Below are 144179 nucleotides of genomic sequence, written 5' to 3'. Positions count from 1 at the left end.
AGTCTCAGACACCACCTTCTTAGCCAACTGTTTACTTCCCAAATTAATTTTTCCCTCTATAGTCTTTTTCTTTACTGGGTAACAGCGCAAGTTGTGCTCCCCAAATCCTCAACTTCTTGGTCAATATTGTTGGCAATATTTTTAGATTCCTTCTCAAAGGTTCATTTGTGTCCATGTGAATCACAAGAAATGAATAGTTGTTATTAGCTTTGATAATTCTTGGAAGGTTTTCTGTTATAGCTTGAACATATGTCCTGGAAAGACAATAGGCCTCTCATTTGTTATCTAGTTGACAGACAGCTGCTTCAGTACCCCTAAACAAGGAATCGCCAATCCCTACTACTCTTCTCTTCTTCCTCTGCTCTTTACTGGATGGTTATTCACATTATAGTTTCTGTGCTTCTTCCATATCATTCTCAAGAGGACAAACAGCTTCTTCCTCCTCAGAGCACCCGTTTCCGTCCTCCTCAAGAGGAGTTTCAAATCTCTTTCAGATGTCCTTTTCCTTCCCTTTCTCTTCTGTGTTAGGGTTATCCATTTTCTATTATCCTAGCAGGGGTCCTCTCCCCTCTTCTATTATAGATCTCTGTGTTCCCATTGAAGCCTTACTTCTATTTCTTTTAAGACCATTTCATTCGTCATAACAAGAAATGCTGAGAGGTGTGTTTTGAGTTCCACCACTCCTTCCAAGAGGGAGTTCAGCTTATTCTTGGAACACAGATAACAGTCACTCAACTGTGGCAGAAATACAAACATGGAATCCTCAGTCAGTGTCCCTGCACCATTTGTATTATTCTCCATGATGGCTGAGATTTTTAGATGTGTTTCTTTAAACTACTTGTGGATGCTTACACCTTGATATTAAGCACCTAATTAAAAACTTTGACAGCAAATTATCATCTCTTAATAACTTGACCAACACATTTAATATCGTCTTTACAACTGCACAGTCAGTCATATCCACCCTTCAGACTTGCATCAATTTCTCTCTGTTTCACCAAGTTGCCTTTTGCACAAACCTACTGTATCCATTTATTTAACACTTAAGTTTTTTTCACTTACCTTTCCTTCCTGACCTTGCTTTGTCATACCAATTACATTCTACTTACTCTTCTTGAGTACCTCTTCCTTCAACTCTCTAATCCTTCTGCATCCCCCTTAATCCTTTGATATTTTCCTATATTGTCATTTCTCCTGCCTCTTTCAATCCAGAAGTAGACTGGACTAGAATCTGATGCTTTAGTTTGGGATCTTCAAATTTTCCTCTTCTGAATTTTTTGAATCCTGAAATTTTTCTTCCTCCAATTCGACCTCTAACCTACTTCAATGGTCCAAACCCTTCACAATTTTCTTCTTATCATTCTGTCTTCTCTTGTTTCTCATAGAAGTTTGACATCACAAATCTCTGAAATGTTTCACATTTCTATCCTCCATATGACAATAATTAAAACGGCAAACATCTCTATAATGCTTTAAGGTTTATGTGATTATTGTAACATACTGTACTTGGGTAAAGAGTCCTAAGGTCTGTTACCATTTCTGCCACTAAATTGGCATGCAAAGCAGAGGGATTAGATGATCTTTTTCAATTTGAACTTCTATGTTCTATTTTCCAAGTTCCTTTCCAGGTGAGATATTATGTGTTCTATGTTGTCAGGTCTTTTCCAGGCCTAAGACTCCCTGTCCTACTGAATAGCTATTAAAATTCATGTTAGAATAATCCCTCCTAGTTCTGACATTCTGTGGTTCTATTGCATGTTCAATAACAATTTGAGTGAATGAATGATCTTACAGGGTGGGTCAGATTCCCTGTCCTTTCTCTGTTGCTCCAGCCAGATACCATGGAATGATAATTTTACAAAGAAAACTATCAAATATCAAGCTAAAGGATTTCTATGGTGACTTGGAGGTTGCAGTTCTTGGAAAGGTGAAGTACAGTCTTTACAGGTGATTACAACACAGTCAAACAAACCCGTATTAAGCTGTTGCTTCATCTCCTAGCAAGACATTGTGTTAGGCCCAGTTAGGCCCAGACAGTCTAGAAGATATGGTTGGGATATAAGTGTTCATAGGAAAAGAAGGGGGTCAGAGGGAAAAAATAGAAGTTAGATTCATAGCTTTTCTGTTACAACCTGAAAATTGTCAAGAAAGTAGTTTGTTGTCTGTAGAATTAAATTTAGACGGTGGTATAGGCATATTCTTCCTGAGAGTTCCATTCCCAGATTGTGAAAGTGGAATTATGAAGGGAGAACATCAGTCTATGAAGTGGTCCCTCTCCCCTGGTTTCCCAGATTCATAGTTCCTTCAGTTCAGTAGGCCCTCTCTATCAGGTGATAGAGATGATTTGGTGGAATCTAGGTGCATAAAAGCTACATACACAGTTGATGGGAAGTACTCTCAGAGGAGAGGACCCTAATAGGTAGGGGATGGGTAAAAAGTTTCCTGCAGAAGATGGACTTAATTTGAGATGAGGAAGAAACCAAGCAGGATGCAGTGAATAGAGTGCTAGATCTGGAGTCAGGAAGACTCATCTTGCTGAATTCAAATCTGACCTCAGACACTAGCTGTATGATCCTGGGCAAGTCACTAAACCCAGTTTCCTCATCTGTAAAATGAGCTGGAGAAGGAAATGGCAAACCACTCCAGTATCTTTGCCAAGAAAACCCCAAATGGGGTCACAGAGCATTGGACACAACTGAAAACAACTGAACAACATGAAAGACATTGAAATAGTCTTGGCATTATCATACCCATTTACATATAAGGTAACTTAGGCCCAGAGATTAAGAGTCTTGCCCATCATGACATAAGCAGTAGGTTGTCAGAGCCAGAATTTGAACCCAGGTGTCCTGACTCTGAATGTATCACTTTCTGCTCTACAGTGCTGCCTCTGGACCTGATAGGGAAACATTACAGACATCCTCCTGACTTTCTTCAACTTTCATTTCTTGACAAGATGGCCAAACCCATTAGTCTGAAGTGATGTGGCTTACCCCAAACAATCTCCTCCATCATTTGAATCCCATTTTTCAAATATACCTTAAGAATACGAACAAAGTGAACCCATGGAGTTTTCCTGAATCTGTTTCTCTTTGCTGATTTGTCTGTCTAAAGCAGTTTTGTGTAATGAGCAAATCTAGTTCTCTGACTCAATGTTGGGTGGGGACTGTACCAAGAGGCCCATTGCAAAGAAATGCCCTAAAGTTAGTGGTCCACAAAGATCCAACTATAAGCAAATAATGAGCGGCAAAGGTGAGCAAGGATCTGTACTCAGTGTCAGTACTTGGTATGAAAGGGACTAAAGAGAGATAGAGAAGTCACAGAAGGCTTCCTGGAGAAGGTCACGCTATAGCTGCGACTTTAAGAAAAGACTATTTTGATTTATTTTTCTACCTATGATTTTGTTGTAAAATGTGGTTAATCTAGGGAGGATGATCCAGGAATAGGATGTTCACAGCTCTTGAGATTAATTTTGAGTCTAATATTCCTGCTCTGGTCTGGCCTTAACTGTGTCTTTCTTTACTAGACTCATAAACAAGGAAATTCACCTGGGGAACTCCTTCTTGGGCCTGCTTCCTGGGGAAGGTGTCAAGGCCTCTATCTCTAATTCTGCCATCTTGATTAGAGGGCACTGGAAACTAGAAAATTTGTTCATGTAAGTTGGGCTTTAGTCAGAACTCTCAGACTGGCATCACAAGCTAATTCTCCCTCTGACACTAAACCAAAGAATCCTATCATGTCATAGTCAGTGTGGATGGGCCCTTAGAAGGCAGGACATAGAATATTTGAACCTGAAAGGACAAAGAAGGATAGAACCAGATGGAAACAATCCATAAATTGTTTGGTGCTGAGAGTCCTTTCAGCAGGGAGCGTGCAATTGATAGAAGGAAACTTGAGAAATAGAATATAGAATTATAGACCTGGGGAAAAAAACTCTCTAGACATGGAACATGAATTTATGAGCTGGAAAGGATTTTAGAAAACAAAATTTCAAAACCAAAGTGATCATAGGTACCATCCAGTACAATTCCCAGCTTTTAGAGCTGAGAAACCAAGGTCCAGAGAGGGGCCAAATGATTTTGAATTAGCCACAGAACTAAACTTAAACTCAGCCTGGCTTGCTTCCTTCTGGTTCAGGGTTAGACTACACAATCTCTAAATGTTCTATGGTGTTAATATTCCATGACCCTATGAGGGATCTCCTATTGGATTGTCTTGATCTTTTCAATTCAACAGGAGACAGGCTACTAACTGAGATTAAGAAAGGAAAGGTAACTTGGAAAGAACAGAAATATTAGGAATAGTCCTGTGTAAATGCAATAAAGGTGAAAAAGAATAACCCAAAGGAATGAAAGGTTGGAATCAATGCCACCATAACATGCTGGGATGTATGTAGGGATGGGAGGAAAGAGAGTTATTGAGACTTCACTAACATTATAAGCAGGTAGTCACTTACTCTGCTACATAGAAAGCCAATATCCAATACAGATGGAATTTAGTTGGTAAGATCTATCTCTCTAACCTATGCTGAAGGATGACAACTAATCTGATCAATTAATTCCTGTTGCTATATTAATTTGAGAGATCTGTAGGGAGGTCTTCCAAGTATATGATTTCCAACTGTAGGATTCAACATTCTTATCTTTGTTGTTTAAAAAAAAATAATCATGATAGAAATTCTAAGTAATTTAGGAGGGTTGGGCTCATGATAAGATGATGGGGAACTAGGTTTTGGACAGCTGGGCCCTGAGTATCCCTTCAATAGCACAATGCTTCTCTTTTTCTTTGCCAGCACTCTTTTTGGAAACTTTGATCTGAAAATTAGGAATATCTCAGTTTCAGTGTCTCTGAGGTTGGGCAGTGATCAATCAGGAAAACCCACAGTCATGGTTAATCACTGTAGAAGCCATATTAGTCATGTGGGGATCAATATTTCTGGAGACCTTAGGTAAGTACCTTTCTGTAGTGCCTAGAATTGCCCCCCCTATTAGGTGGACCCTATGTTCCATCCATCCTAGGGTTTTGTCTCTTATGGGGATATCCAATCAGTGGGGTTGTTTTTTTGTTTTGTTTTTGTTTTGTTTTGTATCCGTAGTGCACATAATAAGCATTTAATAAATGATTATTGACTGACTGCTTGCCTGTTAGGTAACTCTACTGCTACCTCATTTTCTTATACCTTGGCCCTTGATCTCAACTCTGGGTGAGTTTACTGAGAAGGTAAACTAAAACAGAAATTCTTAATCCCATAAGTATAATATTTACAGTGGAGTTTATCTTATTCCCAAAAAAAGCTGAAAAGTCAGAGGTCCTCCTAGGTTGAGTCATAGCATTTACTTGTCTTAACCTCCTATAAGTTTATTTTTCCAGTTGGCTGTTGAACCTGTTTCAGGATAGAATTGAGTACAGTTTGAGTAGTACCTTGGAAGAAAAGGTAAATGAATGAATGAATGAATTAATTAGTGTTATTTTTAATTGGTCAATCAAGTATGTTTACTTAAGTGATTTTCCTAAAGTTCTTAAAAATAGTCTGTTCTCTAAATCAAGTAAAAGATTTTCCAAGAGAATTTTGTTGATACTATTCATGATTTTTTTCCCTCTTCTTTGAGGGATTTATTCGCCCCTGGGGGTAGAGGTGGGAGTGGGGGTGGGGGTGGGGTTGCAGGCATGGGTCACAAGAAATAGGAAGCCAGGCTTTGCCCATTTCCCCCAAAGGTTTCTACAGGCCTGGGGCTGAGTGACTCCCTCTGTGAGTCTCATGCTTCTATCTTCTAGTTTTAGGTAGACTATGAGAGGGCGTGGTTGAGTTATAGAAGTTGCCAATTTCAATATCACCTTTGCTTCATTGAATCCTTGAGGTAGACCTTTCCTATAGTGTCCAGCAATATGACTACCCACCAAAATGTAATACTGATAACAATGACCATCTGGAGGATAGTCTCTGGACTGGGGTAATAACCTAGCTTCATGGCAGCTCAATAACCCCCATTATCAAAGTCTTGGCTAGAGTGGCAGGAGCTTGATCTGGGGCTGACTGGTAATGTGAGGTCCACCAATGGCATGGTCATAGCCATTATGAAGGGAACAGAGAAGGTGACCCTAGAAGTAGTGAATTCCAAGCCTATTAAACATTTTTTATTATCGTTATTTTTATCACAATTTTCCCCACGTATTCCTTCTCCCAAAGCTATCCCTTAAAAACGAAGATTTTTTTTAAGAGGAGGAAGAAGACAAAAATTCTATAAAACTAATCAATACATTGAAAAGAACTTGATATTATATGCAATATCCCATACCTATGGACCTTCTGCTTTTGTAAAGGAGTGCAGAGAGGTGTTTTCTCATATTTCTTGCAGTTTGTAATTTCACAGCATCCATTTTCAGTTGTTTAATGATTGAATTCTTTCCATTTACATTGTTGTACTCATTGTATATAGTTTCCTTGGCTCTGATTACTTCACTCTGTTACTTCATGTAAATCCACACCTCTATATTTGTCACATTTGTCATTTCTTATAGCAAAATAATGTTGTGTTACAATTATTTGTCACAATTTGTTTAGCAATTCCCAAATTGATGGGCATTTATTTTGCTTCCAGTTCTTTGTTACCACAAAAAGTGCCTTTATAAATATTTTGGTGTATAATGGGACTATCTTTTTGTCAGTTCTCTTGGGATAATTACCTAGCATTCTTTTATATGGTTGTTAACAGCTGTAGTTTGGTTTGGGTTTTCTTTTTTAGATTTGTTTATGCTATTAACTTAATTAGCAAACACCTTCTCCTTAGATATAACTAAGGTAAACTTCAACCCAGATCGTGTCAGGATTATCACCAATTTAGAATCATCCAGTCAATTAATAAGCATTTATTAAAGATTTACTGGGTACCAGACACTCTACTAAGAGCCTAGGATACAAATAAAGGCAAAAGTCTCCGTCCCTTTTCTCAAGAAACTCCCATTCTAATGGAGAAGACAATATGCCAATAATGGTACACAAGATACATATATATATATATATATTTTTATATATAATGTAAGGGAAGGAAATCTCAAAGGGAAAGTGCTAGCATTTGAGGAGGAAGAGGAGAAAGGAAAGCCTCCTGTAGAAAGAAAGAACTATTAATTTTTTTATTTAAAAATTATTTTAAAATTTTATTTTAAATAAAATAAATAAAATTTATTTTAAAAAATTAATTTTAATTAAAATTTTTAATTAAAAAAATTAAACATTTACCTGAGCCTTGACAAAATGCAGGGAAACCAGGAGACAGAGGTAAAGAAGGAGAGGAATCTGGGCATGCTGAATAGACAGCAAATAGACCTGGGAGATGGAGTGTCCTTTGTAAAAAATAGTGAGAAGGTGAGTGTCACTAGCTCATAGTATATGTGAAAGAAAAACAATAAAGAATAAGACTAGGAATATAGGAAGAGGCTGAGCGTAAAGGTCGCTAAAAGCCAAAGAGAAGATTTTGTATTTGATCCTGGAGGTGTTAAGGAGACACAGGACATGACTGGGTTGGGATGCTTTAAAAATGCAACTCCTGTCCTTCTTTACCTGTCTCCTGGTTTCCCTGCATTTTGTCATTAGATTTGGGAATTAAGAGATTATTGATAACTTTGGAGAAAATAATTACTGAAGAATAATGAGGTTAGAAGCAAAATTGCAGAGGTTTAGAAGTGAATGAGAGGAGAAGAAATTGAGGCACTTATTGCATGTGGATTTCTCAAGGGATTTGGCCTCAAAAGAGATGAGAGATCTATGACAATTGCTTGTGGGGATGGTCAGACCAAGTGAGAGGTAGACATGGGGATAACTGAGAAGTAGAAAGTCAGTGGGGGAAAACTGAAGATTAGTGAGAAAGTAGATGGAACATCTAACCTAGGTTTCTATCTAAATTGTATAATTCCAAGCCAAGAGCTATTTACACTGCAATGCCTTGACTCTTTACTTCACTTAGAATTAGTCTTTCCCTAGACAATTGGCAAACACAGTAGAATGCTGGGCCATAATCAGGGAGTTTGGCTGGTCTGGAATCCAGTCTCTATGCTACTGGAATGTAGTATGCTGAACTAAAAATGCCAGATGAGAAAACTTAACCCCAAGATGGTTCTATGACATCTCTTTTCTAGGCAGTTCTGGGCTAAAAAACAAAGCAGTTGGGAAGCAGGCTGCCTTTCATGAGTACTATGCCCAAGCCCTGCTCTGGGAAAAAAAACCCACAACAAAAACAAAACAAAACAAAACAAAAAAAAAAACTGTAGGGAGAACAAGGGCTTGAAGAAACCTTACTACACTCTTCTCATTTCATTTTCCCAGATATGTGGGCAGGTCAGAAACGCAGTGACCTCTTACCTCCAGCCCTATCTCCAGACACTCCAAGGTATGGAACCAATTTGGTCTATGTATGGAAAATGCACGCAATCATGCCAAACCTTCAAACCATTCTTTTTAAATTTAGCCACACCCAAGGTTGATCAGTAGCAAAGTCACAAATGCTCCTAAACCTCATCTATAATCATCTTTGGAATATACGCTTTTATTTAATTTTCATCATTGACTTTACTTTCTTATTTGCTCTGCTTGGATATTAAAGCTGATTCTCCAACCCTGCTGGTCATCAGGTCAGGGAGAATTGCTGTAAGATTGTAGGAGGAAGGACATTGGTGAGACTCTGCAGGGTTCGAGATCCAGAACTTCCTGCAGTAGGAGTGGCCAGTGACACTTTTTCCATCATATGGTTTCAGAAGGAAGGTTAATATCCGGCTGAGCTGGGTCTGGAGAATCAAACATTCTTCCTGCTGGCTGGGAGGAACTTGCCAGGGGGCTTTGGGAAATGGAGGAAGAGGATAGTTATAAAGTTGCTGAGGTTAGTCCACAGAGTGAGAAGATGGAGAATTTGCTGAATATTGACAGCTTATGTGAGCAGGAGTCAAGCTGAAGCACAGGTAGGGCTAGTGGGGGAGCTTCCCTCAGGGTTCAGCTCTCCATGAGTTAGACATGGCCTGACCAGGACACTGGACTGAACCCTAACTCTGCTTCTTTCTCTGGTTTGCAGTCACTGTAAAGATTGATGAGATTTCCAGCTTGGATTGCAGTCTATTGGGGCCACCCCAGATAACCTGTCAGTTCCTGGATGTGATGTTCAAGGTGGAGCAGCCCTACCTAGAAGAGTCTATGCAGAGCACGGTGTCTGAAAGTCCTGCCCCTTCCCCCTCACCAAACCCTGTAGCTGGGGAAGACCAGTGTAGCCTCCACCCCTCAAGTTGTACTATCCCAGTAAAACCACAGGGGGTTGGAGATGTGGGGGTTCATTCTTATCGAACAAAAGCAGTATATCCGACTTCAGAAGACCGATCCCTAAGAGTCATGAAAGGGAGGCCTTTTCTGGTGGCTGGCCTTATCTCATGGCGCTTCTCTTCATCCACAGGGGGAGTTCTTCAGTAACACTCACTGCTCCCCCATTCCTTTCGATGCTCCTGCCATGAACCTTTCTCAGGAGAACAATCGCATGGTTTACTTTGGAATCTCAGATTATCTCTTCAACACAGCCAGCATGGTTTACCAAGAGGCTGGTGCCATAAACTTCTCCATCACTGATGACATGGTAAGGAAAACCCAAAGGAACGTATTTATGTCTATGCCTATTAATAACATTAGTGATAGCTTACTATTAATAATACTGCATACTGAACTTTTGTACATCAGATCTTATTACTACGAACTTCTAGCAACTGTTCAAAACCTCTTGTTACAACGGAATTTTGTTTTAGCCAATATTTTAAAAAACTAGATAACGGGGCAGCTAGGTGGTGCAGGGAATAGAGCACCAGTCCTGAAGTCAGGAGGACCTGAATTCAAATTCAACCTCAGACACTTGACACTTAACTAGCTGTGTGACCTAGGGCAAGTCACTTAACCCCAATTGTCTTGCCTTCCCTCCTCCAAAAATGAATGAATAAACAGATAAATAAATAAATGATAATGGAAGTAGTTAGAAGTATTTTGCTGCATAAAGATTTTCTCATAGTCATGTTTGATCTAATAAGTGGTAAGAATGGCCAGAAGGACAAGCAGAATGAATTGTCATACATTCAGAATAGAAATCACAGAGTCTAACCATCTTTTATTGATGAGGAAACTGAGACTAAGAGACATAGACACTTACCTAAGTCAGCTTTATTTTGAGAATACTATGGAGACACCAAAGCTATTGACTGATGGAGCTGGAACTTCAATCCCTCTCTTCAGAACTGAAATCCATGGTAGAGGCTTTCCCCCTACCTTGTCTCCTCATAGCCCTAAAGAAGGACAGGGAATAAAAAGTTCATAAATTGTTGGTGGATGCATCATAAAGATAATCATTTTTAATTTAAGTAAGAAATTTTGCCATTGTGGGAAAGGTAATCATAACATGACATTAGCTTATGCTGACCATACCTTGATACATGATTTGGAATTCAAATCTAGTGCTTGACAGATAGAAGTGAGAGGCCATAGGATTCATAGGACTCTTGACCTTACTGAGGGCCAGAGAAGGGACATGGCTTGGCCAAGTTCACATTGTCAATTATTGACAAAACTGGACTCGAATGAGGGTCTCCAGACTCCAGAGCTGACTAAGAGATAGAACAATTTAGTAGAATCAGAACCCTGAGTGCTAATCTGCTCTCTGCCACTAATTTGTCCTGTGACTCTGAGTAAGTTCCTTTTCTATTCTGGGTCCTAGATTCTTCATCTATCAAATAGGACCTTGATACTTGCTCAGTGAATCTAGCTCACATGTTTTATTATTGTTCTCCCTGGTCAAAAGAACAATACCCAGGCTCCACTATTGATTCCCGCCATAGTAATCCTGTTCCCATAGTCTTATTCCCATGGTCCCTTACCTTTTAGGTTCTCAATGTGTGTTTCTCTTGCTACAGATTCCCACAGAATTTGGTATCCATCTGAACACCAACTTGTTCAAAAATCTGATCCCCAAGCTGACCACAGACTACCCCAATATGCAGATGGAGTTTCGAGTATGCCCTGCTACATTCCCGATCCTGACCTTCAGTCCTGGGAACATAACACTTACGCCAAAAATGCATCTGGAAGCCTTTGTCATCTTACCCGGTGCCCTCCCCAAATCGGTCTTCTGGCTAAGTATGGTCAGTCTGGCCCTATCTGAGAAGGGTTGGATTATAAATCCAATGTGCATAAGACCATAGGATCTGGAATTGAAATAGACTTTCCCAGTCTAACCCCATCATTTTACAGATGAGCAAACAGAAATAAACAAAGCATGCATGGTCCATTGCCTTAAGGAGCTTACTATCTAAATAATCAAGCCAATTCTTTCCTAGTGAGAGTAAATGGGAAGAGGGGGCAAAATCTGAGCATTTTTTGTTTTTTACCCAGAATCCCATTCTGGAATGATAGGTCTAGAAGTTGGTGCCCTGGGCCACCAGCTTTCTACATCTAAACCATTAAAGAAATATGGAGGTTGATTCATTTTCTAGAAACCTCCAGGGACAGAGATTGTTTAGACTATCACTTGGAGCTTCTTGCAGTATTTAATCATTCCCATGGTCAGAAAGTTTTTCCTTACATTTAATCAGATGCTTCTTACAGAAGTACACTTCCTCTTGTTGAAATTGCTTCCCATACCCGGAAACAGTGATTCCCTGTCTTTGGGTATGGTATTGAGTGACACACACACACACTCACTTAGTAAGTTCCTTCTAGGACTAATTCTAGGTTCCTTTGCCCCAGCATGTGTTCCTTCTACCCTGCTCCCAGGTACAATCTGCACCATCCACAGAAATATGTGAGCTTGGTCCCTTGGCCCCTTAGTTCTTTTCCCAATCTTGTGGTAATTAGGCTCCCCCCACCTGGATCTCTATTTTTTGGTCTATTTTCTATTCTAAGGGAATTGGGTCACATGATCTCTACAGTCCAGTTCTGATGTTTCAGATCTGTGTGACAGATGGTGTTTTACTCACCAGTGCATTTCCACCCTCTGATTTCCCAAGCTCCATCCCCAGGGCAAACACACTGGCTCTCTGTGCCTACATCCCCTGACTCACCTGAACCTGGGTTCTCTTCTCTTTTTCTAGACCACTAATGTCTCAGTCATTATTATGTTGACCTCTGGTAGAATCACTGGATCCATTCATTCAATAAGGTAAGGAAGAAGGAAGGTATTCTCACAATCCTCCCCATTAATGTACCTGGGGCTCCCACAAATTTTCACTCAAAGTTTGAGTCAAGCTTTTCAGAAAGGATGCTAGAGAAGCCAGTTTTATGTTTTCATTTAGGGGTTTAACTAACTGTAGGAAGGAATGCTATTTTAGGAAAGCATAGGGCAAAAAGGTCTTTAAGACAAATTCAGGTGTCAGGCACAGTGCCAAGGACTACAGCTTACTTTTTTTTTTTTTACCATCCATTGTTTCTAATGATGTTGTATCCCTATAGAAGCCCAATCAGTAGTGCAGCAAGGCTTCAGTGACAGTCCTTGATGGAGGCTCTATGCTCAATAAGAAGAGATCCTCTGGGGGATGAGTCATTAATTGCAGTAATCTCAGTCAAGAGACCTGGCGTTCCAAAAAAGAGAAAGACTTGAGTTCTATTCCTAACAACAATGTTTACAAGCTGTGAGGCCTCACATCACATAATCTTTTCATGCTATGGTTACCTTAAATACTTTGCTACCTAAAACACAAGATTGTGATGGGGAAAGTGTTTTATAAACTTTAAAGGGCTACAGAAATATGCTTTTATTATTATTTTTTGTCAGGGTAGGTAATTCCTTCTACTAATGCAAAGCAGCAAGTTGTCTGCAATTTAGAACCTCAGTTTCCTGGGACACTGAGAGATTAAATGACCTAGCCAGGGTCTCAGAGCCAGCTCGAATTTAGGGTTCAGAAACAAGACTTGTAAAGGCTGAGTTCAGAGATAGAGGTCAAGGTAATCCTGGAAGGTTTCCTAGAGGAGTTGAAGCTGGAGTCCAAAGAATTCCTCAAAGATAGGATTCAGATAAGGATGTAGGTAGGGGAGCAGGCTCTCTCTTTGTACACTGGTGATTCTGGTGCCCTGTACTATTCCTCCGCTGTATTGGTAGCCTCACTATGTCCCCATCCATCTGACTCACCCTCCCTTCACCAGGCCTCTTGAGCTTCCTCTCATTTCTAGGACCCACAAACACTGCAAACCTATGGGTTAACTCATTCTTTGTTTCTTTACATAGTCGATTGGCTGTGGAACTGAAACACTCTGAAATTGGCCTGTTTGATGTGAGTTCTTTTTAGCTTTTATGATTCATTCTACTTGGCTTTACTTTTATCCATCTCTGTTCTGGGTTATGCTATGAGGGAAACAAGAGAAAGAGGGGAAATGGTCACTGGTTAGGAAGAGGGGACACATGTGCAACAAAGATTCCAAAGAAAGTACAGTGTGATTTAGCACTAAGATAAGTAGGGAAATCCATCTAGACAGGGGTGTTCTGGGACAACGGTTTCCAAAGTGACATGATTCCAAGGTCATGTGTGTTTCAAGCAATGGGAGAGTGGAAAGATCACTTGTATCCCTCCCTCCCTGTGATAGCCAGGCGTAGAGTTCTTCTCCAATATTATCACAACTGCTGTTATCCTCCTCCATTTCTGCAATTCACCCAATTCCTCTGTCTAGGAAGTCCCCAACCTCTCTCATTCTGCAGTAGGCAGCTTCTTAGGGAACTCTTTCTGGGGCACTTTGTGGCTGAGTGATGTTGGAAATAGTTCCCAATCCTCCTTCACCACTTTTGTTCCTTAGCAACTTATGGGTGGAGCAGATGCCCTCAGAAGGTTCTCTAGGGTTGTTACCAGTGAGTAAGAGCCCTGCCTTACTCCCTCTTCATTTTGGCTAGGACAGAATGACTCATAAAGGATGAGCAGACATGGGTGGGTTTCTATCCGCATCTAAAAGCTCTTTACATTACCTTTCCCCCCAAACTCACACCTCTTATGAACTTTTTTTTGGGGAGGGGGAGGGCAAGGCAATTGGGGTTAAGTGACTTGCCCAAGCTCCCACAGCTAGTAAGTGTTAAGTGTCTGAGGCTAGATTTGAACTCAGGTCATCCTTACTCCAGAGCCAGTGCTCTATTCACTGAGCCACCTAGCTGCCTCTGAACTTCTTTTTTAATCCTATAGGTACCATCATCTTTCCTGTCACCCAAATTCATAAACCTGGTATCATCTTCAACTCCAATCACTCCCTCTCTCCAATCACTCAACATGTCCAATCAATTGCAAATCTTATTTTTCTCTGCACAGTGTCTTTTGTATCTGCCCCTTTCTCTCCACCCTCCTAGTTCAGGATTTCATTACCTCTTGCCTGCTTTATTGCAATATCTCAGTCGATTTCTCCTCTCTCCAATTCAACTCCATACAGCTGCCAAAGTGATTTTCCTAAAGCACATGTCTGACCATGTCACTCCACTACTCAACAAGCTCCACTGGCTCCCTACTCTAGGATCAAATATTATTTCAACTTTATTTCATCCTTTTTATAAGGTGCATATTTATTAGTACTGCAATATGTGCATATAATTTAAAAGATAAATAAAAAATAATAAAAAATGAATTATGTACACATGTTGAGGATAGAAGCTCAAAAACTTTTACTGATAGAGGTACACAATCAAAATACTTTAGTGACCATGGAAACAACCACATCCTGGCTCCCCAACCTCCACTCTGCTCCATTGACTAATGTGTAAATGGAGACTTCATAATATAAATCTTCTTTCTCCTGAACATTACAAGATTTTTGAGAGATTTTTCTGCCTCTGAGGCAGCATGGTATAGGAGAAAGGAAATCTGGGCAGATGTTAGGTACTCTGCATTCTCTATTCATGGCTTTACCTTTACCATAGATTTATTTTGGGATAGACTTTGGAATAATCTTCCCTTCTCTGAGCCCCTGTTTTTTCACCTGTACAACAAAGGGGCCAGATTAGAAGGTTTTGAATTTCCCTTCCAGCTGCCATTTTGAAACACTCAAGGTATGGTTTATTTAAGTACTTTCTCCATTTTTCTGACTATTAGTTAATTCTGACCCTCTATCCCTTTCCTCATGTTTTATGTTAAAAACTTAACAATTTGAAAAAAAAATAGTAGAGCATGTCAGAACTAGAAGGGACCTTAGAGAGACTATCTCTTCCAACCTTCTTATCTTATCTCCTCCCCCTTCTGCTTCATCCACATGGGGCATCATACCCTTATATATGGGTGCTCTGTCCAAAGGAATATAGATTTTGATCACTTATGCTTTGCAAGATATCTTGGGGGATAGATTTTTTCCTTCCCTACTTATTTATTCTATCACTGTCTTGTTTTTTTTTTTTTAACTGGGACAATTGACTCTTTTGTCTCATGTAGGTTTTGTTTATGATTTCTTAAACTATAACTCTGAAAAACTAGGCTTTGATAGAAGTTGGAATTCAAATGGAGCCTTTAAACCCAAATCGCTTGGCTCTCTCTGATTAACCAGTTAGGGGCCATAGCCCAAGCCTCATTTGCTCATTGTTTGGGTTTTAATGGCTCAGAGTGAGTATAAATAGAAGCTGTTTCAGTTTTGGCCAGAAACTCTGAAAGTCTTCCCCTCCCTGACTGATTCTTTTGTAAAGGCAAAGCAGGCCACCTTTTGCCTCCATTCTTACTTAGCCTTTGATCACTACATGGGTTTTGCCTCAGACAAAGACCTGAGAAAGAACTCTGCTTAAAGAGGTTACGTTCTCCCACCACATCCTGGGCCATTGCTAGTTGGTCCTGCCCTACGTCTTGCTACTGGACTCTGATGGCTCTGGAGAAGAGAGTGAGTCTAATAACTTTGTACAGCCCTACTTCACTTAAATCCAATTCACTTGCAAGTCAAACATCACCCTCCTGATGTCACTGGACCTCTGTGAGAATGAAGGATGAGCAGCAACAACAGAGGAGGACACAGACTGGGAAGAGAAACGACTTGCTCAGAGCCACATAGAAGCTAGTGGCAAAGACAGGGTTTGAACACAGATGTCCTTGGCTCGCAGTTTAGGGCTCTTCCCTAACTAAACAGTAGTTCTCCAGAGACACTTTCAGGGGGTCCATCAGGTTAAAACAATTTTCATAATAATACTGAGACATTAGTTGCCTATTAAAATAATACCCTCATTTCTTTCTTTTAACACCTATGTTCTACTGTATTTTAAAATTTTTGTTGGGGCAGCTAGGTGGTACAGTGAAAAGAGCACTGGCCCTGGAGTCAGGAGGACCTGAGTTCAAGTCCATTCTCAGACACTTAACACTTACTAGCTAGACCTTGAGCAAATCATTTAATCCCAATTGCCCTGCCTTTCCCCCTCCCAAAATATTTTTTTTTTGTTAAATATTTCTCAATTATATTCTTTAAAAAATTTTTAGAAAAAATTTTATTCTCAGTTCCAAGTTCCCTCCCTCTATCTACTCCCTTCCTTTCACATTGAGAAAACAAGAAATTCAATACCCATTATACTGATTAAGTCATAAAAAATATATTTCTGTGTTAGCCATCTTGGGGGAAAAAAGTGAGAAAAATAAAGTGAAAAAATATGCTTCAATCTGTACTCAGAGTTCATCAGTTCTCTATCTCTGAAGGTAGATAGCATTTTTTATCCTGAATTCTTTGGAATTGTCATGAATGATTGTACTGATCACAGTAGCTAAGTCTTTCACATTTATCATTACAATATTGGGTCTTTTTCTTTTTTCTCTGATCTCTTTGGGATACAGATGTAGTAATAGTATTGCTGGGTCAAAAAGTACAGCATGTACAGTTTTATAGCCCTTTGGACACAGTTGCAATTGTTCTCCAGAATGGTTGGACAAATCCACAGCTCCAACAATAGTGGTAGTGTCTCTATTTTTCCACATCCTCTCCAGTATTTGTTATTTTCCTTTTCTGTCATGTTAGCCAATCCAGTGGGTGTGAGGTGGTACCTATGAGTTGTTTTAATTTGCATTTCTCTAATTATTAGTGAAGGGCACTTTTTCATATGACTATTGATAGCTTTGATTTCTTCCTCTGAAAACTACCTGCTCATATCTTTTGACCACTTGTCAATTAAAGAATGGCTTTTATTTTTATAAATTTGACTCAGTTCCCTATGTATTTGATAAATAAAGCCTTTATCAAAGAAACTTGCTATAATTTTTTCCCCTCATGTTTCCTGCTTTTCTTCTAATTTTGGCTGCTTTGGCTTTATTTTTGCAAAAACGATTTTCATTTAAGGTAATCAAAATTAGCCATTTTACTTCCTGTTATCCCCTCTGTCTCTTATTTGGACATGAATTCTTCTTCCTTTATATGCAGATCCAACAGGTAAATTTTTCCACGGTCCCCCAATTTGCTTATGATATCATCCTTTATGTCTAAATCAGGTACCCATTTTGACTTTATCTTGGTATATGGTGTGAGATGTTGGTTTATACCTGGTTTCTGACAGATTGCTTTCCCAGTTTTTCAGCATTTTTTGTTGAATAGTGAGTCTTGCCCAAATGTCTTGGATCTTTGAGTTTATCAAGCACAAGGTCATTGTGGTCATTTACTTCTGCATACTGTGTATGTAATCTCTTCCATTCATCAGTCACTCTATTTCTTATCCAATACTAGATTGTTTTGATGGTTATTGTTCAATAACATAGTTTTAGAGCTTGTTCTGAGCCCTCCCATTTCTAACTGCACATCTGTATGAAGCAAGATATTCTTCACATACTTCAACCAAAATAATCTATCACAAAAGATTGATTACAGAAGCAGATATGAGAATCTAGTCATTTCCTAGTCAGCCAGATATTAAAGAGATTTGTGAAAATCTAGAAAAATAATGGCACTTTTCTCACTCTTTTTTGGGAAAATATAGTTTTTTCATACAAATATGTTCTTTGTGAAAATACATAATAGGTTTATTATTTTAATGGCTTAATAAATATTTTTAATTATGAGCTTTAATTTCTAATATGGTAAATTTCAATAGATATAATCTATATAACCCAAAATTCCTTAGGATTCTCAATAAATTTTAAGACTGCAAAGGAGACTAAAAAGTTAGAAAACTGCTTGTATAGAGGATCCCTGCAAGTGTTCTTTGTGTAGAGAAGACAAGTAGAAAGATGAATGTTTTGTGTATTTCCCCAGATATGGAATTTCTCTGTTGAAGTCTTAAGGATTCTCTGAACAATTTTTCAGTTTTTCAACCTTTCCTGTTAAAAGACACTTTGTACCTCTTGCTTCCTTCTAGGTGATGAGAATAGAGGAGAACCTAAATTTCTTGACAACTACCCTCTTGATACCAACTGTCAATGGTAAGATGGAACTGTCACCAATGCTTTTCAAGGTATAAATAAGCTTAAAAAGAAATTGAACAAATGTATAATATAGCAAGTCCTAGTCCCACAATTGAGAGTCCCAGGTTCTAGCTCCCTTGTATGGTACTCTCTAAATCTTGGGCAAGTCATATCCCCTCAGTGTGCCTCAGTTTACATTTCTGTAAAGTGAAAATCAGACTCTCTGGTTCACCTTTGTCATAGGGCTGCTTTGGGGGAATCATATGATATTGGATGAGAAATCACTTTGACAAGCATGAACCTCTGTATATGATTATGTAAAGTAGCAGTGAGTCTAAGAGCTGACAGTTTGGACACAGGAGCATCTTGTCCTTAGTCTCTTTCCCTTGGCCTAATGGGAAACAGTTGGGTACTTGGCTAGTACAAAGCTAAAAGGTCAAATAGACCTTCCCAAATCAGCACTGCTTCAATATCTCAATCCCTTATTCTGAGATTGACCTTCAAACTCCCACTGACAAAAGGCAGCCTCACTTACCTAGGGACAGGAAAATGCATTTTGAGCTTTCACTCATGTTTTGATTCCCTAGACAATGATTCTCTTTCTACTCTTTGTATCTAGAGAAGTTTCAGAAAGGCTTCGCCCTCCCTCTGCCAAAAGACATTTACTTCTACGACCTTGTTTGGCAGCCTTCTAAGGTCAGTGAGAAGCCCTGCTCCAAGGAGGAGTGGTAGGATGGTTGAGATGACCCATTGCTCTGGTTGGGAGTGGTTTTTCAGAGGTATGGGAGGGGATAGAGGAGTGTCTTTGATGAGAGATTAGACTTAGACTTCACTAGGGTGCTGCCATTGTGTGAAGGTAGAGATATGACTGGTCAGGGGTGAGGATGGATGGGCTTCCATTACACATAGCTATGGGGCTGCCTGCCACTCACAAACGCTGGATCTGCCTCGGCCCTGACAAGTATATATGAAACAGGATAGCTTGATTCCAGCCCCTCCCTCCCAACATAAGCCCTTCCCCCACCCGAGAAACCAGACCATCTAGAACTCCCAAAACAGTCCAAGTTTCCAAAACTGATTTGGGGATTCAAAGAGTAAGGGAAAGGAGTGGCCTGAAATCTCTCCTGAAACTTGTTTCAAAGCAGGATCCCTGGATGCTTACACTGAAAGAGCAAAACTGGGAATTGATGGAGAAAGTTTTGCCATATAGATGGCAATCTCTGTATTTGAGCTCCTAAAAGGGACTTCACCAAATATTGCTCAATTTTCCATTTCACAAACAACAATGAGGAGAGGCAATAAAAGCACACTAAAGACTGGATCACTTGAAAGTCATTTCCAAAAGTCTGTGTATCTAGAGTCAAACTGAGATTCAGGAAGCAGACAAAAATGGCCCCTGAGTCTCTATAGTAAATGCGATCAAGTTTATATTCTTATTTATTTATGTATTTTTAAGCAATTGGGGTTAAGTAACTTGCTCAAGGTTACACGGCCAGGTGTTTCTGGGTGGGTGCTAAGTGTCTGAGCCTGGATTTGATCCCCAAGTCATCCCGACACTGGGGCTGGTGCTCTTACTCACTGGGTTACCTGCTGCCCCCTCAAGTTTATATTCTTAAGATGCCTCTCAGATCCTCAGACCTAGCAAATTCACTTTTAATTTGTATATAATTCTAAAGATCTGGGCTCTAGTCTTCTAGACCACAGGACATTAGAAGGAAAAAAAATTATAATGTGTGTAGGAATAAAAAGTGAGAGCTTACAGTTGGGGAAGAGACAATATTATTACGAGAGTAAATCTAAGATTTTAAAAATCAAGCCCATTAAGAAAAAAGAAGCTAAATCACAGTACTCGGTTATTTAAGAAGGCAACAAAATGTCTAGTATTGTTTAAAAGGTTTTCCTACCAAAATGATTCAAAGGAAAAAAAGAGTGTTTCTCTCATGTGGAAATCCCAGCTCTACTATTAACTTGAATTTTTTTTTCCCTTCTCTGGGCTCCAGTTTGCATCTTTCTCTCTCTCTCTCTTTTTTTTTTTTTTTTGCTTTTTTTTGGAGGGGGGAAGGCAGGGCAGTTGGGGTTAAGTGACTTGCCCAAGGTCACACAGCTAGTCAGTGTTACGTGTCTGAGGCCATATTTGAACTCAGGTCCTCCTGACTCCTGGGCTCTATTCTCTGTGCCACCTAGCCGCCCCCAGTTTGCATCTTTTTATAGGCAGTGGGGTGGCGTAATGGATAGAGCACTGGACCTGAAGTTGGAAGACCTGATTTCAAATCTGCCTTCCAGACACTTTACTAAATAGATGATCTTGGGCAAGTCACAGCCTCTGCCTCAGTTCCCTCATCTGTAAAATGGCCATAATAATAGCACCTACCCCTCAGGGTTGTTGTGAGGATCAAATGAGATCATTGTAAAGCACTGAGCATAGTGTCTGGTACCTGATAAATGGCCTATAAATATTAGCTATTATTAATCTCTGTGCAATGAGAAGGTTGAACTATATGACCCCTAAGATACCTTCCTGCTCTACATCTATGTCTCTAAGAACAGCTTGTTTTCCAACCTCATGTGATGTATGAGCTGTTTCTTTCTGATCCAAACTAAGGGCAGTCTTGCTGAGATGGTGTTGATGGTGGCGGTCTCCATTTGCTGTCTGTCTTCCGGCAGCAGCTTCCTCTGACTGTTCTTCAGTGAGAAAGAGCAATGAGAAGCAATCTGACATTTCCTGGAGCTTTGGAAATATCTTCTCCTTTGGGTGATGGGAAATATAACATGGGGCAGGAGAGCAGCATGAGGCACCCCTAGCTTTCCTGTGTGCATCAACAGACAAAATGTACAAGGCAGGCGACATTTCTCTGTCTTCCAGAAAATAAACCATCAGTTTGAGAAATGATATATAGGGCCCAGGAGCTAGGCTCAGTGCAGACCACAGGGTTGAAGGAAAATTGTGATCCCTATCAGTTGATTTGGTTTCAGGTCAAAATGAGAGTTTGCATTTCCACAAAAGATGTCTCTTTTTGCCCCACCCACCTCCAAATTAGAGAGGTGTCTTTTGTGAAGAAAGGATGTTTTTTACTGTTTGTCTTCCTTTGACCCTCCCCTAGAACTTTCTGCTCTTAGGAGCCAACATCCAGTAGACCAGAGTGAAGACTGGCTGTGGAACATTGAAGGCATCTCTGGAAATGAAAAGACCATATTCCACTTCTGTGGTCTGGGGCAACATTTCTCCTGCCTCTTCATCTGTTTTGGTGGATACTAGACATTGTGATTCCTGATGGGCAGCTTTGGAACATAGCACGAAATACTCCCAGAGTATATTTTCTCTTTCTCTTCCCACCCTCTCCCCTCCCCAGGGTCTAAACCAGAAAAACCTGTGGCCTCTAGACCACAAGTAGGATTTGTTCTGTGGAGTTTGGATTCAGTCAAAGGACCACACTTGAGGACCTGGAGGCCACAGGTTTCCTGTAAACCATCCCCCAACATCATGAGGTTTAAAGGGGGTGGTGGTGCTTATTGTTTCAAGATAAAAACCATTAAATATTTGTTGCATCAACTTTGGTGTCAGAATTTATTTCAATAGGAAATATTTTTGCATATTTGCTCAGGCTTTGGAAGATTTTATAGAATCATAACTACAAAATTGTAGTTAGATAAATTTAGTTTGGGAAAGTTCATAGGGGAAATATGTCTTGGCCATGTTCAATTGCACCAGGCAATTTGATGGAGAGGTCGACAATGGGCAGGAGAGACAGGACCCATGTATCATGATGTATGTGGATATTGGGTCAAATGAATGCTATGGTGAAATGTTTACCCCAAGAGGCTGGTACCCTGGGAAATATCACTGTTGATTTTTTTCTAGGAGTGTGCTGGATCCAGATCAAAGTGGCTTATAAGAACCAATTATTAAATTTTTAATGTGAGTATTTACACTTCAGAAACCAGCAAGCTACAAACCAGGGCTTGAATTATTCTTTTATTTGTTGTCTGGATTTAAGAAAATGATAAAGAAAATATGTAGCCATCACTGCTACTAGGCTACCTGCTCAAGCTACACACAGAGATATTGTCTAAACACACCAGGACAGAAATATTGCCATAAAGCAGCCTCATGGACCATCCAACTGAGTTTTCATTCATTCATTCGCTCATTCATTTATTCATTCATTCAATAATATTTATTGAGTACCTACTTCACAATGAGCTTGGTTTAGCTGTAAGGAGAAGATAGGGTTGAATAAGGCAAATCCTTTCCTCTCAAGCCGCTAACCATTCATCCAGAGATACAGTATATAATTCTCCTTCCAAAAAATCCCCCCTCAGTCTTATGTCTTTCTTTACCTTTGTCATGTTTCCTATCACACCCTCCATTTTAATTATTTGGTTAATAAGATCAAGAATTTAAAGCTAAAAGAGACCTTAGAAATCATCTGATCCAACCTGTCCTTCTGCACAAAGGTTCAGAGATGCTAAGTAATTTGTCCAAGATCCAAAAGGTCATAATTAAAGCAGGGGTCATCTGGACCACAGTCACCTAACCACAAATCTTGCATTCTCTTTGAGGGGAAAGTCTGTGCCATTCTCATCCCTGCCTCCCTTGCATCATAGCCCTGCATAGAACCCTGCTCATACATAGCAAGGAATCAACTAATTTTTCTTGAATGAATTATTTCATACCCAATTATATATAAGGACTTAAGTGATGGAACAGAAGTCATAAGATATAAGTTCCACCCCCATTTAAATATAAAACATAGGTCATAAAGTTTTAAATGCCCAGTGAAGGGTGCATATAGTAAAGAACTGAGGAGAAGGTAGGGTCAAAGCAAAATATTGATGTGAGGGCTGAAGTAGTCAAGGGAAGTCTCCTGGAGATCAGGTTATAAGCTGAACCTTGAAGTATGCATGGGCTTTAGAGAAGGTATTCTAGTCATTTACTCACAGAAGATCCTGCTACCTGGGAAACTTCCTCCTGATTCCCATACTACACCATCCACCACCAGACAATGTTTTTACAACTTGGTCATGAGCCAGTCCAGCAGGGCTTTGAAATATCAGAATTGGCAGTAGCGAAATGGAAGAGAAAGGCAGAGGGGGCTAACATTCCCTATAACCCTGACCTTCTCCCTCACTGGGTCTGTTATTCTCTCAGTCCTGCCTTCCCAGCATTTGTCTTCAAAGCAGATTCCATAGCCCTCTTGGTAATGAAGTAGCTCCTGGAGTCCAGAGACCTGGCACAATGGAAGGCAAGATCTTGGGAAACCAGCTGCACTAGGAAGCTGTGGCTTCTTGCTTCCCATTTATGACCCAGACTTTACACCACAAGAAAAGTGAAATGTGTGGACTTTCCTTTTCCTAAGTCTTCATTCTGGTATGGCAAAGGGAGATCATTGAACTGGGCATCACTTCCTTATGGGGAGAAAGTGGTCCTAAGTCCTTCATTGTGGTTTCCCCTGGTGTCTCCCTTTGAAGGATGATAAACACACAGTCAAACACCATTTGATCTCTTAGTTCAACATAAGATCATAAGATTATGTGATTTAGATTTGAAAAGGACCTTCAGAATTTTTCTAGTTCTCTACCTCCCCATTTTATGAAGAAAGAAGTTGAGGCCCATAAATGGAAAGGGGTTTGTCTAAAATCACAAAGATAAAAGTAGTTATTTTCTTTTTTATATAACAACTAAATAAGTTTGGATTTTCATATATTTATATATGTGTATATGTTTACACACATATATATGTGTGAAGATCTACATGTTTATAGATGTGAACCATGTTATCTCATTTTAGACCTGGAATCATAACAACCTAATTGAGATAGTAACGTTGGAAACACTGCAGAAATACAGGCAAACTGTATAAAACACTGTTGGTTTTGAAATTGTATATAACCATTCTAGGAAACAATGAGATATCCTGAGAAAGTAACTAAGACTTTCATACTTATGGCAGAGATCCCAATCTATACATATACCCCCAAGGAAGTCAAAGGTAGAAAGAAAGGTCCCATATGCCCCCACAAATATCCAGAGTAGCACTAGTGTGGTACTTAAGGAGTGGAAAAAAGCAGATGACCATCATTTGAGGTGTACATGAATTGTGTACATAAATATAATGTTAACATAATATACTGTGACAAGAAATGATTAGTGTGAAGAATTCAGAGAAGCTTGGAAAGACACGATCTAATGCAGAATGAAGTAAATATGAATCAGGAAAACTATGTAAATGATGATGACAACAATGTAATTAGAACAAAAAATCCCAAATCAAATGTTGTGTAATTATACCAAAGCTCAATGGGGACTTTGAGATCTTTTCATCCAACACACCCTCATTTCACAGATGAAGAAATTGAGGCTCAGAGAGTCCTCTTCCACTTTATGGTGACTTTATTCAAGTTACATTCTTATTTAGCTCCTTCTAACTGCTTAAGTGTATTTACCTTTTTATATTTCTCTTGATTCCTATAGTTTCATTGCACATTTTCTACCTAGATATGGTCTTTTTATTTCATCAAGAATGTTTATGTAATAGGACACACTGGATAATGAAAATCTAGCCTTTATGGGGTTGCTCATACGAATACATTTTCATATGGGCTAGAGTATCATTGGATGATTCCCCAATATACTTGAAAGTCTGCTATTTTCATTCAAGGTCCACTCTCTCTACCAATCCCCCTCCTCTTACAATCTCCTTTTTGGTTATAAGCCTTTATCTGTTGCCTCTTGGAAAAACATGTTCCAATATTGTCTCTCCTTTAAAAAAGGTGCCCTCCAATCTTTTATGATCCTGATTGACTCCTTGGTACTTGAATCCTTTCTGGTTATTTACAGTATTTTTACTTTGAAACGGAAGCTCTGGATTTGGTCTATGACATTCCTTGAAGTTTTAATTTGAGGTTTATTTTATGAGGCAATTGTTGAATTCTTTCTATTTTTATTTGGTTCCCTGATTCTAACAGATTGCAGCAGTTTTCATTTTGAATTTTTTGAAATATGGTACGCAGACATTTTTGGTCATAATTTTCAAGGAATTAGATGATGCTTAAATTATATCTCCTAGCCCTGATTTACAGTTCAGTTGTATTTAACTGTACATACTTCGTATTTTCTTTTATTTTTTAATATTTTTATTTTTTTCTAGTATTTCCTGTTATTTATGGAGTTCTTTTTGGTTTATATTAATTCTGAGAAAGTGTATTAGTTGGATAAGATTTTCTACTTTATGTTCTAAGTTATAGAGTTATTTATTCTTCTTCCATTTTTCTTTCCTCTGGAGCTTATTTCAATATTCACTTCCTGCTTTGGAGAGGTATTTCTTTCAGCAGCACTTTCTGTGATAGCTAAGAATTGGAAACTAAGCAGAGGCCCATCAATTGGGGAATGACTAAATAAATTGTGGTGCATTAGTAGAATGGAACATTACTGTGCTGTAAGAAATGAAGAGCATCATAAATACAGAGAAGAATGGAAGATGGATTTGAGCTGATGTAGAGGGAAATAAGTAGAGCAAAGAAAATAATACATACAGTGGCTACAACAATGTAAATGGAAAGAACACACTAAGAAATCAAAAGTAAATGTAGCAAAATTATAAAATCAAGCAGGACTCAAATGAAGAGATGTGAAAAGACACCTCCAAGCTACCCTGTCATGGATATGAGAGGTCCATAGGTGTTATGCATTGCACATGTTTTCAGATTTTTTCTTTTGTTTTGGTTTTTTTTTTTGGAGGGCAATTGGGGTTAAGTGACTTGCCCAAGATCACATACTTATATAAATATGTGTGTGTACACATATATGTTAGCAATGATATATTGAGTCCCCACTTAGATCTATCCTTTTTTGCTTTGTTCTCACTTAATATTTTATTATATTTTGATTTAAAAGGGATGTTGTTTAGCACTGCTTACATTATACTTTTACTAAGATGTTCTTTGTGCCATAGAACATTGTTTATTTTTGTAAAAGTGCCATGTGATGGTGAGATAATTTGTATATGCATTAATGTTTCCATTCAAAGATACTATACATCTTTCACGTTGAATTTCTCCAACAGTTTGTTCAGAATTATATTCCACCTTTTGCTTATCTTTCTATTAGATTTAGTCAGTTCTGAGAGAAGAGTATCAGTCTTCTTCAAGTACTGTTTCACTAGTTAGAATTGTTTGCATTTCAGTTAACTTTACTTTTATGAAATTAGATGCATGTTATGCAATTTACTATTACTATGTTTTCATAATATAGTTTTCCTGTTTGTCCATCTTGAGATTATGAATTTTTGTTTTGCTTGTATTCTGATAACAACATTGACACTACTAATTTTTTGAAATTACCAAATGCAGAGTAAATTTGGTTCCAGTCTCTTATTTTCATTCTGTAAAGGTCTTTATTTTTAGATGTCTTGCTTGTATGCTGCTAATATTTTTTTGGGGGGGGAGGTTTCTCTTTGGAGGGCAACTGGGGCTAAGTGAGTTGCCCAAGGTCACACGGCTATTTTCTGTGTTAAGTGTCTGAGATCACATCCGAACCCAGGTCCTTCTGACTCCAGGGGCGACGCTCCACCCACTGTGCCACCCAGCAGCCTCCGCAAATTGTATTTTTTAAAACCATTCTAACATTTTCTTTACTTTTATTGAAGTATTTGATCCATTCAAATTTAGGACTATGATTGTTGGGTTTGTGCTTTTTTCCATCTTTTTGTATTGAAATTCATTCCGTTCTTCAGTCAGTATTTTGTCCTTGTGATTAGTTGTGCTTTACTATTTTCATTCTCCTCAATTCTCATAGTCTTTCAGCCCACTATTTGCTTACCTAATTCTAAATTTCTTAAATTTAATTAAATTGTAAATATCTTCCTTTTTTGGGTAGTTTGCCCCCTACACACCCCTCCCACTTTTGATCCTTCCCTGTCTACACCCAGACGAGAATGTAGTTTGAAATGTTAGTCTCTTCCAAATTATATTCCCCTCCCATTCATGGGTTATATTTTTGCTTATTCCTCCTTCATTCTCCCTTAAGGAGAGGGAAAGTTTCTGGGAAATTTGAGTCCCCTCTTTGATTCTATTCTGTCATTGTATTGTAAATTTTACAGGGTAGAGTCTTTTACTTCTGTGTCTCTTAGCAATATTAATCCACAAAGAAAGCTGGGTTGTGTGGAAGGAGGTATTCTTACTCTTATATCGTGAAGTTCAGTCCTTGTCCCTGCCTTCATGATCTCTCACTGCTCCTAAAGCCATATTATCCTATCTATGGCTTCCTGACTCCAAATCCAGGCCTTTCTGTGTTATATAGTACCGACTCTGCCAGTTTCTTCCCTACTTTCAGTTTTCTCCATCCTTGTTTTCTTTTCTCTCCCAACACTTCCCACCCCTTCCACCTCCAACCTCAGTGCTCCATTGCTTATGTGCATGCTTGGAAGGAAAGAAAACAAAGGCACCAGTGAGGACTAGTTCATGGTTTCTCCTACCATTCTGGATTGCTAGTTGCCTCTAGGAACCCATATATTCCTTATGCTGGGGTGGGATGCAGTTATGAGAAATTTATTATTGTTTTACATTTCCAGTCTATTGCCCAGGTAAGGACCTCTTGGAGACTGAGGCAAACTTGAAGACCTGTATTCTCTGGCATGAACTATTTTCCTATTTCTATTCACTCTGCCTTGTATTAATTTCCCTAAGTTTATCTGAATCTATCCTTTTATCATTTCTTATGGCACAATAATGTTCCATCACATTCATATCCCATAATTTCTTCAGTTAGTCCCCCCTTGCTGGACACTCACTTTGTTTCCATTTCTTTGCTACAACAAAAATTGTTGCAATAAATGTTTTTGGGCATTGATGTCCTTTACCTCTGTTTTTTTTTTATCTCTTTGAGGGTATATATCTTATTAGTGGTATCACTGGGTCAAAGGTTATGCCCTTTTCAGTGAAATTTTGGTTATAGTTACAAATTGCTTTCCAGAAAGTTTAAATTAATTCATAGTTCTATCATCAGTACATTAATATATGTGTAATCCCAAGGCTCTCTAATAATTGTTATTTTCCTTTTTTAAAAAATCACCTTTGCTAATTTGAGGGAGATGAGGAAGAACTTCAGAGCTGTTTTAATTTTCATTTCTCGTTAGTATTTTGGAGTATTTTTTCATATGGACATTGATAGCTTGCCTCTTTTCCTTTGAGAACTGGTAGGACTTGATTTCTAAAAGGTCTGGGTGACCCCTTTCCCTTCAGCTCCACTGACATTTCTTTCTTTTCTTTTTTTTTTCAAAGCAATTGGGGTTAAGTAACTTGCCCAAGGTTACACGGCCAGATTTTTTGTGTGGGTGTTAAGTATCTGAGGCCAGAAGCAATCCCGGGTTCTCCCAACTCCAGGGCCAGCGCTCTTACTCACTGTACCACCTAGCCGCCCCTGCCACCGACATTTCTGAACATCTCTCCTGAGGACTCAAACTGGAAGACTAATAATAGAGTATCCTTTTGTGTACTCCAAGCACACACATACAAAATACTCCTTTTGGTGCACTTTTCATACAGTTTCTGAAACTCTTATCCTTGAATCTTGATTCGAGCTTCCTTTCAATTCAACTGACATGTATTAATGTGACAATAATGTGGGTTGCATGAGCATTTGGTGGGCATCTTTGGTAGTAATGTACAGGTATAAATGTTTGGTAACAAGCTCTGGAAAAATGTATGCACAACATACTTTTAAATTTAATTTGCATTATTAACATTTTTTCCATCACTTTCTTAAGTCTAGTCAATCAACAAAAGAGCAAATTAAGCCCTAATTTGTGGTGTTTGTCAATTTTGGAGGAGCAAATATTCACACTGAAAATTTAACAATCAGCTCTTGCTGGTTGATAAAAATTGACTCCAACATACCCTTTGTCCTAGGTAACATGATTTGCTGTAGCAACCTACGTCACTGTCTTGTTTTCAGCAGATCTACAGAAAGGAGTGTAGTACATTTTTTGGCCATAAGATGGCTCCATTCTCAAACTACTAGCCAATTTAGAGAGTATCCATTGTACATGTACATGTACTTTCTCAAAGGCTACAACATCCTCAACGGTCAATTAGAGGACATTCACTATAAGCTCATAAACTATTCTCTTTCATACCATAGAGGTAGCTGGATACTTTTAGTCACTTTCAATATCTAGTTAGCTTTGAAATTTAGTCTAGGGAAAAAGAAAAGGAATATCAATCTGAAATATCAAAATAATGAATTTTCCCATCCCACACCAACTTTGGGAAATCTCCTGCTTTCTGTTTATTAGTTTCATTCATAAGACTTAAACAATTGGTTTGTCAATGGACACATGGTGGATTAAACCCAATAAATTAATGTGGGTAAAATTACATATGAGCTGGTACATAGCAAAACTAAAAATAATTTCCACCCCCCCCCCCCAATAGCCTCTGCCCTCCAAATCTCTCAATTCAAATAAAATAAATAGTTCATGAGATAGAGTAAGAGGGAAAATTGGGGTTTGGAACTTGCAAAAACTATACCTGCAAAAAAAAAAATGGAGAAAATAGAGGGTGAGATGATGGGATAGGATCAACCTACCAGCCTGATCTTGCAAACAATTTAAAGTTCCAGTGCAGTTGTCCATCTGAACTCTCCTATAACACCTTCCTAGCACTACTGGATGATCTCACCACCACAATGATTCAGTCCTATCTTTGTCCCATGATCACCATCATTGCCAGTCTTTGCACATCCCTTGCTATGTCAGCTCAGGATACAGCAGCAGTGGCAGCTTAAGAAAGAAGAAAACAGTGAACAACAAGAGGCTGCTAGTGGCTGCCTATCTCACCAGCAACTAAGGTTTTGAATGTCAGACTAGAAGTTTCTTCAAAAACAAGAGAAAAGAAAACTAAAGGATTGTGTGATGTGTGTGTATGTCTATATAGCTTTTCCTGCCTTCTCACTTCCTCCTTGATCAACAACTCTTTTCAGACTTGAGAGGGAGGGGCTGGTTCATACCACCATACCAATAGGTGTCTATTATATGCATATGCTTATTATATGGGGTATATGGAGTGTTCTTAGGAGGACTAGCACCTCTGGTGTGAAGACTTGCCAAGCTCTTTTCAAGGCTGTTCATCCACTTTTTGTGTCCATCTAATTTACCCAACTCTTATCTGTGACTCCAAGAAGCTGTAGCATGTGCAGCAGTCATGCCCCAGTAAAACCATCTTGGCAGACGGGCTAAAACAGGTAAGCAATGGACCTCAAACATTTCAGTGAGTTAGGAGTCCTAAGAAAAACAAACTCTAAAGATGTACAAAAATATTTATAGCTCTTTTTGAGGTGCTAAAGAATAGGAATCTAAGAGAGGGTACCCATAAATGAGTAAGGGCTTTAAGGTGTAATGGATGTACAATGGGAAAGAGAAGGTCTACCTCTTAATGGCAGACTGGAACAAAAGAGGAGAGGGCAGGGCATGATGGTACATATGGTATATAAATGGATAGAATACTATCATGACATAAGAAATGATGGAAAATGTTTCAGAGAAACCTGGGAAGACTTTTGTAAACTTTTTAATGACTTTTTATAGCTTTTTTTTTTTAACAGAATGAAGCAAACAGGACCTAGAGAACAATTTATACAATGACAATAAACATTTTGAAAGAATTAGAAACTTTTATCTGTGTAATGACAAACCATAATTCCAAAAGATTGATGATAAAACATTATCATTGTAAGAATATGGTAAAATACGCTACACTCCTGATAGAGAGGCAAAGAACTCATAATGTAGAATGAGACAATTTATTTTAATATGGCCAATGTGGAAATTCATTTTGACTGACTATTGATGTAGGCAATGGGTTTTTTTTTTCCTTTCATTCTCATTTGGAGGAACAGAAAGGGGGGTTTGGAAGGAGAAAGTAAAAAAGTTGACTTTTGCTGATTGAAACAAAATATTTTTTTAAAATCTATAGTCCTCATGAAGTAGAATGAGAACTAGAAAAACAAAAACCATTCTATTTATCAGCTAAGAGATCATTAGTAGAGAAGAGAATAGCTTCTGTCAAGTGGTAGAGTCAGAAGCCAGATTGCAAGTAGTTGAAAAGTGAGTTGGATGTGAGGAAATTGAGGTTAGAGCATCTAAAACTTTGGTTATGAAAGTGACAGGGGATGCATGGTAGCTTGAAGAAATTGCAGGTTCAAGTAAAAGTTTTTAAAGGGTGGGGTAGGCCTGAGTATAATTGTAGGTAGCTGGGAAGCAGTGACTAAGAAAATATTGAAGCTAAGAGAGGAGTCAGTGATTTCTGAGGCAAATTTCCACAGGAGATAGGAGGGGGGTGGGACCAAGAAGGAAAGTAGAGAGGTTGCTTTGGGAAAGAGAAGGGCTACCTCTTAATGGCAGACTGGAACAAAGGAGGAGAGGGCAGGGCATGATGAGTAAGGGCTTTAAGGTGTGAAAGAATGTTTTTAAGCAGTTTAAGGCTATGCTCTGAGACAGGGGTGGGGAACCTGTAGCCTCAGGGTCACATGTGACCCTCAAGGTCCTCAAGTGTGGCCCTTTGACTGAATCCTAACTTCACAGAACAAATCCCCTTATTAAAAGGATTTATTATATAAAACTTGGTCAAAAGGTCGTGTCTGAGGACCTAGAAAGCCACATGTTCCCCACCCCTGCTCTGAAAGAAAAAAATAATAAAGTGCCTTTTCTGATACAGTCTTATCAATAAGCCATGACTCCTGCCCCTTTCAGGTGTTCTTGAAGTTTTGTAAATTATAATTGGCCAGGGTTTATGAGTTTAAGTTCCTCAACTGTTTTTTCTGAGTGGTAATTGACCTGAGCACACATTCCTACCTGGCTGACAGTGTTTTCTGCACTCATGATTGGTCCTTTACTTTCAAGGGTCTCAGATATGGACAGGTGCCTGTTGTCTGGGAGAAACCAATGGTGAACTGGTTCCTGTAATTAACTAAAGGATTATACCGTGTTTCCCTGATAATAAGACACTGTCTTATTAATTTTTTTTGGACAGAAAAACACCAGAGGGCTTATTTTCAGGGGAGGGCTTATTTTAATGAACATCGACAGCAATTTTAATAAACAGGTAAATGTGAACAAAAAAATGTACCTTTATTCAATAATGATCATATCATCTTCTTCAACAACATCGTCATAAGTGTCCATACCCTGAATTCCATCCGGGATGTCTTGCGCCTCCATTTCCTTCAGAAGAAGTGGACCCAATCTGTCATGTCCAGCAATATAGCTCTCTTTAAATGAATATGTCTTGTCCAGGTAACCTGCTCGTAGTGCCCTGGCGACACAGCTGTCAGTAATTTTATCCCATGACTTCTTCACCCAAGTCACAACTTCTTGCAGACAGGGCTTCACAAAGTTTCCACGCTGATTTCTTTCCATTCTATTTTCAATGTAGTCATTGACTTCCATGCGCAAATGGTCCTTGAATGGCTTGTTTATTGCAATATCAAGGGTCTGGAGATAGGCAGTCATTCCTGCAGGAATCATTACTTGATCTATTCTTCTCTCTGCAAGGAAGTTCTTCATTTCTTTAGCACGGTGAGTGCTGGCTGAATCCCAGACTATCAGACCTCTTTGGTTACCGTACATAACAAGTGGCAGCATTAAATCAACCCACTTTCTTATAACGGCTTGTGTACACCAGGCTTTTTCGGTTCAAGAACGTAAATGCCAGATACACGTTCAATCTTATCTTTCTTGCCCTTACTGATGATTAGAGGTGTGGCTTTCTTTCCATCCAAATGAATTGCCAAAACACAGGTGACCCCTGCACTTTCATAGCCAGTGGTGGGAATGTAGATTGACGTTGCACCCCTGTGATGAATTGTTTGAGATCCTTGTCCCATAAACACTGCATTTTCATCCATAGCAATCATATTGCAGGTTTGGTACTTGGAGATGTCGATCCTATCAATAAAGGACTTGAATGCAAGTGCACATTTAATAACTTCAGCATCTTCCAGCTTAAACAGTGTTGTTGATCTTCTTATGTAGGGAAAGTTGGTACCGTTGAAGGAAACCGTCCAACCAGTGTTGTGATGCTTTGAATTCTTCTGAGACCATTTCAAACTCTGGTGCCATTGAAAGGGCAAATGCTTGAATATCAGCCCTGCGCACAACCAAGGCCTTTGCTCTCCTGTCAGCAATCCATTCACCAATGAGGATCTCCAAGTCAGGATAAGGTATAAGGGCTGCTGACCTGATCCAGACCTGCACTTTTTCCCTTTTCCCTCATCCACCTGTTGATTGAGGTTATTATAATCTGCTCTCCATTTTCTGACCATTCAAAGATCCAAAAGTTTTTCTTTACAGAAAACTGCAAGATTCTTGCCATGTGACTCCTCTACAATTGCTTTCTTATACTCAACAGTATAGCTCTTCCTTTTTGTACTCATGTCTGGGGGTCAAAACAGACAGAATAATAAAATTATGACCATCAGTCCTTCTTTTCACTCCATCATGCCCCCTGAGTTCTTCTTTTTTCCTCCATCATGCCCTTTTTATCCTCCATCATGCCCCCTCACTCCCGCTTACATACCGAGTTTTTATGTTGTCCTGCCTCAGCTCTCCTCCGCGGCACTGCTCTCAATGGCACCAGCAAGCAAATCACTGGGGAAGAACAGGATGACGCGCTCACTGCTGCAGCTCTGATTGGATGCAGCTCGGAGCACAGTGTGTGTTTCACAGGGGGGGGCGGTGCATACAGAGGGTACTGTAATGTAGCGTGTAGCGCAGGGGATCACCTTCACTACAGTAGCAATCTCAATAGGGCTTATTTTCGGGGGAGGGCTTATTTTAGAGGAATCTTACACAGTAAGGGGAGGGCTTATTTTCGGGATAGGTCTTATTATCGGGGAAACACGGTATATGGTCAGTGACACTGTGAAGTGGGAGTTATCTTAGGATGGGCAGTCTGCTCAGTTTCAGTACTAATAAAGATCCTGAGAGTGACTTCGACAGAAACTACTGCTATCTTTAGATTATGAATTTGTGTGTCACAGCCCCACACCCCCACCCCTAACCCCACCCTCCTGAACATGAGTGGGAGAGGGAGGGGATTGAAGATGGAGTTGAAAAGAAATCTTTTGAAGAACTTAGAAAAAAAAGGGAAGTGCCTGTTAAACTTCTGACAAGTAAATTTATGAGGCTATAAAAAACTATTCTTCAAAGAAAACTATTAAATTTTAACATGCAAGCAAAAAGGATTACAATAAATCATATTTAATACAAAAGATTTTTTCTTCTTAGGAAAGCAATCTCTTAAAATGGGGATTGCAATACAGTTTCAATGGATAATTAATAACCACTAAAACAATAATAGTTTGATCCATCAGTAAACCTCATTTCTACAGCTAGAAATTCATGCATTAATAGCACCTTGAACAAGGAGGTGAATCATAGAAATGAAAATGCACACTGGCTAATGAAAAAGGCCACCAATGACATCTAGGAGAAGGATTTTTGCTTCAGAAGACTGGCTCTGAATCATATTGATAAGGGGAGTAGGAGCTAGGATTCTGGATCATAAAGACAATTTGACTTCATAGAGAAAAACAGTACTTTAAAGGCTTTCCTCTGACAAGCTGTCTCCCATGCACATATCAAAAATAATACAAAGTTCCTTTAGAGATATAACAACAAAGATAATTTTGCTTGATGACCCTGACTATTAATATCAAGTGAAGGATTCACTCATTCATTCAATAATGTTTACTAAGCACTTACAATGTATCAGATACTGTGATAAATGATAGAGATGCAAAGGGGTAAAAAAAAAAAAAGCACCAATTCCTGCCTTCAAGGTATGTTTTTTATTGGAGGAAAAATAACATAGAGAAAATTAAATTCAAAATATGTATGAAGAAAATAAACAATGGTTTCCAGACTTAATGGCACAAACAACTGGGAAGATCAGGGCCCACTCTCTTATAGGAAGCGGTATCTGAGTTGAAAGTTGGAGGAAGCTATGCATTCTACAAGAGGAAGTCTAAGAAAAGGTGCATTTCAGGTAGCACAGTAAGATGTGCTGTGTAAAGACATGGAAACAGGAGATACAGTTTATGGTAGTAGTTTTTTTTGGAGCTAGCTCCTACTGGATCAGGCAAGCTTACACCTTGTAAATTAGCAAACACCACCTATCAAAGCTTGATTTATTATGTTTTGTTGTCTAAGAGACTTAAGAAAGGATAGGAGAAAATGTTAATACGGATAAGGTTTTGTATGGGTTCTCCCCCCCCCCCACCCTCCCAACAGGTTGTTAAACATTTACCAGGATACCCATGTTTATAAATAACATTAAGCAGGGCAGTTTGGCATAATTTAGAGTACATAAATGAGACTAATGTGTGCAGTAAGACTAGAAGGGGAAGGCAGAGTCAGATTGAAGAGCTTTAAATACCAAAGAGGCATTCCTAGAGGTAAGAGGGAGCCACTAGGGCTTCTTGAGTAGGGGAGTGACATAATCACACTTGAGCCTTAGAAATATCACTTTGTCAACTGTGTGGATGCTGTATTGGAGAGAGGAAAGATCAGGAAGGTCAGTTAAGAAGCTATTGCAGTAGTGGAAGTGAGAGGTGATGGAGGCCTGAATGAGGCTGGTTGTGGTATGGGTGGCAGATGCAAAATACATCATGGAGGTAGAATTGACAAGATTTAGCAATCAAGAGATCATTGGTAACCTCAATGGAATACTCCGACTTGAGTGATGGGGAAAGTCAGATTGTAAGGGGCTGAGAAGTGAGGGTAAAGTGACAAAGTAGAGGAAGTGGTCTCTTATTAAGCACCCAGAATGTCAGGCACTGAGCTAATTGCTGGTGTGTGGGGTGACTTGCAGTGAAGTTTCCCCATTCTGAATATCATATCCACTCATTACTTCCTTGTATTTTGTGACTAAGTTCAGTATTGTTTCCCCGTGTGTGTATAAGTCATTGTGTATTTCAAGGTAATGTAAGAGCTATCGGAGTATTAATACAATTGATTGGATTAACTATTGAGATCAAATTAGAGGTGTTTCTAGTTCGGGGAGTTTGGGGAAAGGAATGGTAGTGTGAGAGGTAAAAAAGGGTTAAGTTTCTACAGAATTGCAAGAATTGCTGAACAAGACTACTGATAAAAAGTAACAGAGAGTAGCCTTGGAAGGGAGTTGAGTTCCCAGAGAACTCCTAGGTAAAACTAAAATGAAACAATGTAGAACAGAAGGAGCTGGCAGCAGCAGGTGGATTTGACCAATCAGGAAACAGGCAGTGGCCTTGGGTTACCCATGCCCAGGTAAGGATGTATCTAGGTTAGACTGAAGGGGGTACAGTATTCTGAGGTTGTTACTGCACTTGAGTAGTGGACCTCATGTATTATGTATGTTATCTAACAAGGTTAGAGCCTCATTAGTAATAATTAGGTTAATGTTTAGGAAGGGTGTGTAACCCTTGCTTATCTAACCCAGCTTTAGCTTTTGTACCTCGGCCTCCTCTCTCTCTCAGTGTTGTCCCAAAGACTGGACCGCCTGCTTCTCTTGAGATTCTAATAAATCTTTCCACCTTCACTTTGAGAGGTCTCCGAGTAGTCAATTTGGGTTAGGGTCTTCGTATCCTACACACTGGTAATATAAAGGCATTCCCTGCTATCAATCAATGAGCTCACAGTCTAATGGCGGAGACAATTTCCAAAGAAATAATTACAAATAGGGTGTACACAGATTAAATTGGAGATAACAACAGAGAGAAGACACCATCATTAAGGGGGACGAATGATATTTGGATACATTTTTTTCAAGGGGTTTGGCAGTTTCCCTTTATCACCTTCCCTAAAGGTGTTTGCCATGGGCATGGAGAATATTCAGCACAGAGTCCAAACTGAAGATAATGAGGGCTGATTGTATTAACGCTGCAGAATCCCTTAAATTAGAGCTATACTCACAGGGAAGAGTTTGATCTAATGACCCACTTAGGAAAAAACAATGCCTGCTGTCCAGTGTTAAGACATATTTTGGAACAGACATTCCTCAGACCTTTTCCATTAGCACTCGTGTCTTGGGGAGACCCTGAAAAATGGACAAGGGCTTTCAAACAGAATTAAACAGGAGGAGAAAAACCTTTGGGAAACTGAAGAGTTCTTTTAAAGACCACAAAGCCCTTGAAACAAAGGCTCATGATTTTTAACTACACTATTTTTCAGGTGACGTGTGACTGCAAGTGTGAAACACTACAGTCTCTACATTAGAGCCAGTGTAATACTTCCCTTCTGTAACTTCCACCCGCTTCTCCTAATTCTGTCTTCCAGGGACAAGCAAGGCCGGGAGATTCCCCTTCCACCATCAGACTTCCAAAGACCGGGAACGCTGTCATGTGGCCCTGAACCTTGCTTCTTCAGGTTCAAGCCCAGTGCTTTAGCGGAAGGAGGGTCAGTTCATGGAGGACCCATAACATTGTAAGTCATAGGATTTCCCCCCTCTAGGCCCTCCATATTAGTATCCTTATTATTTTCTTGGGGAGGGGAGGGTTGTGTCCACATTAACAAATGGAATACTTTTCCGGTTTCAGTGAAGCCAAGAGAAAGGGAGCCGAGGACGGAACCTTTCTCGTAGGGCTTGTTTCCGGGAGGGCCCGTTGCGTAGAGGGATCAGCTGCGCTTGCGCAGTCGCCGCGGGATCCTGGAGTGATCCGGCTCTCTGGGGACCCAGGAGGGGATAACGCTGCCTCCCGGCATCTGACTGCTGGCTAGTCGCTCTCTGCAGCGACTCTTAAAGCCGGGCAGGCGACCTCGGACGGACAGGTGGGAAGGAGCGATATTTTCCGGGTTCAGCTTAGCGGGTCAAGGGGCCCTGACACCAGACAGACTGGTGTTACTGGGCATCTCGCACGTGTGTGTCACGCCCTCGTACCACCCGCCTCCCCCATGTGATCTTGGGTGTCAGGAAGGTTTTTTCACTCGGTTTGGTCGTGACTTTGAAGCCCGGGGTCCCGATGGCGAACTTGGAGGGACTAGCGGGCAGTCAGTGTAGGTGGTGCCTTGCGGAGGGAGATGGGTGACTTTGCACAAAATCAGGTAGAGACCCCGCAGGAGGTGGACGGGTAGAAAGTGTCAGGCATCCGATCCCAGGTGCAGCGCTTTCCCCACTACACCCTGACATCGAAGGGGCTCGTTTTCAGAGGGGGTACGTTTCCGGAATTGAAACTTGTTCCTCTGTAAGTATTGTTGAGGTAGAAGAGCACAGTAAAATCAACACCCTACCTACCTACACTATAGGATGGAACTTAGGATGACACATTGTCCTAAAAGAACAAATGGAGGTGTACTTTGGGAAGAAATAAAAGCAATGAGAGTTGTGGGCTCTGCCGCAATAAGGAAATTGAAATCTAATTGGGTAGTCAAAATATTGGCATAATGTAAAACTAAGAAAAATAAAAGAAGTATAAAAGCGAACATTACATTACACTACTTCCTCCTCTTCTGACATCACATGTTATGATCGTGGAGTAAGGTGAGATTAATTGGCAGATTTCTTGTAAAATGGCAGTTTTTCGTGCAATTTTGGAATATGAAAGGGTCTATATGGGTGGAGAGAGTGATCTAGATGTGGACCATGACATATATAGTGTAAGGAGAATGAGAAATTCTTTTACCAGGATATAATGAGGTTTACCTGGCAGGTGTGCAGCATGAGTTGGAGAGGAATCTAGTAGGAAGTTTGTGATTTGAGGGACTTTGTCCAAGGAAAACTTTAATGATTTGTATGTAATACTTCACATTAAATGGCTTTATGTGGGAGAATTGCAAACCTTAAGATTGAAGTATTTACTATTTTTCAAAAATTTTGTTTCATTTATCATACTTTGAAACTTGGGATCATTAATTTTGTTGATGTGAACACACCCTCCAAATTGCATTCCTTTTTAACTTGATAGATGCCTCTTCAGGGATGCTTTCGTTAAAAAAAATTCATCACCTGTGACCAAGCTGGTGTTGACCCTTTATGAACTTAAGCAGATCTGCTGGATAGGCAGCATACAGTTGGTTGCTGAATCCATGCTCAGTCTTTCTACCAGGGCTTGCACATTGCTGTTATAGTCTATGAGGATCCAGTGTTATCTCCATGCCATATTGAGGCTTCAGAAGCAGACTTCAAAGAAGTTGGTTCATTGATTGTAATTTGTTTATAATATGTTTATATATTTTTTTTAGTCTTTGTGCGGTTTGAAGCTCTTGCTCCCAACATGCAGCCTTTAAAATATGCATTGAAAACCAGTCAGACTCTGAGGCAGAGTCCATCGTCCTCAGTAATCTGGCAGATCCTCAGGACCTACAGAACATCAAACCATCTCAATACAAAAGTAAATCCTGAGTTAGAGAAACATCAAGATGATGGCGTCCAGGGAGATTTCAGCTCCAGACTGGCAGCAGGACCAACATTTCAGCACTTTTTAAGAAGTGCCTCAACCCCTCAAGAGAAATCTGATTCTTCTGCAGCAGTGGAAGATCCTCCCCCTTATCTTACTACAGAAGCCCTTGTAGGAAGAGGGAGAAAAGGTCTGTCTTTACTTCCTTTCTGTCTCTCTGGTATCCCTTAGTGCCAATATACAGTTTGCATGTCCTAAGTCTTAACTTTCAAAAACTGTCATAGTATTGATTACTGTGACAATCATTCTCTCTTTTGCTTTATTTTGTAGGTCCATGACATTTAATTATTAAGATAAGGACCACTCCTTTTAATATCTATTAATTAGAACCCCTAGTTTTTAACTTAAGTGATAATCTGTAGAATGGATCCATCATATAGTTCATAATGGTCCTGAGCCTGAAGGGTTGAGAAGATTTGGCTCCAGTTGAGGGTGATTATGGAATTGGATATCTCCATGGAAGAAAACTTTGAAATTATTGCAGATATGAAATTTCACAGGGTTGCATATTATTAATATAGAGGAATTCTATTTATCCTGCCTGGGGTTTGAATTCTTGGGAATTTATTCTTTTAGTATGCCTCTCTCTTGCTGTGTGACCTTTGGATAGTCTCTCTGCCCTTTTAGTTATTAAAATGATTGCCAAAAGGCATACAGGGATTAAAGAATCATTTAGGCTTATGATGTTAAACAAATCCACTGTTTGTTTTTGAATTGGGGATCCAGTAGAAACTTAGTCACACTTTTTACTTTTATAAAGAGTCTTGTGAAGTTGATATTGCTATTTCAAAATAGTGGAATCATAGATCCCAAAACTGGTAGTGACCCTGATAAATCATCTGGCCCAATCCCTTTCTCATTTTATAGATGAGATAACTGACATATCGTGGGGATATGACTCTGTTAACAACCATTACTAGTAAACCTGATATATATCACTGTAGTGTTTCCAGGTGTTGTCACGGTATTTGAAAAGGCATTCTTATCTATGAACCTTTGTTTTCTCCCTCCTGTGTACTGTATTTACATAGGATTTCCCTTCTTTTTTAGTCTATCTAGAGACTTATGGCTGCCAAATGAATGTCAATGATGCAGAGATTGCTTGGTCCATTCTGCAGAAGAATGGCTACTTGAGAACTAACAGCCTCCATGAGGTAGGATATCATTTTAATTTTTCTCATGTCCTGGGCCTAGAAGAAAGTTTTCGTTGATGGTGAGTTCTTAAATATGGTTTGGTATCTTGGTCACATAGAAGAAATAGTGAAATATAATTGCTTTCTCTTGGTGGAGGACTGTGAGAACAAAATGTTGCATAAGCTATCAGGCATGATTGTTTTGTCAGTTGGTTTTACTTAACTTTTTCTTTATGTGAGGAAAGATTTATCGGTTTAGAAAGATGGTGTTTATTAGGAAATAATTTATGGAAAACAAAAAAGAATCAATAAGATTTTTTTTAAACAAAAAAAAGTGGTTTGGGGTACATATTGTAGTCTTCTTGTTAAAGAAAAAAATCTCCCATGTATGATATGATGTATTCAGTTCATCAACCATTAAGTGTCTATTATATACTTGGTACTCTGCATACAAAAATGAAAAAAAATAACAGTTCCCGCCTTCAAGGACTATGCATCTATTATATACTTGGTACTCTGCATACAAAAATGAAAAAAAATAACAGTTCCCGCCTTCAAGGACTATGCATCTCTGAGAAGGATATAACATGTGTATGAATAAACATGATAAAAAGTAGAATGTGAAAGTGGTAAAGAAGAGATTCAGATAAAATATTCTAGGTGAATCAGGAGAGGGAGTGGTCACTTTTAGTTAGGGCTGAGGTGGGGTGGTGGGTAGGTATCAGAGAAACTTTCCTCAAGTGACATGTGAACCTCCTCCCTGAAGGGGAGGAGAAAGGGATTTTAACCAGTAAAGATGAGGAAGGAATTGTATATTAGGCATTGTGGGCAGTTTACATGAATGCATATAAATCTGAAAGGAAGGATGAGGTAAGAGGAAAGCTCATAGTTCAGTTTATCTATTTACAACCTAAAGTGCCTGAAGTGGAATTGAATAAAAAAATACTAGAAAGGTAAATTGGAGCCAGAGTATGGAGGGCCTTATATGCCAGACTAAGAAGTTTGTATTTATCGGATAGGTGGTAGGGAACCACTGAAGGATTTTGTGTAGTGAGTGGCATAGGTAGATCTGTGTGAATGGTATTTTGATGGTTGTGTGAAAGATAGACTGATGATGGGAAAAACTCAGGACAAGATCTCTCCGAAAGCAAGAGAAAATGTGGACTAAGGTGACAGGTTGATAGTGGAGAGAATGCAAGATGTGTTATGAAGATAGAATCGATGAAACTTTTGGTATGAGGGAGAAGAAAGAATCAAAGATGACATTTGAGATTCCATTCTAGATGACTGGGAAGATGGTGGTGCCACTAGTAGAAATATGGAAATTGAGGGGAAAGGTGACTTTGGGAGGAAGATGAGCTCAGCTTTGTGTATATTGAGTTGGGGTTGCTGTTGGGACATCCAAATGTGATTGGGCCTGAAACTGCTCTTTCAGAAGTTACCAGTGATCTTTTAGTTGCCAAATGGCATAACCTTTTCTTTCCTTTTCTTTTTTGCTTTTTGGAGGGGGGAAGACTGGACAATTGGGGTTAAGTGATTTGCCCAAGGTCACACGGCTAGTAAGTATTAAGTATCTGAGGCTGGATTTGAACTCAGGTCCTCCTGACTCCAGGGCAGTGCTCTATTCACTGTGCTACCTAGCTGCCCCCATGACCTTTTCTTAATTCTCATCCTTGATCGCCCTGAAAAAATTGGTGCCAGTGACAGTCCTCTTCTCCTGTATACTCTCTGGGTTTTCATGATACAGTTCTCTTTTGGTTTTCCTCCTTCTTAATCAGATGCTCATCCTCCTTTGCTCAGCCATCATCTATCAGCTACATAGAAGTGATCATTAAAGTCTTGAGATCCATATGGGAAAGAATACAGAAAGAAGAGAGATGTGGGTAGAAGATAAAGTCATAGGGGATACTCACACTTAAGTGGCAGGTGGAGAATGAGAAACCAGTGAGTAGTCAGAGAGACTGGAAATCCAGGAGAGAGTATTGAAAAGAGGGAGATAGTAAGTAGTGTGAATTATTGCAAACAGGGTGAGTTTTGCAATTTAGAGGTTAATGATGGTCTTAGAGAGAACAGTTTCACTATAGCACTTTGGTCAGAAATTGGTTTGCCAAGGCCAGAGGAGTGAGTGGATGATGAGGATATCAATGGAATCATTGGATTAATGATTATTCTTTTTAGAGGTTAAGCAGTTAAGGCAGTGAGAAATACTGATTAGTAGCCTGTGGGAATGTCAGGTTCAAGGTAAGGTTTTTAATTGTAGACATCTGAGCCTATTTATAAGTGATGGGAGCGGGAGGGGGGGCGGAGATGATAGATAGGGAGAAATCAAAGATGATGAGAGAAAGACTGGCAATGATTTTTGAAGCAAAATCCCAGGGAAGGTGAGAGGGGATAAGAACAAAGGCTCATGTGGATGAGTTAGCATTTTCAAGGAGGTGGAACATCTCATCTTTTGAAACTGCACTCTCAGAAATTACCGGTGACCTTTTAGTTGCCAAATGTCATGGCCTTTTCTTAATTCTCATCCTTGAAAAAATTGATAAAAATGACAATCCTCTCCTCCTGTATACTCTCTGGATTTTCGTGATATAGTTCTCTTTTGTTTTTTCTCCTTCTTAACAAATTCTCACTCTCTTTTACTCAGTCATCATCTATCACACCACCTAATTATGGATGTGCTCTAAAACTTTGTTTTCTGCCTGCTTCTCTCCTTATTTGCTCTTATTAAGTGCCTGTTATGTACCTGGCCATGTGCTAAGCGCTGGTGATACAAAAAGAGACAAAAGACAGTCGCTGCCCTCAAGGAGCTCACAATCTGATGAGGAGACTGCCTGCAAACAACTATATACAAAACAACTTAAATACATGATAAGTAGGAAATAATTAACACAGGGAGAAGGCACTAGAATTAAGAGGGATTGCAGAAGGCTTCCTGTAAAAGATGGGACTTAAAAGACTTAAAAGAACCCTGGGAAGCCAATAAGTGGAAAGGAGGAAGGGGAGCATTCCAGACATAGGGAACGGATACCTGGAGTAAATACCTGGGGCTGAGAGATGGAGTGTCTTGTTCCTGGAACAGCAAGCAGGCCAGTGTCACTGAACTGAAGAGTAAGTTTATGGTGGGGAATAAAGTGTAAGAAGACTGGAAAGGTAGGAGGGGGATAGGTTATAGCTCCAGTTGACTCCAGTCTATTTTATCCCACCCTGATCTCATCCCTGAATATCTCTTCTTGCTATCAGTTGTCTGTTGAACTTTTAAACTTCATGCCCTGTATACATCTTCAGTTTAATGTGTTAAAAATAAAACTCTTTTCTCTCAAATCACCAAACCCAATACTCTTCAGAACCTTTTGTTAATGTTAATGGCACCATCATCCTTCCAGTTACCCAGGCTTGCAGCCTCATTGTCATCCTTGATTCCTTACTTTACTCATTCTCTAAATCCTGTCATTTGCCAAATTTTGTCATATCTACCTCTATAACATCTTTCAAATCTGTCTACTTTTTTCTGCTCAAACAGCTACTCAAACAGCTACCTCTTTTCTGGACTATTGCAATAGCATTCTAATTGGTTTCCCTGCTATGTCTCCCCTATACAATTCATCCTCTGCGTAACTGCCAAAGTGGTTTTCTTTGTCCATGTCACTCCCCTGCTCTGTAAACTTTAGTTACTCCCAATTGTCTCTAGGATCCAATATAAACTCTTCCCTTTGTCATTCAAAGTTCTTTACAACCTGATTACAATTGACCTTCCCAGGTTTATTTCACATTATTCTCCTCCATGCTATAGTCCAGCCAAATTGACCTTTTTTTTTTAAAGCAATTGGGGTTAAGTAACTTGCTCAAGGTTACACAGCCAGTTATTTTGTGTGGGTGCCAAGTATCTGAGGCCAGAACTGATCCTGGATCTCCCAATGCCGGGGCCAGCGCTCTTACTCATTGCACCCCCTGGCTGCCCTGCCAAATTGACCTTCTTACAGTATTCCATCTCCCATCACATTTTTTGTCTACTGGTTGTCATTCGGGTTGGGGTTTTGGGTGAAAGGATAAGGTCAGAAGACTCAAGAGAGGACAGTATAGTTCAACTGGTTATCTGTGGGTTCTAGATCTTGAAGGGAAGCAAGGGAGGGCAGACCTGGAAAGAGAGCCTGGGAAATCAGGGCAAAAAAACTGGAGATTGTCATGAGGATGGAGAATAGGTGGAATTTGTAATAATAATTCTTCAAGGGAATCCATGACTTCAAAAATGATCATTTTTCTTTTATTTTCCTGCTCTCATCTCAGGCTGACGTGATTCTTCTTGTCACATGTTCAATAAGGTAAGAATTTGTCCATATGAGCAGATAAGAATGATTCACTGACTTTTGTAATATGGAGTGCTGACCTGTCATCTGTAGGATATACAGTGTCTGTTACTTAAAAGGTTCTTAATAAATGTTGATTGCTTGAATAAATGTAGGAAGTAATGCTTTTTCTAGGAGTGGGGATGGAGATGAACTGTGATCAATTTTCGTCACTCTTTGGGTAATTCTTGTGACCATGAAAACACATTTATGAGGCAACATTCTAGGAGTAAGGATATGTTGTATGTTTAGATGACCTGTTTTTCCTTCATTTGAAGTTAGGTGCCTAGGTCTTACTAGCATCCTTTACTAGTTAAACATAGATGTTTCTGAGTTAAACATAGGTGTTTTGTCCTTATTTTCTTTTCTAAATATGACTGTATTTCTTTCTGTTTTATTAATAGTCTTTTAAAAAAATTGTCAGTTCCCACTGTTCCTCTCCCTATTCCCATAGAACCTCCCTGATAATAAAACTCAGTCATGTAAACCAAACCAGTGTGTTGGCCTTGTCTGAAAATGTATGCCACCTTCCATACCTGTCATCCAACACTTCTGCAAGTGGTCAAAGGCTTTTTTCATTCTCAGTCCTCTGAAGTCACTGTTAGATACTGCATTGAACAGAGTTCTGAAGCCTTTCAGTATTGTTTTCTTTTATGTTCCTATGTAAATTGTTTGCTCTGCTTACTTTGCTCTACCTCAGTTCGTACACGTTTTCCATAGTTATTTTTCCACCACTGATTACACTAAAGTTATATTATGTCAATGATGCTTCTCTGTAAGACCACTAAGAGGACCAAAGTACTTTATAACGTTATTTTTTCTATCTCCATTTATATGGTAGTACTTTTAAATGTCCTGATCATTTAAATTCTAACTTAATCTATTGATTTATGTTGCAGGGAGAAGGCTGAACAGGCTATCTGGAATCGTTTAAAACGACTTAAATCTGTAAAGGCCAGACGTCTCAAATCACAGGTTCCTCTTCGAATTGGCATTCTAGGTATCCTAAAGTTTGGATATGAAAGTAATTTTGTATTGCTGGAATGTACTAAATTCTCCCTTGGAGTTGGCCTCTTGTGAACTCTGAGCAGACCCAATAGGACATCAATATATTTTGACTTCACTATACAAAGGTCTCCCGTAATGCAGAATTTTGTATATTATGGAGTTAGAAAAGAGAATAGAATGACAACATGTAGTTTCTATGAGTAATTGGCAGCCTGAAAGAATAAAGAAAGCACCTGATCCTATGTACACAGGAAGTACATCTGATAAAAGAAGTCTTAAGTAGGACAGTGCCTTAAAAGAACTGTCATTTTATCAGTATGAGTACTTTCTCCTCAGGCATAGATCACAACTCCGTCATACCTCAGTTGGAGGTATTCATGATTGTGCTGTGGCCAAAAAGTTATTATCTGGTGACCAACCCAGTTATGAGTCTTTTTGAGCTTAACTAGACTGTCCTTAGGATTTAGAACTGGAAGGGTCCTTGGATAGTATCTAATCCTATCCCCTCCTTTAATAGATGAAAAAATTGAAGCCTGGTTCTTTGAACAATAGGCATCACATATAGCTGTTCCCAGAGACCACACTCAACGACAACAACTCTATCATGTCTGTGATAGGCAAACTGTCAGAGTTTGTGGTCTTCTGCCTACCCCCATAGGTCTCCTCATACTAAGACTCATCAGAGTAACACTTTAATGAGTACTCACTCTTCCTAAGCCTCTAAATGAGGGGCCGAGATTCCTCCTGAGCCAATCCTTGATGATTCCAAAGAGAACGGGGGGTAAGGGCAGCATCTAGGATTGCTTCTCACACTTCTGACCTAGAACACGTTGTTGGAAAAGATAGGCAATAAAGTGGTAGGAGAGTCTTTGCCATTGTAATACTGTAGGAGGAGCACTGGCTCTGGGGTCCCAGGACCTCTTATGTTCACTACTTGTGTAACCTCAGCCAAGTTATTCAGCCTCTCTGAGCCTCAGCTTCCTCATCTGAAGTCTTATCCAGCCCTTGGTCTATGATCTTTTGACTTTTCGTGCTATCATGAGCTTCTTGGTTACTTCTAAGAATTACTTATATACCAAGATACTTTTTCAGACTTCCCCAAATATTTCATTAACTTGTGATCACACTGATGTTCACTGCTCTTCCATCAATGCATATAACTACTCTATGATTTAGCAGAATTTCTTTGAGAATTGTTGTGTTTGAAAAATCCATCACATTGTAGACAACAGTAATGGGTCCATCTGGATTTAGTTTGTCTTTGCATGAGAGACACACAGTCTATCAACATGTCCCTTCTAGTACTGTAGGGGTAGCCAGAGCTTACGCCTCCCTGGCCTAGCCTTTGAGAACCCAGGGTAGCCTCTACGTTATTATCAGACTCCTTGTCAAATGCCTCAGTTTCTTTGCTTACACATAAGTGTATCTTAGATACCATCGAAGAGAATTTGTTCCTGGTATCCCCAGAAGTGTCCTCCTTACAACCAGGCATGATGGGGTGACTCTCAAACATATGCCAGATTCCATTTCCCACATTTTTAGCAACATATAGCAGCACTGGGAAAGGAATGAGGGGAGGGAAAGGCATAGGTGTAATTGTAGGGAAAAAGTTAAATGAACTGCTGATATAGTGTCGTTTTTGGCCTACAAATCATTACAGTTAATGGTCAATTCATTTTAAGACTTGTGCATTTAAAGGGTTTTCTGAATAGATGGGCATTTTCTTTTCCTCATGCACTTTAGTGGGTTAGTGATCAGTTGACCACTTTGAGGAATTGAGGTTCTTTCTTCTTGATTTACTTGTGTAGAAAACTATGATTGCAAGATTATCCAAATTTTAATCACTTTGAGAGGATAGCTGAATGCTCTCAGACACCTCATGTACATAAATTTCATAGGTAGATGTAGATTTATGTGCTTGGCATGAGCTGCAAGAATAAATACCCCTGCATAACTATATTTGTTTTTCCATTCCCAGGATGTATGGCTGAAAGGTTGAAGGAAGAGATCCTACAGAGGGAAAAATTGGTGGACATTATAGCTGGACCAGATGCTTACCGAGATCTCCCTCGGCTGCTCACTTTAGCTGACTCTGGCCAGCGATCTGCTAATGTTCTGCTTTCACTAGAGGAGACCTATGCAGACATCATGCCTGTCCAGACAAGCCCAAATGCCACATCAGCATTTGTGTGAGTCATTTCCCCAATGTTGAGTTTGAAGTTATCCTTTTGATGATCCATGTATTACATTATATACAAGGGATTTAGAGCAGAGCCCTGTGTTTTAAGCTTTAAGAATCTGAAAGATGACAAGTTTCTGTATGTCTTTAAGATGCTAATTTGATCTTATGTGTATTTATAGCTTTAAAACCCCAATAAAATATGGTAATATTGGAAGAGTTTTATTTTTGAATCTCATGAAAGATCCTCTGATAATTTCTGATGATTTTTTTCCCCCAGGTCAATTATGCGAGGTTGTGACAACATGTGTAGCTACTGCATTGTTCCTTTCACACGTGGCCGTGAAAGGAGCAGGCCAATTGCTTCCATTCTGGAGGAAGTGAAAAAACTCTCTGAGCAGGTGATATATTACTTTTGCGTTACTCCTTTTTAGTATTTGGGGAAAATGAGAGAGGCTGATATTGTGGGTTTGGTCTGCTGGTTCTGGAAGTGAAAGACAAAGAAGTAGGAAGAGGACACTTCTCAAGTGGAGCTAAGTAAAAGGTCTCTGGGTCATTGATATGTGTATCTATGTTTATGGTTGTATCTTTAGCTTCTTGCTATCAACTGAAGATTTCTCTTTTGTCTTTAAACATACCCAAGTCTTCTTTATCCTTAAAAATAATTTAGGACCTTCTTATTTCCTTAAGGTATCTTCCTATATTTCTTGTTCCTTTCTCAGTCAAACACTTTGAAAAAATAGTTTGCACTCACTGCCTCTGTTTCCTCTCCTCTTACTCACTCCTTGGTCCTTTGCAATCTGGTTTCTAATCTAAACTAAAACTGCTCTTTCCAAAGTTATCAATGATCTCTGAATTACCAAGTCTGAAAGTCTTTTGTCAGACATCATCCTTGGAAAATATCATTAGATTTGAATAAGAATGTTTGGTAGCTCATCCCTGTTTAAGCCATTAGCTTATTTAAATTCGTTCTTCATAGTTTCATATTCACCCAGCACAGTCAGATACATATTCATTTAGTTTAGTCAGATTAGAAAGAACATTATTTGTAAACCATTGATGATCTTCACCAGTATTTCAGCAGAAGCTTTTTATTTCAAATGGTTATATGGATATTAGTTTTATAATGATATAATTAACAAACAATTTATTGGTATCTTTTATGATGATTTTTTTTGAATATCAGAAACAAATATTTAGCAGTGTGACTAAAGAAAGAGTCCTGATGCCATTCTCTTCATTTCATTCATATTTTTAAGTTTTGTATTTTTTTAGGCTAAAGTTAAATTAGAGCCATCTTGTTAGTATTTATTCAGTCACAGAATGCTTAAATCTTAAAATTAGAAGGTACTTCAGGAGTTTCCAGACAAGACATCCTCAGTTCCTTCCCTCCATATTTATGTGACAGGGTTTTCAGTACCGTCATCATCTTGGTCACCTTCTTCTGGACACTCTCCAGCTTGTCGGTGTCATCTCAAAAGTCTTCTCAGTTCAGGACTGAGGGCAGTAGCCTAAATGTCATCAGATTAGAGTAGAGTCCAGTGAGATCCTCACTTCCCTCATTATGAACACTGTACTTCATATCAACATATCCTAATGTCAAATTGTTTTTTCCTTACGGAAATATGACACTATCAACTTACTGAATTTGTAGTCTGCTCCAGTCCTGAAGAACAAATTAATTTGATTATGTTGAAGTTATGATTAAGAAGACACTTCCATTATAATTCAATTCCAAAGGAAGTAGTGTGTTCAGATTTAATTTGGTTTCCTTTTTCTGTTGAGCCTCAAGTTCTTAATCACATTAAGAATTGAGAAACTTGGGGTGGCCACATAGCACAGTGAGTAAGAGCACCAGCCCCAGAGTCAGGATGACCTGGGATCAAATCCGGGCTCAGACACTTAGCACCCACCCAGAAATACCTGGCCGTGTAACCTTGAGCAAGTTACTTAACCCTAATTGCTTAGGGGCAGCCAGGTGGCACAGTGAGTAAGAGCACCAGCCCCAGAGTTGGGATGACCTGGGATCGAATCCAGGCTCTGATACTTAGCACCACACCCAGAAATAATTGGCCATGTAACCTTGAGCAAGTTACTTAACCCCAATTGCTTAAAAAAACAATTTGAGAAACTGGATGTCCTGGGATTCTGGAAAGCAGATGGCTTTCTTTTTAATATTGTCTGTAAGTAACAGGTTCTCTTTGAAACAGATACTTACAGGAGAAATACGGCCCCTTCTTACAGGATTTAAATCTGTTAAGAGTAGTTACTCAGCTTATTTTAATTTTGCCCAGAGGTCTAGAATAATGTAGTCAGGTTCTGGATCATCGTGATGGTTATAGTTTGGGGAGGGAGGTGTATTGGTACCTGAAAGTAGTCATACCAGGATAGTTTAGTCATATATTATCTGCTACTTAAAATGTGATATAATTGTTTAAAGACTTAAACTTCTGTTTTATTTTTCTACTTTATTTCTAAAGTAGTGGTTTGGTATAAAGGTGCAATGAGTATTTCTTAATTCCTCCCATTATGTATTTGTGCCATTATACAGGGCCTGAAAGAAGTCACACTTCTTGGTCAGAATGTCAACAGCTATCGTGACAGCTCAGAGATCCAATTCAATAATGCCACACCTACAAATCTGAGTCGAGGATTTAGTGCAAATTATAAAACAAAGAAAGGAGGCCTTCGATTTGCTGATCTTCTGGATCAGGTCTCCAGAGTTGATCCTGAAATGAGGATCCGCTTCACTTCCCCCCATCCCAAGGACTTTCCTGATGAGGCAAGTGTTGAGTCTCCATGACTAAGTGATGTTGCTATTATGGTGGAAGCCTTTCCTTCAGAAAGTACAAGTTCAGGACCAAGAAGAAATCAGAAGGCTAGTGTAGTGTTTCCCTATCTTTGAAATCCATTGTTCTTTCGTAGGAATGTAAAACTCCTCCCTGGATAAAGATGGAAGGTCAAGTCTATGATGAGCATGAGGTTGGGGCCAGCTGTTAGCTAGGTGAATCTTGGGAGGAGAAGCAGGGCTGAAAGGAGGATAGGCTCTTGGAATTTGTATAGTCTCTTGCTATTGCACTACCCAGGAAATATTGCTTAGCTTACCTGTGCCGATGTCTCCTCAAACTCTCTGTTGAACTAAATATAAGACTAATTTCACCATAGGGTGTCACCATAAAAGTGTGACCACATTCCAATGAACCTGAACTTACTGTGGGACAAATTCTCTGAAACATGACATTTCCTTCAATAAAAGTTAGTTAAGACAACCAACCATTTAAGCAGGTGATATTACTCTCCTCTGACAGTAGCTTTCTGTGACTGTTCTTTTCTCTTTTCAGAAGGTTTTATGTTATTATGCCAGTTAGTAGTGTGAGTGGGAGAGGTAGTCAGCAGGTCTTACAGCTCAGTCATTCAACCAGCATTTATTAAGGTGTGCTATGGTTTGTGAAGTTAGAACCAAGTTAGTCTGAAAAGAAATTGAGCTGTAGCCAATACAGATTTGAACCCATATAAACCAAGCAATAGTTTATGCCTTTTGTGGCTGTTGATATTCGTGACCTCATTACTGGTAGTGTAGTGTAGTATTATAGAGGACAAGCTGGAATCCAGGTCCACTGCCTCTGAGGCCAATATTATTCTGTACCATACTCTGCCATTTTGAGTTCTTAGTAAAAAAAAAAAGACTGTATATTTGTTTATGAAAATCCAGCCAGATCTCAGTTATTAGTGGATAGTTTGAAAATTCACAAGTGATTTTTTTTAAATGTCACTTTAGCTTTTAGTTTTAGCACCCTTCCTCCTTGAGCTTTTTGCCTGAGCACTGACAGCCTACAAAATGATTTTGATGTTTTACCTATTTCTTCTCCCCTTCCCAGTCTTTTTTTTTTGTTTTTAAGCAATCGGGGTTAAGTAACTTGCTCAAGGTTACATGGCCAGTTATTTCTGGGTGTGGTGCTAAGTATCTGAGCCCGGATTTGATCCCCAGGTCATCCCAACACTAGAGCTGGTGCTTTTACTCGCTGAGCCACCTGGCCGCCCCATCCCCTTCCCAGTCTTGTGGGAGTGCTGTGAGACACTAGATGGGAGGAAGAACAAAACCATAGTCTGCTCAACCCATAGCTAGTACTGTCCCTACTTCTCTATGGTCAATTCTCACTTATTCAGGAGTTGACTATGAGGAATAAGAATTGTTAGCTATTGGCCATAGAAGGAGCAATACCATTTGTTGAAACTTTAATGACCTACCCTCTTTCAATTGTTCTCTTTGGTCCAGGTTCTACAGTTGATCCAGGAACGGAACAATATTTGTAAACAGATCCATTTGCCAGCCCAGAGTGGAAGCAGCCGGGTCTTGGAAATCATGAGAAGAGGGTCAGGCTTGTTTGGGACCATTGACTACCACCATAAATTGCTATATATTTTCACTAACCTTAGTTTCAGCATTGTTCACAAATCTGTAGACTTTGAAATTTAATGTATACTTGGCAAAGCAAAGACCTAGAAAATGGATATACTTTTATAGTTTTTAACTTCTCATTAACATTAATTAAAACATTAACATTCTCAGACCTTGGGATTTAAACAGTAGCTACTGTTTAGATATCTGTTCTCATGAGGATCAACACTGTAGAGTTAACAACTCTAGGAATATAAGAACAAGCTTGAATTATACCATCTGGCTTGTTTGCTATATTGGCACAGACTTTATTACCTTAAATGTTTGCTTGTTTTCTTTATTAAAAAGGAAGTGAATTAACACTACCATGTACCCCAGTTCCCAGATTAGTCTAAAGTATAGCTTTTTGGTTTCAATAGGATTTTCCTGGATTTCTACTTACACAATATTATAAAAACACAAAACCTTTGGTTTGTGGTGTTTTGGTGAACCAGAAGCAAATTTTGGCAAACCACAATACTTAGGATCCCTTACATAATAAAACTTCGTTCATTATAGGATCATAGATTCAGGTATGGAAGGGACCATAGAGGCCAAGGGGCCACTTAGTCCAAACCTCTCATTATATAGATGAGTTAATCTTTTTCTTTGCCTTGAATTGTAGATATACAAGGGAAGCTTATTTGGACTTGATTTACCATATCAGAGAATCTATTCCAGGTAAGATTTTTTTTGGTTTTGTTTTGTTTGTTTTGTTTTTGAAGGGGGAAGGCTGGATAGTTGGGGTTAAGTGACTTGCTCAAGGTCATGTGGCTAGTGTTAAATGTCTGAGGTCGGATTTAAACTGAAGTCCTCTTGACTCCAGGGCCAGTGTTCTATTCACTACGCCACCTAGCCGCCCCAAGGTAAGCATTTTTTTAAAGTGATACCTTTTGGTTTTTACACATCAGACATTCCTTACTATGTCTCCCACTTCCAAACATTCCCTTGTTATAAAGAAAATCAGTTAAGTCAGCTTTCTTAATCATTTTTGTCTTATGGACCCTTTTAGCAGTCTGGTTGTAATGCCAAGCAAAGGCAACTTCCCAAGGTTCAAAATACCAGCATAGGTGCTCTCCATTTTATTCAGTGACAAATTAAGAACAGAGAGAATCAACATATAGCATAATTCAAAATATGGCATTTACCAAGTGTGATTTAATCAAGTACTACCCCACCCCTGGACATTACATTCAGTTAATCAATCCCAAAGTCCCTCTTCTAAATACTACTCCACCCCTAGGCTGTACATTCATTTAGTCCATCATAAAGCCCCTGTTCTCAAATGGAGATTAGTTTCCAATCATAAATAAAGTACATTCATTTGTTTAATCACAGTGCACAAAAAGGTCAAAAGTTCCCCATCCTTGGATCACAATTGAATCTACCCCAGAGATACAACAAGCTTAAGCACAGCATTTAATACCCAAATGGAGGTCTTTTCTTCATCTTGACATGAGGCAAGTTCTCAGCAATCTTTGTTCCTGGGGAGACAAAGCTTAGCAAGGCCACAAGATACATTGTCAGTGTCTTCATTAATTCATTCTCTGTCTGCAGAACAGTCCTAGGACCCCTGAAAACATTAGCAAAACCCCCTTCCAGGATTTCTGTAAACATACAACAAGAAAATCCTTCTTCAGGGCTTCTGAACCAACAGCAAGGTTCTGAGACCTCTGCAACAATAGCACTGTCCTTCACCAGTGGACAGTATTCATTCTCTGTCTGCAGGACAGTCTCAGTAGCTCTGAACCAACAGCAAGGTTCCAAGACCTCTGCAACAACAGGACTGTCGTTCACCAGTGGACAAATCTGGCAAAACAACATCAAAACAGACAGACAAAGTACCAGCATAACAGCCATGTCTCCTCAGTCCTTGGCAGCTCTGGGGGGCAGCTCTCAAAAGTCCTGGGCAATTCAGTGGCCCCCAGCAATCCTCTCAGTCTCTCTCTGCCTCCAAGATGCTGCTTCCAAAAAGTTCTTCTGCCTCTCTCTTTTATCTCTCCAAATCTACGTCACCAGCTCCTCCCAGTTCAGCCCTCTCTTTTCATGTCAACAAGTCCATCCCACAAGTGGGATTCACAAGCTCTGGGTTTTAACACAATCAAACCAAAAACCAAGTTAATACAGGGGCATCTTTAAATTATATTACTGTTACACTGGTAGATCCTATGGACCTCTTCTCAGAATGTTTTTAAATATATAAAAGAGAATACATATGATTATGAAGGAAGCCAATTATGTTGATATATAGTTATCAAAATATAAAACAAATTAAGATAAAGTCCACAGACCACAGGTTAAGAACCTTGACTAGATGATACAAGAAGCATCCTGCACCTGTAGTCTCCCTTTTTTTTTTTTCTTTTTGGAGGGGGGAAGGCAGGGCAATTGGGGTTAAGTGACTTGCCCAAGGTCGCACGGCTAGTAAGTGTTAAGTGTCTGAAGCCAGATTTGAACTCAGGTCCTCCTGAGTCCAGGGCCAGTGCTCTATTCATTGCACCACCTAGCTGCCCCTTCCTTCTTTCTTTTTGGAGAAGGGAGATGTGTTTCATCACTTGCTCTCTGGAATATTGGTCATTACCTTGATTCTAAGTTCAGCTGCCTTTTAATGTTGCTTCGTTTACATGATCATAGTCATTTTGTATATTAATGTACACAATGGGCCTTCTCTCCTGGGTCATCTTAGGTAAGCATCAGTTCATTTTTTTATATCCTCTTTTTGAGATGGTGCAATAATATTCCATTACATGCATATGGCACAGTGTTTTCTGCCATTTTCTTATCAACAGGCACTTACTTTATCTACAGCTCCTTATTCCAGGTTAATATTCATTAGCCTTTTTTTCTGGTCATGTTTCCCCTATGTGACCACAATCCTTTAGCCCAGACATAGGTCATTTTGGGCCCCCACCTTTTCTTCCTTTCCACTTCCTGATTTTCTTAGCAAACATTTTTTAAGCACCTGTTCTGTACAGTCTCCTCTGCCAGATACTGGGAATATAAGATGGTTCTCTTTGTACTTGGTCCCTTTTTTCTAACCTCTGTTTTTTTAGCACTAAAAAGATCAGAATTTAAGAATGCCTTAAAGGACCAAGCTGCATCGATTAAAGCAGGATTTATTTTATCCATAAAGAAAATATCGGATGAAAAGTTTTATTTCAAAGTAAAATATTTGTGTCACTTGTCACTCCTGGCCCTTCTGGAGTTAGGCCTGCTGCATCCATACATTTCTTAGCAAATTGCTTCACCTTAGGGCTAGAGAGATTACCAATTCCGGCTCTACATTCTAGTTTCAGATCAGATGGGAGAGAGATTATGCAAGGTCGGGAATAATTAACCTTAGGTTCGGTTTTCATCCAGCTAATATGTGTTAAAATATACAATGTCTATTACATAATATCATATGGTTTTGATTTCTAGAAATGAATCCTTTTCCTATTTGAGATTATAAAAATTATTTACCTGGCAGTTGTACTTGATTGTTGTTTATATTTTGTCTTTTACAAATTTTACCTGTTTTACTTCTCCATTATGTGAAACATTCTTTGTATAGATCACAAGGAATTGCCAGATTTTCTGCACATCATGAATGAACAGTGTCAGGTGTAGGTTGGACTAGATGTCCTATGAGGTCACTTTTCACCATTAATTTCTGAGATCTCTGTATGGCAGGAGTGAGCCTCAGCAGTGATTTCATTGCTGGATTCTGTGGAGAAACAGAAGAGGATCACCTCCAGACTCTGTCCTTGCTTCAGGAAGTCCGCTACAATGTGGGTTTCCTTTTTGCCTACAGCATGAGACAGGTGAGTTGTGGGAACAGAAAAGAGACTTGGGCAGTTGGATGGTTCCCAACATTGGCAACTGTCCTTGTGTCTGGGGGTGTGTTGGCTTCCAGGTGGGACACAAAGTGACAGCAGTGTGGCACTAAAGAACTTCCACAGCCTTGCACACAAAAAAACCTCTTTGTATGTGCTACTGTATATATTGGAAATTGAATTAACTCAGATCCTTTCTGACTCCCTCTACCTCCTGTCTCACTGTAGAAGACGCGAGCATATCACAGGCTGCAGGATGATGTTCCAGAGGAGGTGAAACAGAGGCGGCTTGCAGAGCTTATCACTGCCTTCCGACAGGGTGCCGCAGAAGCCAACATGGCTGTGGTTGGCCACAAGCAGCTTGTCCTTGTGGAGGGGGTAAGGGCCTTGGAAAGCTTTCATCAGTCTTATAAGTAAATACCTTAACTTCCCCTCCGTTCAGTGGACCTTCTTCACTGCTCTCCCAATATTGACATGGATTTGCAAATTTTCCAGTGAAAGGATAATTCTTGCCCCCCAAAATGTGAAAATTTCCCATAATTATGTTTGTGTCAGATTGGCCCTTGCCAGGGAAATTTTGGCAGGTAACCAAGCATTCATATTAATCGGATAGTCCTGAAGCTAATCTGGCAAGTGCATCTCCTGGGTACAAGGTGTTAGGTATCTAAGTAGCACAGCAAGGAGAAGGGTTCTAAAAGCCCCCCAAAGCCTAGCATTTTAGGTTCTGGCTTAAGGGTGACTCTGCTTACTTGGCAGTGGATAGAGGGTAGGCCATGTGGCCCTTGGCAAGTCTGTGTAAGTGCAGAGCAGGTACATTGATGGAGATTCTTCATTGGGAGTTAGACATGACAGATCCAGTGCCACCCCTGCACCCATAAAAAACATGAAACTTACTTCTTAGTAGGAAGAAGAGATTATAAGATTTAGAGCTGAAGATGATCTTAATGTTTCCTGTGTTTTAGGTAACTTAGGATAATAGAAGAGTTAGTACTTGGTTATCTATAGTGATTAATCTAACATCTTGATCAAAATGTCAGCTCTTATTATTAACTTTACTCAGTATTTTATTCTGGGCGAATTTTATTCCATCATCTCACAGGTTCCTTGGTGATGGTTCCTGTGTTTTTAAGTGCTCAGTGCCCAAGAAGTACAAATTTAATTAAAATTGTCCAAACATAGGCAGGATGGTAAACTGTATATGTATATCTTTTGGAAAGGAAGCTTTTTCCTAATGAAGTATCGTTCCAAAAAATCTACGTCCATCATGATTTGAAGTTGCTTTTGCTGTAGCTACATGGCAAAAATTCTCACTGCATCAGTTCTGTTTGTCTGTGATTATTTCAAGATAAATAGGCCTGTCTCTGGTGTAGGGTTGTAAAGCCTACAATTTATCTTTTTTTTTTTCAGGCATTTATTTTTGCTTCCACTCCTTCCTCCAGTTTAAAATGAAAAAAATAAATTAAATATTTGTAAGAAATACAAATAGTAAAGCAAAGCAAACTCCCACATTGACCATGTCCAAATATCTATATCTAGCTAGCTAGCTATAGCTATCTCTTTTTTAATTTATCAGCTCTGTCAGGATGTGTGTAACCTTTCCAAGAATGGCTATGTCAATTTGTAGCTCCACCAGCATTGTATTAATATGCCTTTTCTGTAACTTCCTCCAATATTCCTCATTTTCTATTTTAATTATCTTTTCAGTCTGGTAGATAGGAAGTGGAACGTCAAAGTGCTTTAATTTGCTTTTCTCTGTTAGTGATTTATAACTTTTTTGTTTATTTGTTTGTTTGTTTTTTTGATCCTGGGTCTCTCTATTGTACCCAGGAAGGAGGTACAACTTACAGACCTGATCTCACTGTTGATCAGCAAAGGACTTGGACCTGCTCTGTTTCTGATTTGGGCTGATCCTATCTACCTTAGGCAACCTAGTGACTGTGTTGCTACTCCTGGGAGCTTACCAGCTTAGTGCCAGACTTAATATGGACACCTGGTCGTCTTTAGCTCTAGTGAAGCTCAGCTCTGAGCTTAAGCAATCCACCAGCCTCAGCCTTGTCAGTTACTGTCAGTACAGGCATGTGCCATCACACCCAGCTATTCCTAAATTCCTATACATTTGCATCAGTTCCATACATATTTTGGAAATGAAACTTTTATGAGAGTAACTTGCTTAATTTTTTTCCCATTGAGCTGTTTCTTTCCAGTTTTAGCTGCAGTGGTTTTGATTGTACAAAAGGTTTTCAATTTTATTTAATGAAAGTTGCCTGTTTTATCTTCTGTGATCTCTATAACCCTTGTTGGGTCGTGAATTCTTTCACTTTTCATAGATCTAAAAAGTAATTTCTTCTTTGCTAATCTAAATTGTTCATGATGTAATCTTTACCAAGTCTTTTATCCATTTGGAGCTAATTTTGGTATGTGGTGTGAGGTATTAACAAAGATAAGTGTTGTATTTTGTCACAAGTTTTTTCTGTTTACATTCTTACATATATTTACTACTGATATCATAAGATTTTTGTTTTACTTGTTGTTAATATGATTTATGATATTGATATTTTCCCTAATATTGAACCAGTCCTTCATTCCTAGTATAAATCCAACATGGTCATAATGTATAATACAATCTTTGTGATATATTGCTGTATCCTCTTTGCTAATATTTTATTTAAAATTTTAGTGTCATTGTTTAATAGGGGTATTGGTCTTTTGTTTTCTTTCTCTGGTTTTTTATTCTTTGTGGTTTAGATATTAATTTCATGTTTGTATAAGATTACTTCTTTTCCAATTTTTTTCAAACATTTAATGTTTGATAGAATTGTTTTGTAAATTTTTTCTCAGTTTTTTTTCCTTCAAAGTTCATTTATGGCTTAATTTTAAAATTAATTTTGTCTTATTTATTCCTCTCAGATCGGGTGATTTAAATTCTCTTTCTTATTCAGTTAATCTCGGCATTTTGTATTTTTGTAAATATTAATTCATTTCATTTAAAGTTAGTGATTTATTGGCATATAGTTTGCTAAAATAGTTTCTTATAATTGTAATTTGTCTTCTAATCTCTAACCTTTCCTCCTTTTTTTTTTTACTTTTTACTTTTCCCCTTCATTTCTCTTCCACTGTCATAATAAGAAAGGATAGTAAGCATTCACATATTGACTAGTTATACTTTAATATGACCCAAGTTGCAACATATTATTTCTCTCCCTCAATAAACAAGTATTTATGCTAAATACCTCCCACGGTCCTGAGTGACTGAGGTACAAATAATAGTAAAACTAATATTTGCTGTCAAGGAGCTCACATTCCAGTTGGTAAAATGATATATAAATAACTTGGGAGACACAAGATATCTATCTGTCTGTCTCTATGTATATATCTGTCTGTCTGTCTAGAGGGAGAGAAAGATTAGATTGCAAGTAATTGTAGCAGGGAGGCCACTGGCATCTGGGAGAGGCCTCCTGAAGAAGGTGGGGTTTGAGTTTTTTTAGTTAATTTTTTTTCAATGAGCAGAAATCTGTTTTTCCTCCCATCTCCCTCCCTTTGAAAAGAAAACAACAACACTCTTGTAATAAATATGCAACGTCAAGCAAAACAAACTCCTGCGCTGGCCGTGATCTCCATCTTCCCACCAAAAGAAAAAAATCATTTTTCGCTCAGCACCTTGAGTCTGTCACCTCTGGAGAAAGGGAGCATCCCGAGTCTTTTAGAGTCATTGAGCTGAATATTGAAGCTGTCAAGTTAAGAGGCAGAAATGAGAAAAGAGAACATTGCTGGATGGGGGCCAGTCAGTGCGCAGCCACAGAGACGGAATAGGGTGTATGGGAGAAACGTTAATAGATTGGATTGTATAGCGTGTGTAGAGAGGAGTAAAGTGTGGGAAGAGGTTTTGCATAGCCTTAAATGCCAAACAGAGGACTCTATATTGGATCCTTGAGGAGACAGTTTGTTGAGCATAGGAGTGACTTGGTCATTTCTGTGCTTTAGACAAGTTGCTTTGTCCTCTCAGCAGAAGATGGATTAGAGTGCAGTGGGATGTGAGGCTGGTAGTCCAGGTGACCTTAACTAAGTGTGACTGTGTATGTGGAGTGAAGGGGGCATATGTGAAAAACGGTGAATATTGAACCAGTATATATTTTTTATTTTTCATTATACCACAACCCAATTTATTTGATCATATTTTACAGAGCATTTAATTATGCTACCCTAACTACCCTACATGATGATCTCATGTTTTGGATTAGCCATGGCAGTGTTTCCTTCATTGTGTCTAACAGCTCCTCTTTCTATCGGGTTATACTTGACTGAGCACTTTTGTCATCACTCCCATTTTAGCAATAAGGAATGGACTGCCTTGGGAGGTGGTGGATTCCTCCTTACTGGAGGCCTTCAGGAAGAGGCTGAATGATTTTGTTGAATATATTGTGGAGGGAGTTCTTGATCATCTGTTGGTTAGACTAGTTGTCTTCCTGAGGCCTTGAAAATTTAATCGACTTTCTTAAGGTCATACCCCTAATGGTATGTTTGGGATTTGAGCCAGGTTTTTCTGACTGAGTCCAGTGTTCTTACCACTGTACCATCACATTCAAGGAGCAGTGTGGTGTAGTGACTGGAGAGCTGACCTTGGACTCTAGAAGACCCTATTAAGTTCTGCCTGTGCCATATATTTTTTTGTGTCATTTTGGGCAAGTCACTTAATATCTTGGTGCCTTAGATAACTAAGCCCCTGCGTTGCAGAACAGGTACTGATCTGTATTAGTGGAATAAGGAGTTTCTTACTAAGATTTGCCAATATAGTGAAATCACAGATTCAGTCCCCCCCCCCAAAAAAAAACCCACACCCACCCATATTCCTCACCTTTGTATTTATTTGTTCACATAGGTGAGTCCAGTATTTTATTAGATGTTTTTCATTTGGAGGCAGCACAACAAATACAGGAAGAGAGTTTGGTTCCTCTTCTTTTTCCCAATTTGTCTCTCACCTTTCTCACTGAATCTGAGATTTTGTTACGTAGAGTGTAATCCTGCCACACTAAAAGAGTTATTCTTCTTTCATTTATGTGAATACAATTAATTTTTAGTATGATGCATACCTTAAGTTGGGCCACTGAATTGCAGAGTTGCACTTCAGAAGTGATCTAGTACAGTCAGTAACTAGAGGAAAAAAAGCCCCTCTATAACATACCTGGTAAGTATACCATGCCTAGCTTTTACTCAAAGATCTTAAGTGAAGGGGAACCCATTGCCTTCTGTGGTGGCTCCCTTCGTATTTGGATAGCTCTGATTGTTAGAAAGTTTTGCTTTTTATCAAATCTAAGCCTGCCTCTTTACCTCTTCTGTTTCTTCCTTCTGAGATTAAATAAAACAATTCTAATCCTTCTTCCCCAAGATAACTCTTCACATATTTGAAGACAGTTCTCATGCTTCCCCCTTAGCCTTTACTCATCTCTAGGTTTAGTACCCTGCATCTTTTTTCTCAGATAGTTTGAATTCAAGGTCTTTGAGCATCCTAATTATCCTCCATGTCCTCTCCAGCTCATCAATGCCCTTCCTAAAATGTGGTGCCAAAAACTGAATACATTTCTAATGATATGATCTGACCAAGGTAGAATATGGAGAGACTGTAATGCACTTATTCCTAGAACTCATATCTTTCTTAACAAAGGATAAGATTGTGTCAACCTTATGGCTGCTACATCATCCTACTGATTCATACTGAGTATCTTGTCCACTAAACAACCCCTCAAACCTTGATAAACAAAAAAAATGCTTTTGAGATTAAAATTCCCCATTAGAGAAGTTCTCATCCACCCACCCACCCTCCTCTGTCTGTGAGTGCTGTATAACCATAATGTGATAAAAATCGGCAATTTCCAGAATGGAATTGCATTCTGCTTTTCTTTTCCTAGTCCTTAGTAGCCATGTCTGAAGATGGAAATAAATCCTCTGTAATGTAATGAGTGTCCTCTTTCAATAAGTGTTCAAACAAGTGCTTGGTGTTACCTGCCTGGGAGCATTAGAGTGGATTAGTTGGTTGCATAAGGGGTTGGTACAGGGTTTCTTCTTAGGACTAGGGTATTTGTGATCTTGCATATCCTTGTCATGGCAGTAAAGACCCTAAGCATCTTTTCTCCTTGATACTCTTCTTGTTATGTCAAATCATGTGTTACCCTCTGACATCAGAGGTCATCATCTTTGTGCTTTCACTCATCAGTCCTGACCCACCGAACTTACAAAGTTATTTTTAGAACAAATACAGTAGTTTTATGAGAGGCTTTGGAAGAGGACAAAACACTGTGCCAGTGCTTGTTTGTTGTTTTTTAAGCTGGGAGGCAATAACAATGGGGCTTTTCTCTTATTGCTCTGTCTTCCCCTTCGCTTGTGAATTGCTCACTGGTCAGTGATGCTGACCAGTGATGCACGCATCAAGAGATGCTAAATTTGCCTATAGTTCTTTGTATTACTGAGACTTACCTTGTCCTGAAGTTACTCTTCTTCATGAAGGCCCTTCCCTCTTCCTCCTTTCTCCAAATCTCATCCATTCTTCAGGGCCCAACTTAAGTCATATCTATTTTGTGAAGTTTCTATGATCCCCACAGCCCCACTGATCTATCCTCTGTGATCATCAACTTGAGAGTGGAAGGAAACCTTAGGGCTCATTCAGTCAAGCCCCCTCATCTTGAAGATGTGGAAACTGAGACCTACAGGGATTAGGGTCTCCTAAGTAGTTTAGTTAGCAGAGCAGAGATTAAAATCCACGTCTTCTGACTCCAAATCTAACAGTTCATTGCATTACACAGTTTAGCACTTCTCTGTCGTTGTCTTTTGCTATTCACTGTTGTTCCATGTGATTTAATTTTGCCCTCTTCAAGGAGGTACTAAGTTCTTTGGTCTCTAATGTTCTTTCCTTTGATTCTTTGGGACCATGTCTTAAAGACTTCTTCATCCCCTGCGTTGCCTAACTGCTTAAATCGCACCCAGTACTTTTTAGTTGAATGGTAGTATTCTAGTCCTTGAATCTGTAGCATTTACCTTCTGTGTAATTTCTAAGGATTGTCTAAGCCAGATCAGTTCATATTCTGCCATCCCCAATTCTGTGATCCTAAATGGTTTAGCATTGTGTTCCTATTCTTCTTCCTTACCAATATATGTCAATTCATAGCAGTTAATAATTAATATTATTATCCTGACCCCCTGCTTCTGAACAGGGATCAATTTCCCAGTAATAGCTTGGGTTTTTATTTAAAACCCTACATTTGACCATTTTGGTTTCTGTTCTCTAATGTCTAGGGGTATTCAAACATGGATAGAAGTAATTATCCTTTTAAAAAAAAGTTTATTGATATATTTTGTTTTTATATTGCCATAATTTCCAAATGTGTCTCTCTTCCCTCCCCTCTCTAAAGAACCAGTCTCTTGGGTTTTTTTTAAAGGAGACAGAAAAGAACTTCAACAAAGCTAACCAGAAAATCAAGTCTGACCATATGTGCAGTATTCTATACTCATGCTTTCTCATCCCTGGAAAGAAGAGATAAGCCATTTTTTCTTCTTTTTGTTGTGACAAGCTTGACCATTATAATTACAAAATGTTTTGTTGTTTTTGTTCTTTCCATTTACATTTTTGTATTCATTGTATATATTGTTTCTCTGGTTCTGCTTACTTCAGTTGGCATCAGTTCATGGAAGTTGTTTCCTCATGCTTCTTTAAATTCTTCATATATATCATTTGTTATAATAAAATAATACTCCACTAATGTAGTTTGATTATTTTTAAGCCATTCACCTATCCCAAGTGATTATTCTAAATACCATTCACTGACCTATAGGTAACCCATTTTATTTCTCTCTGTAGCCCAGTAAGCGCTCTACCACTGAATTATATGGAAGGAATGATGGAAACATCAAAGTGATTTTTCCTGATATAGAGATGGAAGATGTCACTAGCCCTAGGGGCCTAATCCGAGCACAGCCAGGGGACTATGTGTTAGTGAAGGTATGGATCCATTTTTAATTTGTTTGCTTTAGAAGATGAATGTTTTCTTTTTCTGTTGGACCTGTTTCAATAATTAATTTCAATAATTTCTGGGATGACATACTGCTGAAATCCTAGTTACTCAAAAATGTACTTCTCAGTTCTCATCTTGACTCAGTGCTAGTTGATGCTGAGTTTGCAGTGGTCAGGGGAAAGGGAGAGTCGAAAATGCATCTTACCATTGCTTCAGTATTCTTCCTGGCAAGAGCAGGAGATTCGGAAATGGAAAGAGTGGAAGAGAAATGCAGTTTCCTTTGCTTCCACCTTTTCCCCCTCTGTTTTAAAAGAGATGGGAGAATAAACTCTATCCTTTCCCTATTCTTCTTACTATTCTCCATTCTTGTTTCTATTCTTTGCCACAGAGCCCTCACTGTCTCTCTAACCTCCAGTCTTTGTCCAATTCTCCCTTGACCTGCGACCGAGTTCTTCACCTCCTCTCATATTGCTCTGCCTTTTCTTCCCTACTTACTTCTCCACCCCCTTTCCTCTTTCTGTAAGCCCTTGACCTCCAGAGCACCACCAGAGCATCTTTCTTTTGTAGGTCTTCCTGTATGGATTGTCTGGGGCTACCAACACTTGGAATTCCCTAGCAGCCACTGCTTCTCTTTTCCACAGTCATCCTTTCCCCAAAGAGCTACAGATGCATTCTTTATGAATTGATGCTTTTGATCCTGTTGACTGTTTTTTTCTTGAATGGCTTTTTTTCCAGATCACCTCTTCCAACTCCCAGAGCCTGAAAGGAGTTGCCCTCTGCCGAACATCTCTGCAGGAGTATTCATCACATTGCTGACCTGAATTGACAGCCACAAAGTTCTTCTGGATGCCCACTTATTAGCGATGTTGTGAGAAGATTCTTGTGGCTGCAGATTGAACTAGATACTCTCTGAGGTCACTTCCAGCTCTGAAATTTTGGGATAAAATGACACTGAGTAGGTTTTACCAAAGAGAAAAGGAGAAGAGACTTGCTACAGCAGTATTATTTCTCTGAAGGGAAGTAAGTTTATGACAAATGGAAAATGAATCTTCCAGATTTACTTGCTAGATGGAAGCATCTCTAAGAATCACTATTAAATGATTCACTTACAGCTAAGATGTTTCTCTTATTTCTCTTTTCTCTCATGTAATTTTTCTTTGGTTAGGTTTTTGGGGAACTCTTTGAAATTCAGTCAGCTACATTTTTGTCTTCTCTACGTCAGTTTTCTCATTTGGGTGATAGGTGATAGATTGGTTAATAGATAATCTTTCACCTCATCTTGCATGGTACCAGGACTCCATACCACTGCATGGACATCTGTCTCTACCCCATGCTGCGACAAATATTTCCTTTCCCTCTTCCCATCCCGCCGCAGTGTGCCCTTTCCAGTGCCCCTTTATGCATAGACTTCTTTGGATGAAGGGAGGGACTGTCTTACATTGTATCCCCAGCAGTCAGCACAGTGCCTGGTACATAACACATGCACACTTTTTCCCTTCTCTGTCTCTGTCTCTGTCTCTGTCTCTGTCTCTGTCTCTCTCTGTCTCTCTCTCTGTCTCTGTCTCTCTCTCTCTCTCTCTCTCTCTCTCTCTCTCTCTGTCTCTCTCTCTGTCTCTCTCTGTCTGTCTCTCAGCTTAGTGACTGAGTGCACAGTTAAGAATTGAAGGGAACTTTAGAAGTAATTCAATCCAACTCCTAAGAACCTGGAGCATAAGCACCTGCAGTATTTCTGGCAAGTATTTCTCCAATCTGTTTTAATACCTCTAGTGATAGGGAATTCACTGCTTCCAGAGGAAGCCCATTATATTTTTGGATAGTGATGGTGTACTTGGGCCCCAGCCCCTGAGAATCATGTCTCTGGAAGTCTCCCCATTTCTCAGTAGGCTCCTGTCCTGTGAGAAAATTTTCTCTTGTTGCAGAACACATTCTCTTATCAGGATAGAGGGGTGGCTGGCCCATGGATTTTTGTTCTGGCTAGCCCAAGGACTCTTCCTCCCACCAGATCCCCAAGGTCCTTGCCTCTGACAGCTCTCTCCTATGCTTTCCCATCCATAGCTCCCAGACACCTGGACCCTTAGATTACCTAATCAGTATCCCTGGCATTCCTTTCCCATGCCCCTTTTCCGTATAAACCCCAGCACCACCCTCAGTCTCTTTGCAGGGTTCCCTTGCCCGCATTTGCTAAAGTGTTACAATAAACTTTTTGCTACTTGACTAAGAAGGCTTGAGCATGGGAATTCATTCCAGGCAACTTTGCCTTGGCATTCTTGGGGTCCTAACACCCCCAAACCTCAGTCCTGGTATGGACCTGTCTGACTCAAGCCCTCCTGTCAAGTTCAGATGGTATATAAGCCTCCTCTCTATCTCTTCTTCACCCTGCAGTTGGGGGCTGCTCTCCAAGTACCTAGGAAGGCTTGGAGGTGCTTTTTTTTTTTTTTGCTTTTTTTTTTGGAGGGAGAAGGCAGAGCAATTGGGGTTAAGTGACTTGCCCAAGGTTACATAGCTAATAACTATTATATTAAGTGTCTGAGGTCAGAGATTTCAACTCAGGTCCTCCTGACTCCAGGCTGCCCCTTGGAGGTGCTTTTTGAGCCTGATCCTCTCAGGCTCTCTTTCCAGCAGTTTAAGGCCCTGGACCTGGGCACACTTTGCACCATATAGGGGACTCCTATCAGGAAGCATATGCCTACTTCACTCATTTCTCTGGGATGCTGGGGAACTTGAGTGGCTGCAGGTGCTTTTTGCTTTTTGGCTTACTGGCAAAGAAAGGGGGCAATATTTTACAATCCCCAAAAATTCATTCCTGAATTGCCTTTTAGAGAACTGGAAAAACTTCAGTTTCTCCTGAGCACCCCATCAGATACCTCTAATTTTTGAGGAATTTTTTATTTTGAAATAAAATGTGTTTCACTTTAGCTTTCACATCCCACCCCCATTAGACCTAGTTCTACCCTCTGAGACCAAGAATAAATCTAATCCCTTAACTGTATGATAATCCTTTAAGTAATTGAAGGCAGCAATTTTACACATCCCCACTAAATCTTTTTAGGTTAAACTTGCCTAGTTTCTCCAAGTGATCCATATGACATATGATATACTTTCAAATCCCCTTCCCTCCTGATCACCTACCACTTTATCAATATGCCTCCTAAAACGTGGTGCTGAGAATTAAATGTTTTTATTCAAATGTGGTTTGATCAGGGCAGAACCCAGTGGGACTATCTTCTCATTCATTCTGAAAATTAAACTTCCATCAATGAAGCCCAGGACTTCATTAGTATTGTGTTTGGTTATTCTGCCACACTATTGACTTATATTGAGCCTGCTGTCCAAAGACACTTCCATGTCTCTTGCATATGAATGGTCTTACCAGACTTCCCTTATCCTGTACTTATGTGACAGGTCAATGGCTTACTACATTTCTTAGTCTGTAATGTACATTAAGTGGTCTGGTTAAATCAGTGGCTAATTACCCATAGATATATAATTACCTATAGAATGAAATCCCCTATTTTTAGAGTATTAAGGAAAATAAGTCATTTTTTTTTTGCAAAGAAATGAGGTCATTTATTGAGAGAACAGTGACAGAAATGCTGAAAAGTACATGTTGCCAAGGCACACTTAATAGCTTTTCATACATTTGATTTAAAATGATTAGTTAGATTAAAAATGTGAGTGGTTATTTATACCCTGACACTCAAAAACTCCTACAGTTACGTGGATGTTCTTTACTCAAAGTGTCAGAGAAAAAAGGTATGTCAGGACTTGTTGGTCTTGCCACGCTCTTCTGGTGAAGACTGGAAAAACTCATCCTGGCTTCAGGTTGCTGGTTTTATTTACTTGCTATGAGATTACCCTGAGGAGGTGGGAGAAGAAAATATAATTGTTCACAATGTAACTTCTTATGGTTATAAAGTATTTAGCATGTGTTGACTTATTTATTCCTTACAACATCACTATGAGATAGCATCAGTAGTAGTATCATTGTTCTATGTGTTAGAAAATCTAGGCTCTAAGAGATTGTGATTCTTTGAGGTCATACAGTTGGTAAATGGTGAAACTATAAACCTGGGTGTCCATTTTTCTTCCTACTACACCATGCTAAGCATGAATCTTCATGAAGTCATGAAATAGATACTTTAAGGGGGTTTGTTTCTCCGATGATTATTTCCATGAGAAAGAGAGTTATGATGATGAGGTGAGAGGACCAGGGAATGAGGTAGGATCATGATCATCCTGACCAGGAAGAATGATGCCTGGCTTTCAAGACTTTATGTTATCTGACCCTACCCTGTTTCAGCTTCTCCCATTCAGATCTTACTCCTCCCACCCAAATCCCAAGCACCTAATGGAAGTATTCTCCTTCCCACTTTTTTTTTTTCAGATCCTACTGATTGATTCTTCAGCTCATCTTATTTCTCCAGAAAGACTTCCATAGGTGTCCCAGCCCACCCTGAGCTCTTCTTCCTCTGAACACCTCTTGAATTGATAATAGCACACCTAGCATAATATCCCATTCATTGTCCCCTGTATGTGATTTGCTTAATGAGTAAATGGATTTATATCCTCCATAATGTTAGGCACATCAGACTCATAGGATTTAGAGTTGTAAGAGACCTTGAATACCATCTGATCAGTCAACAAACATTTTTTGACCACTCACTATATAAGCACTAAGACACCGGGAATGCAAAAACAAAACATTATACTCTGCCCTCAAAGTAACTCGGGTGGGGTAGAAAACATACACTTATATAAGTATATACACAACAAAATAACTTGGTGGGCGAGAGAAATGTCATAGCTAAGGGGACCATGAAAGACCTCATCCAGAAGATGGCACTTAAACTGAGTCATTAAGGAAGCCAGGAATTCTAAGAGATTGAGCTAAGGAAAGAGCACATTCCAGGCATGGGAAACAGTGTTGTGTCCAAGTAACAGCAAGGGGTCCAGTTGGATTAGACAGTAGAGTAAATGGAGGGGAGAAATACCTAAGAAGGCTGGAAAGGTTGTTTGATATCAAGTTGTAGGAAGCCATAGGTTTAGGGAGTGCCATGGCCAGACCTGCGCTGTAGGAAAGTCACTTTCACAGCTCTGTGAAGGGTTGGCTAGGGAGTGGAGAGACTGAAGGCAAGGATCCTAATCAGGAGACCTTGCAGTAGTCCATACCTGATGTGATGAGAGTCTGTGGCAGGTGTGTGCACAGCGAGGAGACAAGCATGAAAGCAGAAAGGATCAGGCAGCTAGTTGTATGTGTGGGAAGAAGGACACTTGGTCTAGCATTTCTTAAACTGTGACTTAAACAGGGACAAGGCCCACAATTTAAGAAGTGCCAAAGGGGTCTCAAGTGGAAAAAGTTTAAGAAGTCCTGGGTTAAACTGAGCTTGTGAACCTGGATTCCTGGAGGGACAGTGTTTGCCCTTGATAGAAATAGGGAACTTTAGAAGAGGGATAGTTTTTTGGGGGGAAAGATGAGCTATGTTAACGACTTGTTGAGTTCGAGGTACCTAGGGGATTTCTAGTTTAAAATATGCTATAGACAGTTGGTGATGTGAGACTGGAGCTCCAGGACAGAGGCTAGTATTGTATTGAGGAAATCATCTTTATAGACATAGTTGAACTCAATGGAAGCTGATGAGATCACATTAAGAATATAGAAAGAACAGAGAAGAGAAGAGGGCCCGAGAGAGACACTTGGGGCACAGCCATAGTTAGGGAGTATAACATGGATGACAAGAGCAAAAGAGATTGAGAATAAGCAATCAGACAGGAAACCAGAACCAAGAGAGAACAGTGTTCTAAAAACACACAAAGTATCTAGAACAGGGGTGAGGAATCTGGCCTCAAGGACACGGGTGGCCTTCTAGGTCCTCAAGGGTGGTTCTTTGATTCCAAGTTTTATAGAACAAATCCTTTTATTAAGGGGATTTGTTCTATGAAGTTTGGATTCAAAGGGGCTCACTCAAGGACCTAGAGGGCCACCTGCAGCCTCGAGGTTGTAGGTTCCCGACCCCTGATCTAGGAGAAGGTAAAGGACAGTGTCAAAAATTCTGTGAAAGTTAAGAAAAAATGAGAATTAAGAAATGGCTATTGGATTTGGCAATTAAGAAATCATTGATAACTTTGAAGAGAGCATCTGCAGTTGAGTGATAAGAGCAGAAACCAGATTTTTAAGAATTGAGAAAGGAAGTAGAGGCAATTATGAAAGTTTAAAAAAACCACTAATTTGAGGGAAGGGTTGGATCTCTTAAAGGGTTTTTGTTTTTGTTCTTAAGGCTGTAGGAGACATGAGTGTGCTTGTTGGCAGCAGGAAAAGTAAAAATATGTGAAAAAATGGGAAAGATGGAAGATTAGAGAAGGGGCAGATGACAGAGGGACAGTCTGCTGGAGAAGATGGGAGGGGATGAAATCAAGGGTACTTGTAGAAGGATTGGCCATGTGGAAGAGAAAGATGATGTCATTCCTCAGAGAACGGAGTAAAGAAGGAGAAAGTGGGAATATAAGTGGGTTTGGAGAAGGAAAGAAGAGTAAGCTCTCAGTGAATGACTTTGATTTTCTTGATTCTTCCCCCTTTCCCCTCATTTTACAGAGAAGGAAAACGGATTTCACTAAAAAGGGAAGTGACTTGTCTATGGTTATATACTAAGTTGCAGAACTGGAAGTGGTATCAAGGTCTGGAGCCAGATTCTGTACTTTTCCCCCTACCTCATACTATTTCAAGTAAGGTCACAGGTGCAAAAGAAAAGAACTTAAATTTAAATTCAAAACAAGCAGCCCACCATACTGGAAAATTCAGGAGAGGATGAAACAAATGTAAATCATATGTCTCAGAAACAGGATTTCTCTTGGCTCTTTATCTAGTTTGGGTTTGGGACTAGGTAATGAGGGAAAAGGAACTATGGGAGAGCGGAAAAGAACCTGATGAGAAGACCAGGGAGGAAGGTCATGACAGGATTTTCCTTTTTTTTAAGGTCAGACTTGTGATTTCAATAATATAGGGAACTCCCAGTGTGGAAGCTTCTTTTTTATCAGTGCAAGTGAAAACACATTTTTCAACTTACAGTCTTCGAGAATTGCCTTATACACTAAACAGTTAACTGATCTGAATGGGGTGGTGTAATAAACATGTCAGAAGCAAGTCCCTGGTCTTGCTGACATAGAGGCCGACTCTCCACCATACCCAGCATTTTCAGGTCAGTGGAGTTGGGGGTAGGATACTATAGTAACATAGACGCAAAGATAAGAGGAATTATAGAGACCATCTAACCCAATTCCATTTTATAGAAGAGGAAACTGAGACCAAGAAAGGTGAGTTAGTCCAAGGTCACACAGATAATAATTGACAGACCTGGTACTTGAATTTAGGCTCTCTGACCCTAAATCTGGTACTGACTAGACTGCTCAATGATGCTTTCAGGGGATACAGAACCCTGATTCTAGCTAGGAAGAGAAACAAGGTAGTTTTCAGGAGGGTGACCAAAGCCAAAAAGAGCAGTATTCTGGTCTTGATAGCTCTTTTTGGTCTTCCTGGGAAGATCCCCAGGGATCCTTAAAAAGAAAATTCCCAGATTGAACTTTCTTACCTGAGAATCAACTTGAACAGGGGCAGTGTTTAAAACTTCAACTTCTGGACCGAGTGGCACGTTCATGTGTCTTAAATCATCTGCAATGAAAGTAAACATTTTCCTGAGATGTGGGTTAAAAGGAAATTGGGCTTCATAGGGTATGAGGAGCTAAGTCATTTCAACCAAGGTCAACTTCTGAAACAGCCTTTGTATCTCATTTGTGCACATGGAGAATGATTTCCCATAAAGGACTTATGCAGTCCCAAGAGAGTTCTTAGCTCCCTCCCAGCATTTCTATATTTGAATTAAAGCAAATGTGGATTTTCACACTAATTCTCAGTCTATATAAAATCAAGATTTAGAGTTGGAAGAGAGCTTAGAGATATTGAATCTAGCATCTTAAGGAAGAGGAAACCAAGGCACATACAAGTTAAGTGACTAGCACAAATTCATACAAGCATTAGGGTTGAGAAACTTGATTTTAAGATCTATTGGGGTGTGAAGATGGAGAAACAGGGCAGACATAATGGCAACATTACATTGCCGCAGATTGTGCAGACTTTGTTTATGAAGCTGTGGCTAGTGACCCACTATCAGGACACATGCTCTAAGTAGTTTCTGCAGCAGTGGGGATGAATTGCATTCAACCATTCATACATTCCTTCCAGCCTTCTGGTGCCCAATTGCTTAAGTCGGTGAGATGATGTAGGGAATGAGTTTTCTCTATGCAGCACCAACTGACCCCAGGTGAACAGAAGATCCTTATTTGTCTTCATTAGCACTACACGTTTGTGGCCTGTGCTAGAATACCAGAGGTGCTTATTTAATATTTGGAATTTCTCAAGAACTCAGTTTATATAAAATCATAGGATGGACAGCTGGAAGTGAGCTTGGAAATCATTTAATCTAACCCCAGAAGTTCACAGGACACTGACTTGTCCATGTTCACACAAGCAGTACCAGAGCAGGGCTGAACAAAACACATCTTCAGATGCCAAATTCATTGTTCTGCAATGAACACTGCAACTCAGCCTTCAGTGCTACTGAATGAACTTGACCTCAGCCCTCTTTGAACAGTACAATGGAACATTCACATCTTTAAAGATTTCAGACCTGACTTTCTTGCCCATTGAAGACTAAGCCTTCAACTAGTAGGGTATCTAAAGCAAGGAGTGACCCTACAATAATAGAACTAATTGTGGACTTGGAAGCTATAGAATCCCTACAATGATTTAGGCCATGCAGTTTGTCATTACTGATCATACATTGAGCTACTTATGCCTTTAAGTTTACAGATGGCCGATTCAACATACCATTTGTGTTGCTTACCACCTTCAAAACCAGTTGTTTTGCTATTTCTTTGGCAGCTTCATTCTGCAAGAAGAGCACAAGGAGTAATATTTTTTTAGTATTTTAATTTTTTCTTAATTCTGAACTTGATAGATTCCAGGCAAACAAGAACAATTCCACATACAGAAAAGAAAAAAAGTGATTGTGTATGAAACTGCAAATCTCTTAAGTATAGTTTGGGGTGTGTGTATGTGTGTGTGTGTGTGTATGTATATAATACTCTATGTAATACTATATAGAATATATATTAAAATACATACACATATGTATATAAATAGTAATAGTAAAAATACATCTTTATATCTATATACGATTACATCTTTAGGGATCGATACATAAAGATAAGTGCAGCATATTAGTTCCAAAGCTGTCCTTTTGGTTATTGTCTCTTCTGAATTTACCTCTGTCTTATGCATTTAAACAAAACATTTCCTTAACGTTCTTTTTTTTTCCTTTTCTTTTTAGCATCATCATCACTAATCTTCCTGTGCAAAGAAAACCCCTAATCAAAAGTATAGCCGAGCCAAATTAATCTTCACACTAGTTATGTCTGAAAATATCTATCATTGCACCTGTAGCCCATGACCTCTCTGCCAAGTACTGGTAAATATGCTTTCTCATTTCCTTTCTGGGGTAACAGTTGGTCACTACATTGATCAGAGTACAAGAATTCATTTTTCTGAGTGTTGTTGAGAAATATAGTCCCATGCCACCATTTAATAACTAAAGGTGGGATAAAGAGCTTGACCTTCAATTTTTGGCTGATGATCAGTTCAAAGGGCTTCTGATTGGGAAGGAACCTCGGAGGCCGCCAAGTGCAGCCTCTGATTATGTTGAGGCCTTCTCTACGGCATTGCTAGAGAGTGCTCAGTTTGAAGACCTTGAGGTACGGGACTCTCAAGAGACCCCACTCCACGCACTGACAGCTCCCTTCATTAGAAAAGTTTATTTCTGCTGATCTGTCTGCTTCTCTGTTGCTCCTTGTTCTGCCCTCTGAGGTTAATAGTTTCCTAGCATTTACACAATACTTGAAGGTTTGCAAAGGTACTTGGTCCTTATGACAACTCTGTGAGGTGGATGATATCAATACACTCATTTTACATATGGAGAAATTGAGGCAAGTTTAAATGACTCAACCAGGATCACACAGCCATTAATTATCTGAGACATGCTTTGAGCTCAGGGTGTTCCTGCCTCCAAGTCTAGCACTCTATTCACTGACTCCTAGGGCCAAGTTGAACAACCTAATTCTTCCACATGATAACCCTTCAGATTCTTGAAGACAATGTTCGCATCCTCTTCACCTCTCCACCCCAGCCTTCAAGTCTTCTCTTCCCTATCTTCCTCAGTTCCTGTGACTGATCCCCCTTCTCACCATCCCCATTTTCTTTCTTTAGATGTGCTCCTACTTACCATCTCTGCTAACTCTACTATCCACTATGGTTGGTGGATAGAGTAATCTGGTTCACAATAAGTTTCTTTGTATCGCATATGTAGGTTATCATTTTCAGAGCTGAAACATGATAAAGTCCATTTAAATATAACATGATAGTGAGCCTGACTGCAACATTCAGGGATTCAGAGAACACAGGGGACACTGGAAAAGATTTTAAGCTCCTTATTATAAGCATCAGTTCTCAGGCCCACAGGATTTAGAGACTGCCTAATTAACCTCATCATTTAACAAAATTTTAACTGAGGATTAGAGAAATAGAGTCACATGTTCCATCTCACACAGTAAAATGTCAGAACTGGAATTTGTTCACATTTTAACTTGGTCCTCTGAGTGCAAAGTCTTTGCTCATTATAATAAAGAGTTAAGAAGTGGGAAAGAAGCATTTATTAAACTCCTGTTATATTCCAGGCACTGTGCTAAATGTTTTACAAATATTATCGCAATAGGTCCTCACAATTCTGGAAGTCACATATTAATCCCCATTTTATGCTTGAGAAAACTGATGCAGACAGAAATTAAGTGACTTGCCCAAGGTCAGATAGCTAGTAAGTGTCTGAGGCTGGATTTGAACTCAGATCTTCTGGAATTCAGGCCCAGTATACCACGTTGCTTCTGTTTTTATTGTATTTAAGATGGAATTGACCCTAGCCACATGCCATATACTAGGAACTAACTGCATTTTTTATAAATCCCTACTAGATAAATACATAGGTGGCTTATAAATAAGTTTGTGTTGATTTAGCTAGTTTCCTTATAGCTTATCTCTTCCACCTAAAAATTGTCTACAGAATATGCAATTTACTGAATGAACCATCTTTTATATACAACCTCAGAAGTATATGTAAAATATTCCCCAAGGTTAGTATTGTCTTATCTGATGTCTTAGCTTCTGCAGGGGCTTGCACAGTGTTCTGCACCCAGCAGGTAGTAAATACATGTTTGTTGAATAAATGAATTCTGCCTAGTTGTGATGGATAAGAGTAAGAACAATTAAGGGAGTTACAGGGAGATAAAGTTTGATTCAAAATAAAGCACTTCTTATCAGTCAGAGTTCTCCTTAGTATGAATGGATGGACCATCCTGTCACTGCAGAACCTTAGATGGAAGTCAGCTGATTATCTGCTAATTATGCTGTGTAGGATTCATGCCTGATGTAGGACATAGGTTAGCTAGCAGTTCTGAAAAGTCATTTTCAACTTGAAGATTCTATGATCCTGTAAATTTGATTGATATATAGTTTGGCCACCATTACATTTTAAAGGAATTTTTCATTTTTAAATTATTGGTGAATTTGGTCCTAATAAAAGTAAGGAATTATACTAATGACCAAGACCTACCAATATTTTCTGGTGCTCACTCTTTTACCTTTCCTTATAAGAAGGCAAGCATGATGAGAATTATACAGTCATATATCCTCTCCCATAATTCTGCATGTATATGTTCATCCTTGAGCAAAACCCATCCCCAGAAAGAGAAAGTATTGTTCTAACAATGCAATATTAGAGTTATCCTCTGACTATATCTGAAAATCTTAGCATGTTAGAGCTGAAAGGGATCTTAAAATAGGTAATATTAGAGTTGAAAGGGACCTTAGAACACAAATGATAAGACACAGAAGGAACCTGAGACTACAGGATGTCAGATCTGGAAAGGACCTTAGGAAGCATTTAGTCATAGCCTCATATAGCTTTAGAACTGGAAAGGACCTCAGTGGCCATCTAGTTAAGCTTATACCCTAAGAAGAATTCCCACCTCGCCTCTCATTGAAGATTGCCAAGCAGGAGGAACCTGCTACTTCCCAAGGCAGCCTATCCTACCTTTAGATAGATAGTTCTATTACATAGTTTTTCCTAATATCAAGCCTACCTTTTCCTCTTTGTAACTTCCACTCACTACTTCTCCTTCCATCTGGTGCCAAAGAGAACAAGACTAACTTCAATTCCACATTAAAGTCTTTCAAATACTTGAAGACAGTTACCAAGTTCCCCCTGAGTTTTCTCTGTGCTAAACCCCCCCAATTGCTTCAATTGATCCTCTTAAAGCATATGTCCAACCATTTCATTTTAAGACTGGGAAGCTGAGGCTGGAAAGGGAAATTGCTTTTCTTTAGTCATTCAGTGTTAATAGAAGATCGGGAGTTAAAGCCTAATTCTTCTAACTAGTTTTGGTGTTGATTCATCCTGCTTTCTGTCTTCTCTATTTTGATCCATATTAATCTTTCCTTCTGAACTCCTATTGTCCTTGCAGTATGCACTATGGCCATTATTTCACACACACACACACACACACAATTGTTTAAAACAAAAACAAAACTAGTTGACTTACATCAGGAGGGTCTATGTTGTGTTCAGAGCTGTCAGGAAAGGAAACATAAGAAAAGGTTGGTTTTGTTTGGTGTATTTTCTCCCTCTGCTAAGGCAGATTTTTTTTTAGATTTTCTTCTATCAGTTCCCTTTCATTTCACCCAATCTTCAATGAGCTGCATAGCTCAGGCATTCTAATATACACTGGGAAATAGCAAATGAAATAACTAGATGACTAGACAAGAGCAGAAGAGTTTAAGACTTAATGTACTGCTGAGCTAATCACTTACCAAATGACCTGCCATACCTGACTAATCAAAAATCTCCCAAATAAAAATAGTGAAACCTGGACACAGGAAAAGGTCTGTGACTTTGTCAGCATGGGAAATTCCTGTTGGGAAATCTCTACACTGACATCAGATTAAGTGCTCTGTGATTTAGTAGAAATGGCTTGTCTAGTTGCCAGAGATGGTGTTCAGTCATTTCAGTGGTGTCCAGCTCTTTATGACTCTTTGGGATTTTCTTGGCAAAGAGACCAGAGCAGTTTGTCATTTCCAAATCAGGAAACCGAGACAAAAGGGTTAAGTGATTTGCATAGGATCACACAGCTGGTAAGTGTCTGAGGTCACATTCAAATTCAAGTCTTCCTGACTCCAGGCCCAGCTGTGCCACCTATCTGCCTGCTGTTGCAAGAGGTATACATTGCTAACAAGCTTTAGAGGTAGGATTTGAAACTGAGTCCTCCTGACTTCAAACTCTGAAGTATATTCCTTATGTCATGATGATGATGATGTTGATGAGGTGATAACAGATTTCTAAAGCTTTCCAAAGTTTATAAAACAGTTTCCTCACAAACAGCTTTTGAAGTAGGGCATGCAAATAGTATTATCCTCATTTTAGAGATCAGGAATCCAAGGCTTAGAGATGGAATGGCTTAGCAGAAGTCACATAGCCACTGTCAGACTCTGCTGTACCAGGCTATCTTAGTCTCCTTCTTGTGCACCTTTTTTATGGGTCTTTTTGGACATGGCCTTAAATTCTACTACATACTAAGTAGGTAATTCAGTTCAATACAGTACCTCAAAAGGCTGACACCACCACTCAAGTAGCCATTGCTAATCACAGAGCTGTGGGAGAGGTCAATCAACTAAAATGAGAAAAAAATAAAGTGATTTAGAAATTAAAATTAGCCCTGACAATTGTTTTGAGTGAACAGATTACAAAATAGTTTCATTAGGACATCTTGAGCAGGGAGCTTTCTTCTCTATAGTCTGGCCCCATCCTATTGAATCTAGCCCATTTTTTCCTCAAACTGACCCTCCATTATAGTTAGGCAGACCTCATACTTCCCTGTGCTTGGAAAGTGCCTCCTCATTCTCTCTACCAACCGTATTGACATTCTTTCTTCAAGGCCCAGCTTAAATGATAGAATTTAGAGTTGGAAAGGGGCCTTTGAAATCATCTGGTCCATCCCCCTTATTTTATAGATGAAGCCCACCAGATAAGATAAGCGACCTGCTTAAGGCCAGACAGCAGATACGCTACCAAACTGGGATTCAAACCAGGGTTTCAAAATCCCATGTTCTTTCCACTGCTGTGCAGGTCTCCTTTCGCCTCTCCCAATGACTCATCTGCCTAACTTTCAGGGTCACTGAATCCAAACCCTCTTCTCAGTACTTACCGAATCTGTGACAGCAATCTTGACTCCGTTCTCTTTCAAGTCAGAGTGGATATTTATTTGGGCTTTTTTATTGAGTAGTTTATAGCTCATTGTCTTCACTTTAAGTTCTACATCGTTTGACTGTTCATGAAAAGAAAGTAACACAGAGTATGAATACAAAGGAGGATTGTCAATACAACCAAGAGTAATTGATTTTTTAAAAATCTTATTAATATCTTCTCTTTTTATAACAACTATATTTCCCACAACCCCTCCAAGATAGCAGTCCCTTATAACAAATATTAAGAAGGAGGGGGAAAAAGAGTTCAGCAAAATTAACTACCACGTTGAAAAGTCCATTGTTGCATAACCCATAACCTCCCTCCTCTACAAACAAGGGGGTATGGAATCCACTCATATGAAGGTACTATGTAGTGTAGTAGATAGGAAGATCTGAGTTTAAACACTGCCTTAGATGTCACCCTGGCAAAGTCACTTCTACCCTCAACTTTCTCACCAGTGAAATGAAGGTAAAAACACCTACCATCCAGGGTTTGTTATGAGACTCAAATGACATAATCTATCTAAAGCACTGTATAAATTACTATTCTGTTATCCTTTGGAACCAAACTTGGATCATTATGATTTCATAGCAATTAATTCTAATTATTTTGTTGTTGTTGTTTCCATTTGCATTGTTATAGATATTACATATTGTTTTCCTGGTTCTTCACTTTGCATCAGTTAAGAGAAATCTTTCCATGTTTCTCCATAGTCAACATATTTATTGCTTCTCATAGTTTAGTAATATGCCATTATATTCATGGACCACAACTTATGTAGACATTCCCCAATTGATGAACATGTACTTTATTTAACCAATAATAATTTCATCTTGCTTTTATATGTAGTCTTTTAAACCTTTCAAAGCAGTTATTTGATACTTGAAAGAGCCATGATTTCATCTTTTTGAATACTTCTTCCATTTGCATAAACCCCTTAAGAATTTCTGTGGCCAAAAAATTCAATCAACAACCTTTTGGTAATGAACTTCTCCATACCTAGCTAGGCTGGCTTTTGAAAGACTGACACTCAGTATATTACTGGTATCATACTCCAAGTCTTGGCTCAGTAAGACCTATGACAGCTTGTGTGCCTTTAGTGTACGTAGGATCATGCTCATACCTCAATAAGATGAGGGACTTTTGTACATTTATTCATATGTTGTCCTTTAATTCTCACAGCTACATGAAGTCAGTGTTATTATCCCTATTTGCCAAATGGGGAAACTGAGGTTCAGCCAGATTAAGTGACTTTTCCAAGGTCACACAGGAATGAAATGCAAAAGATGGACTAGAACCCAGATCTCTTGAACTCCTACTTCAGTGATTTTTCAGTGCTACCACACTATCAGTAAGATAGCTGTGCCTTTTTTATTGCTAAGGAACCCTCAAGGCATGGCTAGAACTTTGACCCTACCGGGATGAGATTTTGGTGATGTTCCCAACTATTCTGAGTAGATAAACGGCCACAGGAAGGAGAGCTCTCATCATGCCCTCTGAGCCTTGCCCCCGAGGTACTAAAGTTCAGGCCTCCATAATATGGCACCATATTTTCTCTCTAGTCTTTAATATTGGTCTCCTACTTTGGCCAAACTGTATTTCTCTTCCATCTGAATATGTTCAGCATCAGCCTGGTTCTGTGACTTTGATCATGCCATTCTCTCTGCCTGCAGTGCTCTCATTCCTTTTCTTTGTCTGTTGAATACTAACTATCTTTCAAAGTTCAATCAAATGTGATTTCCTTCATGAAGCCTTCCCTGATTTCTTCTCACTGGGGTTATAATGCAGTTCCTCCTCACACAGCATTGTGGGTTTTTTTTTTAATCTCTCATTGATGTACTTATCATGTATCATTGTGCATTAAATAATCTGTGTATGTATCTTCACTTCTTGCTACACTATTACCTCTAACAGGGCAGAGACTGGTTCTTATCTAAATTTTGTACTTTCCCCAGTGCCTGAACAGTAAATGCTTAATAATTGTCTAATAAAGAAGGAATGAGTGGGCATGTCTGGGTATAATTTTCTCATTTATCATACTGGCCATTAGGTCCCATATGTCTGGTGAAATTCACAGAGAAAAATGCAGAATGGCATCCTTCTATTATGCCTTTACATTAGAATCTCTTTGAGAATGTTAAAATAACCAAGCAAAAAGAAGACAATATAACCTCACTTTAAAATCTCTTGGAAGGAAGAGTTTTTGCTGGGACGTATAGTTGGAGGAAGATGGAGGAAGATGAATCAAATTTCATTTTGGAATTTGGGGCTGTTAGCGCATTGCTTCTATCCATTATTTTTCTTTTGGTCTTTCCAAATAACTGCCTTTTAAAAGGGACCTCACGCCATTTTTTTTTTTTAAAGCAATCGGGGTTAAGTAACTTGCTCAAGGTTACATGGCCAGCCATTTCTGGGTGTGGTGCTAAGTATCTGAGCCAGGATTTGATCCCCAGGTCATCTCGACACTGGAGCTGGTGCTCTTACTCGCTGAGCCACCTGGCCACCCCCGGGACCCCACATTATTTTCATGCTATTTGTCTCTGACAAGGGCTTTCCAATCCCTTATTAGGACATTTGTAAAGTACTTTGCAAACTTTATTAGCTATATAAATGGTCGTGGCAGTGGTGGACAGTAGTACATGGTACATAGTAGTAGTAAGATCAACACTTGGAATTGGGTTCATACTGAAGTTTGTAAGCAGACTCATGTACATAGTTTCTAGAGCTGGAAGGAACCTCAGAGGTCATCTAATCTCGTCTCCCCACTTTACGAATGAGAAAACTAAGATACAAAGAGACTTATCCAAGGCCACATAGGATGAATGGAAAAAAGAGAAAGGACAAAAGGAAGAAAGGTAGGAAGGGAGAGAGGGAGAAGGAATGTGGTAGATGCCATCATTATCCCAAGTTTACAGTTGAGGCTGAGAGAGAGGTTTTTCCAACTTGCTCAAGGTCACACAGTTAAAGTGAATGAGACCAGATTTGAACTCAGGTCTTCCTTACTACAGGTTCAGTACTGTCTCCACTGTGCCACCTGAGGTAGTAAATAATAGCACAGGGCCTTGAACTCAGGCCGTCTGCCTCTGAATGCAGGCCCTTTTCTGCAACACTACTCCATCTTGAAGAGATTAAAAAAAGTAAGGAGGCTTCTCAGCTGAGTTCAGAAGGAAAGGGTCCCAGACCAAAGGATATTCCCGTTGGAAACAACTGTTGACAATGCTTACCTTTACAGAGCTTTCCTTTGCAACAGCAGTGAGTAGTGCCTTGACAATGTTAGAAGAGAGTGCCAGGGAAGCCTCGGCATCTTCGGGAATTGGAGGAGAAGGTCCACCAGCCACAGGGAGGGACTTATCTTTATAATTGATCTCAGCCTAGAGACAGAGAGTCAGAACTTTAGGTTCTAAGCAACGTGCCTATTTGCTTGGATATTGCTCTTCTGCTCTGATTCTGTTATTCTGTATTCAGCTCAGCATTATTCTTGAGGACCTTTGGGAAATCAGGGAAAACTCAGCTACCAAGCTTAGACAAAGTGACGCAATGCATTTTAGATGTACTGCACTTGCACTGTCCCCAAATCCATTTCCAAGGGTTCAGCAGGGACTATAATTCTAAATTACCTCAACAGCCCATATAAAGAAGGCTTCAAAGTGCCAACCAAAGATTCAGGGTGGGAGTAAAAGAAACACTCCAAAGTCAATTCCCAAACTGTGTTTGTGGTATTAACGAATTATAGGTCCCTAGCTTTGTCTGCCTCTCCCAAACCCCCATTAAAATCTGTACTTGGAATGCTAGAATAATTGTGGAGATTGGTTCAGGGGTCACAAGTCCTAACCTGGCATTCAGAGATTTTTGTCATCTGACACTAGATGATACCACTCTGTTTCAGGTAGTTCTGTCTTCTTGTTGTACCTCAAGTATCATTCTCTGTTTCCTCTCGATGCCCTGTCCCTCCACACCACCCCCACCCCCATCTGGAAAGTTGTCCCCTTCCTGTTTACTTTCCAAATCCTGCCTAACTCCAGTCACTCAACCTCCTTGCAGTCTTCCCATATTGCCCTGGGCCCCCTAGTTTCTGCCCCTCTTGACTTCCTATGAAATCATGGCTCATAAGATTTGGTACTGGAAGAGACCTTAGAGGCTGCCAAGTCTGACCCCATTATTTTAGAGAGGAACAAACTGAGGCCCAGAGAAGGGCTTGTCCAAACCATCCAGATAGAAAGTCATAGATGCATAATTTGAACCCAGGCTCTGTCTCCAAGTCTGGTTCTCAACATTGTATGGCTTCAGTGTAGCCAAGCTACCAAATTTAGGATTTTCCACAGATAGCACCAATTACAAATAATGTATCTATTTTTATGTGAGTTATTCTCCTCCCAGTCATTTTCTTCTTTAAATAAAGGATTCAGCACAATTTATTTTTTAAAATGTTTCTAAGATTTCTTATATAAATAAATTTGTACATCAAAGTAAAGAATCAGATCATATGCCTTGAATTTTGATTTGGGAAATATGAGCACTACATATTGAATATGAGCACTGAAATTTGGCAATTACTGGTGTCTAATTCTTTTGTGCATAAGACTTATTTCTTTAACCAGATAGTAAACTCCTCCCTGGGTCTACCCACTCTTCTTTGCTTATATCCTCCTCTACCCTCCCACAAAATTGGTACTGACCCAGGGGCATTATCAGTATGCACTCATTGATTTATTTCTATCTCTGTGCTTAATCCATCCTGGGGGAAGCTGAATAGGAAATCTGGTTTGGCTACTCCTGATGTTTGCCCAGTGCCCCAGAGCTGGAGCAAATTAGGATGCTCAGCAAGTGGGGCCCTTATTAAAGGAATAGGGATCAGACAGTAGAAGGGTTCTAGCTTCCTTTTCTACTGGGAAATATTTCTTTAGCTCACAGGAGCATCTGATTTTAGTCTCATTGTTGTATGAAAAATAGTACTTACACAATAGGAAATCTGAAGGCCCTTGGAGGTGAAATTCCCGTTTTTCAGATGGTAATTAAATAAATCTCCCTTAGCAGATACAGTTGCTTCTGTCAGACACAGAAAAAAACAATGTTAGAGCCCCGTTAACAAAGACTAAGCAGCCACCGAGTCTGGAGGGATGGGGTTTACATTCAAAATTATTTTGCTGAAGAATAAATGATCACAAGAGCTGATGTTTACAAGCTTAGCTCATGGGGCCTGATCCTAGAGATCATAAGATCATGTATTTAAAGAGAGAAGAGACATTAAGTATTCATGATAAGAGCTCTTTAACGTTTGCAAAGAATTTTTATGTCTCTCCTTTGATGCTTACAACAACCCTAGGTCCTTGTTATTTGGTTGCTTCAGTCACATCAAACTCTTCATGACCCAGTTTGGGGTTTTCTTGGCAAAGATACTGGAGTGGTTTGCCATTTTCTTCTCCAGCTCATTTTACAGATTGAGGAAACTGAGGTAAACAAAGGTTAAGTGACTTTCCCAACCCACCCAGCTAGTAAGTGTCTGAGGCCAGATTTGAACTCAGGAAGAGGAGTCTTTCTGACTCCAAGCCCTGTACTTTATCTACTCTTCCATCTAGCTACCTAGAGTTATTATTACCCTTAATTTACAGATGAGGAAATTGAGGTTGAGAAAGGTTAAGTGACTTGCCCACATCCAAACCTGGGTGATCCTGACCTCACATCCAGTTCCATGCTATCCAGGTGCCTGTCACCTGTCCCAACCCCTGTATTTTGAAATGGGGAGATAAAAACCCAGAGAGCTCCTTAGGCAGGTAGGAAGTTATTTCACATTGACCCAGGACACAGTTTCAGTGCCCTAGGAAAGACTTAGGGCCACAGAAGCTCCAGGAAATGTTTGGCAGCTCTCTAATGATGTAATGCCCTGACCAAAGTCACAACATCATAAGAATTAAGAGCTGGAAGGGACCTCAGAGTTCCATTTAGTCCAATTTTTGTTCAATCATTTTTTCAGTCATATTCAATTATTTTTTACCCTATTTGGGTTTTTCTTGGCAAAGATAACTGGAGTGATTTGGCATTTCCTTTTTCAGCCCATTTTTTGGATGAGAAAACTGAGGCAGTGTTAAGTGACTTGCCCAGGGTATCACAGGAGTGTCTGAGGCCAGATTTCAACTCAGGAAGAGTAGTCTTCCTGACCTGAGGCCCAGCACTCTATCCTCTACACCACCTAGCTGCCCCTGTTAGTCCAATACCCTCATTTTCAGATGAAAAAATGGAACCCCAGAGAGTGGAAGCAACTCACACACAGTCACACAGGTAGTAGTAATAGCAACCTGTTGTCCACAAGATAAAAGTCTGAACTCCTTAGGCTAGTATCAAATCCTCCCAGGATCTGGTACCAATGAAGTGCCCATTCATTCGTTCATTCATTCATTCATTTATTCATTCAATGGACACTTAAATACTTCCTGTGTTCTAGGTGCTATATAACTTTTTGTAAATTTCCCTTCCTAAACCCTTTATTCCAGCCAGACTTATGGACTCTCTTGTACATCTTGTATTTTTCCACCTCAGCTTTTGCTCAGATTTTTCTCTCATATCATATGCTTGACCTACCCCCACCCTCTCCATCTAAACAAATCTAAATCATTCTTCTAAACTCTGTCTTACCTAATTTTATTTCCCTCCAAGAGCTAGATTCTGTATATAGTAAATACTTGTCAGCTTTTCTTTTCTTGTTTTTTTTTCTATTATATTGTTTTGTTAGTAGAGGTTCAATAACTATATTGAATAATTGATTTCAGTATATCTGTGGGCAGAATACAACTTCCACCTGGTGATCTTGCACATATGTATGGTTGTATTCATTCATACATTATGCCAATCATTTATTAAACTCCTATTGTGTGAAATACAGTAATCTATCAACTAGAATCTCAGTATCAGACCAAGCAATTTGGATTCCCCAAAATGAGAATTACTAAAACAATAGTAACCACCATCTAGACGGCCACTTATCAAGATGTAGACTGTAGAACCATGGAGTTGTGACCTTTAGAATCTTCTAATCCAGAGATATCAAGCACAAGACCAGCAGGTTTACATGTGGCAAGTACTACCTGAGACAGATTAAAATGTCATTGGGAAAAATTTAACAAAATAACTCAAAACACAATAAAACATAGATAATATTAATTTGTGGTTTTCTAAGTCAACATATGGTCCACCAGGACCCTCATGTGGGATTTAGTGGCCCCCATTTCTATTTGGGTTTGATACCACTGATCTAGACCAATCCCTTCCTTTCACAGAAGAGACCCTTGATATGTGCAGAGAGTTCAAGGGCCCTTTTTGAGTCACATGGTTTATCAGTGGCAGAGTCAGACCTGAATTCTAGTATTCTGTGACGCAAGACAGTGCTATTCCTGCTTACTGGGAGGAAGGATATTTTAGAAAAAGGGTTATTCACTTGAGGTCCATAAGTCCCCAAAAGGTCCAGGAGTAGATTTCCCTTGGATGGGGAAAAAAATTACACTTGCTTTTCACTAACCTCTAACTGAAATTTAATATTCCCTTCAAAAACACAATTCTGAGAAGGGGTCCACAGGCTTCACCAGACGGTCAAAGGAATATAGGACACACCACAAGGATTAACAACACCTGGTTTTGAGAATTTCTGAGGCACCAGCTTGTGAAGTTGCTGCTGGACTAGGCATTGAAAGATCTGCATTTGAATCCCATCTCATGTACTTCTTGGATGAACAATTCACCTAGCCTTTCTAAGCCTCAGTTTCTTCCTCTGCAAAAACAGAAATAATAGAGCTCATACTACCTGACATGGTTGGGAAAAAAGTGTTTCGTAAACCTGAAAGCCTTGTAGGAATGACAGAACTCAAGAGTCTTAGGACCCCTTTTACTTTCCTGTTGATTTCATGACTGTCATCTTTAGTCTAGGTAATGAGGACTCAGAGTTGCCAGAGGCATGTCATCATTTGAGATTGGTCAGCCAGCTAGCCAGTGTATTTGGGTTAGTGTCACTCACCATTTCTGCATGTAGGATTCTTTAAAGCAAGGTCGCACTCTCCTTCCTGTAACATAGACATACGGGGGGGCTTCAGGGAGTTCAGACTGAGAATGTCAGTTGAAAGAAACCTCAGAAGCTGGCCAGTCCGGCTCCCAACTGAATAAGCATTCCATACAAAATGTGCCTAGTAAGAGGCCCCAACCTTTGCTTGAAGATCTATCACCTCCCAAACAAGCCAGTTCTCATTCTTAGCCACTTGTTGGTTTATGTTCCTGAAATCCAGCCTAAATCTACCTCTTCTCCCCATTGCTCCTCGTTTTCTCCTTGAGGGCCAAGTAGGGCAAATCTAATTCCCCTTCCACAGGACAGCCCTTCAAAGACAGTTACCATGTTGCCCTTTTTTTTTTCTCTAGGCTAAACAGTTCCAGTTCCTTCATCCAGTCCTCATTTGGTATAAATTCAAGGCCTCTCACTACCATAGTCACCCTTGTCCACCCTGGTCGCCCTTCTCTGGATGCTTTCCAACCTTCTTATAATGTAGCCCTCAGAACTGAACACATTCCTCCATATGTGATCTCCTGAGAAGAAAGTACAGCGCATTGTGATCTCCCCCACACTATTCCTATGTTAATTCAGTCTAAGATGTCATGAGCTTACAGGACTGCCATGCCGAGTTATACTATTGACTTTCAGTAGGCTTTCATTCTACTAAAACAAAACAGAACAAGAACAAACGTCAGCCCTCCAGTTTGTTGAAAGAGCTGTTTTATCTGATTTTGAGATTCATGTTAAAATTAGGAAGTAAAATACCTCACCCAGCATCTACAGACTGTGAGAGCGGTATCCCTGAGTTACTTTGAAGCCAATCATCATGACCTGAAAATCTGAATCTCTGTCTTATCTCTCCTTCAGCTTGCTAGTATCTGCTCCCAAACCAGGTATTGCTTAGGTGATCCCCAAGGTTTAAGGGTGACCCCCAGGTTTAAGGAGGCATTTGAGCTCTAACCTAGGACCTTACATGAGGCTTAATCACTAAACTCAGGTTGTTAGTGGGCCAGACCTGAAGAAACACCAGTTTCATGCCCTTACCCAGCCAAGCATCATGCATAACACTGAGATGGTACCCTGTAACTTACCTGAGGTGATGCATTTAACATCAGCAGGGTAGGCACAAGTGAATCCAGTGGAATTGGCACTGACTCCTTCAATGCTCCATTGAGTCTGGAAAAGCAAAGGGGTAGGCTCTTTGTGTTACAGCTTTTAACAAAAGTACCTAGAGACCCACTGGTTAAAGGCACAACTCCTCCTGGGTCATACTGCTTTATTGAATGCCTTAACATTTAGGTATCTGAGTCCCTGGCTATCTTCTCCCCTCCTACAACTCCCTACATGTAGAAAGAGTATTGTACTGGAGTTAGAGGACCTGGATTTGAATTATGTCTTTGCTCTTTATTAACTGTGTGAACTTGTGTATATCTTAGCTTCAATTTTCTCCTCCATATGAGAAGTTTGGACTAGAGCAGTGTCTCAATGTCCACGGACTCCTGGGGGTTCCTGAGACCTTTTCAGGGAGTCCATGAAATCAAAATTATTTTTATAATGATGCTAAGTCTAGTCCCTTTTCCCACCCTATGGTGCTTTTAGTAGTAAGATCCCTTGTAAACTCTAAAACCTACAAATGTGACATATTCTATTGATATTCAGTGGTCCATATTTTAAGATTGCTTTCTGCCCTGACATTCTAGTTTCTTAGATCCTTTGCTGCTCTGAGGTTTTTATTGTAACGTGTCTTCCAGACTGACTATCTTGGCTATTGATTCATTTCTGATCCTCCTTGAAAGAACTAAAGGGGTACTATAAATGAGTGAAAGTTTCTCCTACTCACCTATCAACTATTTTCAATTGTATGTCTTTAACTTCCATTCGTTTTTCCAGGATTTCAAAGGCCATACATTTGGTACCATTTACATTCAGACCAATTATCAATTGTACTGCAATTTCCACTTTGAAGCCTATCAGGTCTGTGACAGAGCCCAGCAAGCTAAAGAAGAAGCAAGATTTAGGTTAAAATGTAGCATTAGTAAGAAACTTTGTTAGTCCAGAGTGCAGCCAGAGTATGAATCTTCCAGTCAAATTCATGTCTCCCTAGAACATTTTTAGCCATATGTAATCATGGCCTGGCCTTGATTATCATATAAGAAAAACAAAAATCAGGCAAAGTTAAAACCTAGAATTTTAAAAGGGGAATGTGAATCTTGGTACAAGTTTAGAGCTATGTGAACATGAAAGGGCAAAGTTTCCCATGGAACCCCTTTGCCTCTCACATGAATCTAATGCTATGGGAATTCACTTTTAGGTATAATATTTAAATTTTTTGGCATAACATTTATGTTTTGTGACATTTTAAGTATTATCACATTTTCTTTTTTTCTAGAAAAGGGTACATTTTTTTTCAGAGTATGATTTTAAAAGTCATTCATAGGCACAACTTTCATTACATTATTGGTCTGCCTTTTAAAAAAAATCTCCAGTGGAACAAATCTATGCTCTTACAATTGAAGTCAGTTGGATCATGGGAATCAAATTGTAGAAGTTCATTACTCAGTAGAACCATTAAAAACCTCAAGTTGTGAAGCAAGATAGCCATTCATGCAAGAAGGTCTTCCTTTGCTCATAGTCAATGTAATTATTCTGCAGGCCAATGGCAAAATCAAGAGTCTGCCAATATTTATAACCTCACTTTGGGAGATTTGTCATAGTTTAATTTACAGGGATGCTAACATCTTTGCACGTTAAATCCAATAGTCATTTTTTAAAAAAGCAATTGGGGTTAAGTAACTTGCTCAAGGTTATACGGCCAGTTATTTTGTGTGGGTGCCAAGTATCTGAGGCCGGAACCGATCCCGGGTCTCCCGACACCGGGGCCGGCGCTCTTACTCACTGCGCCACCTGGCCACCCCCAATAGTCATTTTTAAAAAGACCATTGGAAACCTTTAAGGTTTTCATTAATGAGGGGGGAAAATCCCTCAAGATCAAAATATTTTAAGGGAACTTAGATCTTTTAAGCCCATGGAAAGGTAGTATGAATAGGAGAATAGGATAGAAGATAATACTACATACTGACTTCCTAAAGCAGCACTATGTAAATGTTTTTTTTTTCCTTGTTAGTGTTCAAATATTCTGTTCAATAAACATTTGCTTAAGTGCCTGCAATGTGAGAGGCACTGGGGATATAGTGAAGCTTTCTCTCTTATTTGGAGCTTCCATTTTCCTGGTTGTGGGTGGGAGGGATTTTTATTTACATAAAAATAAGTAAATATAAGATAATCTGAGGAGGGAAGCAGTACTAGCCTCTGGGGAGATCACAAGGACAGCTTTATTGGAAGGTAGCCCTATACATTGAGGACTCTAAGAGGCTGAGGTGACCAAAGGCCTTCCAGGCCTGGGTAAATGGACCGAGGTGGAGAATGGAGTGTTGAGTTCAGGGAACAAAAGCTCTCAGGCTCTAAGTTGTTATGGGGTAAGGACAGTGGTCAAGGTGGTGGCATTGGGCAGTTAAGGAGCACTTAAGTGTTTGTGAGAAGAAATTAATTGTCATTCAAATATTTCATCAGCAAGGATTGAATTTTGGTAGATGAGGTTGATAACACTGGAGTTACTGTAGTGGAGTGAGGGAGAAAGGAACTTACTCATCTGATCCTCTTATGTCTGCTTCAACATAGGCATCAACATTTATGGAATTGCCCTCCGTTATTGTAGTCAAATTCTTTATAACAATTTCACTGGCATGAAGTCTGTAAGGCAACAAGAATGAGAGTCAGAAGAAACTCAGGGAAATGGATTCTCCAAGTGGGAGAAGGCACCTTTACAGGGTTCCTGATAATAAATCTTCTTAACCCAACTCCACTGGACATATTTTAAGATTTTGTAGAAGGAGTAATCTTTAAAATCTATGAGTCCCCTCTTAACTTCCCTCTTTCTTGATTCCACAGAAAATTCCACAGAAAATCCCTGATCTCTGACCAGAGTTCTAACTAGGGGACCACTTTTGGAGTACAGAACTTGGATTTGGTTTGAGTAGATTATAATTCGGGGTGGTAGTGGGTAGAGAGCAGAGAGGGGGAGTTCAGGCCTAACTATAGAAAATTCCCTCCATAAATGCAGAACAGCAACTGATTTGTAATTTATTGTCTTAGAGAGTTATTTGGGGGCTCAGGGAGTTGTTTGAATGGTTGGTGACTTACAGTCACAAGTCCACTTTATCAAAGTAAAACTTGGAACCCCATTCTTCCTATGTCAAGGCCAGCTCTCTACCCACTCTGCTATGCAACTTTTCAGACTGTAGATTACTTCATTGTAAACTCAGCAAGGATGAAGATTATGCTTTACAGAGTGACAGATTCCAAGAGTATGAAGGACCTGAGGGACCATCATGGCTGAGAAAGAAACCTCTCTATAAATTGTGATCAGCCTTGTGCTCACATAACTCCTGTGACTGGGAGCCGTGGTCTTTCGGGGAAGTCCTTCCTGGTTTTAGCCTTACCTCGACTCAGAATGTGCATGTCAGGAACTTCCCTCCATGGTATAACTAGGAATAGGTGACCTCTCTGGGACAGCCCTGTGTTCTAATACTTAAATTCACAGCCTTTCTAACACTCAAAAATGGCAACCGGATCCCTTCCCCACAAATACCTTTATTTCCCACGTTAATCATCTTCTGTTCCTTCTACTGATCCTCCCAGTGGTGCATCTACTAGTACCCTCTACCACTTGCTATGGCCTGAGACAAGTCACTCCCCATCCTCACCCACCAGATCCCATTCTCCACATATGAATAGAAATGGGTGGCAGCTGATCCCAAGGTTCTCTTTAGCTTCAACAGTAAATGATTTTATGACTTAAAAGTCATTGTCACCTGAAAATCCATCCCATTGCTGTATAGCTCTGATTATTACAAACTCCCCCCCCCCCCCCCATATCAAGTTTCAAATTTCCCTACCTGGAACCTGTTGTCCAAGGTCTGCCTTGCTGGAGCTGCCCAGCCCAAGTCCAAAGTAGTATTGTTGTCTATCCCTTAGCATGGTATTCTACACATAATTAGTATTTAATGAATAGCTGTTGAAGGAATGACTGACTGATTGTGGGCATTGGTTTGTTGGAAAAAACAGCTTTTCCTTTAAACATGTATGTTATCTCCTCTGTAAAATGAGGGAATAGGTTAGATGGCCTCAGAAGTGTCTTCTGGCTCTGTTATTCTTCAGGTCTCTGCTTTTAGGGGTTTGTGATAAATTCACTTTTAGAGAAATGTGGACCTGGTGCCCCAAGGGACTTTTTCCAAGCCAGAGAAGCAAATGTGTATATAACTAAAGACAAATCTGAAATTAGAGTCCAGACCCAGTCTTGCCCATACTTTCCTCTCCACCTACACACCTTTCTTCTTCACCTCTTCCTATTCCCCTAGAAAATTCACTGGCCTCTTGACCTTGAGAAGAACTCAAGAATATCTCTTCAATGCATCATTCTCCCCATCTAGCTACTGACTTCAGAAGATCCATTTGTCAAGATACTATTCATTTACCCAAATGGGACCTAGTTCTTCTGCCCTGAACTTAGCTAAAAACTTAGGATCACAGACTCTCAGATCTGAAGAGACCTTAAAGACTTTCTTGTTCTTCATGTATTTGAAGAAGAATCCTTTGCAGAGCATGGGTGGCACAAGTGGACCATCCTCCTCTGCTTTGGTTAAGTGGGGAACCTCCCCCCTCCCCCAGAGTGTCCTCTTCTTCCATTTAGATGACTCTTCTGGGCTCTTCCTTGTATGGAAATCTAGACCAGACTTTTAAATGCTATAGATAACTATTATGTTCTCCTCAGTCATCCCTTCTCCAGGCTAAACCTGCTGGTTGCATCGAGTAACCAAAAGTAGGCTTTCTGGCTAAGGAGCTGACTTACTTTAGATCCAGTTTTCCAAGTAAATGACCTATCTCTGCCGGGTTTTCTTGTAAGGTGCCCAGGCCCGCACCAGATATTTCATTTGGACTTAAAGAGCCAGTTTTTTTAGTTAGATCTTCACTTTTGTCCAATCCTTGGCTTTCTGCTGAATCTTTGACAATCTTTAAAGCTGAGTTTGGCAGATTACCACTATTCTTTCCTTCCAGTAGCTTTCCACTTTGACCTAGTACATTTTTTGCTCCTCCAAAAGGAACCAGTTTGTTTCCATTCTTAAGTAAACTGGATGACAAATCAAGACCACCAGAACCACCAACACCCGGTAAACCTCCAGGCAGAGAATTTAAAAAGTCATCAGACAGACTCTTCGTGGGAAGAGGCAAAGAACTCGTCAAACCACTTAAGAGACTGCTGTCTCCCTGCAGACCTAATGATGAGACGATGCTTAGCAAAGAGGCTAAATCCGCTGTCTCCAAAACTGTTTTAAGGATTCCCGTCAAGTCATATTCAGAGCATTTGACCATGTTTTTAATAGCTTCTGGTATAGTGTTGTTCAGATCTGAAAAGAGGGAAGGAAATCAGGTTTACATATAAGTGATGAGTCCCATGGGGCATCTTCATCCTAGCTTAGCAAGTATTCCCACCAACTGGGGGGAAGACTCAAGGTAGAGAGAGAAATGGGTGTGTTTGGCTACTGTAGTTGAGAATCTCAGAAGACAGAATGACTCAGCAAGGAAGTTGATATGGGGAGGAAGCTATGACACAGACACCCAGCTTGAAAATACCAAATCAAACCATCTAGTCCAGGGGTGGGGAACCTGTGACTTCAAGGCCACATGTGGCTTCTAGGTCTGTTCACTAAGTCCAAGTTTTACAGAACAAATCCTTTTATTAAGGGAGTTTGTTCTGTAAAGTTTGGATTCAGTCAAAGGGCAGCACTTGAGGACCTAGAAGTTGGCCTTGAGGCTGCAGGTTCCCCACCCCTGATCTAGTCCAACCCATCCTTGAGTGAGAATCTCCTCTTTTACAGCCCTGACAACACATTGCCTCTGGAGGCATTCCATTCTACTTGGAGGGTCATTCTCGTTGAGAGGGAATGTTTCTTGGACAAAGAGTTAATCAAATTGTGCATACTCTTTGACTCAGAAATATCACTACTAGGTCTGTATTCCAAAGAGATCTCAGCCCTCAAAGGAAAGGACCTATATGTACAAAAATATTAAGAGAAACTCTTTTTGTGAGGGTAAAGAATTGGAAATTGGGGGGGGGGGGGTGATGCTCATCAATTGGGAAATGGTGGAACAAGTTGTGGTACATGATTGTGTTGGAATAGTATTCTACTACAAGAAATGATGAGAAGGATTGCTTTCAGAAAAACCTGAGAAAACTTTGAATGGATACTGAGTGAAGTGAACAGAACCAGGAGACCATTGCACATAGTAACAGCAATATTGTAGCAGTGATCAACTGTGAAAGACTTAGATACTCTGATCAATACAATGATCCAAGATAATTCCAAAGGACTCAGAAAGAAAAATGCTGTCCACCTCCAGAGAGAGAGAGCTAATCAAGTCTGAGTGGATATTGAAGAATATTTTTCTTCACTTTATTTTTCTTGCTTTTTTGCAGCATGACTAATATGAAAACGTTTTGCATGACTTAACATGTACAATTAATATAATATCATTTGCCTTCTCAATGGTGGGGGATGAGTGAGAGGAGCTAAGAGAATTGGAATCTCAAATTTTTTTTAAATGAGTGTTAAAATAACATATAATTTAAAAAGAGATGGGTTATATTTTATTCTAGAAGCAATAGGATGTCACCGAAGTTGATTGAGGAGGGGAATCATGTAGACAGAAATCTAAGGACAATTTCTTTGGCAGTACTGTATAGCATGGATTGAAGTGGGAAGAGACTTGAGGCAGGGATTATTGTGGCCACAGCAATGTTTGAAACTGTATGCTAAAGCATGGATGGAACATGTCCTCATCCTGATAAAATTATAGATACTTAAAATACTGAAGTTAAAGCAGTCAGATCTGCTGCTGGGCCTCTAAGATAAAATATAACTCTTCTCTTTAGGTTTTAAAATAGGAAGTCACTGAAGCTGATGGAGTAGGAGAGTCACATAGTTGTATATACACCTGAGGACCTGAACTAGGATGGGTGTGGGTGGAGATCAGGTGAAAGATGGATGAAATACCATAAGAAATTCTCTCTTCTTCCCACAATGGAGGAAAATTTAGAGAGGGTTTGTCTAAACAAAGGCAGCTTATTGTAATATTGGATAGAGTACTGGGTCTGGAGTCAGGAAGACTTGAGTTCAAATCTAGCTTCAAAGACTTACTAGCTGTGTGACCACAGGCAAATCTCTTAGCCTCAGTTTCTTCCACTGACAAATGGGAAAAATCATAGAAAATCTCAGGATTATGAGGATCAAATGAGATAATATTTTTAATATTATCTTAGCACAGTGCTAGGCACATAGTAGGCAATATATAAATGCTAATTATCTTCCTTTTCTTCTATGTTCAAACCTCGCCTCTGATGCTTGCTGGTTGTGTGACTCTTGAAAAATCACTTTTGCCTGGCACTCTAGGTAACTCTCTAGGACTCTAAGTTGCAGAGGAGGAACCCACTTTCATTGGATAAACATGAGAAATTCCCCATGTCAGTGAAATCAGAGGTCAAATCCCTGTCCCTGTCCCACACAGCTAGTGAGCAGCAGGAGATAGATTTGTAGCTGAGGCCCTCTTATAGCAAAGCAAATCCTGTCTCTGCCACTCCAGTTCCTTTTGGTTAGAATTCTCATTCCAAGGCCTCCCTTGCTGCCTAGTATTTTTCATGCTGTCTTTGCCTTCTTCTGAAATAAGGATAATCATCATGGCTCATGGCCACATAGCTGCGTAAGTGATTAAAATGTTGCCCAAGTCTCCTGGAGAGTGAAGTGTAAGTCTTCAATGAGTCAAAAGCACTTGTAAAAATAGAGACTCACTTTCATTTACTGAGATACTTATACAAGGCAGAAATTAACCCATTGACAAAGCAGCTATGACAATAAGAATCTAGATAGAGGGACAACATTCACATCTACTAATTGTTCTCTCACAATGACATTGGCTAGAGTCAATCATCATGTGGCCCAAGTGTTATAACAGGTAACAGTGTTTGCTTGGTCCTCCACCTTCCCACCCTCTTGGACAGACAGTGAATCCAATAAGGCTGTAAAATAGCCCTTCCTATATTTTGAGTTCCACAGTCAGGGACTCACATTGTAACTAAACTTTTGCATTCACCTGAACAACAGGTATAGTGCTCTACATACAGTAGGCACTTAAGTTCTGCATTTGTAGAATGCCCCTACATTAATAAATTAATGCCTTTTGGGGAGACAGGAGTTGATGGGGGTCCTTAGCAGGTCGTTGGGAACAATTCAAATTTGGGAACCAGTAAGGGGCTATAGACTACCCAATATAGTGAATTTCCTCCCCCCAAAAAAGTTTTCAAACTCTCAACTTACAGTCATCAATGTTCTTCTTAGAGATGAAATACCATGCGGAAGCTTCACAATGCTGTTCATTTGTTTCAGATGGGTCTTTCTGAGGCTTTTTCTTAGGCTGGGGTGGAATTCCAGGAACAGGAGCTATTGCTGCTGGTAGCTTTGGCACACTTACAGGAAGTCTCAGAGGATTTGTTGCATGTATTCGAGGTAGAGCAAGTTCAGATGTTGGTAAAGATGACAATAGAGTATTTCCGACAGATGGTAATAGCTGACCTGAAACACTATTGAGATCTCCAATATGGGTGGATAGAAGGGCAACCAAGGCCCAGAGCACTGACATCTTTGATTCTGATCCCTGCAAAAGGCATTTCCTTTTAATATTGATCATGATCCTTCCCTGCTTAGAAACATGCAATAACTCTCCATTAAATACTAAAAAAAAGTCCAGACTCCTCTGGATGGCATTCAAATCTAGCCTCAACCTACCTTTTTGGTCTTTTAATCCACTAGTCCCCTCTTCACACTCTAGGCTCCAAGTAAATTGAACCCCTAGTCATTTTCTGAAAATACTCTGAGCTTTCTTCCTCTTTGCATGCTTCTATTCTTTATGCATAGCCTGCCCTTCTCACTTCCTTCCACTGTCCCTTACTGAAATCTTCTTATCCTTCAAGAGTGGTGTAGAAAAAAGAGTCATATACTTGGCATCAGAAGACCTGAGTTCAAATCCAGCCTCAAATACTTACTAGCTGTGTGACCCTGGACAAATCAGTTAATGTCTGTCTGCCTCAGTTTCTTCATCTGTAAAATGGGGATAATAATAGCACCTATTTCCCAGGGTTGTTGTGAACCTTCAGTACTAGATGCTAGTTACTATTATAATTGTTACATTGCAAAATGCTTTGTTTGCCTCTAGATTTTTATTCATTTACCACATCTTGTTTCATCTCATAGCTTTAGAGGAAATCCCCCAGAGGTCAGTGGGGTATGGGTTGGAGATCTGAAAGGGAACTTGTCTTGTTGACTTTTTCCAAGGCAGAATGATCATCAGAGTGTCTGTAAGATGGGCTGGGCCTACACTGAGGAACATACCCTACTCTGCCAGCTGGCCAGGCAGCTATTTTCTCAGAGAGGTCAATTCTTTCTCTACATGGAGGTTGTGTCTAGCCAAAGTCATTTTCCAGACATTCTCTCTTGGGGAGAATTTGGTGTCAGTTCTTGTGATTTGAGGGATTCTGATGCTAGCATATGGGAGCTAGAAGGAACTTTAATACATAGATGATTGAACATCAGAGGCAAAAATAACCTTAGAACAAAGGACTTGGAAGTCAGAGCTGGGAAGGACCTTGGAATATAGAAAGAGAATATCAGATTTGAAAGTGATTCTAGAACAGTGTTAGAACTTAAAAGAATACTAAGAAATGGAAGATTATCAAAAGAACAAGGGTCCTTAGAAGGTAGAATACAGGATGTCAGAACTGAAGATCTTACAACACAGACTGCTGGACCTGGGCAGAGTAGTAACACTGGAGCTGGGGGTCATCTTAGACCATAGAATGTTGGCCTGAGAGGAACCTTCCAGTGCCTAGCACAATGATAGTCATTTATGAAATATTTGTTAAAATCAATGATTAAAAACAGGATACCAGTGTTAGAACTTATGGCATCTAGTCCAGTATCTCCATTTTACAGTTCAGAAATCTGAGTTGCAAAATGCAGATGTGATTTGCGCAAGACCACTCAGATTAGTGTTGGAATTGTGAGTGATTTGAACCCTGATCCTCTGACTCACAATGCAGTCTTCCTTCTATTTTGCTATGCAGGGCATAGGGCCCTAGGGTGGTAGCCATATAACACAAAGATAACTGGTAAAAAAAAAAAATGACACATTCAGACTCTTGGGTGGTTATTTCTATTCAGGGCCAAACAAACAATCTGACTAGTTTGTTTACAGATTTGATGTTTAATGACATTGGGCTAATTTGATCAGCTATTTTATTATTGTGTGTCTTGGCCTGACACCAACTTGCTGTGCAATCTAAGGTGAAATACTTCCCAACTCCGGATCTCAGTTTCCTTTTTTGTAAATCAAGGGATTTTGGACAGATACTCTGTAAGGTCCTTTCCATCTCTGATATGCATAGTGCAGTAGTATTTATTTGAAGAGAAGAACAGTTTAAATTGTGGATCTGCCATTTACTACCGGTGTGACCTTGAGAACATAACTTACCTAATCTTAGGTCCTCAGGTCCTTAGTGAGGGGTTTGAACTACATGACCTTTACAATATATACTTTATAATCCTAGAATTCTAAAATTTCGTGAAATAGAAGTGTTTTAAGGTTCTGAATTCTAAAAACAAGTCAGTTTACGGGGTGGCCAGGTGGCGCAGTGAGTAAGAGCAATGGCCCCTGCATTGGGAGACCCGAGATCGGTTCCAGCCTCGGATATGTGGCACTCACACAGAATAACTGGCTGTGTAACATTGAGCAAGTTACTTAACCCCAGTTGCTTAAAAAAAAACCAAGTCAATTTAGAAGAAAAAAAATAAGAGAAGCAAGTGTATTGAACTATAAATAGCACTGATTTGGGAGTCAGGAAAACCCTAACCACTTATGAGAGAGGCACTGTGGTGGAGTGGGTAAAAAGTTGGCCTTGAATTCAGGTAGACGTGGTAAGACCAAGTCTTGCCTCTGACACATAATGGTTGTGTGACCCTAGACAAGTCATCTATACCATTAAAGCTCTAGAAAATTCTCTAAAGCTCTAAGTTGTAGAGGAAGTCCTGATCTGACATTGGTAAAGGAAGATTCCTCTCCTAAAAATTCTCTGAAACAATGAAATTTGATTCCTACCCTTATCTTATACTTACTAGCTGGGTGACCTTTTAGCAAGTCATTTCCCTCTCTCTGAGGCCTTACTTTTCATATCTAAAATGAAGGTGTGGGAAGAGTCACCAAGAATTTGTAAAGCTCTATGATCTTGTGATTTATAAAGTTCCAACTTTTGTTGTGGTAGTTAAATTCAAAGGGGTGGGGAATCTGCAGCCTCCACGCCACATGTAGCCCTCTAGGTCCTCAAGTGTGGCCCTTTGATTGAATCCAAACTTCACAGAACAAATCCCCTTAAAAAAAGATTTGTTCTGTAAAACTTGGACTTAGTCAAAAGACCTCAACTGAGGACCTAGAGGGCCACATGTGAGCTTGAGGCCTCAGGTTCCCCACCCCTGGTTTAAGCATTATGTTGGCCAGAAAAAGGTCATACTATATCCTAAACTGTAGCAGGAGATGTGGAAATATTCTGTGCCCACTGATCATGAGAAACAAGAAGTGAGTGTGGATGGTTCAGTGAAGCCTAATTCTACTGGAGAGAACATAGCTTGTTTGACTGACGGTGACCCATCCTCATATGTGAAAATTGGCTTTACCCTATTAGTCCCTTGGTCTATTTTTTTTCTCTCTGGCTCTGTCACTATGGCAACGATGCTGCTAGGCCTGAATTCTTCGAGGATTTAAAGCTTCGCCTGTACACTAGCTTTTGTGGCTGATTATGTAGTTAGGAGGTGCAGTGGATAAAGTACTGGACCTGAAGTCAGGAAGACTTCTTTTCCTGAGTTCAAAGCTGTGTGACCCAAAACTTAACCCCGGTTGCCTCAGTTTCCTCATCTGTAAAGTGAGCTGGAGAAGAAAATGGCAAATCGCTCCAGTATCTTTGCCAAGAAAACTCCAAATGAGGACATTAAGAGTTGGACATTACTTTAAACAACTGAACAAGAATGACAAAAATGTCTTCATTTTGCTCCTGAGAACATTATTTGAAAACCCAGCCCAGATGGAAAGATCCCTAGCCTTGGAATCAGTAGATAGGGTTCTATTTCTGACTCTGCTGCTGATTGGTTTTGTGAGACCGTGGATAGTCTCTCCCTCTTTCTGAGCCTGAGCTTCCTCAACTACAAAGTTAAGAACACTGGATCTGATGTTTTCTCAAGTCCCTTCCAATTCTAAGTTTCTATGCTCAATGTTCTAAGGTCCCTTCTTATGCTAACATTCTATTCCCAAGATTCTGTCTGTGGGGGAAAAGAGTTTTGAAAGCCATTAACTTAAAAACCAAACAGTCCGGTGGTCACAAGATAGCGGAGTAGTAATAGCCCAAGCCCACTGGGTTTGAATCCCAGCTTAGAAATCTCCTAACTGTGTAATCCTGAGCAAATCCCTTCTCCTTGTGAGGTTCCAGTCTCATTGTTTATAAATGTGGAACCAATAGTGTCCACATTACCATTCTCTCAGGGTTGTTGTACATTACAAAGTGCTAGAGAGAGATGAGGGTTTATTATTACTCAAGACGATACAAAATAATGACCCATTACTACACAAAATAACCAACGGGGGTCCTTTTAATAGATATTTCATGCCCCTAGCACTCCCTATTTTTGTATTCTTACCTCTCGCCAATCAAAGATTTCTTACCTTGCTCGGTTGGGAAGAGACTCTTTAGAAGTGACTTCTTCCCCTCCCTCTGCTGAGCTGTTGGTAGGGAAGGGGCAACCCCATTTTATACTCTGCACCTACCCTGGAGAAGGGTGGAGAAGACAAAGAGAGGGAAGTATGAGCCAACCATCCTGATAAGGGATGGCATGAGAGGCGGGCCTGAGACCTCCAGTCCAACATCAACAATTCACAATGATGCAACTTTTGGCCACCTGGCTTCCAAGAAGATGCCACGTCTTCAGCATGAGAGCACGAGATGGTGCTTCTCCTGTTGCCCACCATAGAGAGAGCCACGTGTCTCTCCCAGGCCTTCAGATTGTTTGGCATCTGATGGAGGAAAAGAGTTAAGCAAATATCAGGTAACATTGTCTTGGAGGAGTTGGTTTGACCCTAAAAGGCTATGCTGAGAGCCACTCTCCAGGTCAATTCCACAGCTTTATAATAGAATTGTGTCAATCTCAAAATATGCACTAAATGTTCACTATACATCTAACATTCTACAAGTTTCTATAAATCAATAAAGAAAAGTTGAGAGTCTAGTCACTGCCCAAGGAAGATAAACCAGGATGGCGTTAGCACCATAGTGCGGGCCCTGAGTATCCAGAGGGCATCCTGAAGGAGAAGTATAAGCACAAAACATGTAGGAGGGACCCCAAATGAACTCCTCACCTCATGGTTGACCTAGAAGATGGAATTACACAAAGCTACCTGGATTGAGTCCTTGCTCTGCCACTGACTTTTTATATGACATTGGACAAGTCATTTTACCTTTCTAGTCCTCAGTTTCCTTATCTATAAAAGGAGGTAATTAAGTTAGATGGTTTATAAAATCCATCCTAGTCCTAAACTTTTAAGATGCTGTGTGTTGATGATGATCTTGAGTGTTGATGAAGATGAGTTTAAAGGGCAGAAGTGGGGGCTGGGGGAGAGAAAAGGAATGTATAAGGTGAAATGCAAAGGGCCCAAGCAGTGAATACTGCTGGGAAGGGAAAGCATTGCAGTATACCTTAGGCAGATGTTGACACCTGTCATAGTTATGTGGGGTGATACCCTCAAGGAAAATGGAGGGGATTTTGAGGCAAGCCACCTACCTCATAATTTTTTTATGGCCTGACCTTGTATCAGACAGATAAAAAAAGAAAGTGTCATGGTAGTTCAATCACCAATCAAGATCAGAGGATTGGGCTTGAACTCTGCTCTTTGGAAGCTTCACTGTTTGTATTGGTCCTTTGTTTAGAGGGAACAACCCTGGCCTCTTACCTTCTAAAGTAGGGGGTTCCTAAGCCTTTTTGTGACATGGGCCTCTCTGGCAGAGTAGTAAAGCCTGTGGACTCCTCAGAATCATGTTTTTAAATGCATGAAATAAGATACAAATTATATTGAAATACACTCATCAAAATATTAAAGACACAGATTTGCAGACCCCTGGTTCAGACACTCAGCATCTAAGCTAAGGTTACTTTTTCCTTGGTCTTGTCCCTCAAGACAACATAGAAAGTCTTCACTGGCATTTTGCTACCACACAGTGGCATTACTGCAATTTCAATGATATAGAAGAAAGAATGTGTGACCTTTCCATAGGAGACAGGGCTTAGGCCATTATATATGGTAAAAGGCAAACGACAAGTCCTGATAGTTTGGGGCCTTATTTTTCTTGGAAATTGGAGAGATATCTAATGCTTGGGCCTTAGAAATCTGTGACAAGTCAAAGTTTAGTTTCTTCCTGCCAACTGGCACAGTGACTGGTTTAAGGGCTGTAGGTGGGTCACAGGACATGGAAGGGGCTGAACCCGGCTTCCAAAGAAGAAATGGGATGCCCTTCATCATTGAGGCTAATCCTTCTGCCCTTCTGTTCTTTGTCACTGTTAAGCAGTAGGAGGGAAACAGGAATTCACTGAGCTAAAGGTCATCTGGTGCACGTCACCTAAAATTATGAAAGTTAAGTATGGGGCTTCAAACACAAGGGACTGCTTGCTCCTGAGTGCCAAGTGATTTGACCTTTTGGACTCATGGCTGCAAGTCCTTTTTTAGGAAATTATTGTCAAGCTCCATGAATGCCAGCCCTCAAAGTCGTGGCTTATATGCCTGACAGTGCAGTGAGGGCAGGAATTAGCTTAGACTTCTGATGGTAGACTTACTCAGAACAAATTCCACTCAACCTCAACCTTCACCAGAGCTGATAATAGGGTGACACAAACCCATGTATTTAGGACAAACTAAATGCTTCAGTCATCAAAGTACTTTCATATTCATGAGCTCACTGATCCTGACAGAGACCCCTGGGAGAAGGATTGGGCAAGACCCCCACATAATCATATATTGTTAGATCAGTTCTTTTTATTTTAAAGCAACTGGGGTTAAGTAACTTGCTCAAGGTTACATGGCCAGGTGTTCCTGGGTGGGTTCTAAGTGTCTGAGCCTGGATTCATCCCGACCCTGGGGCCGGTGCTCTTACTCACTGTTGGATCAGTTCTTAAGACCTTGTTAGACAGTCAGTCAACAATCATTTATAAAACACTTACCATGTACCAAACACTATTATAAGCATGGGAGATTCAAAGAAAATCAAGGTGTCTGCCCTCAAGGAGCTCTAAAGGAGGAGACAGCATGAAAACAACGATGTGCCTACAAGACACACGCACTCTAAATGGAAGGCAGTCTCAGAGGGAAGGCATAGAAGAGGTAGGAGGCTGCAGTGAGTGGGGGAGTGGGGCAGGACAAGCCTCCTGAACACAGTAGGATGTGAGTTGAGTCTTGAAGGAGGCCAGGGAAGCTGAGTCATAGAGGGAGAGCATCCCAGTAACAAGGGACAACCAATGCAAAAGCACAGAGGCTCAAGATGGAGTGTTGTATTCAAGGAATTCCAAGGAGGCCAGATAGCAGAGTAGGAGGAGGGGAGGGAAGTGAAAGAAGACCTGAAAGGTAGGAAGGAACTAGGTTGTAAAAGCCTTCAAATGCCATTGGATCACGGAGGTCACAGGGAGCCCCTGGATTTTATTGAGTTAGGGGTGGGCGTGAGACGGGCAGAACTGTACTTCAGCAGAATCACATTGGCAGCTGCATGGAAGATTAATGGAGTTAGGAGAGACTTGAGACTGGAAGACCAATGATCCAGGGATGAGGCAATTAGGGTCTACACCAGTGCTGGCAATGTTGAGTCAAGAGACAGGGAGGATGGGTGGGTGGGGGGGTTATCTTGTAAGAGATGGTGTGAAGGCAGAAGTGATGACATTTAATAAGAGATGGATACATGTAATGAGTGTAAGTGAGGATGACACTGTGGCTGTGAGCCCTGGGGATTGCTGGTGCTATTGACAATGATAGAGAAACGAGAAGAGGGGAGGACCTGATGGGGGAAGATAATGAGTTCTCCTTTGGACAGGTTGAGTTGGAGATCCCCATAAGATATCTAGCTCTAGATGCCCAAAAAGTGGCTGACAATGTAGATAGATAGACAGAGAGACAGAGATTGACAGACAGACAGACAGATAGATAGGAGATAGATAGATAGATAGATAGATAGATAGATAGATAGATAGATAGATAGATAGATAGATAGATAGATAGAACTGACAATCATCCCCATAGAGATGATAATTAAACCCATGGGAGTCAATGAAATTACCAAGTGAGACATTACTCTTGGAGGGGAAAGTAAAGATGAACCATGATTAAAGGACATGGCTTGGATGAAGATCCATCCAAGGAGTCTGAGAAGGAATGGTCATAGAGGTAGGAGGAGAATATTTAAAATGTCACAACTGGAGTGGAGTTTAGAGACTTTTTCAGCCCTCTCATTTTGCAGAGGCTAAGAATAAAGTTCAGAGAGAGGTAAGGGCTTGCACTTGGTCACTAAAAAAATAGGTCAGTAACAGTTGTGAGCTGGAATCTTTGGATTCCCGAGTCAGGCTCTTTTACCCTGCTCTAGCCTGTGTCCTGTTACATACAACAGGGTCATTCAACAAGTAAATTAACAATGTGTTTTTAATAAGCTGATTCAATCGCAAGATAACTAAAACACATTTAAACAACAACTTGCCACATTTTGCCTCAGCTCCAAACACCCTGTCCTGCCCAAAGACCTAGGAAAATGTTCCCAGGTAGATTTGGCTTCTCTCCTATAGCAGCAACCCTACCTTTCTTATAACTGTACCAGCAGCTGGATGTGACTTTGTCAACTGAAAATACTCCCTTCATTAACCAATTCTTCCACTAATGTCCTTTTCTTTTTGGTGTGGGGGGTGATCCTGAATTCCTAAAGACTGCTTCAGGAGATCAAAATCTCTTAATGATCCCTCCAGGTCCAGATAGGCTTTGAGTATAGACCCAGTGATAGGCAATGTATTAGTCATCTGAGGAGTGGCCTCCTTATATCAACAGAAGCTCCACCAAGGGGTTAAGGTTTTGGCTTCAAGAGGCAACATTAAGAAAAGAGTTCTGGATCAGGAATCAGAGTGTCCAGGTTCAGAATCTAGTTCTACCACTGAGGACCTGTATGATCTTCGATGGGATACTCTATCTCTCTATGCCTTGGTTTCCTCACCTGTACTCTGGGATCCAGAGACACAGGCCTCCTTGCTGTTCCTTGCATAAGATGCTCCATCTCCCAGCTCTGCATTTTCACCAGCTCTCCCCTATGCCTGGAATACTCTCAATCACCAGCTCTACCACCTGGTTTCCCCAACTTCCTTCAAGTCCAAACTCAAATGATGTGTTCAACAGCAGGGGTGTTAAACATGAGACCTGAAGGCTTATTTGCTGCCCACAATACTCCTTAGTCCAGCACAAAACAGATTGAAATGTAATTGGGAAATATTTAACAAATAAAAATGTGATAAAACATAATGTTTTTTTTTTTTTAAAGCAATCAGGGTTAAGTAACTTGCTCAAGGTTACACGGCCAGTTATTTCTGGGTGTCGTGCTGAGTATGTGAGCCTGGATTTGATCCAGGTCATCCTGACACTGGAGCCAGTGCTCTTACTCGCTGAGCCACCTGGCCGCCCCTAAGCAATTGGGGTTAAGTAACTTGCTCAAGGTTACACGGCCAGGTATTTCTGGGTGGGTGCTAAGTGTCTGAGCCCGGGATTCGATCTCCAGGTCAGTCTGACACTGGAGCCGGTGCTCTTACTCGATGTGCTACCTGGCCGCCCCAAAACATAGATAATGTTAATATATGCTTTTCTAAGTCAATATGAGGCCTGTAGTAATTCTTTAGTGGCTGTTATTTCTATTTGAGTTTGACACCACGGTTCTACAGAATATCCTTCCTCCTCTTAATTCTAGTACCTTCCCTCTGTTGATTATCTCTAATTTATCTCAAATTTGTGTGTAATTTATGTATAAACATAAATAACTTAAAAATTGTACATAGCTGTTTGCATGTTTTCTCCCCCATTAGACTATGAGCTTCTTGAGGGCAGGGACTGTCTTTTGCCTTTATTTATCTCCCTAGAGCTTAGCACAATGTCTGGCAAAAAGTAGGTGCTTAATAAATGTTTGTTGATTGAGGGGGTCTCTCCCAAATCTCACTCTGATCCAGATGATCTCTGAATTCACAAAGACCATTTGCTAAGGTTTGCAGAGCTTGGGAAGTATTTCAGTGGAAGAAAGACCCACCCAAGCAAAATGATGCATCTTTCGAAATAGGTACATTTCTCTGTTTTTCAAAAGTGGTCTATAGTACACACTGTGTCTGGAGAGGGAGTGTCTGGAAGAAAAGAACTGCTTTAAAGGAGAAAATTCCAGACTTTCAGTCTTTTAAGAAAGTAGGCTTACAGACAATGGCAGCTGGTCCATCTCACTACAACACTGGATAATGGACTAAAAAATATTATCCTACTGACAAATTAATGTACTAAGAGTTACCTTAGGAAGTCTTTTTTAAATGACTCATTTGTGTGTGTATGAGTGTGTGTGTGTGTGCATGTGTACATGTGTGTGAGAGTGTTTATGAGTGTATTTGGTGGGTACAATATGTTTATACACAGGATTGAGAAGAGCTAGATTTCTTTGACTGGGGTAGTCAGGGAGAGAGGAGGCAGGATGGGATAGGGGGAAGTGCACTAGATTTGAAGTCAGAGGATTTGAGGCAGAGCTCTGGGTGACTTTGAACAAGGCACTTCATTTCTTGGGACTATTTGCTTATCTATAAAATCAGAAGTTTGGACTAGGTAATCTCCAGGGTCCATTCCACCTTGAAATTCTGTGATTCTATGTAAGTAGGTGGGATTTGAGCCAAGTCATAAATGATGGGCAGAAGTTTGGATACACAGAGATTGGGCAAAGCAGGAATAAAGTATTGCTCCATTAGAACAAATTAGTGCACTGGGAGTTACCCTCACAAAGGCGCTCTCTGTCTCTCTCTCTGCCCTCTTATGCTCTCCTCCCTCCTTCTCGCCTTCCTCCTCTGATTCCTCTGTCTGTCTTTCTCCCTCTCTGATTCTCTCTGTCTCTTTTTTCTTTTATTTTCACACAAGACTAGAAAGAAAGACATTCTTATGGACTGTGGTAGTCAGGAAAAGATTCGTGAAGGAAATAGGCACTGAGCTGTTCTTTGAAGATGCAAACACTGATTTAGAGCTAGAAGAGATCTTAGACATCCTCAAGTCCTACCCCCTTCATTTTACAGTTAAGTGAAGTGAGGCCCAGAGAAGTTAAGTGACCCACAACCAGAACCATATGGGGCAAGATTCAGACCCAACTCTGGATGATTCTAAGTCCAGTACTTTCTAAATGGTCAAAGTTTGGAAGGAAGAGGAGAAAGGAAATCATTCCCAATAGGCTAAGAACCTGACAGGGAGAGAGCAAAGGTGTGGGAGGTAGGAGTGTAGCTGTGCAAATGTTTACTGAGGATGACCCTAAGCCTCTCTAGTCACCAGACTGGAACTAGAGGTCTTTGATCTAAATTCTGCTTGCCCAATTCAATGTATTTCATATTTATTAAGCCCCTGCTGTGCACTGGTGCCTATATTAAACTCAATGTAATAGTTGCAAAGATCTATATGACACAGAAACTACTTTAAGAGGAAATAGGGTGAAGGAAAAGCACGAGAAAATTTATGATAAAAAGGACAGTGAAATAAGTGCTAAAGGGAGGACCAGGCAAAGTGTTTGCAGAAATAGAACAATAACCTTCACCTGGGAGTCAATGGGAGGCTCAGACAAAGGTTCATGGAAGAAGTGACCTGTGACTTAGGACTGGAGACAAACAGGGACTTTAATTCAGTCACTGTTTATTAGGTACCTGCCAGGTTAGAGGTTCTGAGCCTGGTGCTAGGGATATAAATACACAAACAAAACAGACTCTGCCCTTGAGGGACTTGTATCACTTGAGGGATACATGTACCCAGAGAAGGACAATTGAGGGGGCAGACAGCATTATTAGCTGTTCACATCAGGAAAGGCTTCATGGAGAACATGGGCTCTGAACTAAGCTGAGGAAGAGAACTATTCTTAGAGGTGGAGATGAAGAAGGAGGGTGTTTCAGGCCTGGGACTGGTACAGAGGCAGGAGGTCCAGGGCTCAGGGAAGCCCTGATGGGCCAGTTTGGCTGAAAAGCATAGCTTATGGAGGAGAATAGTAAAATGGGAAGACTAGACATGACATCCTGGGCCTTAGAGCATTTGTGGGTTTGCCCTTCCTGGTGGGTTGTACGGAATGTGAACAATATTCTTTGCCTGCCAATCATCAATGGGTGGAGGCTTGACAAACCTTCTGCCCACCCCCTGAGGGACTGAAGGGCTGGTACCATAAAGTGGAAGAGTCTTCTGGTTGGTGGACAACCTGGAAGGGTTGAAGATGTCGAAGAAACTGAGCTGGTGCACACAAAAGGTTCCCAAGAATGATCTTGTGATTTCTCACTCTCTTCCCTGGTAGCTTTGGAATGAGAACTGCTGCTAGTTGCTGGTCAGGGAAAGTCATGTTTCCTCTTTCCCAGTAAGATCCCATGTGTTCCTGAGCACACAGTATTTATTTCTATTGTGTTTATTTCCTCCCCGCCCCCACTAATTTTAGGTGAATGTGTATTTGGAGAAGGAATGGACCTGGTTTTGACCTTGTGAACTTCAAAAAGTTGGAAGAAGCTTCAGGACTCCCCTAGTAATTGGATCCCATAGCTGAGACCGCCAACTGTTGAGCTGTTGATGTAGAGTTAGTAGCAGAGAGAGTCTAGCTCTGAAGAGTGACATATATAGAAATAGAGATATAGGTATACAGATATAGATATAATGGCATAGAGATATACAGATATATAGGTATAGATATAGATGATACAGATATTATAGACATAGACATAGATAGATATAGATGTAGATGTAGATGTAGATAGATTGACTCATCAGATAAGACTCCAGGTCCTAGAAGAAGCCAGCTCAGTTGAACAAGAGAGCAAATCATCCCTGGTGGCTCTGCTTCCTGCTGTAAATTTATTGGAGATGCTACGAAGGCATAATGGGACTCCCAGAGCCAGGGCTCTAGGTACCCTCAACTTCATGCATTCCTTACATGTGTACCTCACTATTTTGTGCTTAAAGTTTGAGCTCACTCTCCCCAGAGACTTAATGTGTATTTGTAGGTTAATGCAATTACTTTACATGTAATTTTTTGGAAAATTTTGCAGCTTCTGTCTTTACCTTCTCAGTAAATACTCCTTTATAGAAACTAATTGATGTATGTAACATTACATATATTTTCTGACTCTTTTGAGGTAGTAATTGACTTTCCTTTTCTTTTTTTTTCTTTAAAAAATTTCTTTGTTATGTGGACAGCTAGGTGGCTAGGTGGATAGAGTCTGAGCTTGGAGTCAGGAAGACTCATCTTCATCAGTTCAAATCTGGCCTCAGACATTTACTAGCTATATGATCTAATCCTTTTTGCCTCCATTTTTTTATCTGTAAAATGAGCTGGAGAAGGAAATGGCAAACTGCTCCGGAATTTTTGCCAAGGAACCCCCAAATAAGGTCACCAAGAGTTGGACATGATTGAGGCAACTGAACAGCTTTTTTTGTTATATAGAATGACTCTTTGGGAGAGGAACTTTGGGAGGAATTTTAAAAATATAAAAACAAAGATATCAATAAGAATGTATTTTAACAAAAAGCTAATTGATTCCCTTAATACAATAATGCTGTAGATTAGAGTGTCCCAGGTGGAGGATTAGGAGTGATGGTTTAGAATATCCCAACCATTCAGTCTTGCTCCAATGGCTCTCTGGGGATCCAACCTCCCTGTGAGAGTGAAGAGGGTGAGCCTCGATGATGGGCTTCAGTAGTATAAAATAGTGGAATTGTAAGAAGGAATAAGATTATGGAGGTCCCTAGATTCCAGGCTAAAAAATTGACATTTCATCCTGGAGGTACTGGGGAGCTACTGAATATTTTTTTTATCAAAGCGGTGACATAAACTTGTATTTATAGTCCTAAGCTCTATAGTGATCTAGGAGGTATTCTGTGATGACTTATTTCTTATCAATACAATCACAAGCTTTATCTGAATTTTCATTGTTAGCTTAAACCTACTTTCCAATTCATTAAATATCTAATAAACTAGATAAATTTCCCTTCCCAATAACAATTACTTTATTCAATGAGCTGCAGCGGCTTCCTATTATATCCAGGACCAAATACACACCCTTTTATTTGTCATTTAAAGTACTAACCTAGTCCATTTTTTACTTTATTATGCTTTTTGTATATACACTATATGTATATGCACTTCACTATGCTTCAATCTCTTCCTCTTTATGATTTGACATCAGTCAACTTGCAGTTCCTCAAATATTACATTCCATCTCCTATCTCTGTGCCTTTGCATTAGCTGTACCCCATGTTTGGAATGTTCTACCCCTTCATTTCCTGGATTCCTTCAAGACAGTTCAAATTCCACAGTCTGGGGGTGGCTAGGTGGCATAGTAAATAGAGCACTGTCCCTGGAATGGGTGAGTTCAAATCCAGCCTCAGACACTTAACACTTACTAGCCCTGTGACCTTGGGCAAGTCACAACCCCAATTGCCCTGCCCTGCGCCCTCCAAAAAAAGCAAAAAAAAAAAAATTCACAGTCTGCAGGTAGTTTTTCCTGGTTTTCTCCCCCTCCCCCTTCCCTCACTACTGTTAATGCCTTCCCTTTCAAAATTATTTTCTATTTATACTATATATATATATATATATATATATATATATATATCTTGTATAGACTGAGTTATTTACATGTTAAAATGTAAACTCCCTGAGGGTAGGGACTTTGTTTTGCATACTGAGGGATTAGAATAGCATCTGTCACGTAGTAAATACTTGTTAACTGACTGTAATTGAATAAATGATTGGTCAGTTAGAAGGTGCAGTGGATACAGTGTCAGACCTGGAATCAGATAGACTCATTTACCAATCTGATCTCAGACACTTACTAGCTGTGTGACCCTAGGCAAGTCACCCCTATTTGCCTCAGTTCCTCATCTTTAAAAAGAGCTGGAGAAGGAAATGCAAAACCTCTCTAGTATCTTTCCCAAGAAAATCCAAATGAGGTCATGAAGGGTCTGACCTGACTGAACAAAAACAAAAATTAAGTAAATATTAAGAATGTTTAATAAGTGTAATTTATTAACAAACGGAACCAATAATAAACACAAAGATATATAAGTATAAAACATGGTGATTATAATATTTTGGCTATGTCTAATGTCACAGACTGATTTATCCAAGTCCTCAGTGGTGACTCAATCAATAAAAATGTATTTAGTACTCACTATGTGCCAGGTACTGTGCTAAATGCTAGGCAAAAACCAGTTCCTACTTTCAAGAAGTTTACAATCTAATAGGAGAAATAATGTGCAAACAATTATGTGCAAACAAGATATACAGGGTCAAGATCTTAGAGTGGTTTTTAGCTTTAATGACTTAGCAGGGGTGGGGAACCTGAGGCCTCAAGGCTGCATAGAGGTCACATGTGACCCTCTATATCCTCAAGTGCAGCCCTTTGAGTGAATCCAAACTTCACACAGAGCAGCACATGTGGCCTGAAGGCTGCAGGTTTCCCACCCCTGGGACTATAGGGACAATAATAGACTTTTGGGACATGCTCTATACAGGATAAATCAGAGATTACCAATAGAGGGAAGGCACTAGCATGAAATGAGGATTAAGGAAAAGCTTCTTGCAGAATGGGCCATTTTAGCTGTGATAGGAAAGGAAGCCGGGGAAGCCAGGAGGTGGCAGGAGAGAGAGTTCTAGGCATGAAGGTCAGTCAGTGAAAATGTCTGGAACTGGAAGACAGGATATCATGTAGAAAGTATAGCAAGGAAGCCAATGTCACTGGATCCCAGAGCATTTGGGTGTGTCAGTAATAACATTGGAAGTGTAGGAGCTGACCAGGTTATGAAAGACTGCAAACAGAGGCTTTTATATTTGATCCTGGAGGTGATAGGGAGCCCCCGAATTTGATTAAGTTGAAAGTCACATGGTCAGACCTGTGTTTCAGAAAGGTCAGTTTCACAACTAAAACCTCTTAGGCATCTTTTTAATATTTCTCTTCAGGGTTAGTCCTTTATCTTATCTTTTCTTCCTTAGAAAATAGTCATGTACCTTCTTTTAAGTTCTTCATAGAATCTTCTTTATATAATTCTCTGTGTAGGATTTCCTCATAAAATAACGGAGTCCTCACAAGAAAGAAGTCCATCTTCACCTTATTTCTTTCTGTCCTCTCCATGGAGTTTTCATAGCGATCTGGACCCTGGACCCCAGATAAAACACTTACCTTTTCTTTATCTCCATAAGGAGACACTGTCTGTTCCTGATGGACTTTGTTGGTAATACATAGAAATTGTGATGCTTTGTGTTATTTTGTATCCTATAACTTTGCTAATGTTGTTAATTGTTTTAACTAGTGTTTTAGTTGATCCCCTAGGGTCCTCTGAGGGTATCATATTGTTTGTAAAGAGGAACAGTTTTGTTTTCTCATTATTCTTATTCCATCTATTTCCTTCTCTTGTGCTTTTGCATTTTTAATCACTATTGAATAATGGTGATGATAATGGACATCCTTGCTTCCCCCTGATTTTATTGGGAAAGCATCTAGTTTATCTCCATTACAAATAATCCTTGCTCTTAGTTTTAGGTGGATATTGCTTTTTATTTTATGAAAAGTTCCATTTATTCATATATTTTCTATTGTTTTTTTTTAAATAGGAATGGGTCTTGTATTTTGTCAAAGTTTTTTGCATCTATTGATATAATCACATGATTTAAAAAATATTTTATTGATATGGTTAGTTATGCTTATATGTTTCATAATATTGAACAAGCCCTGCATTCTTGATATAAATCCTACACGTTCACAGTGTATGATCTTGGTGATATTCTCTTTGCTAATATTTTATTTTAAAGTTTTTGCATTAATATTCATTATGGAAATTTGTCTGTTATATCTGTTCTTTGATGAAGGTCAGGAACTTGCAGTCCCACCTTTATTCTAGCTGTTATTTACTTTACAGAACACTTAAGGGAGCTCAGGGGAAGCATCAAACTCTCTATAATTCTTTTTTTTTTAATTTAAATTTATTTATTTACTTTTGGTTTATAACAATCAGTTCCACAATCCCTTCAGTTTCAAATTTTCTCCCCCTCCCTCTCCTCCACCTCCCCCGCTATGGCATCATTTAATCAAATATGGGATCTACAAATACCTTCACATTAAACACTAGTCAAGTTGTAAATAAGGATTATAACCAATGGAGTGAACAGTGAGAAAGAAGAAACAAAACAAAACAAAAAATAGAGAGAGATCAAGTAGTTTGCTTCAATTTGCATTCAGACTCTGTGGTTCTTTCTCTGGATGTGGATATCTCTGTCCATCATGAGTCTTTTGGAGTTGTCTTATAGCCTTACATTGCTGAGAAGAGCCCAGTCTATGAAAGTTAGTCATCACACATACAATGTGTCTGTAATAGTGTACAAAGTTCTCCTGGTTCTGCTCTTCTCACTTAAAATCAAAGACCCTCTACCCTAACTGCTCCTTTTGTGAGGGGGTGGTACTCATCTTGTTAGACCAGAGATATGGTATGTACAGACATACCCAATTAGACTCTTGGGGCACACACAGCATCCTCACTAATGAGAAAGCTGTATCTTGTTCTCTTTCCTGCTTCATTTCAATCAAATTTCTCACACCATCAAAATTTAATAACACCAATTGCATGGGTTGACCCTATGCAGTTATTTATGCAAAATTATAGAGACAACAAGAATAAATGCCAAATATGTTAAAAAGAAACACCATCTCAACCTAAGTGTCAATACTTCGTCCTAAAACTAGGCAATTTAACACCAGACAATAGGCATCTCTATTTCACCCCTCAAAACCCGGGAGTAAAAAGAATGCAATTTGGTTACTGACAAACTTCCTTTTTGTTTACAGGAAATACCCATAAGAAAATCCAGAACTTTTAAATAGACAAAGTTTGGGTGCTTAGATTAAAGCTTCCCAATCTCAGGGAGCTCTGCAGAACTTGACTGGTCTAGGTCCCTCAATCCTCTCATTGACTAGGAAGAAACATGAACAGGCACCCCAGTTCCATTAACCAATGTCCCTTTTCCATTCTTGTTTCTTCTCCAGTTCTAATGATGCCTCAGTCCTCCATCGCTTCCCTTATATTGGGAATGCTCATTCACTCTCTGCTTCTCATGACTGAAGAATAACAAAGGACAGTTTTTTTTTTACTACCCCTTCCTTATGAAACTAAAACCCACATCTTGTATCTCTTTTCTACCTTCAGTTGGATTTTGGCGATGGACTGAAGATATGACACATTAAATTCATATTTATATGATGGTTATGGGGGATGTGGGTGTATAGGTTTTACTCTATGTGTTGACATATAGATAGAAAGCCAGTTTGTCCTATGGGGATAATAATCCTTAAAAGCCTTCCCACTTCGAAGTGTGTTGTGGAGAGCATGGGAGGTACTGGAGGAGAAGGCTTTTTCATTTTAAAGCCCTAGGACAATGGGTCTAGAATTACATTCTGAGGCATCCTGGTATAATATTTTTTTCCCTTCAGAATTTGAAGTTATTTATTTGTCCACTTTTCAAATATCCCATGTGCATAGAGAACTCTGCATTAGCCTTTGGAAAAGACACAAAACTTAGATAAGACATATTTCTTGTAGAGCTCACAGGCTAGTATCAATATAAATCACAAAAACTGATAAAAATATACAATAATAGATACATGTACATCAGAGAGGTACAAAATAAAGTCCTATGTGTCTTTGTCCAGAGGGGGAGGGTCATTATTGAACTCCCTGGAGCAAGTGGCATTTGAATTAGACTTTAAAATATGGATAGGAATTCACCAGAAGGGAAGTCATCCCAGGAATGGGTAATCATGTCAGCAAAGGCATAGAGATGGGAGAGCAATGAATGTTGTGTTTAGGAACAGAAAAATATCTAGTTTAGCTGAGAGATAAAGTAATATGAGATAAGATATAAAATATTTATTTGAATATTTTTACTTATAACAATAATATAATCAATATACATTTATTAAGTGCCTACTATCTGCCAGGCACTGTGTTAAGTGCTGGAGATACAAAAATATTAAATTATAGCATATTCTTAATTTTATACTATACAAGTACAATGTGTATTATGTAGTATAAAATTGTATAATATAAAATTAGGAATGTCATAATTTTTACTATCATTACTAATGGAGTAGTACTTTTAGAGTAGGAAAATAAGTTAGATTTCATCTGTTTTCCTTCAAAGTTTCCCAAATCTCAATTTCTTGAGGTATTCATATTTTCAGGGCCCTTGTATCAAAGTTTTTGTGAATCTGCCAATACATTCCAAGATTCCAAGGTTCCTATGGCCAACTCCTTTTGCAAAATGGAGCCCTGTGAACACATGAGATTTACTATCAAAGCTGAGTATAGCTCCTTACCCATAGGAGATACCCAATAAACATTTGTTAAACAAATCAATGACCTCTCAGAATGACAAGATATTGCCTTGAACACTGTCTCCTTCCACTTTCACTTCAGTTGGCACAGACATCTTTCCCACCACACCCAGTATAAAAAGAGTTACCTCCCTGGATGTAATTGGAGTTCCAGTTGTTCATTTCCAAAAGAAAATTGTGTTAGCAAGTGAAGATTCTATGGGAAAATTAGATGGAGTATGAGCAAAAATGCTTTCAAATTGGAGCAAAGAATGCCACCTGATTCTGTAATTGTTAATAGTATATCATATTGGTGATGCCCATCTTTACAGCAAGTTTTACTTGGATTGCAATCTTCTTAATGATTTTCTGCTCTTTAGAAAAGATTTAGTGATTGTGTCTTTTCTATCTTCAGATATCTGAAGGGCTGTCATAAAGAACAGAGAGTCTAGGCTCCGGGTTGGCAAGGTCAGACTAGTTACTTAACTCCTCTGAACTTCAGTTCCTCATCTATAAAATGGGAATAATTATACTTATACTATCTACCTGTGATGGCAAGCACAGAAGTAGTTCACACCTTGTTTCAGCTATTGAATTAATACCTTGTTTCAGTTCAAGCTTCTTTTGAGCCTTGTATCCACTGTGTTAAGAAACAGAACATGTGAACCCCACAACTTGTGAACCCTGGGGAGGAGCTAATGACTATATAAGAAGAGCCCCAGGGCTAGAGACAGCAAGAATTGAGAAGAGGACTCTTGTGGTGGCAGAGTAAAGAAGGAAAAGTCTTGTGGTATCCCAGCACTCTGTTTGTCTGCTCTGTCTGTGTTGATGTTTGTTTGTGATACTTTGTACAGAAGCTCTGGGACCTTACTAGAAGCCCTGAAAGAGGATTTTCTGGTTGTATGTTTTCCAAAGTCCTTGAAGAGGACTTTAGAGGTCCTGGGACTTTACTGATGATTTGTGCCGACCTCTTGGACCTTGTTTGTGGGTCTGTGTTGATTTCTATGTTGATGATTTGTATTGAGTTTTCAGACCTTGCTGGTGGGTCTGAGTTGACTTCTCAGGCAGATAGTGAATCGATGATGGTGCCAGGAATGTGTATGAATATTATTGTGGCTCTGTCAAGCTTTGTCTTCCCAGAAACAGGAACTGTTAACGACTTGAAGTGGACTGGACACTGTGAACTTCAATATGGAACAGGAACTGGATGAAAAACTGGAGAAGGAGCTGAACAAGGAACTGGGAGCTGCCTGCCTTTGAACACAGGTGACAGTTGGAGCTGGGACCATGGAAGAAAACCATGGAAACTGAGAGCCAGCCTTGAGTCAAGCTGAAAGAAGACTTTACTTGGATATTGTGTATTGACTGAGAAGATTGTGATTTACTGTGACCTAGGGGTGAAGAACTTTGACTTTTGTACTTTGTGATTGAATCAAGAATTTTGTGATTGACTAAATAAATGTACTTTGTTTAAAACTATGTGATCACTTTGGTGAAAACTATGTGGCCATTTTAGTGATAAGTCATTGTGAATGCTGTATTTTGATTTTATGTGATAAGTTGTAACATTGTGAATGCTGTATCTTTATTTTCTGTGAATGTTTTACTCTGATTTGTTATGGAATAAATAGAGTGTTCACTATGCTGTATAATCAGAACCTTAAAAGCTGTTCACAGTAGCATTCTTCTGGAAAACTGCTTGTGCATGGCATTACACTACCCCACAGAGTAATTATGGAGGAAGCACTTTATAAGCCTTAAATTACTTTAGTAATTAGAGTTGCTATCAATAACTATAGTGATTATTATTACAGCTGTATTCATCTTTAACCATGCTACCAGAGCCCTCTCCTTCAGTGTGAGTAGCCAACACTGTGGATGGAGGGAGAGGAGGCCATTGGGATATAACAGGGCAAAGTTACCAAGAGGGCTCAGTATAAGAATGTCCTGAATTGGAAGGCTATTCAACAGTAGCATGTGCTGACCCAGGAGGCAGTAGTCTGTAAAGTTTCCTTAACTGAGCAATGATACTACTGAAAACGTAGCCAACTGTTAGATTCATTTACAAAACACTTTTGATCTTTGGAACTGGCAGGAGGGAGCACCTACTTTGATGAAATGAAGGATATATCATAGTATTGAAGGAGGATCACCAATCTGCACTTAATAAAGCCCAGCCTTCCTCCAGACAGCAATGCTGCAGACAGAATGAAGGGTGTTCTTGGACTTGGAGTCAGGAGATCTGCGTTCACGTCCCAGCTCTAGCACTGCTCTGCCGTGTGACTATTGGGCAAGTTGTGTCACCTTTCTGGGTTTTCATTTCTTCATCCACAACATGGGGAGAGGTCAACATTTGGAGTCTCCATCTTCATGGGGCTGTTGGAAGGACAGTTATTTTTAAATCTCAATAGATGCAATAGAGGTGGTCATTAGCCAGCTCTGCATTCAGGTTGTCTCACAGCAAGTCACACTGATTAGTCCATCACATTCCTCTGTTGTTTCCCCCTAACTATATGGGGAGGTCCTTGATGGCAGGAAATGTGCTGTGCATCTCTTCTGTGTCTGTCAACTTCATACCTACCCTGTGGCCTAGTACAACGTTAAGGAGATTATAGGAGCTCACTGAGGACTTGTGAATGACTGAGGTGAGGTTCTCAGTCTGGAAACATGCTTCTAGGAATCAGGCTGCTCATGCTCTTGCCTGGCCATGTGACCACAGGACTTAGACCTTGAAGGGAGCTTAGAGATAAGAGATTCCAAATCTCCCTCTCCATGGAGGACTAACAGGGGTAGGGAACCTGCAGCCTTGAAGCCACCTTCTAGGTCCTTGGGTACAGCCTTTTGACTGAGTCCAAGTTTTATAGAACAGGTCCTGTTATTAAGGGGATTTGTTCTGTGAAGTTTGGATTCGGCTGAAGGGTTGTACTTGAGGACCTCGAGGCCCACATGTGGCCTTGAGGCTGCAGGTTCTCCACATCTGGCCTGAAGGCCCACAGAGGGGAAGTAGGTTAGTTACAAGTCCTAAGTCACAGAGTCAGTACTCAAACTCAAGATCCTATTACTACAAATCTAGTGTTCTTCCTATCACATCCCTACCCACCATTCCAGCGATATGGGGCTTCAAGGGGAGGGGATGCTCACTCACCCATCCAACTAAGGCAGGGGTAGATTGGCCTAGTTCTCCCAGGGACAGGTTTATGGTCTGGTTGACCTCCATCTTGTCTTTCTCCAAGTGAATGTTGGGGGGATTTGGAGTTCTGATGTTTGGTCCAAAGTTTGCTACTAATTTGATATCTTCCTGTGGGAATTTAAAACAGAGGAGACCTAAAAGCAGAGTGGGTGTTTATCATTCATTCATTCATTCATACAACAAACAACATAGTAATAAAAAAGAATTTGGTCTAGTTCAAATCACTAACTTCTGGTATGTCCTTGGGCAAATCAATTCCAGTTTTTCTGGTCTTGAGTTTCCTCTTCTTTAAAATGGTCCCTGAATTTCATGTTCTTTAAAATTGGATAGGGGGAGGGGACTAGACTACATGATTTCTAAGTTCCATAATAACTCTGACATTCTATTTCCTGACATTCTTTTTCTAACATTCTTTGCTCAAAAGCTCCTTTCAATTCATGATTCAATGTATATCAAAGCATTCTATTTTTCATTTTCTTTATTTTTTTATTTTTTTTGGTCTGTGTCTTCTTTTATGACACAACTAATATGGAAATATGCTTTGTATGATTGCATATATATATTAACCTATATCAATTTGTTTACCATATCATAGAAGGAGGGAGAAAAGAGGGAGGGAAAGAATTTGGAACTCAAAATTATAAAAAAGTTAATGTTCAAAATTGTTTCTACATGGAATTGGGGAAAACAAAACAGTATAAATATATACCGTGTTTCCCTGATAATAAGACACTGTCTTATTATTTTTTTGGACAGAAAAACACCAGAGGGCTTATTTTCAGGGGAGGGCTTATTTTAATGAACATTGACAGCAATTTTAATAAACAGGTAAATGTGAACAAAAAAATGTACCTTTATTCAATAATGAATTCAATAAAGAACAGGATGACGCGCTCACTGCTGCAGCTCTGATTGGATGCAGCTCGGAGTGCGGCGTGCGTTTCACGGGGGGGGAGGGGACCGTAATGTAGCGTGTAGCGCAGGGGATTGCCTTCACTACAGTAGCAATCTCAATAGGGCTTATTTTCGGGGGAGGGCTTATTTTAGAGGAATCTTACACAGTAAGGGGAGGGCTTATTTTCGGGATAGGTCTTATTATTGGGGAAACATGGAATACATACACACATGTACATACATATATGCATACACATATATATGATCTGAAGAGAATCCTTCCCTGATGACAGGGAACATCAAACAAAAATCATGTAATGGTCACCTGCCTTTTTTGTTTTTTTCCACCCTCCTCAGTCCCAGCGATTCACATGGAACATGAATGGCATGATGGGAGGAAGGCCGAGGGAACAACATTGAGAAATAGTCAGCTTCATTCAGCTCTTTTGAAATTTTGCTAAATGGAGCTCCTGTTGGATTATTTTCCCTACTAAAAGGGATTTTCTGACCCTTACTCAGGTGAGTATTAGACTGAGAAAGTCCAAAGAACATTTAGATTTAAAAATGAAAGATTTGAGAATGCCAAGGGGATTCACTAATTTTCTGGTTGCATTTTGGTGCACAGAAGATGGTCCCTGGGGCTACCCAACTAAAGAACTATCAGCTTCTTCTTCTTCTTCCTTCTTCTTTTTTTTCTCTTTTGATTCTAGAAGTGAAAACGTCTTGGGAGACAGGGTCCTGATGTTGTCCTGCTGCTGTGACTAGTGTGGAATCATCCCTCCAGAGCCCAGGGTCAGAGGAAAGAGAAGAAGGAAGATTAGCAGGAAGAAAGGGAATAGAGAAAAGGGAAAGAAAGGACACCTGGAGCAACAGGTGAGGAGGGCCTGCTCCTAGACCCTGAGGAGGAGGCAGGGTGAAAAGAGGCATTAGTAGTACTGCTTCTGATCTTGGCCTCCTTCCCAAGGAGGAAGGGAGATAAAGTACAAGGACAAAGCTCAGTGAGCCCCAAACAATGAGTAAAGGACAACAAATTAAGAAGTAAAACAGAAAGGAACCACTCCACCACCCACCACCCAGTTTTCATCTGTAAATCACATCTGTACATGAAACAATGTGAAATTACAAAAAAAAAAAAAAATTGGTGGGTTTTTTGTTGTTTTGTTTTTTTTTTTTTTAGTCCTAGGGGCAGAAGAAGGAGATTGAGTCCAGGGGTTAAAAATTAACATCTACAATCCATGTTTAGGAGCCAGGCAGTAGGGGTCCATGCCCCAGGCTCAGCTCCCAACCAGATGCTATGTCACCTGTTCTTCTGGCCTCATCTGGATGTCTCCCATCTGGACATGTTGTGGGGTACTGAGGACAAAGATGACGGCTTCAGCTACATCCTCAGGTTTGAGACACTTGATGTGCTCATAGGTCTCAGCTGCTTTCACAGGGTCGTTGTCATGAAGTTTGAAGGCGAATCCTGTCTCCACTACCCCAGGAGAGATGCATGTGGCTCGGGTGTGAGTATTGGCCTCTAGAAGCTCCTGCCGCAGTCCCTCAGTTAGTGCCGTGATAGCAAACTTGGTTGCACTGTAGAAATGCTCATCAGACGGGGCTGCCACCCGGTGACCTGACATGCTGTTGATGTTGATAATGTATCCATCATCCACACTTCTCTCCTTCATGGACTAGTGTGGCTCCCGGATACAGATACTGACAGCCAGCACCTTCACATTCAGCATATCTTTCCAACCACTAGTGTGGCCACTGAGTAGGGGCTCAGGCCGAGTCACGCCAGCATTGTTGATGCAGATATCCACACCCTTGTGTTGAGTTCGGACAGCTGAGAACATGGACAGAATGTCTTCCTCTTGAGACAGATCACATTTGTAAGGGACCAGAATCCCTGGGTAGCCAGCACTCTGACACTCAGCAGCCAGTTTCTCAATGTTACTCACGGTGCGGGCGCACCCCACCACCTTCAGCCCGCACTGCACCAGGGCCTGGGACACGGCCGCGCCGATGCCTCAGGAGGCACCCGTCACCAGCACCAGCCGGCCCTGCCGGCGCTCCATGCTGGGGGTGCTGGATTCCTTCAGAACGCAGCCAGTCACGCCGACCCGGGTCCCCAACCCCAGCAACAGTCTCGCCTCCTCTTGTGGCTTTAGGGACTCCATCTTCCCCAGGCCCGGCGACTGACTCGACCTCTGGGCTCCCTTAGATGCCCGCCGACCCTCGCTCAGTAGGTCGCCAGCCAGCCACCTAGCTGCTTCTTCTTAAGGGGAATGCTGCTACTTAGCAGCTTAATGCCAGGAGATGGTAGCAGAGACCAATAGTAGCCCCATTGGAGATGTTTCAAAATGAGCAGGAGCCATAACAGAGATGCTGAGAAGAGAGTAGTGGTAGAGAGCAGAAGACATGCCACTCCACAGAGGCACCCAGCTATGATCAGGGTGGCAAAGAGCACAGAGTAGCAGAGCATCTCAGCTCGTAAAGGGGTAGCTGAACTTTGGGAGGATTATGAGAAAGACCTACATTCTCAAGGTCTAAAAGATGAGTAGTGGTGGTGGAACTGGTGACTCTCTACTGAAGGCTATTGAGACAGCTGTTTTTGACAATTTTACCTTTACAACACAAAACTAATATCTTCTTGGAACAAATATCCATGGTGACACAAGAAATTTCCCAAGACATCAAACTTTTTGATCATTGCTTAATTCTTGTGGACAAATAATACTGCCAGAAAATACCTAGAAAGTACTGCTAGATATTATGAAGTCTGGACATGATGTAGTTTTCTTTATCACAAAAGTATACTGGCTAATAAATTATGGGTTTGCTTTGGTTTTAACTTCATCTTTCAAAAATGGAGGAAATGACAAGGGGTACTACCATTCTGTACCCTGTTGTGGCCAACTAGGAGAAACTTGTTGCTGGAGTAGAAATGATGGGAACGTGAAGGGGGGCAGGGCATTGGGAAATGACCATTCCATCTTAGAATTAGTGATACAGTAGGAAACGAGAGTTGGTCATTTGTACGAAAACAAGTATAGGGGTTAGTGAACTGTGAGCTCAAGAAGAACCAGTAATGTGTCAATACAAAATATCTTGTGGAATAGAAAATGATTGTGGGGGGAGAGTGCTAGCTTCTTGGAAGCCATGAGGACAGACTTTCTGTAGGACATGGCATCTATGCTAAAGGAGTCTAGGGATCTCTTTAGATGGAGGTGAGGAGGAAGTGCATTCTGGGGACAGGAAAGGGGCTGTACAAAGTTATGGACATGGGAGATGGAATGCTCTGGGCCAGGAACATTGAGTAGCACAGTTTAGCTAGAATGGAAAGTGCATGGAGGAGAACCATGTGTAGTAATCATGGAAGTCCAGATTAGAGCCTGATTAAGAGGGGCTTTAAAAGCCAAAGAGAAGAATTTGTCTTTTATAGGCAAAAGTGAGGCATTACTTGACAAAGGAGTGAATAGTCCAACCTGTGCTTTAAGAATATCAACTTCATAGCTATATGGAGAATGGATTGAAGAAGGGAAGAAATTGGATGCAAGAAGACCAGTTAGGAATCTATTGTAATCTGGATGAGCAATGATGAGGGCTTGAGCCAGGGTGGTGGTCATATGAGTAGATTTGAGGATGGATGTGCAATCATATTATGGAGGTAGTGTTGGCAATTGTTGGCAATTGATTGAATATATGGGGCAAGGGCAAGGGAAAAGCCAAGATTTACTCTGAGGCTATGGATTTAGGGAGCTGGAAGAATGTGGTATCCTTAATAGGAAGTGGGGAGGGTTTGAGGAGAAAGAAATCAAGTCCTGTTCTGGGCATGAAAAATTTGAGATATCTATGGGACTTCCAACTGGAGATGGTCAATAGGCAATTGAAGCATAATGGAAGTTTAGGACAGAGACTATGGTAGGATATATAGATTTAATAGTATTCATAGAAATGATAACTGATCTCATGAAAAGTGGTAAGAGAGAAAGAGGGGTGGAGAGAGAAAGGGAGAGGGAGGGAGGGGGACATGCAGAAGGACATACAGATACAGAGACAGAAGGACAGAGGAGGGAGAGAGGGAGAAAGAGAGAAGATGAAGAAGAAGAAGATGGGGAAGAAGGAGAAACAGTATTTATGTAGTAATTAAGGATTTACAAAGCTCATTACAAATATTAATTCATCTTATTCTCACAACAACTATGGGAAGTAACTGCTGTCAATATTCCCATTTTACAGATGAGAAAACAGAGATAGGCAGATCTTAAATCACTTGCCTAGGGTCACATCAAGTGTGTGAGGCCACATGTGAATTCAGGTCTTCCTGACTGCATCCAGAACTCTTTCCACTTTGTCATCTAGCTGCCTAAACCACCCTCCTTCCTCATCTCTGCATCTTTATAATCCTTGCCTTCCTTAAAGGTTTAGCTCAGGTACCACCTCTAGTGGGAAGCCTTCCTAGATCCACCCCCCTCTGCCCTAGTTTTCATCATTCTATCCCTCCTCAAATTATCATTTCTCATGTAATGATTTGTCCATGTCTACCTTGTATCCCTCTAGTGATATATAAACTCCTTGAGCATACAGACTAATTTATTTTTTTGGTTTTGGATCCACAGTGCCTAGCACAGGGGTTTGTACACAATAGGTGTTTAATGAAGATACTTGAGCTGGGTATCATGGTCCCTCGAAGCCAAGGACTTTAGTAGGTCCCAGTTTGACATAGATGGATTCCTAGGTAGTTTCAACTAGATGATGACTGAGTTGCCTCAAATTTGTAGATCCTATGAGTCTGTGACTGAGGCTGCTATCTTTCTTCCCTTAAAGCTCAGTTGCCCTTCCTGTCTAATTGGAGTAAGGTTTTTTGGACGATTGACTGACTGACACAGGTAGGGCAAGTATTCCTTACCTTCATTTTATAGATGAAGAAACAAGATTCAGAGGTTTTCATAAACCCAGAGCACAAGAGCTGCAGGGAAGTTAAAATTTCCATCTGGCAATATCCTTTTTTCCCACCTGAATCTTCAGAAGTGAGTAATCATCATTAGAATAGACATATCTTGGAAGGTTTTAGGCTCATCTAGGATATTTGCTCCAGGAAGATAGCAGTCCACTCTATAGTCAACCTGAGCTTGATAAATAACAATGTCAGAACCTTTGCAGGGAAGCACCAGCTTCCTCACCACTATTCAGTCCAGTCTCGCATCAAGGGGTCCTAGAATTATTGGCAGGACAAGACTAGAACCCAGACACCCTGGATCACAGACCAGTGAAATATTCACCTGACCATGGCACTCCACCACCAGTGACCAGTATAAGATGTTCAGGCATGGCTCATCCCTACTTCTTGGCCCAGATTTGTCCCTGTGGAACAGTCTTTCAACTAAGGAAGGTTTTCCTTTTCTCTCTATGGATGGAAGATCTTGCTTTGGAGTGTGAGATGAAGACGGGTGCCTTCCTTTATGAGAGGCCCTGGATTTGAATCCTGGCTCTGACACTTCAGACAAGTCATTTTACCCATAGACATTGGAGCTCCCTCATTTGTAAAATGAAGATGACAGCACGTGCATTTCCCACATCTAGGACTTGTGAAGAAAGCACCGTGTAAACTTTGAGCTGCTTTAGAAATGTCATTACCGTTGGGTTTTTTGGTGGTGGTGGTTATTCTTTTCCATACTCACCCCAAGGCTTACTGCATGGATGGCGATGGACTTGTTGGCAAAGAGACAGGACAGGATGTCATTGTAGACCTGCCCAGGCAGTATCAAGTAAAACATGCTGTGACCCATCATGGCTGGCAATGACCATGGGGTGAAGAGCCCAACATATGAGATATGCCTCTCATTATTGCTTCCAGGGAATCAACAAGACAGGAATTCAGTGGGACTGACAGGTGTCAAGGGATCTATGGGCTTGCTGTGAAGGACAGGGGAAGGGAATATGGTGGTAGGAATAGCCTTATGTTAGGTTTCAAGGATCCTAGGATTCAGAGCTGGAAGATACCGTGGAGCTCATCAAATCCAGCCCCCTCATTTTATAGATGAAGGGGATGAGACCCAGAGAAGGGAAAGGACTTGTCCAAGGTCACATGTGTATTAAGTAACAGAGTCTGAATTCATATGTAGCTCCCCTGATGCCAAAGACAGTACTCCTTGTTGAATGTCCCTCTCTGGGCCACAGTTTCCTTTCCTATAAAATAAGAGTAGAAAGGGTTAGATTTTTATCTAAGGGCCCTTCCACTGCTGAGATTCTATTATTTTATTTTAATCCACACTGATATCTCCCTCCTCTGAAGATCAAAAAAGTATATTGTCCATTGTTCTTTACAGGACATTTGATTCTTTCCAATCTTATCTTGTTCTAGGACTTTGATTTTTGACTCCCCTAGGATTCTGGGATACTCATAAAGACAAAGACTGGGTTTTATGATGTCCTATCTTCTCTATAGCCTAGCCCAGTATGGAGGTGAATATTCAGCTTGATGTCTAAGCAAAGGCTTTTGAAATGCAATTGAATTTAAGAAGAAAAGCCAGAGTTTGACCTGCACATTGCCCCATTTTCCCTAAAGAATTGAGGATAATTTTCTTCACTGACATCTAATGCCCAGTGATCTTTTAGGGGATTAGCTGTACCTCCCTCCCTTTATAGTCAGGGTAACTGTGCCAGGAAGGATTGAGGCAGGGTGGTGTTCTGGGAAGAACAGTGAGTTTGGAGGCCAAGGACCTAGGATCAGATTCCACCTCTGCCATGTGCAGCTTTGTATGACTTTAAACAAGATTCCCTCCCCTCTCCTGGCCTTAGTTTCATCTTTTGCAAAGCAAGAGGATTGGACTAGATGATCTTCATAGTTCCTTGCCTGTCTAAAAGTCAAAAGCGTTTCTATGTCTTGGCACAGGGCAGGAGAAGAGATGAGCCTATCTTTCTATTAGACAAGATGGCATACTGGAGAGAATGCTAGATTTGGAGTCATGAAAACCCTTCAAATCCAAGCCTCTGAAATGAATTATTGACCTAAGTCAAATCATTCTACTTCTCTGTCTCCCATTTTTTTCATCTGTAAAATGGGTAATAATAACTTACTGTACAAACTGCATGGGTTTGGGAGTGAGAGACATGATTATTTCTCTCTTACATTGATAACCAGTTGTTGAACTGGGACTCAGGTTTTCTCTCTTCCTACTTCTTCATTCAGAAGCCCCTTAGGTTATCCAGCCTTTGAAGGGCAGGGCTCATGTTCATATGAAATCTTGAGCAGATGTATCCCACTGGAAAAATTCAGATCTGATTGAAAGGTAAAGAAATTCTATCTTAGGTGAATTTGTGGATTTTGACCCATTATGTTTTAATCAGACAGGTCTGGATAGAAGCCAATTCCCCCTTTTATCTAAATTATCCTAGACACGCAGTATGGATATAGATAAGTCTCTCTGGTCAAGACTGAATGATTAGAGTCTTGTCCCCCAGGCCCTCATTAGAATAAACCTACCTTTCACTATAATATTCATTCTCATTACTGTTAACCAATCAGAGTTGATTTCCATGCTCAGGAATACCCACTCTTCCAAGGGCATATAAGCATTGAGTGGGTTCCATGAGGGGTTTTTGATTTAGGAGAGACAGTCAAATGATTCTTTTATTAATCATCCACTAGCAATAATTAATAAAATGATTAATTACCCAGAAACTATGTCTACTGAATTTTTTAAACATCAGAAGAGCATTAAATAAGATAATGTATGCAAAATGCTTTCCAAACTTCAAGGTGCTGCATAATTGTGTGTTATTATGATTTTTAAAAAAAATTTAGCCATCTTGTTACTGGTCTCCATGATCAGGAAAAAAGAAAAAGCCAAACAAAAGCTGACCAGGCAGTAACTAGAGGCAAGGGCTGACGTGATTGTTGGAGATGCCAAGACATACAGAGTTTGAAACAGGGTGTTCAAAGTCGTATAGAGACAAAAATGGAACCCAGGAGAAAGCCTGGTAGGATGGGGAACCTGTGGCCCCAAGTCCTTTCCTCCAGTCTTTCTCTAACACATTGAGAAGGCAATCAGTACGATACCCATTTTATATTTAAAGTTTCCCTGCATATATTTTCAGAATATTTTCTGTATGGATTTGTTATATGGGATGGCTTTCTGGGAGGGAGTGAGGGAAGGCATACTAGGTGATTCTGGTGTTATAAAAACAGAAAGATCAATGAAATTTTAAATGATTTTTAAAAATTTGCCTCCCACTTATGCAGCAAATGAATTCTGGTTCATGGTCTTATAAACCATTAACTATCGAAAATCTACAATTATAAGGAAGGAAACAGAGCCCCAGGAAGTTTAAACAACTGTCATACTACATCAAAATCAGGATTTGAGCCCAAGTCTCCTGAATTCAGAGGTAGTGATCTTGACATAGCATTATGCAAGTGAGTTATAACCTTAATGCGTAGCAACCAAACTCGAAGCATCCCCTCTCAGCAGGCTGCCATAATTTCAGCACAAGGAGGAAGAGAGGGAGGAAGGAGTAGTAGCTACTCACTGTTCTATCACCTTGATGTTGAGCAAACCAGGGAAGTGGTGTACCTGCTTCTAAAATCAATTGGGTCTGATTTTCATCCCTCGCCATTCAGACCCCAATTTGGGTGTTCTTAATCAGCTCCAAATGAAGGATCCCAGAAAAAAAGAGAGGCAGTGGGCCCCTGGCTCATGGCTTATAGACTAAGACAGAAGTGTCAGACTCTGGCCTTCTAGAGTCACACGTGCTCACAAAACTCTCAAGTGCAGTGGGAAGCAGATTAAAATTTAATTGAGAATTATCAACCAAAATAAGAAGAGAAATTTCAGTTTAGTGGTGGGGAGTCAAAAGCAGATGGTGCGTGGCTTGAAATGAGTGGATGGTGAGAAGTAGAGGTGATTAGAATGGAGGATTTTTTCCAAGTCCAGCTTGGAATAAGGAGGAGGGATAGAGAAATAGCTTCAATAAATGTCAGTGTCAAGGGAAGATTTTTTTAAGGATGGCAGAAATGTGAGAATGCTTGAAGACCATGGAGAAAGAGCCGCTAGATAGAGAAATGCTTAACTTGAGAGCAAATGATCAAAGGAACAAGTTCCCAGAGGAGCTAAGACAGGATCAAAGTCATAAGTAATGAGGTCAGTCTTGGTAAAGGGTCACTTCTTCCCCAGAGACTAGCAGAGGTGGGGAAATGGTGGATTATGTAGAGAAGTTTTGAGATGTGGAGTGTGGGAGATGGGAAAAACTCATAGCAAAGAGCTTGGTTTTGTCTGGGATACAAGAAGTACTCCAAGAGAGATGGGGGAAGGGTTAATGTAGGGAGCTTGAAAGGGGAAGAGAAGAAAAACCATAGAGGGGGATGCCTAGAGAATCAATCAGGGAATAATAAAGGCTTTGGCATGCAATGGTGAGGACAGTTGAGATACAATAAAATTTGTATTGGACCCAGTTGGTGTGGTCTTGTGGCTTCCTCTAGCAGCATTCAGCAGGAAATTGAGGAGGGGATGAGAAGGGAGATGGGGGGAGGGGAATAATTTAGGGATGAGGCTTGTTAGATTAGGAACTCCAAAGAACAAAAGGCAAAGGATTAAAAAGACACTATGTATTTGAACTATTGAACTAGTTGAATTTGACTTACAGGGTCAAGATTATTAAGGGAAGAAAATAGGGACAGAGCAGAAGAATAGGGAGAAGTAGAGGGAGTGAAGGTTGTACCTAGTCAGAAGGAGTAAGTTCTGGAATACTGGGGCACAGGAAGAGATGGATGGATGGGAGATTATTATCCAAAAGGGGAACTCTCCAAGTTCAAGATCATATGGAGGTGGAACATGTATTGATAATGATGAAATTTCAAGTGAGAACACCCCTTGAGTGGCTGAGGTACAGGGAAGATTCATGGACGTATTCACATAATACTCATTTATTCAACCAAACATTTGTTAAAAGTGCCTACAATACATTAGGAGCGCGCTTATCTGTGTAGACTTTTTACCTTCCTATGAGCCCTGGCTTCTTCCCTAGACATTGAATATCTTTGAACATCAAGCCCAAGGTTCTAAATACAGTAAGTGCTTAAAAAGGGTTTGCTGACATATATTGTGTGGCATGTTGTGTTGTCTATATTATATCCCAGGAACTGCTTGGATTTCAGCATCAGTCACCAGGTGTTGAAGGATGAGATAGAGAAGGTATTAAGGTCTTCCCATCTAGAAATGTTGGCCATATATGAAGGCAAATGAGACCTCATGGTCAAGTCTCCATAAAGGTAATACTAGGTGACCCATCCAGAATTAGTTCTCTAAAATCCTACCCATCCCTTATGGAGGGAGAGAACCATTGGCACAAAGAAGAACAAGCTTTCTTGGGCTCACCCTCCAGCCTATATCACTTTTCTAACTATACTAACCTCCTCTTGGTGAGCAGATCCCCAGCCAAGGACAGGTCAATATTGAGGACTACCCCCACAATTTGTCCCTTTCTTGGCCAGCTTCTCTTTTACAAAGGGCAGGTTGTACAAAATGGGAGCCCCATGAGATCCATCTATGTCCTCCATCAAAGGGGACCTTGGTAATACATTGTAGGCCACCCACCACAAAGAAAATGTCTGAAATCTCTAAGGAGATTACATGCCTTCAGTGAACATGGGCATGGGTTCTTTCCTTTTACCTAGAACAAAGAACCATGATACCTTTTTTCTTCCTCCAAACAGGAGGAAATGGCTCCTTACCTCTGGTCCATCTCCCCTGAGATTATAGGCTCAATGGCATCTGACTGCAATCCAGCTCTCTTTCCTGCACAGAAATCCATCACAGTGAAGGCTAGCACCGCCTGAGGAGGGAAGCTGCACAGAGTCAGTTTCTTGATCAGTCCTATAAAGAATGTAATCAGAATAGCAGCATGGTAGGGTAGTGAGCTGACTGACACTAGAGGTGTTCAAGCAGAGGCAACTGTCAGAGATTCTGTAAAGGGGATTCCTGCTCAGGTAGAAGTTGGATGCATGATTTCTTTAAAATCAGGTTTCTTAACAGCTTTGAGGTTTTAATGATTCTAAGATCATAAACCCCTTTGTTCTTCTCCCACCTTCCCTTCTTGCTCTCCTATAAAAATTCAGTCTTGACTTTGCCCTGGCCATCCTCAGGACCTGTTCTACTCCTTACCTGTCTCTCCAATCCACAGGGCAGTATAGAAACATAGCCTCCTCCCTCCATTATTCCCTCTCCTCTTTCCCTCTAGGAAAGAACCTTCCTTGCTTTATAACCCTGAGCCCATTTCAGGGTCCTGTAGAAGTAGGGTGGGAGATCTACCACACAGGGATTGCTCTAAAGGTTGACTTGTACCATCTCTCAAAGACAGAACAGGGGAGTCTTCCCAGTTATCAAGTGAACAGGAGGTAGGTTTTGGCCAGAGCTTATAATGGAAAGCCTTTCATAGGCTTCAGTGGCAGAGCTCAGAAAGAAAGAATCCCCCAGATCTTTATGCCACAGGCAGGCTCATGCTTGCATGAGCCATCACCCGAGATCTCTATTTCCAACACCATCCTTCCCAGCTCCAGCAGCCACAGCCTGGGGAGATGAAACTTGGCAAGCAGGAACATCAATCAAAGCCACTCAGTGGAGACATGAAAATCCTCTTTTGCTGCGTCCTCACTTATAGCATTAGGGGATCTGGTACTGACCCTGCCTCAGCCCAAACCATGGGTCAGATTAACAAGGATCTTCCTTAGAAACATGACTCAGTCCTTGGGTGTGGTATCCTGGCTAGCCTCCATTAAAAAGCAATCATACCTGTGATCTCATTGGTAGAAGGAACAGCAGGTAAGTAACTTTCCTCACCAATGCTGATGGGACTCTCTGCAGCTTAGTCTTAGAGAGAGTTGCTGGGGAGCACTAGAAGGTAAAGTGATTTGTCTGAGACTTGAAACCTGGTCATCCTGATTCACAGGCTAATTCCCTATTGCCTCCCACTTTAAAGATCAGGAAAAGAGGCCCAGAAACACTGACTTGTCTGAAGCCATGGAGGTGACAGAGCTGGGATTCAAAGCCAGACCCTATGACTCCAAACCCAGTATTTTTCTACTGCCTCTAGTCCAGCTGTCCCCAAACACAGGCCTAGTTTTCTGTAACCCTATTTGGGTCCCAGGTAAAGAATAAATCCATTGCAGTCAATCCAATGTAGTGTATACTTACGTAATCCAAAGAATATGAAAGATAGGCCTTTAGTCTTCTGGGTCAAAATTAACCTTTTTAGAGCTGGATGGGGAAAACCAAGGGTTTATGGGATTCTAGATTTAGAGCTGGAAAGGGACCTTAGAGACCATTTAGTCAAACCCTCTCATTCTACATATCAAGAGTTCAGAGAGGTCACATACCAGGTAAGAGTCACCTTTTTCACTTTGTATTCCTAGAACCCAGCATAGTGCCTAGCATAGAGTAGGTGTGGGCAGTTAGGTGGTACAGTGGGCTGGAGGCAGGAAGACTTATCTTCCTGAGTTCAAATCTGGCCTTAGACACTAAATGTGTGACCCTGGGAAAATCACTTAATGGAATTTGAATTTGGGTCTTCTTGACTCCAAGTCCAGCACTCTATTCACCACAGAATCTTGTTACCACTTTTGTTTATGAAAGGCTGTCCCATGTGCCTGGAAGGTACTCCTTCCTCATCTTGACCTCTTTTTTTTTTTGCTTTTTTTTTTGAGGGGGGAAGGTAGGGCACTTAGCCACCCCTTGATCTCTTTTTATTTTATTTTTTAAAAATTATTATTTAATTCAATCAGCAACCATTTGTTAATGGCCAAGCACTTTTCTTTGTTTTTTCAAATGGTTTATTAACTTCCGATTTACATCATTCATTTCCACCAGATTTTGAGTTACAAATTTTCTCCCCGTTTTCCCCCTACTCACCACCCCAAAATAGCAGTCCCACAGGATAACCCCTCCTCCAATCTGCATTCTCCCATACTTTCTCCCATACCCCTTTCGACTTTTCCAGTAGATCTCTATGCCCCAGTGCCTGTATATCTTATTTCCCAATTACATGTAAAATAGTATTAATAATAGTATATACATTTGAATATTTGATTTTAAGACTTTGAATTCCAGGTTCATTCCATTCCTCCATTGTCACCCACCCTTACTGGGAAGATAAGCAGTTCAGTATAGGTTGTACATGTGTGTCTAATGCAAAACAAAAACATAGTAGATATATTGTAAAAGACTGACTATATTTCCCTCCCTCCTATCCCACCTCCCATTTGTTCTATTCTCTGCTTTGATCCCATCCCTTTTCAAAAGTGGGTGCTTCCAACTTCCCTCCCCCCCAGCCTGCCCTCCCTTCCGTCATCCCCCCTTTCATCCCCTTTCCCCCCCTACTCTCCTGGAGGGTGAGATACCCTATTTAGTGTGTATTTCATTCCCTCCTCAAGCCAAATTCAATGGGAATAAGGTTGACCCATTCCCCTTTTGCCTTCCTATTCTCCCCCTCCATTGTAACCATTTTTCCTTGCGTCTTCTATATGAGATAGTCTACCCCATTCTGTCTCTCCCCATCTCCTCTCATTATATTCCTCTCTGACCTCTTAATTTCACCTTTTAAGTATCATCCCTTCCTGTTAAATTGGTCCTGTGCCCTCTATCTATGTATACCTGTAAACATATATACACACATTCACATATGTATTCATATGGCCATATACCCTCATATATAGACATATATATATATATATATATATATATATATATTCCCTTCAACTACTGAGAAAAGTTTCATAAGTTACAATGATTGTTTTTCCATGTAGGAATGTAAATAGTTCAACTTTGATAAGTTCCTTATGATTTCTTTTTCCTGTTTACCTTATCATGTTTCTCCTGCTTCTTGTATCTGAATGTCAAATTTTCTATAGAACTCTGGTTTTTTTCATCAAGAATGCTTGAAAGTCCTTTATTCCACTGAATAACCATATTTTCCCCTGAAACATGATACTCAGTTTTGCTGGGTAGGTGACTCTTGGTTTTAATCCCAGCTCCTTTGACCTCCAGAATATCATATTCCAAGCCCTTCGATCCCTCAGTGTAAAAGCTGCCAGATCCTGGGTTATCCTGATTGTGTTTCCACAATATTCAAATTGTTTCTTCCTGGCTGCTTGTAACATTCTCTTCTTAATCTGGGATTTCCAGAACCTGGCTATAATATTCCTAGGAGTTTTCTTTTGGGGATCTTTTTCAGGTGGTGATCAGTGGATTCTTTCAACCTCGATTTTGCTCTCTGGTTCTAAAACATCAGGGCAGTTTTATTTGAGAACTTCCTCAAGAATGATTTCTAGTTTCTTACTTTGATCATGGCTTTCAGGTAGTCCAATAATTTTTAAATTATCTCTCCTGGATCTATTTTCCAGGTCAGTGGTTTTTTCCCATGAGATATTTCACATTGCCTTCTATTCTTTCATTTGTTTGGATCTGTTTAACAGCATCTTGATTTCTCATAAAGTCACTAGCTTCCATTTGTTCCAGTCTAATTCTGAAGGAATGATTCTCCTCATTGAGCTTTTGAGATTCTTTTTCCATCTGGCAAATTAGGCTTTTTAAGGCATTCTTCTCCTCATTGTCTTTTTAAGCTTCTTTTGCCATTTGAGTTAGTCTATTTTTTAAGGTGTTATTTTCCTCAGTCAGGCTATTAACTCTCATTTCATAATTTTCTTGCATTGTTCTCATTTCTCTTCTCAATTTTTCCTCCATTTCTTTTATCTGCTTCTTAAGGTCCTCTATGGTCTGTAACCAGCTCATATTTTCCTTTGAAGCTTTTGGTGCAGGAGTTCTGACTTCACTGTCTTCCTCCTGTTCCATGCTTTGCTCCTTTTTGTCCCCCAAATAGGAGTCTAATGTTGGAATCTTCTGTCTGCTTTGTTTCCTTTGCCTGGTCATGTCGCCCTTCAGTCACTTATCTCTGGGCTTTTTGCCACAGTAGGACTCTGCCATCAGACAGGCGAGCTTTTGTCCCAAACACTGGGGTTTTCTCAGCTGCCAGAGGTATTAGATGGGTGTCCTCTCTGAGTTCTTCACACGTTCTGGCAAGCTGGAAACACCCCCCAGGACCTCCACCCTAGACTGCAATCCAGATCCAAGCAGGTTAAAGCAAGAGCGATTACCCCTCAGACTGCTGCTTGGTCCCCCTACACTCTGCAGGCCAGGAGCTGAAGCTGCCACTTGGTGCTGGCTGGCTGTGCTGGAGTCTCAGCGGCTTCTTGCCCCAGGGGCAAAAGCCATGCACTCCCTCTTACTGGGTCCCAAAGTCCACACTGCACTGACCTCTCACTTTGTCCTTCACATCTATGTGTTGATAAATCTGAAAACTGCCACAGCTGCTGCTGATCTGGAGTCCCTTTGGCCCGGTGGCTGGTCAGGCCCACCCTGGGGCTAAAGCCTCTGCATGGGGCTGGGCTCAGCTCCTGGAGTGCTGTGCTGGCCTATTCCTGCTGGCTTGCTGGGCTGTCTTCAGCAGGAGGTGAGCTTCTCTGTGTCATTTTTTGGGTTCTGCAGCTCCAAAGTTTGTTTAGAGTCCCCTTTTTACATGGATTGGGGAAGGTAGAAGTCAGAGCTGTGGGAAAGGTCTTGCTTCTACTCTGCCATCTTGACTCTGCCTCCTTGACCTCTTTTTACAAACCTAAACTCAATGACCAGCTATTACAGGAAAACTTTCCAAATGTCTTCAGCTGCTACTTCCTTGTATACTATGCCCTACTCCCTTACCTTGTGTTGACTTGCATATATTTGTGATTACATATATGTGCACATATTCCCCTTACCCTCCACCAAAGAAAGTAAACTCCTTGAGGGCAGGGACTATTGATTTTTCACTTTGTATTCCTAGAACCCAGGATAGTGCCTAGCATAGAGTAGGTATGGACAGTTAGGTGGTACTATGGGATAGAACAGTGGGCTTGGAGGCAGGAAGACCTATCTTCCTGAGTTCAAATCTGACCTCAGACACTAAATATGTGACCCTGGGCAAATCACTTAACCCTGTTTGCCTCAGTTCCTCATCTTCAAAATGAACTGAAGGAGGAAAGGGCAAACTATTCCAGTGTCTTTTCCAAGAAACCCCCCCCCCCCCCCCCCCGCAAAATGGAGTCATGATGAATTGGATACAACTTAAATAACTCAACAACAATGCAGAATAGGTGTTTAATAAAGATTGATTGATTGCCAAAATTCATAAAGGTAGTAAGTCTAAGATCCAGAATTCAAACCCAGCTCCTCAGACTCAAAAGAACTCAAAAAATTATTAGAGGAGGCAATTAGATAATGCTGAAAGTACAGACCCTTTTATTTGGTATGCTTTGAAATGTTTGAGAGAGGACCCTAAAGGGAAGTTCTGAATGGTTTCAGTCTAGCACCCTCCTTCCTTCCAGGTGAATAGCAGTCAAGGATGAAAAAGCAGGAGTACCAGGCAACCCAATGAGCCCCTCACCAAGGGACCAGGACTGATTTCTCCAAACAAGGCAGACTTTATCTCCCTTATAGTGGAACTGGGGACCAACACATCCAAGGCCCAGCAGGGCAGGGATGCAATTAGGGATGTCACCTGAGAATTTGGGGAAATAAACTCTTTGTACCAGGAAGAGGGGAAGGGTCTGTGGTCACTAAGATTCCAGGTTCATGATTCTGAACAGCCTAGGCAGTTCAGTGGTCAGGGCAGCTCCTGGGGTCATGGCCATTCCTGAAAGATGGGAGCTGAGTGGAATCCCAGAAGCTCATGGATCACAGCTGCTCAGGCATTTTATAAGGGTGGGAAGAGTCCTATTTAGGCAGATCTGAGTGGTTTTTAAAATCCAATATCATAGGCAGGGAGGCACCAATCAGCTAGAAGCTTCCAGATATGAATAGATGGGGGGGGGGGGAGTGTTCAGAAAAGGAGCTGGGGAGAAAGGAATGTGGAGAGATGTGGAAGGAGGAGAGAACTTGATTAGGAAATAGGCAGCTTGTTACATAAAGACAAGAAGAGAAGAATCAGAGGATTTGAAGAGTACATAAACCTATAGCAACTATTTTCAAAAGGGTTCACCTGGGGCAGGAGGAGCACGACGCTGCCCATTAATTCCAGGACTTGATCCTTTTAGGTTTTGTTTCATGTATTTGTTCATTCATTCAGTCATTCATTCAGCGTTCTATTAAAAACATAGAACACTGGAGCTTGAAGTTACCTCAAGCTCATTCTTTTCTTTTCTCTTTTTTTGGAGGTGGAAGATAGGGCAATTGGGGTTAAGTGACTTGCCCAAGGTCACACAGCTAGTTTTGTGTTAAGTGATTTGAACTCAGGCCTGCCTGACTCCAGGGCCAGTGCTCTATTCACTATGCCACCTAGCCACCCCAAGCTCATTATTTTCAAGTGAAAAAAACTAAAAGCCATAGCTGAGAACCACTTTTTACCTGAGGTGATACAATTGGTAAGAGTAGAGGGCTCTTCTACCTTCAGTCTCCTGAATTCCAAACCCAGTGCTTTTTCTATGACATCAAACTCTGGACTTCCTGGGTTCCTCCTCTACATGGCCCTGTGCTGCTTGGTACAGGAAGCTCTAAAGGATCAAATGAAGTACCTGTTCTCAGGGGACTGACAGTGTCTCAGGCAGGGGACCTTTGTGTATCCTTTCATCGCATCACTTGGTGAATCCACAGTGTTTTCTGTGGTCCTCAGTTGGGTCAGGCATTGAGGAGAAATATCTTGTATGGGGGTGGAGCAAGGCTAAGAGACACCTTCAGATATTTAATGAATTGTCCAGTTTTGTCTGGCTCCAGAGGACAGAGTGAGGAGTGAAGGGTAGAGGGTGCAGAGAGGCAGATTTTGACTCAATGTAAGGAAAAGCTCCCCAGTAATTAGGGCAAACCAAAAGTGAATTGGGCTGCCTTGGGAGGTAACCAATTCCCCATCACAGAAGAAGCTACATGTCTATGAGATTCCTGTTTGAGTATGAGCTGGACTAGGGATTTGAAAGACTCCTTTCATCTTTAGGAATCTGGAATTCTTAGTATCATTGATTTAGAATTAGAAGGAACCTCGGAGTCCAGTAGCCCCACCCTTTCATTTTACAGATGAGCACCCTGAAGCTCAGAGAAATTTAGTGATTTGCTTAAGGTCACATAGATATCAAGGGCACAGCTAGAATTTAAACTTACATCTTTGGGTTCCAGATTTAGTCTGTTTTGCATTGTGTGTTTTGATGGTGCTTAAGGTTCTAGAACAGAAGGTTACAAATCTGGTGATAAATTTCAGGAGGTCTGTAAAGTTGTACGGGAAAACATTACACTTTCAGTTTCACCAATTTTTCTCTTTTTACTACAATATATTTTATTTAGTGCATTTAAAAACAACATTCTGAGAAGGGTTCTATGGGCATCACCAGATTGCCAAAGTGACCCATGCTACAAGAAAAGGTAAAGAATGAGCCCCTGATCTAGGAAGCAATTCAAGTTAATACAAGTTAAACTGAGCTCTTGTCCATGGAAACAGGGCCCTTGTTGATTTAGGCAGCCTGGGCCCTGTGCGCCCCACTCTTTCCTCTGTAGGATTCACCAAAGACATTTGATCCTCTTGTTCCTAATATGAATTTTCGAAACTCTGTGTTATTCTTTGTTGGGAAAACATCATTTCCCTCAACGCCAGATGCAATCTAATCCCATGTAATCACCCTCAGGATGACATGGGCCCACCATGCCTCCCACACCACAGTCAACCCCAAAACAAGGAGGCCATTGTTTTGCTCTGATACTGATGCCAGCAGCTAAGCTGAGAAAAGGACAGCCACAGAGTCATCGTATTATGGTATGCCTGAGAGGAAGGATCCATAGAGGTTAGCTAGGTCAAGGCCTTCCATTTACAAATGAAGAAATTGAAGCCCAGGATGGGGGAGACACCTGTCCAACATCACATAACAACTTAGTGGCAGAGCTCTTCTCAGGCAGAGGACCTTTGTACAGCTTGAGAAGATTTAAACACAAATGCCCTTGCTCAGTATGATTTAGCACAGGTCAGATATGGGAAATCTTAGAATAGAATTCCAGCTCTTTTATTTTCTAGCTGTGTGTGTGTGTTTGTGTGTGTGTTCATATGTGACCCTTCCCCCTTTCTGGGCCTCAATTTTCTCATCTGCAAAATAGAAGTAGTAATGCTTGCATTATCCCTTTCACAGAGTTGTTGGAAAACTGCTCTGCAAACCTTAAATCACTATATAAGTTTGAGGTATTATTATAAAGTTCATAGGAACAAAACTAGAAGGGACTTTGTAGACCTCTGGTTACTACAACCCCCTCATTTTACAAATTAGGAAACTAATCCCAAAGAATTTAAATGATTTTTCCAAGGTCACAAAACATAATAAATGACAGAAATGTTTTTTCTTTTGCAATTAACCCCAGGGTTATTTCCAAAATACCACATGTATAGACTTGTTACTTCTCTTAGGTAAGATGGGTAGAGGAGGCCAGGCATGCACATGGACTCCATCCTTATATTAACCCATTTGATTTTTGTAGAAAAAACTCTGTGTTCTGACCATGGATTGCTCCCCCAAATCCCAGATTACCTTCTTGTAATGAAATTGTGAATCACAAGGACAGAAGGTCAAGAGAATGGGGAGCCTCCTGCATGCATGGCCCCGTGCTACTGGATATGTGTGTGTGTGTGGGGGAGGTACATAAAGGAGGATAAGGTGAGGTTCCTGCCCTCATAGGGGTGACAGCCTGTCAGGCACGGGAACCTTTGTGCAGCCTTCACAACATCACTTGGTCCTCAATTCTCCACATTCTCTTTGGTCCTCATTTAGGATTAGATATTTAGCCTGGAGAACACTAGGAGTGGGGGTGGGAGGAGGAAGAGGAGGAGAGCAGCCGTCAAGTATTTAACAAGCTGTCGGGTTCTGTTTGGGCTAATAATCTACTTTCCTGGGTAAGCAGTTCGAAGCTACGTCCTTGGGTGACTAGCAGAGCCATTTCTAGGAATGCTGCACTTAACAGCATCAAAAAGAAAAGAAAACTAGTGGTGAGACACATAAAACAGTAGGGAGAGTTAAACCATGTTCTCCTCTCCTTCCCACCATTGTTACTGAGCTTAACACAGTGCCTGGAACATAGTAGGTCCTGAAGAGATGTTTATTGATTGGTCGGTTGACTGAGCTGCCTGTTACCAGAAAGGGATGTCTTTAATGGTTTGATAGTCACCTGTGACCAATCAAATACAGTTTGTTTGTTTGTTTGTTTGTTTTGCTCAGCCAGCATAAAAGTGGATGGAAGAAAGTGGACAGGCCTCCCTCCTTCCTTCCCCAGATTCAATGCCAGAACGGGAAAGCAATGTACTGTGGTGGAAAGAGGACCGCATTTCGCACCAGGGTATGAGTTCAAGAGTAGTCCCTCTAAATAACCTTTACCATTTTATTTCCAACAAGTGAAGTCAACAAGCATCAATTGAGTGCCCAGTATGTTCCTGGCACTGTGTCCCTTTCCTCAAGGAGCCTCCATTCTAATGGGAGAAGACAACATATAAAAGGAAAGAAAAAAGTGGGAGTGGGGAGTAGGAGTTTATCCTAAAAGTCAATAAAGGAGTGAATGTGACTGACGGGCACTTTCTTTAAAATGTAAGTTAGCCAATCAAAGGATTTAGTTCTAGGAGCAGAGTGATCTAGGGTAAGAAGGCTAGGTAGTTGCTTCAAGGCACATCTCCCATGTCAGTTGTCATGCCCTGGCATTAGCAATGCTCATTTAGACAGTGTAGTTCTGGAAAGCTGGATGCCATATATACACTTAGATCTCTAACAATGGCAGGGTTATCAAGGTTTGGCTTTGGTTGATGAAAAATCAATTCCCCCATAGGAATGGGGGGAACAGGGAGGGATACACACATGAGAACATGGCAGGAGGTAGGGTAGGAACCCCAACACTGCTCCCCACCACTGAGGGATGTCTTTCTTTCCTCATACTTAGTTCTTGGTTTAATTAGTAATAACTGTCTCCTTTGGCAAATAGGACCGACTTACCATTTCATCAGGGTCCAGGAAATAGCAGATGGGTGTCTCCTTTTTATTCGGTGATCTGATAATTATCCTCCCATCCAGGTCAAGGATGGACAAGAAGTTCAGAGTAGGGATGGTGGATAGTTTCTGAATCGTAGGGTCATAGGATCATGGCATACCTGAGCCAAAGGATCCATCCAAAGAGGATACTAGCTTCAAGCCCCTCCATTTATAAATTAGGACACTGAGACCCAGAATGAGGAAGAAACCTGTCCAGTACCACACAGCAATTTAGTGGCAGAATTCTGTGCTTGAATGATGTGTCTGGACCCAGGGTAAGAGGAAGCATGGTATTGTCCCAACACAAAGTAGAATCCTTGAAGTGAAGCCCTGACCATCCATCACCCTGACCACACTAGGCCTTTCAAGGAGGCCCTTAGGACATCCCTCCTCAGGGAAAGAAAGGCTTAGACAGGGAACCTAGCACAGAGGACCTATAGAAAAATGGGTCTTCATGTCAGTAGGGGTGACATGAACTCCTGCCTCATCCACTTCAGAGAACAATTGGGGAAGCCATCTGATCAGGATGAGGGCATGGTGTTACCAATAGTTTCCATCCCTTTCCTGCTTTGTGAGAGTCCCATCTCTTCTCAGTGTCTGGGCCTCCCCAAAGAGTTGCAGGAGCCCATTGTTAGGAGCTGCACATGGACAAAGGAGTGTGGTGAAGGTGTGGTGTCATGTGGGGGTCCATGCCCTTTCACTTTGGTCACATATGGCCTGTTAATGAAGCACTCCCTGCTGCTACCCACAACTACTCCCTCCCTCCCCTATACATGGTGCTATTGAGACCATGTGGGCACACACTCACTTGGCCCCAGATCAGGAATGCTAACGTAAGTTCCAAGTTGAACCGTATTTGTACTTCAGCAGAAGATCTTGACCCTTTGCCGCTTTTCCTCATCTCTGCCTAGACCAGGCCTCACTTACCATTAGCAGGAAGAAAGAGAGATAAGCGTCTGGCATATTGCCTCTTTGCCAACAGGGCAGTAGGGGTGGGGGGTGGAAGGGAGAGGCAGGTGGATGTGTCAAATGTCTCAAATTCCCACACACACACACCCACATACACATGTGGGGCCTCTGGACTGGCTAGACATTGCTTAACTACTTAACAAGGATGATTATCTAACCCTGGAAACTATATGATGGTCCCCTGGGGTGACCTTCTTCCCCATCCTACTTGGCAAGGGGTACCCTGTGCATCTTCAGCTGAAGACATGTTCTATACCCCTTACCCAGGTACAAAAATTCCTAGTTTTAGCTCTGTGTGCCCTCTTTTCAAAAAGATTTAGAAGCATGGTTTTGTAGGAATGCAATGCCTACCCATGGAAGATAGAGATTATAGAAACTCAAGGGGGAGAGAGGAGAGGTGAGAAATGGGCTATAATAGCATCTCTAAAGCACTGTGTATGTGCATGGCCATGCGTATACACATATGTATGATCTCAAACAGAAAAGATAAATATCTCTAAAGATAAAGATCTTCCTGCTTTTCTATTCTGAATTGGGTTTTTTGTTTGTTTCATTTTTGCTTTTTGGAGGGCAATTGGGGTTAAGTGACTTGCCCAAGGTGACACGGCTATTTTTTGTGTTAAATATTTGAGGCCGAATTTGAACTCATGTCCACCTGACTCCAGGGCCGGTGCTCTATTCACTGCACCACCTAGCCACCCCTATGAATTGGGGTTTTTGATGAAAAATGTTAGGTTGAAAGAAAAGTTGGCTGGTTTGGGTGCAATCAGAGACTGTGGATATCTCAATCAGTTCCAGAACTCTGCATGTCAAAGACCACGGACTGTTGCGACTGGGAGGGTCAGAAAACACCAATCTAGAATGCCACCATTGGAAGGAACCTTAGGGATCATCTAGTTCAGTGCCTTACTCTTTATAGAGACTCATGAAGATGAAATTATTTGCTCCAGGTCACATAGTGGAAGAGTGAGGAAGGCACCCAAGCCTTTGGGGACTGTTAATTCAGTGCTCGTCCATGACACTGTGCTGCCAACATCAAAAACCTTCTTTTTTCATTCAAAGATCATCTCAGCACCAGTCACCAAGACAGAGTCAACAGTGCTGTGAAAGAATAAGTCAGATATACTGATCCAGACCCCCACACTCACCTGTCTGCTTGGGAAAGTTAAACAATGCCACCAGTGCAGGGACAGACGTATTTATTGATAGATAGGTTAGAAAGAACATCTACAGACTAGGAAGTTCTCTTGTTTTTCTACTCTTAGTTCCCCTCCAGTCAGATTTAGGAGCAAACTTGGTGATCTCTCCTTCTGTCATCTCCATCTCCACTGACTTCCTTTTATGGATGGGTCTGCTGAACCAGGAGTGGCAGATATTCTAGAATTAGGATGATGTGATAGAGAGAGCACCCTAGAAAAGGAAAAATCAAACCAATATCCTGGATGAGAAGACTGTGGTCCAGCACATGGAGCAGAGATATATGAATTTATTGGTGGAAGTATTCCTTCTGTCTACATGAATCACAACCTGTATGCCTGTATGCCTTGGCAGAGTGTCACTAAGAATCACTATGGCTAAAAACAAGTAATAGTCCAGTGACCAGCCTGCTGGTCTCTCTCTGAACCCTCTAGGCTCAACCTCAAATGGCAGACATGGTCTCTCACCCAGCATGTAGCTACTCTGTTGTACTTTGGTAGGCCCAAAGATTAAAAAATGAATGGGATCTTCGAAATAATCTAGTCCAGTTATCTAATCTTGTAGATCAGGAAACTAAAGTCAAGTGACTTGTCTAGGTTCCATGAAGTTATTTTATTAAGTGCCAAAGTGTGGATTCAAACCCAGGTCCTCTAACTGCAAGTCCAGAATTCTTCCTATTGTGCCATACTACCTGCTTCAAAACTTCATTCTCACTGGATACAACTTCTCTGATAATACTGACTGGAAAGGTGACCCAAGCTGCAGGCTGAGGGCTAAGAGCCTCCATCAGAGGTGAATAATGTTGCTAAGGACAAAGCAGTATCAACTGACTGAGACCTGATGGAGAGTCAGATCGATAGTGGCCTGGTCTCTATGGCCATGGCAAAGAGAGAAATTTGAGGCCGTGTGATTGCTTTAATTTCCCCTTGAAAATTGCCTGATCAGCTGAAGCTTACACCTGTCTCTGAATT

At 40.4% G+C, this 144179-nt stretch overlaps 3 protein-coding genes, 3 long non-coding RNA genes and 1 pseudogene across 9 annotated transcripts in view; 2 read left to right on the top strand and 5 right to left on the bottom strand.

Moving 5' to 3' along the window:
* Positions 1-37950: 37950 nt before the first annotated feature.
* Positions 37951-65783, top strand: CDK5RAP1 (CDK5 regulatory subunit associated protein 1). Of its 4 annotated transcripts, none has more exons than XM_069063500.1 (14): positions 37951-38126; positions 39537-39881; positions 40802-40905; positions 45169-45203; positions 46127-46227; positions 48214-48424; positions 48695-48815; positions 50966-51196; positions 52691-52788; positions 53478-53533; positions 56525-56655; positions 56896-57045; positions 64514-64654; positions 65403-65783. In XM_069063500.1, the coding sequence occupies exons 2-14, from the start codon at positions 39569-39571 to the stop codon at positions 65481-65483; spliced, it is 1773 nt and encodes a 590-aa protein (XP_068919601.1). In that variant the 5' UTR covers positions 37951-38126; positions 39537-39568; the 3' UTR covers positions 65484-65783. The 4 variants fall into 4 exon arrangements, with proteins under 4 accessions (XP_068919601.1, XP_068919605.1, XP_068919604.1 ...); XM_069063503.1 differs by lacking the exon at positions 37951-38126 and adding an exon at positions 38196-38508; XM_069063502.1 differs by lacking the exon at positions 37951-38126 and adding an exon at positions 38196-38539.
* A 2423-nt stretch (positions 65784-68206) lies between these two features.
* Positions 68207-77621, bottom strand: LOC138142487 (uncharacterized). Its single transcript, XR_011163440.1, has 4 exons — positions 77364-77621; positions 73546-73606; positions 72251-72330; positions 68207-68523 (listed from the first exon to the last, which is right to left on the bottom strand). It is a non-coding gene; the product is annotated as an uncharacterized lncRNA (long non-coding RNA).
* A 762-nt stretch (positions 77622-78383) lies between these two features.
* On the bottom strand, positions 78384-96842 carry LOC138142524 (vomeromodulin-like). Its single transcript, XM_069063589.1, has 8 exons — positions 96521-96842; positions 93001-93556; positions 90738-90842; positions 88933-89088; positions 88184-88268; positions 82288-82434; positions 79023-79142; positions 78384-78488 (listed from the first exon to the last, which is right to left on the bottom strand). The coding sequence occupies exons 1-8, from the start codon at positions 96840-96842 to the stop codon at positions 78384-78386; spliced, it is 1596 nt and encodes a 531-aa protein (XP_068919690.1).
* Positions 96843-120259: 23417 nt separating this feature from the next.
* LOC138142468 (dehydrogenase/reductase SDR family member 11 pseudogene) lies at positions 120260-122504 on the bottom strand (annotated as a pseudogene).
* Positions 122505-124325: 1821 nt separating this feature from the next.
* Positions 124326-131445, bottom strand: LOC138142467 (uncharacterized). Its single transcript, XR_011163428.1, has 4 exons — positions 131147-131445; positions 130717-130817; positions 127117-127265; positions 124326-126173 (listed from the first exon to the last, which is right to left on the bottom strand). It is a non-coding gene; the product is annotated as an uncharacterized lncRNA (long non-coding RNA).
* A 149-nt stretch (positions 131446-131594) lies between these two features.
* Positions 131595-140581, top strand: LOC138142466 (uncharacterized). Its single transcript, XR_011163427.1, has 2 exons — positions 131595-131803; positions 140245-140581. It is a non-coding gene; the product is annotated as an uncharacterized lncRNA (long non-coding RNA).
* Positions 140582-143193: 2612 nt separating this feature from the next.
* Positions 143194-144179, bottom strand: part of BPIFB1 (BPI fold containing family B member 1) — a 59809-nt gene continuing 58823 nt past the window's right edge. Inside the window, exon 16 of the mRNA XM_069063493.1 lies at positions 143194-143421. Coding sequence (XP_068919594.1) covers positions 143395-143421 — 27 coding nt within the window. The 3' untranslated portion in view covers positions 143194-143394. The remainder of the gene's footprint in view (positions 143422-144179) is intronic.

The sequence above is a fragment of the Petaurus breviceps genome, unplaced genomic scaffold (assembly GCF_028583685.1).
Source record: "Petaurus breviceps papuanus isolate PSGF00001 unplaced genomic scaffold, PetGlider_PUasm1.0 90591, whole genome shotgun sequence".
Taxonomy (NCBI): domain Eukaryota; kingdom Metazoa; phylum Chordata; class Mammalia; order Diprotodontia; family Petauridae; genus Petaurus; species Petaurus breviceps.
This window is presented reverse-complemented; position numbering and strand designations above follow the sequence as displayed.

What these genes read in the sequence shown, in the direction of transcription:
- CDK5RAP1 (XM_069063500.1), top strand. Translation starts at nt 39,569, where the DNA reads ATGCAGCCTTTAAAATATGCATTGAAAACCAGTCAGACTCTGAGGCAG. An exon ending in AATGCCACATCAGCATTTGT is followed by an intron (nt 48,425 to 48,694) that starts GTGAGTCATTTC and finishes TTTTTCCCCCAG; the next exon opens with GTCAATTATGCGAGGTTGTG. An exon ending in CCAAGGACTTTCCTGATGAG is followed by an intron (nt 51,197 to 52,690) that starts GCAAGTGTTGAG and finishes TCTTTGGTCCAG; the next exon opens with GTTCTACAGTTGATCCAGGA.
- LOC138142524 (XM_069063589.1), bottom strand. Translation starts at nt 96,842, where the DNA reads ATGTCAGTGCTCTGGGCCTTGGTTGCCCTTCTATCCACCCATATTGGA. An exon ending in TGTTAAATGCATCACCTCAG is followed by an intron (nt 82,435 to 88,183) that starts GTAAGTTACAGG and finishes CTCTGTCTCTAG; the next exon opens with GCTGAGATCAATTATAAAGA. An exon ending in CAAAGGAAAGCTCTGTAAAG is followed by an intron (nt 79,143 to 82,287) that starts GTAAGCATTGTC and finishes TTTCATGAACAG; the next exon opens with TCAAACGATGTAGAACTTAA.